The following is a 144,179-nucleotide window of genomic DNA, read 5'->3' as shown; positions in this document are numbered from 1 at the left end:
CTGAAGTCACTGAAGAAGGGTTTTCAGAATTGATACAAGGATCTGAACGATCTGGAAATTCTGAACGGGCTAATAAGCGGAAGAACAGGAAGAGAGCTTGCAAGAAGAAATGATCAAAATTCAGAATGATGAAGAAGCAAAAATGCTTTTCAAAAATATCGGCTTTTGTCGTATGTGGCTACACTGCCATATGAAGTTTCCTGGTCTTTGGAGAACAGAAGAGCCAAAATACTGTCCTTTGCATTTCCATCCTCCTACCTTGTTGAAAGACGCTTCAATGCTATGAACCACATACTCACAAAAAACAGAAACCACTTGGTTATTGTTATGCATGGGGACTTAAGGCTTTTGCTGTCACAACTTGAACCACGTATTTCAACTCTTACTAAAAACCATCAAGTCAAGGATCATATTGAATTTAAAGCAGAATAATATTTCTCATGTTAGCATATGGTAGACATGTTTTAACACTCTGGGGTGCTGAAGGGTATATTGTACCTAAAAGGGGCATTGACAAGTATGAAGGTGCTTTGGGGGGACAGTGGTATGTATCAAAGTGCTTGGGGGGGGGGCATTAGGCTGAAAAAAACGTTGGGAAACACTGCTATAAAGTATGCCCACAAGAAAATGAATCTCAGGGTTGTATATGGTGACATATATGTACTTTGCTAATAAATTTACTTTGAAATTTGAACTTTGAACTATTGGGTTATGTGACTTAACACCCCAGAAGAGGATGATGTGACATCATGCGGATTCTGTCACTGATTTTTATCTGCTGTTTGTTTCCTGTCCCGCATTGTTCTGTACATCAGAGAACTCAAGCTAAATTTCTTTCAACGCGACCTTATCCCATTCAATCAAATCAAGTTCACGCTTGCTGTAACTGTTCAAAGGAATTTACTACAGTGGTGTAACAACTATAGTCAGGACAGCAGTAAATGGGGGAAAAAATCACAACCCTTATTTGTCACAGTTTAAGTAAAAAATGAAGTCATAATATTAAAGCAACTTTAAAGATTTTAATGTTTTAGCTACTTTTCTAGCAAAAATACTCATGTGGTTGATGATGCCACTTACCTGGCCAACTAGCAAGCATTATTAACTTTATTAACTGGGTGCACATTTGCCACAAGGTCAGGGGTCATAAGCTCAGACACCTTTCAACGTGATTTCTATGCAAATATTTGAAGGTAGTACTGAGGGGACAGGAAGGTTATCCTTTAAATAAACTTAAGCACAAATGGACTTGGGAGTCCTTGTGCAAGATTCCCTTAAAGTTAATTTGCAGGTTGAGTCTGCAGTGAGGAAGGCAAATGTGATGTTGGCATTCATTTCAAGAGGACTAGAATATAAAAGCAAAGATGTAATGTTGAGGCTTTATAAAGCACTAGTGAAGCCCCTTTTAGAGTAATGTGAGTAATTTTGGGCCCCTTATCTGAGAAAGAATGTGCTGAAACTGGAGAAGCTTCAAAGGAGGATCACGAAAATGTTCGCAGGATTGAATAGCTTGTCATATGAAGAGTGCTTGATGGCTTTGGGCCTGTATTCACTGGAATTCAAAAGAATGAGAGGTGACTTCATTGCACCTATCGAATAAAGTGGATGTGGAGAGGATGTTTCCTATGGTGGGTGAATCTAGGGCCAGAGGACACTGTCTCAGAATTTAGAATGGAGATGAGGAGAAACTACTTTAGCCAGGCAGCTGTGGAGGCCAAGTCTGTACATATACTTAAAGCAAAGGTTGATTAGGCTCTTGATTGGTTAGGGCATGAAGGGATACAGGGAGAAGGCAGGAAATTGGGGCTGAGGAAAAATCAATCAGCCATGATGAAATGGTGGAGCAGACTCAATGGATCAAATGGCCTGATCCTGCTCCTATGTCTTCTGGTCTTATGGTCTTAAATGAAATGTTATATCCTGTTTAGGCTGGATAAAGCATAAGAAAATAGGATCAAGAGTATTATGAAACCTTGAGTTAAGTGTGATGTTCTAAGGGTTTGTCTGTTGGTGGGTCCTCAGGTGGCTGTAGGGCCCAATCAGGGATCCACAGACTCTGGTACAATGTGGGCAGGAGTAAGAGGGGGCTGTGATTAGTGGCCGGGTCTTCTGGTTGTTCGATCTCTCCTTTTGCGGCTGCCGCTTGTTCTCTGTGGCACAGTGGAGGTCGTTCTCATGTAGCACAGATCCCTCTTGAACAGATTTCCTCCAAGTGTGTCTATTGAGTGCAATGTCTTCCCAGTCTCAGATTCATCACTGTCTGTGAGATGTTCCAATGCACCTCAGTTTTAAATGACCACCCACTAACCCTGCAACTATGCCTCCTCATCTGAGTTTCTCCCACTAGTGTTTACTTCTCCTGCACCACAATCCTTCAAAATCTTATAAGACCATAAGACATAGGAGCAGAATTAGGCCATCTGGCCTATCGAGTCTGCTCTGCCATTCAATCATGGCAGGTCCTTATTTTTAAATCTCCTCCTCAACCCCAGTTCCATGTAACCTTTGATGCCATGTCCAATCAAGAACTTAAAGGTTTCAATAAAAAGTATACAGATCTAGCATCTTTAGTTGTAAAATATTACACTGTGTATTCCTAGGGAGTACTGCTCCTATATTCTGAGCATAAGTATCTTTCAGTCAATGTCTAATTACGGATGATCTGGTTATATTACCCTTGTAGTGCAGAGAACAGGTTCTGTGTTTTCTGCAGTATAATAGTGACTACCCTCTGAATGTGTCATCAGCTGTGGCACAACTTTCTTCTCAAGCTCACTTTTACAACTTTACTGCACACTTTTGGGATTCTTGTTTCTGATTTCCCATAACATTATTCCATGATATTTTCTGTTGTCATCACTCTCTGAATGAAGAAGCTCCCCCTCAGGTTCCCCTTAAAAATTTCACCATTCATCCTTAACCTCTGCCCTCTAGTTGTAGTCCCACCCAGCCTCAGCAATAAAGCCTGCTTGCATTTACTCTCACTATACCCCTCATAATTTTGTATGTCTCTATCAAATCTCCCCTCAACCTCCTACACTCCAGGAATAAAGTCCTAATGGTGTTTTCATTCGGACTTTATTCCTAATGCACTTGCCTTGGTTCACTAACTTGATTACTAGATTGAAGAGGATGGTTTATGATGAAGTATTGAGCAGAATGTATCTTTACACCAAAGCTTTACTTGTAATTCGAAGAGATTTTACTGAAACAAATAAGATGGTTTGACAGGGTGAAAGACAAACTGCTGAAATAATACACAGTGGATCAAACAGCAACTGTGAAGGTCAAAGGCCCCTCAGTGTTTTGGGTTGAAAACCTGCATCAGGACTGGTACAATTGAGTTGGAGGCTGGAGAATGGTGGGTGAAAGGAGGAACAGAAATGAAAGGGCAGTTGGAACTAGGTGGGGGTGGAGAATGGGGGGGGGCAGAGAAAAGAGCAGAGATTGGAAGGTGATCAGTGGGATCAGATGAAGGTTGAATGAGATGCAGATGGAACCAGATGCCAGATGAACAGGAAGGGGAGAAGAAACTCGTGTGGATAGGTGGGGTGGAAGGCAGATGGAACAAGATGAGGGAGGATAATGAAACTATAAATGACAAAGATCAGTTTTATTTGTCATATGTACATCAAAACATACAATAAAATACTGTTTGTTGTTTCTGTGTCAAAGACAAATATAGTCTGAGGATTGTGCTGGGGGCAGCTTCAATTGTTGCCACATTTCTAGTACCAATATAGCATGCCCACAATTTACTAATCTGTTCTAATTGGTATGTCTTTGGAATGTGGGAGGAAACTGGAGCACGTGGTCACAGGGAGAAAACATATAAACTCTTTACAGTCAGCAGCAGGAATTGAACCTGGATTGTTAGTGCTGTCAAGTGTTACACCAATCACTTAGCTCCCAAGTGGTGGTAGTGGGTGGAGTCTGGAGAGAATGGAAAAGGTGAACTGGTAGGAGTGGGAGGGGATCAAAGGGTTTATAGATTGTCGGAAACAGGAAAACTCAATAATCATACCATTAGGTTATAGACTACCCAAGGAGAATTCAAGATGTTGTTCTGCCCATCATCCTGTGCGTCTGTTTGAGTGCACAGGCTGTCAAGAAGGCATATGGAATGTTGACCTTCATTGCTAGAGGGTTTTAATTTAGGAGCAGGGAGGTTATGCTGCAACTGTACAGGGTACTGGTGAGGCTGCACCTGGAGTACTGCGTGCTGTTCTGATCTCCTTACTTGAAGAGGATTTACTGGCTCTGGAGGCGGTGCAGAGGAGGTTCACCAGATTGAATCCAGAGATAAGGGGGTTAGACTACGAGAAGAGATTGAATCACCTGGGACTGTACTTGCTGGAATTCAGAAGAATGATTAGATTAGATTAGATTAGATTATGAGGACACTCAGTCCTCGTTTATTGTCACTTAGAAATGCATGTATTAAAAAAATGATACAATGTTCCTCCAGAGAGATATCACAGAAACACAGGACAAACCAAGACTAAAACTGACAAAACCACATAATTATAACATTTAGTTACAACAGTGCAAAGCAATACCATAGTTTGATAAAGAGCAGACCATGGGCACGGTAAAAAAAAAGTCTCAAGTCTCGATAGCTCCATCATCTCACGCAGACGGTAGAAGGGAGAAACTCTCCCTGCCATGAACCTCCAAGCGCCGCAAACTTGCAGATGCATTGTAAGCACCCAACAGCAGCCGACTCTGAGTCCGTCCGAAAACTTCGAGCCTCCGACACCGAACACTGACTCTGCTGAGCGCTTCGACCCTGCCCCGACCACTGAGCAACAAGCAAAGCCGAGGACTTGGGGCCTTCACCTCCGGAGATTCCGGATCACACAGCAGCAGCAGCAGCGAAGCAGGCATTTCAGAAGTTTCACAGATGTTCCTCCGTGCTCTCACATCTGTCTCCATCAAATCAGGATTGTGCACGGCATCCTACTTGACAGATAACAGATACCATGCACCGGAGTGGCCGCTGCGCGCTGCGTCACGCTGTCATCTTCTCCTCCCGCCTTTGCAAGGAGGAGATCATATAGAAATAAGATAAAATTATGAAAGGGATAAATAAGGTAGAGGCTGGAAAGTTGTTTCCACTGGTAGGTGAGACTAGAAATAGGGGACTAGAAACTGCCTCAAGATTTGGGGCAGTAGATTTAGAACAGAGATGAGGAGGAATTGATTTTCCTGGAGAGTAGTGAATCTATGGAATTCTCTGCCAAATGAAGCAGTGGAGGCTACCTCAGTAAATATATTTAAGACAAGGTTGGATAGATCTTTGCATAGTAGGGGAATTAAGGTTTTTGGGGAAAAGGAAGATAGGTGGAGATGAGTCCGTGGCCAGATCAGCCATGATCTTATTGAATGGCGGAGCAGGCTCAAAAGGCCAGACGGCCTATTCCTGCTCCTATTTATTATGTTCTTATGTACTATTTCATCTCCATTTCCCATTCCCTCATGCCCGTTGTCTGACCTCAGTCTTTTCAATTTCTAGAGTTAGGCCAAACACAAACTAGAAGGGAGAGAGATAGATTGACTTAATTGTGTGCAGAAAGTATCATTATGTGGAATATGCCTCTTTTTTTTCCAAGTCGAGTTGTCAGGTCTAGTTTGTTGTCATTTAACTATATAACCGAGACATGTATATAGAAACGAGACAACCTTTCTCCAAACCAGCGTGTAAAGCACAGTAGTACACAAAAAACACATCACACGTGATAACTTATGAAGGTAAGGATAAAATCTAAAGATGAATCACGCATAAATAGCAAACTAAAGTGTATAAATTAACTATTGTGAGGTACAGAACAGATTGACCACTGACACTTTGAATATGATATGGCAGGGCATTCAGAAGCCTAATAGCCTGAGGGAAGAAACCGTTTCCCATCCTGACCATTCTTGTCTTTTTGCATTGGAGTCTCCTGCCTGATGGTAGAAAGTCAAAGAGGATGCTGGATAGAAGGGTGAATAACATGACTTGGCACTGAGAGAAATCGAAGCGCCTGTGCCTGATGTTATGACTTCTTCAGCAAAGCCAGTTACTTTCTGAGAAAGAATAATACCTTTATCTCGAGGTCAGTTATCATTCACTCCTTAAAGATCGACGTGTTAGGCTGAGTCAGCACTTAGTGATAGGAAAATGATTAGTGGCTGGGAAATGTCCATGTGTAAAGATCCCTGAGTAACAATACCAATATTTGTGATTCAAAATGTTTCTGATAATCTATGCCCGTTATTGTAAACCTTTCATCAGACATTCCTATAAATAATATTTAACACTTTTTAACAATGATGATTGAATAACAATCTTAAACATGCTTTGTTTTCATTTTGTTGTATGTAGTCAAAGTGCTTTAATTAAAAAAAAATTAAGGAAAACTACATGAATTATTTTATTTTTAGTGAAAGATACAGTGTGGAATTGGCCCATCTGGCCCTTCAGCCAGGCTGCCCCAGCAGCCCCCACAACCCAGTTTAACCCTAACCTAATCACGGGACAATTTACAATGACCTACCTGGTATCTCATTAGACTGTAAGAGGAAACCGGAGCACTCGGAGAAAACTTAAGCGTTCCATGGAAGGACGAACAAACACTCCTTACAGAGGATACGAGAATTGAACTCCAAATTCTGAGGCTCTGAGCTGTAATAGAATTGTTCTAACTGCTGCACTACTGAGGTAGATAGGAGCACATCAGATTTATAAGACATGTCTTAAAATCATTGTGTAATTCCTGTTTTGGAGGTGAGTGAGATGGAGAACATTGTTGAGGTGAACAATCATCTCATGCTTTTTGGTAGTGTTGTCCTGCACACTAGTTAAACTCCCTTCTCCAACTGGTGTTGGAAGATCACAGGAATAAGCGATTCTCCCTCACTTTGTACAAGTCAGAGGAAAGAGTGACGTGGGAACATAGACTGGAATCTGTTAGTCTCTCATCCACAGACTGGCAGTTAAGCTGTCATTTGCCCTGTATTTATCATTAGTAATTGGAAACAGCAAGTTTACTTCTGGCAACCAACTCTTCAACTATTACTTGAGACGAGAAAAAAAAACTGCTTAAAATGGGGATAGAAATCCATGCTCAGCCTTGTGCATCATGCAAGCAACACATTATGTGTGCATTGTACATAGCGTCTGAAATCTGTTTCCAATGACATGAAGGATAATGCAAATTTAGCTGATACAACAGAGAATCAGTTTCAACCTGTGCCAAGACGAGACCACCTTCAGGGTGGAGAAACAACACCTTGTATTCCTGACTATTGCCTTTCATAATGACTACTCTGGATCTGGTGATAGAGCATTACAGTTTTGTCAGAATTTCTCCTAAATTTCTGATGAGATGTATTAGATTTATTTCTCATAGTTTAGTGTTTGTTCCCACAAGCAGAAGTACAGGTTCAGCTATTTTCTACGTGTGAATCTCTTTCATGAAGTCTTAAGTTTCTCCCCCCCCCGCCCCCCCAGTAAATCAGCCTTCAACCTTTATTTGAGAAAAGTTCAGATATTTCAAATATCTGTGAACTCCCTGTTTGCTTGTCATTCTTGTAAATCCCTTCAGTGCTCCCTGTATGTAGGCTTGTTACCTGGAGGTTGAACTGTTCACAATTAGTCAGGCAAGTTCAACATCTCGCATTTTCGACCCTACCCCTTTGGAAAGAGTATGAGAGCATCTTTTGTGTTTAGTTAATGGCATTTTTCCATTGCAATAACCCCATCACCCAGGACATGCCCTCTTCTTATTGCTACAATCAGGGAGAAGGTACAGGAGCCTGAAGACACACACTCACTGTTTCAGAAACAGCTTTTTCCTCTCCACCATCAGATTTCTGAATGAACAATGAGCTCATGAACACTACCTCGGCATATTTTCCTCGCAGAGAGTGGTGAGTATGTGGAATGGGCTACCAGCGACAGTGGTGGAGGCAGATACAATGGGTTCTTTTAAGAGACTCCTGGCTAGGTACATGGAGCTGAGAAAAATTGAAGTCTATGGGTAACCCAAGGTAATTTCTAAAGTAAGTACATGTTCAGCATGGCATTGTGGGCCAAAGGGCCTGTATTGTGTTGTGGGTTGTTCTATGTTTCTATGACTGCTAGTTGTACTTGGAGAAGTAGTTTCATTCCTAGTTCATTCTCCACTGCTATACTGCATAGTAACAGGTAGGTGCATTACCTGTACACATGTTCATAGCAAAAGGACAACAATTACATATGACACAACCTGAAGGAGCTGCTATCTTTTATTAAGTCCATTTTACCACATCCTAGTCCTGCAATATTGCTCACCTAACAATTTTCCATTTCACAATATTGCATGTCTTTCAGATCTTTATGCATTATCTTTGTAATACTGTGCAATCAATTTTCTATTTTACAACGTCCAGCTCATGGAATGTGAGTTCTTATATTCTGATTAGAGGTCAGATTCCACAGTAGCACACCCTATATAAAACCCCTGTTGCAGCAGGAACAATTACCTCTGTAGGCTGAGGGGAAAAGAAGGCGGTCACTGAAATGGCAGTGCAGGTGCCAGTCACTGAAATGGCAGTGTAGGTGCCAGCCTTATGCAGTGAAGGACACTACACTCGGCCTTCAGGTTACTTCTGCACCCCATTTAATCAATAAGTTCAATGAGGCCAAAGGTCAGGCAGGTTGGATAATTTGTCACAAACAGAATGCACTGCACTTTGAAATATAAACAGAAAATGCCAAAAACGACCTGGCAGGTGTGGCAGCATCTGTGGAAAGAGAAACTTCTGGTCTAAGACCTTTCATCAGAAGTGAAAGAGAAAGAAAGAAATTAGCCTTGACAGCAGAGAAGGTTCAGGAAGGCATTGAGTGGACCAACACAAATATTTTGACCTTTACCACTCTGAGTCTCTGATTCTCTGCAAGTTCATACCCACAGTTCAAGGGAGCTTTGTGAACCTGAGAAACAACTGGAGGAGAATGCCATACATTCCTTAACCCTGGTCTGGCATTCTCTAAGTTCATAGCTAATCTTCTACCTCAGCTTCCCAATGACATCCTATACCCAAACAACAGGAATTCTGCAGATGCTGGAAATTCAAGCAACACACATCAAAGTTGCTGGTGAATGCAGCAGGCCAAGCAGCATCTATAGGAAGAGGCGCAGTCGACGTTTCAGGCCAAGACCCTTCGTCAGGACTAACTGAAGGAAGAGTGAGTAAGGGATTTGAAAGCTGGAGGGGGAGGGGGAGATGCAAAATGATAGGAGAAGACAGGAGGGGGAGGGATAGAGCCGAGAGCTGGACAGGTGATAGGCAAAAGGGGATACGAGAAGATCATGGGACAGGAGGTCCGGGAAGAAAGACCGGGGGGGGGGGTGACCCAGAGGATGGGCAAGAGGTATATTCAGAGGGACAGAGGGAGAAAAAGGAGAGTGAGAGAAAGAATGTGTGCATAAAAATGAGTAACAGATGGGGTACGAGGGGGAGGTGGGGCCTAGCGGAAGTTAGAGAAGTCGATGTTCATGCCATCAGGTTGGAGGCTACCCAGACGGAATATAAGGTGTTGTTCCTCCAACCTGAGTGTGGCTTCATCTTTACAGTAGAGGAGGCCGTGGATAGACATGTCAGAATGGGAATGGGATGTGGAATTAAAATGTGTGGCCACTGGGAGATCCTGCTTTCTCTGGCGGACAGAGCGTAGATGTTCAGCAAAGCGGTCTCCCAGTCTGCGTCGGGTCTCACCAATATATAAAAGGCCACATCGGGAGCACCGGATGCAGTATATCACCCCAGTCGACTCACAGGTGAAGTGATGCCTCACCTGGAAGGACTGTTTGGGGCCCTGAATGGTGGTAAGGGAGGAAGTGTAAGGGCATGTGTAGCACTTGTTCCGCTTACACACTCAGGTTGGAGGAACAACACCTTATATTCCGTCTGGGTAGCCTCCAACCTGATGGCATGAACATTGACTTCTCTAACTTCCGCTAGGCCCCACCTCCCCCTCGTACCCCATCTGTTACTCATTTTTATGCACACATTCTTTCTCTCACTCTCCTTTTTCTCCCTCTGTCCCTCTGAATATACCTCTTGCCCATCCTCTGGGTCACCCCCCCCCCGTCTTTCTTCCCGGACCTCCTGTCCCATGATCCTCTCGTATCCCCTTTTGCCAATCACCTGTCCAGCTCTCGGCTCTATCCCTCCCCCTCCTGTCTTCTCCTATCATTTTGCATCTCCCCCTCCCCCTCCAGCTTTCAAATCCCTTACTCACTCTTCCTTCAGTTAGTCCTGACGAAGGGTCTTGGCCTGAAACGTCGACTGCACCTCTTCCTACAGATGCTGCCTGGCCTGCTGCGTTCACCAGCAACTTTGATGTGTGTTGCTTGACATCCTATACCCATCTGATTTAGGGAACAATTGATCATTAACAGCATCCACCAGAGCAGAGAATTTTAAAGGTTCACAACGCACTATGTATGAAGGTAAAATGCAAAGACGAGGAAATCTGAAGGTTTCTTCTTATCTGATTTGTAAACATTTGACCCTTCTTTCCAAGGTTATGGCCAAAGACGTATGAGTTGGTGTAAGTTGTGGACACGCAGTGACAGCACTTGCAGGCTGCCCCCAGCACAATCCTCGGACAGTGTTGGTTGTTGACTCAAATGATGCACTTCATTGTATGTTTCAATGTTTCAATGTACATGTGACAAATAAAGTTAATTGTGATCTTTTTATTCTAAACTTTCAGCCCTCTGTAACTGTCCTGTTAAACTGCACCAAAGTCATAAAAACTTTATTATCTTTTGTTATTCTACTTTAGTGGGAATATCTGTTTATTTATTTATTTCTTGAGCTGCAGCGCAGAATAGACCTTCTGGCCCTTTGAGCTATGCTTTGAGCTGATTTAGCCCTAGACTAATCACAGGACAGTTTACAATGACCAATTAACCTACTAACCAGTACATCTCTGGACTGTTGAAGGAAACCTGGAGCTTTTGGCTTAATTTGATTTCAATTTGCTCATGCAACAGGAAGTCCAAAGTGTTCCCTCCCCTCTCCTCTTCCTCTATTCCCCACTCTGGCCTCTTACCTCTTCTCACCTACCTATCACCTCCCCCTGAGTCCCCTCATCCTTCCCTTTTCTCCATAGTTTTCTGCTCTTGTATGAGATTCTTTTCTCTTCAGCCTACCTGGCTTGACCGATCACCTTCTAGTTATCCTCCATCCTCACCCCATCTTTTTATTCTGGCATCTTCCCTCTTCTTTTCCAGTCCCGATGAAAGGTCTCCATCCAAAATATCAACTGTTTATTCATTTCCATAGATGCCGCCTGACCTGCTGAGTTCCTCCAGAATTTTGTGTGTGTTGCCTGAAGTATTCGATCCACCTTCAATGATTCTTCTCAGGAATATGTGATCGGGGGTAGAATTCCACATTGCTTTTCATTTCTGGGGGATCCTGTTAATCACAAAACTGGATCAGGCACTTACAGATGAGATCTATGTCAGCGCACAGTAGCAAGTGCCTACTAAAGGAAGCTTGTCATCGAGTAAGATACGTTTCTGCCCAGGCTGAAGCAAACCGGAGCTTCACACAACAACTGTGATGAAATAGATTCAGTAGAACCAGTTTGCTGTACTAAAAGGGCGGAAATTACTAAGAGAGAAAGAAATTATCTGACTTCAGGATGTCTGAAGCCACGTTACAACCAGCGAAGCATTTGTGAAGTCTGGTTGCAGTTTCAAACAGGTAAACAATGTTGTTAATGTGGGTACAGCAAAAGTCTCCAAGCAGCAATAAGCCAAAGCAACCTGGTAACCGAGCAATCAACCAAGGAAATTTTCAACACAGCCTATCCAGTGGTAGCCAATGAATGAATTACTCAGTGGGATCCTGCCTTTCAAATTGATATTTATTTCTTTATTTAGCAATATAGCATGGAATAGGGCCTTCCAGACCTTCCGCCCCTTTGAGCCGTGTCACCCCAGCAACTCACAACAGCCCTGATTTAACCCTAACCTAACCATCGGACAATCTACAATGACCAATTAACCTAACTGCTACGTATTTGGAATGTGGGAGGAAACCACAGGAACCCATGTGTTCACAGGGATGATGTACAGAGCATTTGCAGATGATGATAGAATTAAACGCTGACTCCAACGGCCCAACTTGTAATACTGTCGCACTAAGCGCTACGCCACCATGATGCCTAACCAATCTCTATGTCATCTGAGCAACACACACAAAATGCTGGAGGAACTCAGCAGGCCAGGCAGCATCTTTGGAAAAGAGCACAGTCAACATTTTGGGCCAAGACCCTTCATCGGGACTGAGAAGGAAGAGGGAAAATCTCAAGACCTGATGAAGAAGAAACTCCTGATGAAGGGCCTCAGCCCAAAATGTCAGCAGTTCAATCTTCCATAGATGCTGCCTGACCTGCTGAGTTCCTCCAGCATTCTGTGTGTGTTGCTTCCATACCCGTATCTGGGAAATGCTGCCATTGGAGGTAGCAGAAATCAACACAAACACCATCTTTAAGAGGCTTGTAGACAGATATGTAAATAGGCAGGGCATAGAAAGATTCGGTGCTCAGAATCAGAATCAGGTTTAATACCACCGACATATGTCATGAAATTTGTTGTTAGCATGCAGTAGTACCATGCCATACATAATAATAAAACTGTGAATACAGTAAGTATATATATGTTTGGCATCCGTCTGTCTCGAAGTACAAATAGGTGATAATGGTCATCATCACAAGCCTGGGCCAAAGGTATGGAGACCCTGATATGCCCAGTCATCAAGATCCCCCTCTCGGCCTCACCAGTGTAGTCCAAAGTAAAGCTTATGAAGCAATATGTTTGGCACCAGCTTGGCTGCAGGAGCTGCTGGAAGGGTGTTCAATGACATCTAGCCACCTTGGAGGCTCCACTCCAGATTTGCTGTCTGGGTGTACTTCTGTAACCTTTGTCTCTCCCGAGATTATCCACAAATATAAATGTTGTGCAAAACAGTACTGAGGTAGTGTTCATGAGTTCAACGTCCATTCAGACATCTGATGGCAGAGGAGAGGAAGCTGTTCCTGAATCATTGCCTTCAGGCTCCTATACCTTCTCGCTGGCGGTAGCAATGAGAAGAGCCATGTCCTGGGGTCTTTAATGATGAATGCTGCCTTTTTGAGGCATCGCTGCTTAAAAATGTCCTGGATACTGTGGAGGCTAGTGCCCATGATGGGCTGACTAACTTTACAACTTCCTGCAGCTTATTTCGATCCTGTGCAGTAGCACCACCCCACTATACCAGACTGTGATGCAGCCAGTTAGAATGCTCTCCACAGTACATCTGTAAAAATCTGCAAGTGTCTTTGGTGACATACCAAATCTCCTAAAACTAATGAAATATAGCTGCTGTTGTGCCTTCTTTGTAGCTGCATCAAAATGTTGGGTCCAGGATAGATCCTCAGAGATACTGACACCCAGGAACTTGAAATTGCTCACTTTTTCCACTTCTGATCCCTCGATGAGGATTGTGTGTGTTCCCTCATCTTACCCTTTCTGCAGTTAGATGGGATTAGTATGCATTAATATGGATTGAAGGTTTGCACTACTTCATGACTATGTGACTGTCCTAAAGTCAAAGGCAGTATCAGCTCGGCCCAGTAAGCGGAGAACTGATTCACATGCCACAGTGTTCAGAAGCAGAAGAAATGGATGAAGTGCAATGTCGACTGCTTGCTTCCCTCCACAGATGCTACCTGTCCTGCTGAGTTCCTCCAGCATTTTGTGTGTATTGATTAGAGTTTTATGTTTCCCTCTTTAGATCATTCTTGGTGCATTTAAGCACCTTGTTTAATGTTGGTGTACTGAACGATAAATACTGTCATTAGCAATCCAATAAAGGAGTAATCATTTCAACTGGATTCCAGCAGTGATAATAAATTTGCTGTAGAATTCAATTATTTCAGTAAAGCAGTGTTGTGGCAAGAAATAATTCATAGACCCACCATTTCTTAAAAAATATTTTTACTCCAATTTGAGCAAAGTTTAGCAAACGCAAAAAATAACACAACTAAGATAATTACCATCAGTGCCCTAACAGGCCAAGAAAAACAATCAAGCAAAGTTTTCCACTTAAGTATTTGTAGAGGTAAGGCTGCTTACTTTAGGGACAGGAGTCGACATGGCTTTCAGACTCATCGGAGCCTGAACTGAGATGGTTTTGGCCACTTTGAGACATTGCTGACAGCAAAACAAAACAAAATCAAAGTTTTTCCAACTGTGGGCAAAATACCTCTGAGCAATCACTTGTAATTGTGTTGTTTAGTCAGAGTCTGAGCAATGTAGATGAGGCCAGTATTTAATCCCTATCCTGCCACTGTCTGTAAGGAGTCTGTACGTTCTCCCTGTGACTGCACAGGTTTCCTCTGGGTGCTCCAGTTTCCTCCCATTATAGCTGCGAGTATTCACAGAAAAGGAGTATTTCTCACCAGATGTTATGGGAATATTGTGGTAATCCTTCTTTACATTTAGTAGCCAGAGCTGAAAATGGAAACGATGGAGATCTAGAGTAGGAACAGAAGTTCGTCAGTGTACCAGGCAGCATCGGCAGAAAGAGAAACAGAGCTGATGTTTTAGGCTGGAATCCTATGGCCCGGGTCTTTGATCTGAAACATTAATTTTGTTTTAGGCTGGAATCCTATGGCCTGGGTCTTTGATCTGAAACATTAATTTTGTTTCTCTTTCCACAAATCCTGCCTGTATTATGAGATGTTCCCAACAATGCCAGCTTCCGAGATTTAAACATTCTCACTGTCCCGAGTTTGGGCAGCTGGCATGGCCTCTTTAAGGGCTTACAGCCTGGACAACAGGTCTGGCTGTCCACTCATGATTTGACTCTCTGAGTGGAATCTAGAACGTTGGCACCCAAATCCATTGATCCCTTTAAGATCCTGAGGAAAGTAAGCCCGGTGTCTTACACCTTGCAGTTCCCCAAGACCCTAAAGATCAACCCCACCTTCCACATCTCCAAATTAAAACCTGACTTCTTAGCCCCGACACCATCGGCCCCACCGCCACCCAAGTTTATCAAAGGGGAACAGGTCTTCACGGTGAAAAGGCTTTTGGACTCACGTACCATTCGAGGTGTTCTGCAATGTCTAATGGACTGGGAGGGATTTGGACTGGAGGAAAGGTGCTGGGTGCCAGAAAGAAACACCTTGGATCTAACTTGCATCCACGATTACCTTTGCCACCTCTCCGAGCAACCAGGGCCGTCAGGAGTTGGCCATAGGGGAGAAGGTCCTGTAATGATACGCTCCCAATCATGCCAGCTTCCTAAATTTAAACGCTCTAACCCTCCGGAGTACAAATAGCCACTGCGGCCTCTTTAAGGGCTTGGGATGTTCCTGTTAATTGGTAATCACGTTTTGAGGGCCAAAACTTGAGTATTTAAGAAACACCTCAAATCATTTGGTGCTCAATCGTAAGCCTACCAGTGATTTCATCTAGTGTTTGTTTTGTGCTCAGTTTCTCGATCCCGTTTGAGACCGTGTCTCAATCCCAGCCTTGGAGACTCCAGCATTTGGGTCCAAGCCACTCTCATCAAGGACTCTCATCGGCCTAACTTGTTGAGTGTTTCCATCAGTTTCTGATTTCAATAGCGAGAACTGTTCCTTTGCTGCTGACTTCTAGTTAGTCAGTGCTGGATTCTCAGGCTGACCGTTTTATCAGGTTGATAAATACTCCATGACCACTTTAACAAGCTCTACTGCACACCACTGTTATAACACGTGACAAACAAGAGGAAATCTGCAGGTGCTGGAAATCCAAGCAACACACACAAAACGTGTGTACCAAGTAGATGCTACCTGGCCTGCTGAGTTCCTCCAGCATTTTGTGTGTGTTATAACGTGTGAACTAGGTTGGCCATTCTCCTCTGATCTCTCTCATTAACACAATGTTTTAACCCACAGAACTGCCACTCACTGAATGTTTTATTTGTTTTTTTTTGCACCATTTCTATTAACTCTAGTGATTGTTGTGCATGAAAATCCCAGGAGGCCAGCAGTTTCTGAGATAATCAAGCCACCCATTTGGCACTAACAATCATTCCATGGTCAAAGATACTTAGATCACATTTCTTCTCCATTCTGATATTTGGTCTGAACAACAACTGAACCTCTTGACCATGTCTGCACGCTTTTATGCATTGAGTTGCTGTCACATGATTGTCTGATTAGATATTTGCATTAATGACTAGGCGCAGAGGTGTCCTTAATAAAGTGGTTACTGAGTCTATTTAATTTATTTATTCAGTGACAAAGTGCAGAGTGGGCCCTTCCGGTCCTTCGAGCAATTCCACTCCAGCAATCCCAACAAACCCAATTAACCCTAACTCAATCACAGGACAATTTGCAATGACTAATTAACCTTCCTGATATGTATTTAGACTGCAGGTGGAAACCGGAGCACCAGGGTACAGAGACTCCTTACAGATTGGTGCTGGAATTGAACTCTGAACTAATTTAAACTAATCAATAACCTTCAAGACCTTGACCTTAATATTTCCCTGTGCAATTGAATCCTCGATTATTACTCCTCAAACATCAGCGAATAACTTCACTTAAGTTCACTTATTCCATCACTGAAATGTTCCCACAACCTATGACTCACTTTCAAGAACTCTTCATTTTATGATCTCAATATTTATTGCTTATTTATTTATTATTAATATTACTTCTTTCCTTCTCTATTTACATAGTTTGTTGTCTTTTGCACACTGGTTGTATGTCCTGTTGGAGCGGTCTTCCATTGATTCTATTACATTTACTAGATTTATTGAGTATGCCCACAGGAAAATGAATCTCAGGGCTGTATATGGTGACATATACAGTATGTCCTTTAAACTTTGAACTCTGGAGCACCTTGAGTTGTAATTGCATCATGCTAACTGTTACGTTACTGGGGTGTTCAATATGCAGTTACTTGGCATAAAGAGAGAATTAACCGCGGAATGCAATATGTTTCATACTAAGTAATTGCTTGACTCCCATGATATTGTGTCATGGAAATCTTAATGGAAAGCTTCATGTTAAACTCACATATACTGAATGTTTAATGTAACTGACCTAACAAGCTCTTATTCGAGGTAAATCAAAATCAGTATTTAATATCTCGCTCTCCATTAACCTCAATTTATTTGATCTACTGCCAGCATTTTGAATACATATTTCCCATAGTTTCCAGCTCCAGGGATGTACATGCCACTGTTGGCAGTTTCTTATTGACGTACCTGCTACTTGTCTTAAACTTGTCTTAAAAGGAAGTTTTCAACATTAGATTCTGTTAGGTGAATGTGTTAATTTGCTTTCTTAACATGAGGTTCACATGTCTGCTCATGAACTTTGCTGATACTGTTAATCAACTGTACAATTACCTACCCCAAGCAGAAATAGTCCACATTTTGCAGAAATCATACATTTTGCTACTGCATTTTTGCCAGCATGGAAAAGTTTTCCACATCTAAGTACTTTAAGAAGGGAAGTATTTGCATTTCTAAAGCACCATACAACTTTGCTCAACCTTGGAGCTAATTAAGGTTGCTTTGGAATTGAGACGCACTCCAGAAATGTGTTGTCAGTTGGGGCACAAATCTGAGGAAGTGCTGCCTTCACTCAAAGTAAGACCATGACACCAAAACAGATAGGAACCAAATTAGGCCATTCAGCCCATTGAGTCTGGTCCATCATCAAATTATGGCTGATCCCTTTTTCCTCTCAATCCCATTCTGCTGCCTTCTCGCCGTAACCTTTCATGACTTGACTAATCAAGAAACTATCAACCTCTGCCTTAAATTCACCCAATGACCTGGCCTCCACAGCCACCTGTGGCATTGAATTCCACAGATTCACCACCCTCTGGCTAAAGAAATTCTTCCTTATTTCCATTCTAAATTGACATCCCTCTATTCTGAAGCAGTGCCCTCTGGTCCTAGACACCCCCACTATTGGAAATATCCTCTCTAAGTCTACTCTGCCTTGGCCTTTCTATATTCCATAGGTTTCAATGATTTCCCCTGCCCCCTCCCCCATTTTTCTAAATTACTGTGAGTACAGGCCCAGAGCCATCAAATGCTCCTTCTATGATAACCCTTTAATTTCTGGACCTCATTCTTGTGAACCTCCTCTGAACCTTCTCCAATATAAGCATATCCTTTCTTAGAAGAGGGTTCAAAACCGAATGTGAGGCCTTACCTGTGCCTTATAAAGCCTCAGCAAAACACCCTTGCTTTTATATTCCAGTCCTCTGGAAATGAATGCTAGCATTGCATTTGCCTTCCTCACCACCGACTCAACCAGCAAGTTAACCTTTAGGGAATCCTGCAGAAGGACTCCCAAGTCACTTTGCACGTCAGATTTTTGAATTTTCTGCCTATTTAGAAAATAGTCTACACTTTTATTACTTCTATCACAGTGCTTGACCATGCAACTCTACTTGAAGGAGAGCAGGTAAGGTTATCTGAAGTATCCTGGCTAAAGCTTATTGCTTCCCCAATATTGCTTGATACAGTTTACTTTGTTAATTTAACTGTTGTTTTTGGAACCCAGCTGTGCCCAAGTCAGCTGCCAAGGTTCCTTGAAAGGCAACTGCAGCTACACTGTGAAAGTTCAAATTAATGATGAAGGTCTGAAAAACACTCATTTCTTCATTTATTAAATACCCAATTGAAGATGAAGCATCAGAGATTATAAAGCTTCTTAATTGTTGAGGAAGACAGACTGGTCCACTACAGGGAAAGAAATCCACTTATTAGAGACACTATGAAAGCCAACAATAACTCAATGCTCTTCCTTCATTCTGAAGTACCTCCACTGGCAGTAATGTCTTGAACTAATGACAGAAGAACAATGGAAAATATCTCCAGTTGAATAACAACTGTATCTCTAGTAGGAACTGCTTCCACTTCTCAATGGTGCAGTTTAACTTTACCCTTTGAACATCGAAACTCTACATAAAACAGTACCGCACAGGAAAAGGCCCTTCAGCTCATAATGTCTGTGGTGACAAAAACTGCACATAGGACTCCAAATGTGGCCTAAACAATGTCCTATACAACAGCCTGATGACACCCCTTTTTCTGGTCAATGATCCAACCATTGAAAGCAATCATGCTATACCCAACGTCCCTACTTTTCCATATTGCTGTATCCAGCCATCTTGAGTAATACAACATTAAGTATACAATAGACAATAGGTGCAGAAGTAGACCATTCGGCCCTTCGAGCCTGCACCGCCATTCTGAGATCATGGCTGATCATCTACTATCAATACCCGGTTCCTGCCTTGTCCCCATAACCCTTGATTCCCCTATCCATAAGATACCTATCTAGCTCCTTCTTGAAAGCATCCAGAGAATTGGCCTCCACTGCCTTCTGAGGCAACGCGTTCCACATCTCCACAAATCTCTGGGAGAAGAAGTTCCTCCTCAACTTTGTCCTAAATGACCTACCCCTTATTCTTAAACCATGCCCTCTGGTACTGGACTCTCCCAGCATCTGGAACATATTTCCTGCCTCTATCTTGTCCAATCCCTTAATAATCTTATATGGCTCAATCAGATCCCCCCTCAATCTCCTTAATTCCAGCGTGTACAAGCCCAGTCTCTCTAACCTCTCTGCGTAAGACAGTCCGGACATCCCAGGAATTAACCTAGTGAACCTACGCTGCACCTCCTCCACAGCCAGGATGTCCTTCCTTAACCCTGGAGACCAAAACTGCACACAATACTCCAGGTGTGGTCTCACCAGGGCCCTGTACAAATGCAAAAGGATTTCCTTGCTCTTGTACTCAATTCCCTTTGTAATAAAGACCAACATTCCATTAGCCTTCTTCACTGCCTGCTGCACTTGCTCATTCACCTTCAGAGACTGATGAACAAGTACTCCTAGATCTCTTTGTATTTCTCCCTTATCTAACTCCGTTATCTAACACTGTTCAGATAATAATCTGCCTTCCTGTTCTTGCTCCCAAAGTGAATAACCTCACACTTATTCACATTAAACGCCATCTGCCAAGTTTCTGCCCACTCACCCAGCCTATCCAAGTCACCTTGAATTCTCCTAACATCCTCATCACATGTCACACTGCCACCCAGCTTAGTATCATCAGCAAACTTGCTGATGTTATTCACAATGCCTTCCTCTAAATCATTAACGTAAATCGTAAACAGCTGTGGTCCCAATATCGAGCCCTGTGGCACCCCACTAGTCACCACCTGCCATTCCGAGAAACACCCATTCACTGCTACCCTTTGCTTTCTATCTGCCAACCAGTTTTCTATCTATGTCAATATGCTCCCCCCAATGCCATGAGCTCTGATTTTACCCACCAATCTCCTATGTGGTACCTTATCAAATGCCTTCTGAAAGTCAAGGTACACTACATCCACTGGATCTCCCGTGTCTAGCTTCCTGGTTACATCCTCGAAAAACTCCAATAGATTAGTCAAGCATGATTTGCCCTTGGTAAATCCATGCTGGCTCGGCCCAGTCCTATCACTGCTATCAAGATATGCCGCTATTTTATCTTTAATAATGGACCCTAACCCTAAGTATACATTTTACCTTTCCACTTGGACCAAATTAACAAAATATTCATTGTTTACATTCATAGGGGGAGTGTAAGGTTAGCAATGAGTTAAAATCTTCAGAATCAAATATCTGGTGAGGTCTAGACTGAGATCAGAATCAGAATCAGATTTATTATCACCAGCATGTGTCGTGAAATTTGGCACCGGAAAACAAATTGGTTATTTACGCAGAGCATGAGCTGGCCTCTGAAATGGAAAATGGAGAAATTGGAGAAATATTACTCTACTGGTTCAGTTCAAACAAACAGTAGACAGGAACAGAAGAATGAATAGTGATAGGAAGAGCATTGAGTTTGGTGTCACATTTGGATTGTATTTCATGACAATGGTATATAATGCAGCCTTCAAATGGCACCTGATCTCACCAAATGTCCAAACTGCCGGGAAATACAAAGAGGTTCAACAAAATTTTATTTTTAAAATTGACTAATGCCATGGAAAGAAGACGTGATACAAAACTGACTGCTGAGTCTAACAATTTCAGGGAAATACATGATAATAATGCAGTTCAATAAGGTAGTCATTGAAAAGATCTTTCTGCTTCTAGGGGATTCTAAAACATGAGGTCAAAAAGAATTCAGGAGAAATTCCCTTCCCCACATACCATTATTGATGAAATGGTATTTTAATTGGAACCTTAATGTGAAAGAAAGGAATAGGAAGATAGCCAAGCACCAACAGAGAATCAGCTATGACCTGCTGGCTCCTTTTTATACTGTCTCTCTCCCTTCTTTCAGTCCAGATGAGAGGTCTTGACCCCTACTGTTGACTACTTCCCTCCATAGATGCTGACAGACCTGCTGAGTTCCTCAAGAGCTTTGCGTGTTGCTCCAGATGATAGCATCTGTCATCTTTTGCATCACCGGTACAGAATTGTTGGAACTGAACAGCCTATTTCAGAAGTATAAATTCTGTGGAACTAAAAGTGAAAGTTGTAGATTAACAAAATATTCAAGATTCAAAGATTCAAAGCACAAAGCAAAAATCATCAAAGCATGTGTAAATTATACACCTAAAGATTTACCTGCTTACAGGCAGCCACAAAACAAGAAACCCAAATAACTCAGTTTTTAAAAAAGAAAGACCAAGAACCACCGTGCAGAGAAACGGAGGGAAAAAAATACAAATCATGCAAACAATCGAAGCAAGCCAACAGCATTCTGAACCAGACTGAGTCCCAGATCCACTCCCGGAGCACGTCCAAGCCCCTCGGTACAAGTTCATCACACGTGGGGCGAAAATGCAGAGCGGCCAGATCAGTTCACAGCTTCAGCACTGTGGAGAAGCGAATGAACATTCACAGGAGAGTAAGCGAAATCAGCCTGACCCTCACCTCAATTCCCGACATTCGGGCTTCCAGACTAAGTACGCCGACACTTAAATTTTCCAAGTATCAGGTAGTGCCTTACTCTGGACTGGACACTGGTGCCACAATATGCTTGGGCTGCCTGGCTCGAAAGCAACCTTGATCTCACCAAAATGGCTCATGCTTGGAGCAATCCAACCTCACACCCAGGTTACATAGATGGGCATCGATCCTCTTCTGCATCAACTCCTCTCCAAGTTGCTCATTCCATCTCTGGCAGTGACATGAACTCCATCTGTGAACCCAGTTCAAACACGTTGTGCCTCGAAATGCCCCAGCATGGCTCAAACCCCGAACCAGCCTCACCTCCGCCTGCCTCCTTACTGTCTGTGGTGATATTTCACCACAATTTGCTTCAGAAAAGATGCTGTAAGTAACGTTTCTAGTTGAATCTCTTGCCTTTCGATCTTTCACACAGAGAGTGGTGGGGATGTGCAATGCTCTGCCGGCAGCAGTGGTGGAAGCGGATACAATAGGGTCTTTTAAGAGCCTCTTAGATACATGGAGTTTAGAAAAATAGAGGGATATGTGCTAGGGAAATTCTAGACAGTGTCTAGAATAGATTACACGGTCGGCACAACATTGTGGGCCGAAGGGCCTGTAGTGTGCTGTAAATTTCTATGTTCTAGTAGTAAGCTGTCCCACGCCTTCGGTAGCTCCATCTTAAACAGGAAGTACTCTGAAAAAAACATCAGTGGTTGATTCTATTGGAGAAGGCGTGCTAACGGATCTTCTCTAATGAAGTGATGGAATCCTTTTTGGCTGTTTCTGCGTGGAACATATTTTGAAGAGGCAAGGTATTGGGGAATCTGTTGGTCATCCGGAATGATAATGATTGAGAAAGTTATTCAACTTAACACAAGTATCATTGTATAAAGCCAGCACAAGAGACTGTCAATTGGGATAGATGAATGATAATGATCACTGAGTAACCAATAAAATAAACCAGACTGGTGAATTAGTAATAACATAGTGCTGGTAGAACAATAATTGAAAGAGAGACATTCTTCTCAGAGTGATCAAAATAAAATTGGAACCGTTCCTGAAAAATTTGACTTCTTGGTATTCAGCAATATCTGCCTGATATCATGTTTATCTTTTTGAATACAATGACAGAGACACAATGTGGTGTAAATACCCCTGGAGCTAGAAGGCTAAATGGCCAATATCTACTTGATCTTATTTGCTGACACTGGAAAGCCACCTGTAATTGTTGCTGACATATGAGTTTTCCCTTGGCTGAGCTGATTTCGTGAATTTCACAGGAGAGACCTCTTGTTGTAGTAGGGGCTTGTGCAACATGGACATACAAGAATGCCATAGTGATACAAAGTAAATTTATTATCAAAGCACATAGAAACATAAACACAGAAAACCTACAGCACAATACAGGCCCTTCAGCCTACAAAGCTGTGCCGAACATGTCCTTACCTTAGAACTACCTAGGCTTACCCAAAGCCCTCTATTTTTCTAAGCTCCATGTACCTATCCAGGAGTCTCTTAAAAGACCCTATCGTTTCCTCCTCCACCACTGCCGCCGGCAGCCCATTCCACATACTCACCACTCTCTGCGCAAAAAACTTACCCCTGAACTCTCCTCTGTACCTACTTCCAAGCACATTAAAACTATGCCCTCTCATGCTAGCCATTTCAGCCCTGGGAAAAAGCCTCTGACTATCCACATGATCAATGCCTCTCATCTTGTACACATCTATCAGGTCACCTCTCATCCTCCGTCGCTTCAAGGAGAAAAGGCCAAGTTCACTCAACCTATTCTCATAAGGCATGCTCCCCAATCCAGGCAACATCCTTGTAAATCTCCTCTGCACCCTTTGTATGGTTTCCACGTCCTTCCTGTAGTGAGGCGACCAGAATTGAGCACAAATGAGGTCTGACCAGGGTCGTATATAGCTACAACATTACCTCTCGGCTCTTAAACTCAATCTCATGGTTGATGAAGGCCAATGCACCGTATGTCTTCTTAACCACAGAGTCAGCCTGTGCAGCAGCTTTGAGTGTCCTATGGACTCGGACCCCAAGATCCCTCTGATCCTCCACACTGCCAAGAGTCTTACCATTAATGTTATATTCTGCCATCATATTTGACCTACCAAAATGAACCATCTCACACTACATATGTACATGTCACCATATACAACCCCGAGATTCATTTTCTTTTGTGCACGCTCAATAAATCCATAATACAATAATAACCAAAGTCGATCAATGAAAGACTGCACTGACTTGAAGGTTCAACCAGTGAGCCAAAGTTAACAAACTGGAAATACAAAAATAAATAAACCAACAAACAAACAGACAGACAGACAGATAGATAGGTAAGTAAGTATGCAAGCAATAAATGACAAGAACATAAGATGAGGAGTCCCCGAAAGTGAGTTTATAGGTTCTGGGAACATTTCTTTGCTGGAGCAAGTGAAACTGAGTGTAGTTATGCCCTTTTGTTCACGAGCCTGAAGGTGCTTCAAATTTATTCGCAGTGAAATATGACTTCCAGCATGCTGCGTGTCTGCCCCTGGACTGAGGGGGAGGAGCAGGGTGAAATCACCTTTATTCAGGGGTCTGTGGGAGGAGCCACGGGGCAGTCAGCAGAGAGGCGTGTCCAGACAATTAACCCATATATATATATATATATATATATATCTCTGGTCTTTTCTCTCTGACCGTGAGTACTTTCCCTTGGTTTTCTGATTTCCTCCCACATCCCAAAATTATACCTGTGGTAGGTGAGCAGTTGCAGAATCGGGGGATTGCAGAGAGATAAACAAGGAATGGGACTGAGATTGTCCTGAGGCCTGATCTACACACGGAGCGAAATAGCCTCCTTTTATATTGTAAGAGCATATGTCAAGAAAAATCCTTCCTGCAGGATCTCTGGCAAATCCAAATGTTGCATATCCTGGACATATTTAAAGGTAAGAATTGTGCAAGACAAGTCAGTATTCATTAAAAAGTATTAATTTTAGAGACGTAATAAAACAAAACTGCAAAGTTATTTTTAATATTTAAACCTTTTGAGCTAATTCAGTATTTTAAAATGCTAATTACCTTCTAGTTACACTTTCCCTTGCGGCTATTCTGTCCATTCTAATGAATGAGTCAACTGTTCCTGCAGAAGTTGTGAACTGGCACTGGACAGTGGTAAATTCCTCTGTGTAGCTGCTGAAATGTTGTAGCTTGATCCAGTGTACGAGAGCAGTTGAGGAATTGCTGGTGAACATTTCTGCACTGACGTGGGACTCTGGAACTTGCTGATATTTAACAAGATGAATGCCAGCCATTCCAGGTCGCACTTTGCAGCCAGTTACTTCCCAACGATGTTGTTACTTTCTGCCACAGTATTTTCACCTCATTGTTTTGTTTTCTGAAAACTCACCGAAGTGTTGATCTCTGCAATCTAAAGCGGAATTGCAAACTGATCTTGATTAGTCTTCGGTTACTGTGTAGCATAACTCTTTTTAACCGGTCCACTCTCTGCAGACTCCTGCAATTGAGGGAAGTACAGTTCCCATACCAGGCAGTGATGCAGCCAGTCAGGATGCTCTCAATTGTGCCCCTGTAGAAAGTCCTTAGGATCTGGGGACCCATACCGAACTCTTCAACAGTCTGAGGTGAAAGAAGAACTGTTGCGCTTTTTTCACCACACAGCCGGTATGTACAGACCAAATAAGATCTGTGAACAGCTTTAAGTCCCTTGGTATACACATCACTGGGGACCTCACGTGGTAAGTACATACTGGCTGTGTGGTGAAAAAAGCATAACAGCATCTCTGTCACCTCAAATGGTTGAAGAAGTTTAGCAAGAGTCTCCAAGTCCCAAGGACTTTCTGCAGGGGCACAGTTAGAGCATCCTGACTGACTGCATCACTGCCTGGTATGGGAACTTTACTTTCTTCAATCGCAGGGCTCTGCAGAGAGTAGTGCAGACAGTCCAGCACATCTGTAAATGTGAACTTTCCACTATTCCGGATATTTACAGTGACAGATACGTAAAACAGGCCCGAAGGGTCATTGGGGACCTGAGTCACCTCAACCACAAACTGTTCCAGCTGCTACCATCCAGGAAACAGTACCACAGTATAAAAGCCAGGACCAACAGGCTCCAGGACAGCTTCTTCCACCAGACCATCAGCCTGATTAATTCATGCAGATACAATTGTATTTCTATGCTATATTGACTGTTCTGTTGTACATACTATTGATTACAAATTACTATAAATTGCACATTGTACATTCAAATGGAGATGTAACATAAAGATTTTTACTCTTCATGTATGTGAAGGATGTAAGAAATAAAGTCAATTCAATTCAATTCAAAAATCATTGTCTCTTCCATTGCAGGTATTGCTCCTGGAGAAGCAGCAATTCATCTGTAGCTCTCATGTAGAATCTTTGCACATAATGCTTCATCAAAAAGTTTATTTTGTTTCATTTTTATTTATTTTTATTTAGAGATACAGTGCAGAACAGGCCCTTCTGGCCCGATGAGCTGCACCACCCAGCAACCCACATATTTAATCCCTAGCCTCATCACAGGACAATTTACAATGACCAGTTAACCTACCAAAAGGTACATCTTTGGACTGTGGGAGGAAACCGGAGCACCTCGAGGAAATCCATGCACTCACGTACCAACTTCTTACCATGGACGCTGGAACTGAGCTCTAAACTCCAATGCCCTGAGCTGTAATAGCATTGCGCGGAGCACTTTGTTACCGTGGCACCTAGATTTAAATTAACGATGTATCTTTATGTCCTCACCATGATGGGCTAGATTTCATTGGCTGCTGTGTTTAAATTCTTAACTCTTATAAGTATCATCGTATAAAAATTGATCTTGCTGGCATAATTCTTCAAAAAACAATGAGGAAACTTTTGACAGTTGTTGGATTGTGTCCACTGAAAGATTAAGTGGACTTGGTTGGAAACAAATGGGGGATTAGGCCTCCCATTAACAATGTTAGACTTTGTATTGGCTACTGTAAATGAGGTCACAAGAAGCTGGCTTAAGTTCCATGCAGCCAAGTTTTCTTTTAAAATGGAGTAACTGGGAGTGCATGAACCACACTTTCCATCATACAATTCATTGTATAAACTGCCTCTTTCAAAAGAAGGAATGACTTACCAAATATCACCCATAACTATCTCGGGATTCTCCAGAGCAGTTTGGAACTAATGAAGTCTTCTTGAGTTACACTGCTTCAGTGCAGAAAACACACCAGCCAATTTGTAGAAGATTTTACGAGCAGCTATGGGTTTGAATGGCCAGATAACATTTTGTGTTAATGTTGTTCAATAAACCTTCATCAAGAGGAGAAATCTCCCACATTCCTTTGCATTGTGCTGTGGAATATTTTATGTTAATCTGACAGGGTCTTGGGTTAACATCTTATCTCAAAGATGGAAACTTTGATAGGTTTGGCCTACAGATTCATAGTATCAGACAGGGCCAGAATTTCAAGAGCTATGACTCATTAAGTGAACTCATTTCCCCTTATGCTACATAAATCAGCTGCAGCCTGTTGATTGGTCCACCTTGTTTATCACCACGGCACTCATCACCTCATGATTCTGAAATGTCTATCCTAATTCTTGGGGTTTGGCACATACTCATTACCAGCCATTTTAGCACAAATTTAAATCCGATTGCAAAGACGAAAAAATTCCTCTTGAGATGGTAAACAGTGATAAGAGGCAAGAATCCAGTACACTCTCACGCATAATGCAAAACAAGCACAGAGACTGAAATACTTGGCCTGCTGAGGGCAGTTTTAAGTGCAGATGGTTAGATCAGGTTTGGTCCTGTATAGACTTTGGCATCTTCTCATAGGAGTACATCAAATTTCTATTTCCATCCATTTTCCTCACTCCAGGCTGGCCTTAGGACAGGAGGAATGAAGAATTCCCTTATTCCTCTTCCTGCCTCCATGTGACACAATACTTTTCACCATAAAGTCATGCCAACAGTCCAGGAGCATAGTCACCTTGGATCAGAAAATCAGAGCACCACAAAAATACCAACTGATTAACAGTAATTTTCAGCTTGTAACCTTTCCATCGCAATGCTCAACACTCAGTGCTTATGGGTTACAACCTTTGATCATAATTTTTGAAAGCTTTCAATAGCATTTTAAAAAGTGTATTTATACATGGCTTGTTGCAGGCTCAAGATTTTCAAAATTACTTCAGATGCACTGCAACAAGTTTTAGAAATGTGGTTATTGTGGTACTAAACATAGTGTAACAGCCAATTAGTGCACACTGAGGCTGCATTAACATCATTTGGATAACTAACCACATCAGTGATGTTAGTGTTTGGCAAACGTTGGCTCTTGCTATATCTCAGAAATCATGAAACATGAAACTTCTCAGCTCAAGATGAAGATTGAAGAGCACACACAAAATGCTGGAGAAACTCAGCAAGACTCTGGAGCGAAATAAAGGGCCGATGTTACGGCTCTGCTGAAGGGTCTCGGCCCAAAACATCAACTGTTTATTCCCCTCCGTAGATGCTGCCTGACCTGCTGAGTTCCTTCGGACTATAATACCATAAGACAGAGGAGCAGAATTCGGCTGTTCGGCCCATCAAGTCTGCTCCGCCCTTCATCACAGCTGATTTACTACCCGTCTCGAACCCATTCTCCTACTTCTCCCTGTAACTTTTGATGCTCTTATTAATCAAGAAAATATCAGTCTCAACTTCAAATATATCCAATTATTTTTATTTGTTTGCTTATTGATTGATTGATTGAGCTACAGTGCAAAATAGGCCCTTCCAATCCTTCGAGCCACACCTATTCCACACTGTATCCCAACAATTCCCCGATTTAACCCTGGCCTAATCACGGAACAATTTACAATGATCCGTTGGCTTACCAACTAGTACGTCTCTGACTGTGGGTGAAAACCAGAGCACCCAGAGGAAACCCAGATGGTCACAGTGAGAACGTACAAACTCCTTACAGACAGTGCCAGAAAATGAACCAGGGTCGTTGGTACTGTCAAGCATGGTGCTAACCTAGCCACTATGCTACAGTGTTGTCCTTTGTATGTTGTTCTAAATTTCCAGCATCTTGTGTTCAGAATATGGAATGGTGTTATGTTTTTTTAAATAGATCAGACTCTAGGAAAGAAATTTAAAAATGTTTAAAAGTTGTAGGTTAGGTGGATACATAATGTGTATGCTTACATGCAGGTCAGATAATAGAAAATTAGCAAGATGTTAGTTGAGGAGATCAAACCAAAGAAATTCTTTCATGAAATATATCTGTGCATCATCAGCCCCACTATCTGCAGAACGATAATCGACACTTTGAGTGGTAGCATGAGCTGTGTTTGGTTCTTGGCAATATACTGAACTGTTGGTGACAAGTTCCATAACCAAACATGCAGCAATCTCTCACAATGACAAAGAAATTAATGACAAGGTTAAACACAGTTTGAAGAAGACTGCAGGCAAACACTTATTTACTCTTCTTTGACATGATACATTGGATTATTTGTGTTGACCTGAGGTGGCAGCCTTGGTTTCATGTGCCATTCAAGAGACAAAATCTCAAACACTGCAACTGAGAGACATTTCAGGAATTGGTACAGATGCAACAATTTTGCAAAAAGACCCAGAATTTCAAGAGCCTGTGGATCATAGAACCATAGAACCATAGAAACTACAGCACAGAAACAGGCCCTTTGGCCCTTCTTGGCTGTGCCGAACCATTTTCTGCCTAGTCCCACTGACCTCCACACGGACCATATCCCTCCATACACCTCCCATCCATGTATCTGTCCAATTTATTCTTAAATGTTAAAAAAGAACCCACATTTACCACCTCGTCTGGCAGCTCATTCCATACTCCCACCACTCTCTGTGTGAAGAAGCGCCCTCTAATGTTCCCTTTAAACTTTTCCCCCCTCACCCTTAACCCATGTCCTCTGGTTTTTCTCTCCCCTTGCCTCAGTGGAAAAAGCCTGCTTGCATTCACTCTATCTATACCCATCATAATTTTATATACCTCTATCAAATCTCCCCTCATTCTTCTACGCTCCAGGGAATAAAGTCCTAACCTATTCAACCTTTCTCTGTAACTGAGTTTCTCAAGTCCCGGCAACATCCTTGTAAACCTTCTCTGCACTCTTTCAACCTTATTTATATCCTTCCTGTAATTTGGTGACCAAAACTGAACACAATACTCCAGATTCGGCCTCACCAATGCCTTATACAACCTCATCATAACATTCCAGCTCTTATACTCAATACTTCGATTAATAAAGGCCAATGTACCAAAAGCTCTCTTTACGACCCTATCTACCTGTGACGCTACTTTTAGGGAATTTTGTATCTGTATTCCCAGATCCCTCTGTCCCACTGCACTCCTCAGTGCCTTACCATTAACCCTGTATGTTCTACGTTGGTTTGTCCTTCCAACGTGCAATACCTCACACTTGTCAGTATTAAACTCCATCTGCCATTTTTCAGCCCATTTTTCCAGCTGGTCCAAGTCCCTCTGCGGGCTCTGAAAACCTTCCTCACTGTCTACTACACCTCCAATCTTTGTATCATCAGCAAACTTGCTGATCCAATTTATCACATTATCATCCAGATCATTGATATAGATGACAAATAACAATGGACCCAGCACTGATCCCTGTGGCACACCACTAGTCACAGGCCTCCACTCAGAGAAGCAATTTTCTATCACCACTCTCTGGCTTCTTCCATCGAGCCAATGTCCAATCCAATTTACCACCCCTCCATGTATACCTAGCAACTGAATTTTCCTAACTAACCTCCCATGCGGGACCTTGTCAAAGGCCTTACTGAAGTCCATGTAGACAATATCCACTGCCTTCCCTTCATCCACTTTCCTGGTAACCTCCTCGAAAAACTCCAACAGATTGGTCAAACATGACCTACCACGCACAAAGCCATGTTGACTCTCCCTAATAAGCCCCTGTCTATCCAAATGCTTGTAGATTCTGTCTCTTAGTACTCCCTCCAATAACTTACCTACTACTGACGTTAAACTCACCAGCCGATAATTTCCCGGATTACTTTTCGATCCTTTTTTAAACAACGGAACAACATGAGCCACTCTCCAATCTTCCGGCACTTCACCCGTAGACAGCGCCATTTAAAATATTTCTGTCAGGGCCCCCGCAATTTCAACACTAGTCTCCTTCAAGGTCCGAGGGAACACCCTGTCAGGTCCCGGGGATTTATCCACTTTAATTTTCCTCAAGACAGCAAGCACCTCCTCCTTTTCAATCTGTACAGTTTCCATGGTCTCACTACTTGATTCCCTCAATTCCATAGATTTCATGCCAGCTTCCTTAGTAAATACAGACGCAAAAAACCTATTTAAGATCTCCCCCATTTCCTTTGGTTCCGCACAAAGCCGACCACTCTGATCTTCAAGAGGACCAATTTTATCCCTTACAATCCTTTTGCTCTTAATATACTTGTAAAAGCTCTTTGGATTATCCTTCACTTTGACTGCCAAGGCAACCTCATGTCTTCTTTTTGCCCTCCTGATTTCTTTCTTAAGTATTTTCTTGCACTTCTTATACTCCTCAAGCACCTGATTTACCCCCTGTTTCCTATACATTTCATACAACTCCCTCTTCTTCTTTATCAGAGTTGCAATATCCCTTGAGAACCAAGGTTCCTTATTCCTATTCAATTTGCCTTTAATCCTGACAGGAACATACAAACTCTGCAGTCTCAAAATTTCCCCTTTGAAGGCTTCCCACCTACCAATCACATCTTTGCCAGAGAACAACCTGTCCCAATCCACGCTTTTTATATCCTTTCTCATTTCTTCAAATTTGGCCTTCTTCCAGTTCAGAACCTCAACCCTAGGATCAGATCTATCCTTGTCCATGATCAAATTGAAACTAATGGCGTTATGATCACTGGAACCAAAGTGCTCCCCTACACAGACTTCCGTCACTTGCCCTAATTCGTTTCCTAACAGGAGATCCAATATTGCATCCCCTCTAGTTGGTCCCTCTATATACTGATTTAGAAAACTTTCCTGAACACATTTTACAAACTCTAAACCATCTAGACCCCTAACAGTATGGGAGTCCCAATCAATGTATGGAAAATTAAAATCCCCTACCACCACAACTTTATGTTTCCTGCAGTTGTCTGCTATCTCTCTGCAGATTTGCTCTTCCAAGTCTCGTTGACTATTGGGTGGTCTGTAATACAATCCCACTAATGTGGCCATACCTTTCCTGTTTCTCAGCTCCACCCATAAGGACTCAGTAGACAAGCCCTCTAATCTGTCCTGCCTGAGCACTGCTGTAATATTTTCCCTAACAAGCAATGCTACTCCCCCACCTGCCTCGATCACATCTGAAATATTGGAACCCTGGAATATTAAGCTGCCAGTCCTGCCCCTCCTGTAGCCAAGTTTCACTAATTGCTACAACATCATAATTCCACGTGTCAATCCACGCCCTCAACTCATCCGCCTTCCCCGCAATACTCCTAGCATTGAAATATATACACCTCAGAAGATTTTTACCACCACTCACAACCTTTCTATCAGCGGATTTGTTTAAACTTTCAACATAATTTATTTTCACCCCAGCCACACTGTCAGCTCTGGCACTCTGGTTCCCATCCCCCTGCAAATCTAGTTTAAAGCCTCCCCAACAGCACTAACAAACCTCCCCGAAAGGATATTGGTCCCCCTGTGGTTCAAGTGTAACCCGTCTCTCTTGTACAGGTCCCACCTGCCCCAGAAGAGGTCCCAATGATCCTGAAATCTGAAACCCTGCCCCCTACACCAGTTCCTCAGCCACTTGTTCCTCCTCCAGAGCATCCTATTCCTACCCTCACTGGCACCTAGCACAGGTAGCAATCCTGAGATTACCACCCTTGAGGTCCTGCTTTTCAACTTCCTACCAAGCTCTCTATACTCACTGTCCAGGACCTCTTCACTCTTCCTTGCTATGTCATTGGTGCCTATGTGCACCACAACATCTGGCTGGTCACCCTCCCACTTCAGAATGTCATGCAATCGATCAGAGACATCCTTGACCCTGGCACCTGGGAGGCAACAAACCATCCTGGATTCTCTGTCACGACCACATAGTGCAGGGGTTTTAGTGATCTTGCTCTCCTTGCATTATTTCAGAACAAGATTTGAATAGTGAAATGAAGACAGAAGATCCTGCCTCAATTTCCCCTTCCCCATCTCTTCTTTATCCTGCCTATCTCCCCTCCAAACTCTCAGTCATAATGCAGGCTTGCGAACTGAAATGTCGAAGTTCCTGTCCTCCTACAAATTCTGCTCAGTCCAATGAATTGCTCCTGATTTCTCAACTTTCCTGTCACCGTGATAACCAGTACATAGTGTTCGAAGCTCAGACCTTGGTGGCTAAGGGTGAAGGGGCGATAGGGAGCAGGGCTTGATTAGAGTAGCAGGGTAGTAGGATCAGTTTGCAAGTCCAGCATTGGAATTGGTTTTCAGTTGTCACACACGTCATACTGAGATACAGTGAGAAGCTTGTCTTGCCTTTTGTTCATTCAGATCAAGTCATTGCACATTGCATAATGGTTGTACAATGTAAAACAATAACAAAAATGCAAAATAACAGCTATAGAGAAAGTACAGCACAGGTAAATAATAATGAACAAGATTGTAACAAGGTAGATTGTGAAGTCAAGCGTCTATCTTATCGTAGCAGGAAACTGTTCAATGGACGTATAACAGTAGAGTAAAAGCTGCCCTTGAGCTTGGTGGTGAATGCTTTCAGGCTCTTGTATCTTCTGTCTGATGGAAGAAGGGGAAATAGGTAATAAAAATCTGAAACAAAAATAGAAAATGCAGATCAACCAGCATTCTGGAGAGAGAAAGGAGTTAAAATTTCAGGTCAATGATCCTCCATCAGAACTGGAAAATCAAGTAGGTTTTAAATTGCTCGGAGGGTGAGGAGTGGAGATGGATTATCTCCGACAGGGTGGAGGCCAAGCTTCCATGAAAGTCTGTTTTAGTTGATGCCTTATCTAATACAGAAGAGAAACAAAAACATGAGCACTTCTGTCGTCTTCCCCCTTCCTTTCCAGTCCTGAAGAAGGGTCTCAGCCTGAAACATTGACTGTGTATTCATTTCCATAGATGCTGCCTGACCTGCTGAGGCGCTCCAGCATTTTGCGTGTGTGTTGCTCTGGATTTCCAGCAACTGCAGAATCTCTTGTGTTTGTAACATAATCACTTCATCAAAAACAACCTTAGTTTCCATCTTATCCTTGTAATGCTTTGACATAGCATCCCCACTAGAATTACCCTGTGATGACACTTCTATTGCTATTATCAATATGGAAGTTTGCAAAAGTGGAAGGTAATCTTTTACTATTATTGGCACAAGATATTACAATATCAGGCTACATTCCCCTGGACATCAAGTCAATTCTTGGAGCCAGACCTTTCATATGCCTATATATTTTCGTACTCGGTAAGCAGAGATGGGCACTTTGCCTTTCTCAATTATTTTTAACTTGCTATCTTGTTGCCTGGAATACACTGCATTGATTTTAATCAATTATGTTTATTCATTGTGTGCAATGCTATAGAAATTGAAGACTTTTTCACTAAAATAATTGGATCTAATGACTGGTTCATGTAACACCCAGCCACTACGTCAAGTCCTTTATATTTTAATCACTTATAGCAAACTGTTCCCAGAATGTCCCAAAGTCATTCTTGGTGCTGAGGGTGGCCTCAGAGGATAAAATTAGCCCCAATGAAAGCAAGTCATTCTTGATACCAAGGGTTGCCTCAGAAGGAATACTTGGCCCCAGTGAAAGCAAGTCGTTCTCAATATCGAGGGCTGAGTCAGAAGGTAAAATTAGCCCCAGTGAAAGCAAGTCTTTTCGAAACCGAGGGCTGTGTCAGAAGACTGTTTTCATGTGTGCACGTTGCAGCACAAGATGTCAATAAAATAAACCATGGCATCATTTCAAAAACAAGCAGGGGAATTACCCCAATGTTTTGACTAATTTCTGTCAGTGGCAGACTGTAGGGCAGGTTTTCTCGTCACGCTCATGTTTCTGTCCATGCCAGCTTTCTGCATGAAAATCGGTGCCACATTGCCCCCACTGCGACACAGATCTCATTTCAAAGCTACTTTCTAATGCATCAAGACACCTTCAGATCATGAAACACAATCAGTTTAACACAAGTTTTTCCTCTTTCCATCTCTTTGACCCTGTGGCAAGGTAGAACTTTACTAGCTCCATTGCTCACTCACACACCCTCATTCATTCCCTTACTCACAAACTCAATACCCTCACACACTCTCCCTATGCAAGTCCGATCACATTTAAATGTATTTTACTGTGTTTATTTGTATATAAAGATGCATTTAAAAGCTCAGAGACAAAAGGCATTTGGATGCTAGAAATATTACTTACATTTACTTTAAAACTAACAGGTTTTATAAGTGAGAGAGTCATTGCATGCAAGGTTTGATTAGAGCTATTTGCTGTTTTGGGTGGGGATTGGCAGTAAAAAGTTGGACCTGTTATTTCCAAGAACATATCAATTTGTTAATTTGCCCCACCAAGAGGTAAGTTGTAATTAAACTGAAGGTGTTTATTAATGGCAGGAGTCAGATTTTGTGGCTTTTCATTGAACCTTGACGCACCAATAAACTCAGTCTGTTTACTTCAGAGCAGTGTTTACTTACAGGTGACAAGACAAAGGTCAACTAAATAATTATTTAGATGAATAGTGTCCCAGTTGATAAATTACCCCATTTTAATGTATTGAGTGGAGATATATAAATGGATATCCCTAGAGAATAGTAAGCTACTGAATATGTTTCTGGTTGACATGACAAATGCTGATTCCCTGCATGTGGACCAATTCCTGACTGGGTGGGAGTGATCATCTGAAAATCACAAAATAATAGTATTGAATATTTAGCTTGAAAGTATGACAATACAGAAAATGTAGAACATTACAGCACAGTACAGGTTCTTCGGCCCAGTATGTTGTGCCACACATTTAACCTACTTGAAGATCAATCTAACCCTTCCCTCCTGCATAGCCCTCCATTTGTCTATCATCCACGTACCTTTCTAAGGGTTTCTTAGATGTCCCTAATGTATCTGCCTCAATCATCACCCCAGGCTGTATTGAACTTAAATGAAGCCAGTTGCACACTGTACATACTGGAGGAGGCAGTCCTTAAAGAAATTAGATTTTAAAATGCTTTTCACTGAGAAATAAAAGCTCTAAAGCTAATTAGATTCTTCCATGGTTTGCTAAAGAGATTATGAATTTAACTAAAAGAATTTTGGAAAGAACGGTAACAGGAGCCTAGATTTCTCTGAATGCTAGGAATGATAAGCTGATGAAGAGAGAGAAGATGGAAAAGGATAGTGCATGAACAAGAATTATTTATCTTTTTTTTGTAATTTATCATAATAGAAACATAGAAAACCTACAGCACAATACAGGCCCTTTGGTCTACAAAGCTGTGCCGAACGTGTCTTTACCTTAGAAATTACCTAAGGTTACCCATAGCCCACAATTTTTCACAGCTCCATGTACCTGTCCAGGAGTCATATCCTCCTCTACCACTGTTGCCAGCAGCCCATTCCACGCACTCACCACTCTCTGCGTAAAAAACTTACCCTGTACTTCCTCTGTACTTACTTCCAAGCACCTTAAAACCGCGCCCTGTCGTGCTAGCCATTTCAGCCCTGGGAAAAAGCCTCTGACTATCCACATGATCAATGCCTCTCATCATCTTATACACCTCTATCAAATCACCTCTCATCCTCCATCACTCCAAGGAAAAAAGGCCAAGTTCACTCAACCTATTCTCAGAAAGCATGCTCCCCAATCCAGGCAACATCCTTGTAAATCTCCTCTGCACCCTTTCTATGGTTTCCACATCCTTCCTGTAGTGAGGCAACCAGAACTGAGTACAGTACTCCAAGGGGGGTCTGACCAAGGTCAAATGTAGCTGCAACATTACCTCTCGGATCCTAAACTCAATCCCACGATTGATGAAGGCCAATGCACTGTATGCTTTCTTAACCACAGAGTCAACCTGCGCAGCAGCTTTGAGTGTCCTATGGACTCAGACCCCAAGATCCCTCCGATCCTCCACACTGCCAAGAGTCTTACCATTAATACTACATTCTGCTATCATATTTGACCTACCAAAATGAACCACCTCACACTTATTTGGGTTGAACTCCATCTGCCATGTCTCAGCCCAGTTTTGCATCCCATCAATGTCCCGCTGTAACCTCTGACAGCCCTCCACACTATCCACAACACCCCCAACCTTTGTGTCATCAGCAAATTTACTAACCCATCCCTCCACTTCCTCATCCAGATCATTTATAAAAATCACGAAGAGTAGGGGTCCCAGAACAGATTCCTGAGGCACACCACTGGTCACCGGCCTCCACGCAGAATATGACCCATCTACAAACACTCTTTGCCTTCTGTGAGCAAGCCAATTCTGGATCCACAAAGCAAGGTCCCCTTGGATCCCATGCCTCCTTATTTTCTCAATAAGCCTTGCATGGGGTACCTTGTCAAATGCCTTGCTGAAAACTATATACACGACATCTACTACTCTACCTTCATCAATGTGCTTAGTCACATCCACAAAAAATTCAGTTAGGGTCGTAAGGCACAACCTGCCCTTCACAAAGCCATGCTGACTATTCCTAATCATATTATGCCTCTCCAAATGTTCATAAATCCTGCCTCTCAGGATCTTCCCCATCAACTTACCAACCACGGAAGTAAGAATCACTGGCCTATAATTTCCTGGGCTATCTCTACTCCCTTTCTTGAATAATGGAACAATATCCTTAAACCTCCAATCATCCGGAACCTCTCCTGTCCCCATTGATGATACAAAGATCATCGCCAGAGGCTCAGCAATCTCCTCCCTCGCCTCCCACAATAGCCTGGGGTACATCTCGTCCAGTCCCGGTGACTTATCCAACTTGATGCTTTCCAAAAGTTTCAGCACATCCTCTTTCTTAATATCTACATGCTCAAGCTTTTCAGTCCACTGTGAGTCATCCCTACAATTGCCAAGATCCTCTTCCGTAGTGAATACCAAGGCAAATCTGCTATCTCCTCCAGTTCCATACACACTTTTCCACTCTCACACTTGATTGGTCCTATTTACAACAGCCTTTGTACACCATGGTTCCTGTACCCTACCATCCTTTCCCTGTCTTATTGGAATGTACCTATACAGAACTCCACACAAATATCCCCTGGACATTTGCCACATTTCTCCTGTACATTTCCCTGAGAACATCAGTTCCCAATTAATGCTTCCAAGTTCCTGCCTGATAGCCTCATATCTCCCCTTACTCCAATTAAAAACTTTCCTAACTTGTCTGTTCCCATCTCTCTCCAATGCTATTGTAATCACTATCTCCAAAATGCTCTCTTACTGAGAGATCTGACACCTGACCAGGTTCATTTCCCAATACCAGATCAAGGACAACCTCTAATTTTTATGTCTTTATTCTGTAATGCTGCTGCAAAACAACAAAGTTCACACCATTCATCCTCCAAGGACGAACCTTAGAGTTGTATTCTGTATACGTACTTGGATAAGTACTGTACTGGCAGCACGGTCGCATAGCGGTTAGCACAGTACCAGTGACCAGATTCACTTCCACTGCTGTGTGTAAGGAGTTTGTACATTCTCCCCGTGACTGCATACATTTCCTCCAGGTGCTCCAGTTTCCTCCCACAGTCCAAAGATATACTAGTTGGTAGATTAATTGGTCATTGTAAATCGTCCCATGATTAGGCTAGGGTTAATCGGAGTTTCTGGGCATGCTGCTTGAAGGGGTGGAGTGGTCTATTCTGCGCTGCATCTCAATAAATTATAACCTTTAACTAAGAACCATAATTGAATCATTGAATCTTGAAATTTAAGCCAGCACTAATAAACCTGATTCTGATTAAAGAAAAATTTAAAGGCTCCCACTCGCAAGCATCAGCAAAGCATCAACCCTTCCCCACTTATTTCAGCAAAAAGCACCTCCACCCACCAAGCAAGCATCAGCAAAGCCTACCCAAAGAGAGACTGTGATCTGCAGCACAACAAAAACTAATTGTTCACCTGACAATTCAATATGCCACAGGCTTTCTCCCGCTCCCTAGAAAGGGACAGAGAGGTGTCACCCTTCCAACAGCCAGAGGGAATCATCTTACTGATTACGATGTTAAAGTCTGCCACATAGCTTTCATTCCAAGTTCTCCAATTCAAGAATTAGCATCAAACTTTCCCACTATCAAGAGAAAGAGAGTGATCCAAGTATGGAGGCCTCCGATAGCCAATCCGCTGTTCGCGATGTTCAGTTTCTCCACAGAGCCTCAGAACCCCAATGGTACACATAAAAAACGGCCGGTCGGTGAGCCCCCAGGAGTGGGAACCATCACCGTAAAGAACTGCAGTCTGAGTGCTTGGTAGATCATGGGCTTCAACAGATCCCCATCCACCTTGAAAAAAGAAACATTAGAAGGAAGAAATTAAGCTGTTTTCACAGGTGAGCTCAAAGGGTCCACCCTCTGGTGCCACCTTAGGTCTGCCCAACAAATTTAAACAGTAGCTTCCATTAAGTTTACTTAAAGGACAGGAAACAGAGTGAGAGTATGAGTCATTTTCAGGTTTGAAAAGCTGTAACTATCTGTGTGCCACAGAGAACAGTCTTGGCCCTTGACTCTTTACGATCTCTATTGAAGATTTAGAGAAGACGGTGTGCAAATGGTGTGTGGGAAACTTGCTTGGAGAAAAAAAGAACCTGCCAACGATGTCACATTATTCTGTGACACTTCTGCTTCCACAGACTCTGCATGAGCTGCTGAGTTCCTTCAGCAAGTTGCCTTTTGCTTCAACTTTCAGAATCTTCAGCCTCTTCCGTCTCTGATAATATGTGGGCAAGGGGTTTAGAATTTTGGCGTTAACAATGTCAGGAATAGGTTACAGCCATCTCGGACTGAAATGAGGAAGAATTCTATTCTAATTGCAGTGCACATCTCTACATCAGAGGATTACAACTGGTCAGTTATTGAGACTGACTGGCACTTGTGAAGTGAAATGGGAATGTGGGTGCAACACGGAAAACTGGACAAATGGAAGAGTAACCCTGATTGCATATCAGGGACTTGCTACTGCTTCAATTTCTCATATTCTTAAGCAAGAGTCCTTTGAGATAAAACTGGTCCCTGCAATTTCTTGCACCAATTACCATTTTTTAGGGACTGAAGCATTTTTCAGAGGAATGCTCCGCATTTGAAGGCCGTCAACGTGGATGTGTGATTAAAGACATGTTGGACCAGTAGACAAAGATCAGCGAGGGCTGGTGGCCCCTATACCATCCCTCACCTCAACAGGTCAGTGATGAGTGGAGTTTCATGTGTGCAGGAGGCATGAAAACCAGTGACCCTGTAGGTCAGTGAGTTGACAAGTCCAGAATTGGGGTCCTGTTATCAGCAGGTCCGGGGGTCAATGCCAACAGGTGAAGACTGAAGTTCTTGAATCTGGAAGTTGAGGCGCAATGGCCAAAGGCCTCAATTTGTGAGTCCACCTGGGAAATTGGAAGCCCAATATCTGCAAGTCTACATGTTCACTTGAGGTTGGAGTCCTGGAGGTGGCCAGTCCCTGGATTGGAGGATTGTCTGTGTATGTGAGTGAGCGGGAGGTAGGGAATGGGCATGTGTTGCTGATGTTGTTCTGTTGATCACTGTGAGCGTGTTACACTGATGCTGAGATGTGTGCTGGCATTTGCGCCTTCCCCAGCACATTCTCGGTTTGTGTTGGTTGTTAATGCAAATGATGCACTTCTCTGCAACACCCACAAAATGGAGGAACTCAGCAGGTCAGGCGGCATCTATGGAAATAAATAGGTAGCCGGCATTCCAAGCTGAGACCATTCTTCAGGACTAAGCAGGAAGGGAGAAGATGCCAGAATAAAAAGATGGGGGGAGATGAAGGAGGAGAGCTAGAAGGTGACAGGTGAAGTCAGGTGGATGGGAAAGGTTGAGGGCTGGAGAGAAAAGAATTCAATAGAAGAGGAACGTGGACTGTGGGAGAGAAGGAAGAAGGTGGGGACCCAGGGGGAAGTGATAGGCAGCTGAGAAGAGTTAAAAGGTCAGAGTGGGGCATAGAGGAAGAGTGGGGGAGAAGTTTTTTTTAACGGGAAGAAGAAATCAAAATCCAAGCTAAGAGGATGGAGGCTACCAGACAGAATATAAAGTGTTGCTCCTTCACCCTGAGGGTAGCCTCATTGCGGCACAAAAGGACACCATGAATGGGAATGGGAATCTGAGTTAAAATGGTTTGCCACTGGGAAGTTCCGCTTGGGGTGTTTGGAGAGGAACCCCAATTTCCGACAAGTCTCCGCAATGTAGAGGCGGCCGCATCGGGAGCGCCGGACACAATCAACGTGATAAATGAACTTGAACCGACCATGAATTTCTTACCTCTGTATTGGGTCTGGGACTTAACAGATCCATTCCCTTCTTCAGCAAATCATTGTGTCATAGGAAGAGCTGAGCAGATCCTTCGGCATTTCTGTTTTCCCAGTGGCTATGAGCAGGCTTGATGGTCTTTACCTCTCTGTCAAGTAAGGAGTATTTGGGCGAAGGTCTGCCATTACAACAAAGATATAGCATTAGTCAATAATATTTTGTGGTATAATATTCCTGTGTGGGCACGTGGCCATGTGATTAAGGCATTCGACTAGCAATCTGAAGGTCGTGAGTTCAAGCCCCAGCCGAGGCAACATGTTGTGTCCTTGAGCAAGGCACTTAATCACACAGTGCTCTGCGACGACACTGGTGCCAAGCTGTATGGGTCCTAATGCCCTTCCCTTGGACAACATCAGTGTCATGGAGAGGGGAGACTTGCAGCATGGGCAACTGCCGGTCTTCCATACAACCTTGCCCAGGCCTGCGCCCTGGAGAGTGAAGACTTTCCAGGCACAGATCCATGGTCTCGCAAGACTAACAGATGCCTTTAACTTTAATATTCCTGGAGAAGCATCCTTTCAGAGGAAGTCCATTCGTCACCTTTAAAATACTTCATCCTCCCATTAACATTTTAGAATTTCACTTTCTTTCTTTTTTTCTCTCCTCCCTAATTTCTTCTGATTACCACTGCAATTTACTTATTGAAGTTCTTGCACAACTTTACAGTTACTATCAGCCTTGACCTTGAGTGCAAATTGGATTTAAGCAACTTATCAATGCCCAACAGGCTGACACGAGTTGCTATAATAAAACTGAACTCTCATCGTGAAAGTTCCAACTTGTTATTGGCTGCGAGGTGTCTACATGGAGCTGTCCCAACACAGTTATTGGCTCAAGTAAGCTCATAACAAAATGACTCCAGGCTCAGTACAGTGAATAACAACATTCATCCTGGGCGAGATCAGAAGGGTGATGGATGCGTGGCATTCGTGAGGGTAGGAAATGGTCACCATTTGATTTTAAGAGATCTTTCGGCCTTTCTTGTTAAAATTATTTGTCTCTGTACATTGAAGCACACAGTGAAATACATTGTTTATGTCATGCACCATTACAGCCAAGGATGTGCTGGGGGTTGCCCACAACTGTCTCCATGCTTCCAGCATCACCATAGTATGCCCACAACTTACTAGCTCATAACCCATGCGTCTTTGGAATGTGGGAGGAAAACAGAGCTCCCAGAGGAAACCCACACAGTCACAAGGAAAACATACAATCTCCTTACAGACAACAGCAGGAACTGAACCCTCTTTACTGGTGCTGTGAAGCATTATGTTAACCACTACACTACCTGCCACCCATATTATATATTAAAGAATAATATTGAAACTTTTCAAAATTAAGAATGTGCTTGTATATTCAACTTTATCATGTAAAGTAGGGACCAGAAGTCCCTAGAAAGGACTGTGAGAATAGCTGAGAAGATCATAGGCATCTGCCTACCATCATCGGGAGCATTTAGCAGGAATTTGCGTACAGAGGGCCCTTGGTATTCTTAAGGATCCCATCCATCCATCCAGCACCCTCTTTGGCTTTCCACCATCAGGCAGGTGACTCCGATGTATAAAAACAAGAACGGTCAGGATGGGAAACAGTGTCCTCCCCCAGGCCATTAGGCTTCTGAACACATTGCCACATCGTATTTGTAGTGTCACTGGTTAATCTGTTCTCTACCTTACAATATTTAATTTATGCACTTTAGTTTGTTTATTTATGCATGATTCATCCGTAGATTTTATTCTCATTTTCATAAATTATTGTGTGTTATGTGTACAATTGTGCACATAAAACCCCGGTTTGGAGAAATGTTGTTTCATTTCTATATACATTATATAGTTATATACATTATATACATGTATATAGTTAAATGACAATAAACGACTTGACTAAAAAATTATTTTGAACAGTATTCATTAAAAACTAAAATTAATTTAATTCCAATATTGGTGATTGGAATTAATATTCTAATATTATGATGCCATTTTGAGTCCTTTTCTTCATCCCCCATTCTTTAAGAAAACTCATAACTTACACTTTCTCAGGACTGTGGATGACTCCATCAATATAGCACTCACTTCTGCTGTACTCTATATCGCTCCAACTTCCTGAATCTGTGGTTTGCACCCACCATCTCTCATCCTTGGGACTGCTTGCTGGGGTGCAGTAGAAGTGGCTTTGATCAGGACATCCTGCATCCCCAGTAAGTAAGCAATGCCTGATACCTGGTGGCAAAAGACACTAGACCCTTCACAACAGAGAGCTCATAAAACTAAATGAAATAGTGATTAAAACCTGCATTTATATAGCGTATTTCATGGCAGAGAGCTTCAAAATGTTTTAGTGCCAGTTATTAGGGAGGGGAGGAGAAGATGGCGGCGTGACGCAGCGCGCGTGGCCGCTCCGAAATGATATCGTATTTGTATGTAGGATGCCGTGCACAATCCTGATTTGATGGAGACAGACGCGAGAAGCACGGAGGAACATCCGGAGAAACTTCTGAAATGCCCGCTTCGCTGCCGCTGCTACTGTGCAATCCAGAATCTCCGGAGGGGAAGGCCCCAAATCCTCGGCTTTGCCTATTGCCTGTTGCCAGGGCCGGGGTCGAAGCGCTCAGCAGAGATGGTGCTCGGTGCTCAGTGTCGGAGGGCTGGTCGGAGGCTCAAAGTTTTCAGATGGACACAAGAGTCCGCTGTGGTCGGATGCTTCCAGGGTGCTGCATCAGCAAGTTTGTGGCGCTGGAAGCTCATGGCAGGGAGAGTTTTTCTTCCTTCTACCATCTGCGTGAGATGATGGGACTTTCGAGAGATTTTGAGACTTTTTTTTACCGTGCCCATGGTCTGTTCTTCTATCCAATTACGGTATTGCTTTGCACTGTTGTAACTATATCTTATAATTATGTGTTTTTTTGTCAGTTTTTTTAGTCTTGGTTTGTCTTGTGTTTCTGTGATATCATTCTGGAGGAACATTGTAATCATTTCTTAATGCATGCATTACTAGATGACAATAAAAGAGGACTGTGTGTCTTCAAAATCTAAAAAAAAAGTACCTTTTGACATATAATAGTAATATGGTTGTCTGTGGCAGTTAGATAGTGCACTACGAACTCTAAGACAACCCAAGAGCTTGTTCTCAGTGATAGTGGTTAAAGAATAAATAGACCGGTTCAGTTTACTGCTCCTCAGTTGAACAAATAGGATCTCTACAACAACCCAAGTGAAGAGACGGCAACTTGGTTAGTGGCAATTCTGACTGTGTTGGAAGCAACATTTTAGATTGTATGCTCAAAGCTCCGGAGAGGGACTTGTTCCCATGATCTCCTCTTTAAAATGCTTACACCTTTAAAAAAAAGTGTCATAGAAAAACCTTATGCTCTGTTGGTTGCTGTTCAGGTAGTAATCCAAGTAGCTTTAATTTTTCAGTCTGCACTGTTTGTTGCACCCAAGGTAAGACATTGTATTCCGCCACAGTGATGCTCTCACTCTGTTGCCGGAGTGCCATCACGGTCTCCCAATGATACAGACTGTGCTTACAATGAACGACAATTGCAGGAGCAAGATATACCAGTTAGCTGAGTGATGTCGCAGCAACAGCCTTGCCCTCAATGTTAGCAAGACCAAAGAGCGGATTGCGGACTTCAGGAAGGGTAAGACAAGGGAACACAAACCAATCCTCATAGAGGGATCAGACGTGGAGAGAGTGAGCAATTACAAGTTCCTCAGTGTCGATAGCTCTGAGGACCTAACCTGGACACAACATGGTGATACAGCTATAAAGAAGGCAAGACAGTGGTTATATTTCATTAGGAGTTTAAGGAGATGTGGTTTGTCAACTAAAACACTCAAAAACTTCTACAAATGTACCATGGAGAGCATTCTGACTGCCTGCATCACCGGCTGGCATGTGAGGGTGGCGGGGGGGGGGGGGAGCTACAGGTTTGAAATAGGTTGCAGAAACTTGTAAAATTAGTCAGCTCTGTCACGGGTACCAGCCTCTGTAGTGTCCAAGACATCTTCAAGGAGCGGTGCCTTAGGAAAGTGGCATCCATCATTAAGGATCCCCACCAACCAGGACATGCCCTCTTCTCACTGATACTATCGAGAAGGAGCTATAGAAGCCTGAAGGTACACACTCAGCGATTCGGGAACAGCTTCTTCTCCTCTGTTATCTGCTTTCTAAATAGACACTGAACCTATGAATATTACCATACTAGTTTTTCATTTCTGTTATTTTGCACTACTTCTTTTCACTTAACGACATTTGCCTGTGATATTAATTCTGATTCTGATTCTGATTAAATTCCCTTGGAGAGCGTAATGTTCATTTGCTGGGATCAGTGTTTTAAAGTCATTGTTTTAAAAAAATTAAAAACTAAAGCTCTTTGTTTTAGTCCAAAGAGATCAGCAAATCTGTTTCCTTATTGTTTGTTCCCAGTTCATCGAGTTAGTTCAGAACTGAACCTCCTGCCCTCTCTCAAATGGTTCACACCTTCGTGACATTTAAGCAATCACCAGCCTTTGTGGTCAAGCATGGCTTTTGAGATGGTCCCAATTGCCCCCTGCGGAGAGCCATTCAGTCATTCCGTTGATCTGATGTAGCTGCTTACTTACAAACAGAAGAGGTTCTGCAGATGCTGGCAATCCAGAACAACACACAAAATGCTGGCAGCATCTAAGGAGGGGGATAAACAGACAGACAATTAATTACTGCAAGATTTTATGTTCTAAACCCTTTATTCAGCACATCCTATTTCCTCGGGCATCTTAAAGTGTTTCACAACCAATTAAATACTTTCCAAGTGTAATCATTATTGTAAAGTTGGAAGTGTGTTTATATTTAGCAAATTCTCACAAACCCCATTAAAGGGTCTTGACCTGAAGTTTTGACTGTTTTTTTTCCTCCATGGATGCTGCCTGACCTGCTGAATTTCTCCAGCATATTTAATGTGTTGGTCCAGACATTTCAGATATTGTTTAAGGAATAAATTGGGGGAGGCTAGAATATTAGCAAGATCTTCCCAGTTTTTCTTTGCAAACATAATAGCACATTCTCCATCTAGTTGTATGGGGTGATATGAGCACTAATCAATGGTACATCAAGGAAGTATCTCTAATACTCCCACGGAACTGGACTGAACCACCATTTTAGATTTTGTCTTCAAGTCTCATAGGATGCTTAGTTGGTCGGTCTTGCTGGAGCAATATCCAACATGGTATCCACTTCCCAAAATGGGCACTTACAAGGGATTGAAAATACGATTCCCTTCTGCAGTGGTTCTAGTTCTGAGACTCCCAGAAACTGACATTTTAAGCATTGACATCTTTGAACAGATGAGTTTAACAAGAAAATACAATAAATTCATGAGCACAAAAATGTCTCCAGATGCTGGAAATCCAAAGCAACGCACACAAAATGCTGGAGGAACTCAGCAGGTCAGGCTCTATGAAAAAGAATAAATTCATTCATGAGATGCCAGTCAAAAACATATACCAATATCAACTGTTGTTCCTGGTAAAAAATTGCTGTGGCATAGTCTTAATTGTGGCTGGGAGGTCTTGGACAATGAGAAATGGGTAAAATGCAAACAATCAACAGTCTTTCAAATCACCCAGAAGGCTGATATAAAATATGAAGGGCATTGCTTATCCACCTCAACTGGAGCAATTGGAATGTTCTAGAAACTTCGAAAATTCTGGAAGGCAAATTTCAACTTTACCTTCTACCGTATGTGTAGACAAGCTCTTTCATAATGGAGTTTATTATTAAAATAATCAAACTCTGATCAATTCGGGTAAGTTGGAACATTATTTCCAGCTAATTTCATCCAGAACATTATCATAAATTAATGTACAAGTACAGAGAATCAGAGCTATCATATTCATAGAATTATCCTACACAGAAACGAGCCCTTCATCACAGCTTCACCATGTGAACCAGGGTGCTGAAACCTTTTGCTTGCATCCGGCCCATATTCCTCCAAGTAATTCTTATCAATGTAACTGTTCAAAAAACTTTTAAATGATGGAATTGTACCTGCCTACACCACTTCTGGCAGCTCATTCCATATACATACTATGTTCTGTGTGGAAAAAACCTGGCCTTCGGATCCCCTTTAGACCTTTCACCTCTCACATTAAGCCTGTGAGTCAGACTCCACTACTCTGGATAAAAAGGTTGAAGAGTACAATAAACTCGCTAAGTATATAGTTGTCTCTGTGAACTTCAGTCGCCCAAAAGCACTGATGACATAGCAAGGAGAGGCATTCAAAGTCATAAACGGTTTTGATATATACTGTCAGTAAATAAGAAGAAAGTGTTTGTATCGGCAAGAGGCTCAGCATATGGAGGAAACAGAGTTACCATCACGAGCAGAGAACTACAAGCGAGATGAAGGTAATTTATTTGAAGAGCAAATTGTTTTGATTGGCCAGTCACTGCTGGAAAGGGAGCAGGAACTGGCTCAATGGTTATTATATAAACACTCAAAGGTTCCTGGGGAACCATAAGATCATAAGACAAAGGAGCAGAAGTCAGCAAATTGGTCCATCCAGTCTGCTCCGCCATTTTATCATGAGCTGATCCATTCTCCCATTCAGTCCCACTGCCCCGCCTTCTCACCATAACCTTTGATGCCCTGGCTACTCAGATACCTATCAATCTCTGCCTTGAATACACCCAATGACTTGGCCTCCACTGCTGCCCGTGGCAACAAATTCCATAGATTCACCACCCTCTGGCTAAAAAAATTTCTTCGCACTTCTGTAACAGGGAAACAGGCAGTGAAACTATTTCCATAGGCCAGATACAAATAATGTAACTAATCAGCCACCTTCTTCAATATGAATGTAAGATTCCCTTCATTCTGCAAGATTGCAATGAACAGTAGTCAGTGCAACCAAGACCAACTTTCATGGAATGTGTTTCAGTTCTTTGAATCGTGTCCCTCAAATGATACAGCATATTTACAAAAAGCACCTTTGTTTTGGTCCTTTTATTCTTTGGCATGATCATCTTAATCACACGAGAACATTCAATCTGAAGATTTATCTTAAGTACGTCAGAAAGAACATTTTTGGCAACCTCTTTGATAAAAGATATATAGCTCATTGCATGTCAAGTTGTAAAGATGACATTTTGTTACAAAAGCATAGCAAACATATTTTAAATGCCAAGCATTTCATGATGGTGTACCTGAATAGAAGACATAAAGCTCCTTATAGCTACAATTGTCCTTTAACTGACCCTACATTCGAAAGGAGCATGGTTTTGAAGAAAGTGGGCTGCAGTTTACCTAAAGGCAATGCCTCAGGTGGTCTATAGGGGCATACAGATAGATTTTTCACACGATCCACACTACACTTTACACACTTCAACGTAATCTGTCAGTATTTTTGCATTTTGGGCCAGGTGACATGACCATCGAGATATCAAACAACCTCCAATTTTTCTCCTTAAAGAAGAGAAGATCAAGGCTAGATTTAACTTTGTTAACTGCCGCAGTATCTCTTTCTCTCTAAGGTACCGGAAAATTGTTTGCATGTGTGGGGGGGGGGGGTTGATTATTTCTCTTTGAGGAGGTTCCATGGTTTTCTTTGTTTTGTGGCTGTCTGTAGAGAAGTTGAATCTCAGAGTTGTATACTGTTTACATACTTTGATAATAAATGTACTTTGAATAAAACTAACAAAAACAACAGTTTACTCCTTAAGAACAACATTCTTCTAGTTGCTCTTTCCATTGATGGATACAGATTCTGGAACTTCCCACACAAGAATCTGTTGCACAACATGGGTATTAATTGACACAAGATAGGTAAATTCCTTAAAGTGGTGTAACTTTAACACAACCATGATTGTTCCCAACCAATAATACATTTGACACATATTATAGTATTGAAAATTATCAAAGGGGATTTGACAGAGTAGATATGGGAGAAAGTGATTTGTAGAGGGTGGAAAATAAGATGACAAAGGTTAAAGATAAAAATGCCACATGGAAGTGAGGACATTTTTTAAGGTGATATTTTTGTTACAAACAAACAAATCTTTTTCCACTTGAATAGCTCATTCTGATAGTATCCTTAACATCAATATCGCGTTTCTTGTACCTTTGTCTTTCACAAACCCACATTGTTCTTTACCTATTTCAGCTTGTATCTTACTTTTAGCTCTTGTCATCAAAATTCTTTTCAGTATCTTATTAACATGACTCATTAAACTTATAGTCCTATGTAATTCACATTCTATTGCTCCAGGTTTCTTAGGAAAAGTCATAAATACTGATTACAAATCAATACGACTAAATACGAAAATCGAGAGAAGCGTTAGACAAGGTTGTGTTTTCTCCCTTGATTTGTTTAATGTGTACAGTGAAACAATATTACAAAAAATAAGAGACATCTTGGGAATCAAAGTTGGCAGTGAAAACATCAATAATTTCAGATATGTGGATGATACTGTGTTAATTGCAAGTACGGAGGAAGAACTACAAAACTTAATTGATATAGTTTGTCGAAGAAAGTGCAAAAATGGCTCTATCTATCAATTGCAAAAAGACAGAATGTATGGTGATATCCAAAAAGAAGGAGAATCCTATCTGCAGGTTGAAAATAAACAGGGAAGACATAAAACAAGTACAGAACTTTTGCTACTTAGGAAGCTGGGTGACATCAGATGGCAGGTGCGACATAGATATCAAAAGAAGAATAGGGATGGCAAAAGGCGCCTTTACAAGAATGAAGAGTACTGTATGCTGACCAACACTGAACTAGGCATGACAACCCGCCTCAGAATACTGAAATGTTACGTTTATCCAGTTATGTTATATGGATCAGAATGTTGGACAATATCTAGTAACATGAGGAAATGAATTGAAGCAGTAGAGATGTGGTTTTTGAGGAGGATGCAAAGAATATCATGGACGAAACAAATATCTAATGAGGATGTCATGAACAGAGCAAGCACAAAAAGAGAAATAATGTATGAGATCATGAAAAGGCAATGTAACTTCATTGGACATGTGATTAGGAAAGAGGAGTTAGAATGCACAGTAATTATGGGAAAGATTGAAGGGTAGAAAGCAAGAGGAAGGCAAAGACAAATGATGATGGAGGCAGCAGCCAGAGAACTGGAAATGAATACCAATGAATTGATCCACTTGAGCTGTAACAGGAGTGTGTGGGCCTTGGCAGTCAAAGCTCAAACTGGGCACGGCACCTGATGATGATGATGATTTTTGTTACAATCGGCAATGTAACTACTCGGGAGCATAGCAAAATAAACCAAAAGAGTGGTATTTAAAAGGAAATTAGATTTCAAACTAAAATATGACTTGTCAGGAAAAAGACAATTGTGGAACCAGTCAGAAAACTCTTTGAAAGCAAAAGAATGATAGGTGAGATGGCCTCCATCTGTACTAAATGATTCCTTTATTGTCTCTTGTTGAGGCAGGTATCAGTCTTCACTTTCTGGGATGTAAATTTCATTTCCATTGACAGAGCCCTCTGGCATTTCTTTTCCATTTAGATTCATTTTCAGTTGGAGGACATATGATTCATCCCACTTCTGGCATCTTGAGTTCCCAGCTTGTCCCTACACTCATTCCAAGCTGTGGCTCTGGAAGTCCACTTTGGCACACTTCCACATTTTTAAATCCGGCCTTCGATTTGAAGTGCAAAGTGGACCTCATCACAAAACAAGAGGTGTGTCTTTAAAAGTCAACAAATTGGTCTGAGATATTCTGTGGGTTAGGATAATTATGTGAACTACTGTGAGTTCATTTGTGTTGGAGGGGAGGTTGAAACAGCAACATGACATCAGTTTGTTGATATTAACAACAATACATAAGGTTGATGCAAGTGAGATACTTCCCACATTGTATGCACAGAACTTGGAAAAGCTTGCAAACTGATATTGATACGTATCTAGAGAGGAACTAGCATTTGCAAGGACTTATCAATTCCAAGGAAATTCAAACATAGAATTTTTCTACCCCTTAAAGCAGTGTGAATTTAAATTCAAGTGTATTGTCATTCAACCATACACATGTACAAAACAACATTCCTCCAGACCAAGGTGCACAACACAGTACGTGTAACTCATACACACAACACAAAGTAATATTCCCAAAAATAAATTAACAAATAATAAAATATATTCCAGAGCTCAGAGTGCATTTACGACACAAATCAAAAAGTTTATTTCTTGAAGCGGGGCTAGTAAGGATTGGGATTCGATGTTAAGGTGACAAATGCAGACAAAGGTATTTATTGTGTAAAGGAGATAATAAGCAGCTAAGTTTTACAGAGGGATTTCTATAACATCTTTCACTTCAATAGATATAGCAATATGATTGATGGCAATATAGTTATTGAAAATTTGACACCAAGCCATACAGGAAACAATAGGACATGTGCAAAAATTTGATCAATGAAATAGATAGAAAGGAATGCCTTAAAGTAAGGTTCAGGGAGGGAATTCCAGACATCATGGTCTAGACTACTGAAGGCACCACACCTCTGGTGGAACGTAAAGTTGGCAACTCAAGATGACATGACACAATAGGAATAACGACAGGTTCACAGCTCCAGTGACATGGGTTTGATTCTGTCATTTGGCGCTACAGGCAGGGCTCGGGTGTTACTGTAGGTGTCTTTCTTGGGCTCTGTGGGTCTCTCCTGCATTCCAATGAAGTGCTGGTTCATAGTGCCAGTCTGATTCCTACTTTAAACTGCCTCTAGTGTGGGAGACTGGTGGCAGAGTCAGTCTGGGGTTGACAAGTGTGTGAGAGATGTGGCAGAAGGACATTGTTCTGCAAGTCAGCATAGACACAGTGTGCCAAATGACAAAAGACTGCATGGGAACAGGTTCTTCCAATAACGTCTGTGCAAACCGTGATGCCAAATGAAATTAATCCCATCTGCCTGAAAATGATCCCTATCACGCCATTCACTACGTGTTCATGTGTCTGTCTAAATGCCTCTATCTTGTCTGCTTCCTTGGCAGCCTGTTCTTGGCACCTAACACTCTCTCTGTAAAGGAAAAAACCTTGCGCGTACATCTCCTTTGAACTTTACCCCCTCACCTTAAAGTTATGCCTTCTAATATTTGACATTTTTTTACGCTGGGAGAAAGACTCTAACTACCTACCTTAACTATGCCTCACAGTCTCCCAAAGTCCAGAGAAAATAATTCAAGTTTGTCCAACCTGTCCTTACAGCTAATACTCTAATATTAACCCAAGCAACGTCATTAACTTCTGATGCATCCTGTGCTATTGTAGACACAGCCGTTGTTGGCTGAATTTCAGGTGGTGACAAAGCATACAGGAGTGAGATAGATCAGCTGATTGAGTGGTATCACAACAACAACCTTGCACTCGACTCCTGTAAGACTGATTGTGGACTTCAGGAAGAGGAAACACACAACAGTCCTCATCAAGCGATCAGCAGTGGAAAGGGTGAGCAGTTTCAAGTTCCTGTGTGTCAACATCTTTGAAGATTTATCTTGGCCCAACATACTGATGTAATTATAAAGAAGCCACAACTGTGGATGTATTTCATTAGGAGTCTGAGGAAATTTGGTATGTCAGTAAAGACTAGCAAATTTCTACAGGTGTATCATGGACAGCATCATGATTAGTTCCTTCACTGTCTGTCATGGAGGGGCCACTGCACAGGAGCGGGAAAAGCTGCAGAAAATTGCTAACTCAGCCAGCTCCATCGGGAGGACTAACCTTCCCAGCATCAAGGACATCTTGAAGAAGTAATCCCTCAAAAAGGCGGCATCCATCATTAAGGACCCCCATCACCTAGGACATGTCTCCTTCCCATTGCTACCATCGAGGAGGAGGTACAGGAGCATGAAGACACACACTAAGCATTTTTGGAACAATTTTTCCCCTCCACCATCAAATTTCTGAATGAACAATGAACGCATATACACTACCTCGCTATTTTTACCCTCTCTAATTTCATTACTTAATTAATTTAATTTATATATATATTCCATACTGTAATTTAAAGTTTGTTGTTATGCATTGTGTTGTATTGCTATTGCAAAGCAAAATATTTGATGACATACTGTATGCCAGTGATAATAAGCCTGACTCCGATACTAAGCACCCAAGTCATTCCTTGTGTTGGGCATGTGGCCAAGTGGTTAAGGCGTTCGTCTAGTGATCTGAAGGTCGCTAGTTCGAGCCTCAGCTGTGGCAGAGTGTTTGTGTCCTTGAGCAAGGCACTTAATCACACATTTCTCTAGTGTCTGTGCGAGGAGTGGCGCCCCACACAGACTTCCAATCTGCGCCTTGTAAGGCATGAAAATGCCCGACGCAGGCCTCTCATGGTCTGAGTCGACGTTCCCTCCCTCCCCATTCCTTGACCAAAGCCACACACAGTATTCCAAATTCAGTCTAACCAAAGTTTAATACAGCTGCCATATGGCTTCCTGCCCAACCAATGAAGGCAAGCATGCCATACACTTTCTTCATTATATCTACTTGTGTTGCCACTTTCAGTGAGCTATGAACTTGTAGCCTAAGATTCCTAAATACATCAATGCACTTAAGGATTATGCCATTTACTGTGTACTTGTCCTTTACATCTGACTTTGTAAATTTCAGTACCTCACACTTACCAAAATTAAATTGTATCTGTCATTTCTTTACACAGATCTGCAAGTGATCTATATCCTTCTGTGTCCTTTGACAACCTTTTTCATAATCCATAAATCCACCAATTTTTGTGTCATTTTCTAAACTTACTAATCCATCCATCTATATTTTTGGCCAAGACATTTATATCAGCCCCTCCAAACTTCAGCAGAGCTGTTAGGGGCGCCTTTTTTAGTAGTGCACTGGAGATTCAGTTGATTAAGTGATAGAAATCAGGAGTTTTCTGATTCAGAGGAATATCTGAAGTCCAAACTTGCAAAAGTTAACATTTTCACCAAATGCAGACATGTGCCCAGGACAAAGCAAAAGTCATGTTAATAAAGTGTCAGATATAAACGAGGTAGAACACTTGCTTCCAAGTCAAAAGATTTTGGATTTTAGTCCAATAGAGTACCGGTATGGTGCTGCAGTATCAGAGGTCCTTTCTTTTGAAAAGTGTGTGAGAGTGAAGCACAAGAGGATAGAGAGAGAACTGGTTTGAATCAGTGCAAGCAAGTCATCCCCTGTTGCTCTGACTAATACACATTTCTCTGCTAACCTCACCAACAGATTGCTATTGGTATTGGTCTGCTATTGCCACATGCACCCTGATACAGTGAAAAGCTCGTCCTGTATACTGTTTATACAGATCAAATCATTACACAGTGCATTGAGCTAGAATAAGGTAAAACAATAACAATGCAAAATAAAGTGCAAATGCCACTGAAAGAATACAGAGCAGGGAAACGATACTGTAATGTGCAAGATCGTAATAAAGTAGATTGTGAGGCCAAGAGTACATAATGTCTGTTCAAGAGTCTGACAACAGTGTGATAAAAGCTGTCCTTGAGCCTGGCTGTCCATTCAGGCTTTTGCATTTTGGCCAATGGGAGAGAGAATGCCACTACTTGCCTTATTACCTTACAATAGTAATTACACGTCCTTTTAGAGGAAGAAACAATTTGAATTTTAGATCGATTATCTTCCATCTGAAGTATAAATTCTGTTTCTCTCTGCTTTTCCCTCTGAACCCCTGCTTTCAAATATTTCAAATATTTGCTGTTTCATTTCATATCTTCAGCATCTGCAGTATTACTTTTTCAAAAATGTATCATTGTGTGTAAAGTACTCAGGTCCCCAGAGTTGCCATGCTTACATACAGCAAATGCAAAGAGTCAGACTCAATAGTATAAAGCCTTCTGGTCTTCAACAACCTTTGACAACATTTGTGACGCCCTTTTGGGATACACATACTTGCAAGGCCCCTGAGTGCTGTGAAAGTCACAGTAATTACTTTGTCAGCTATTACCATTGTTTAATAGCAACAAAAAAAAATCTGCTGGACGAGCTCCACCTCTGATCCTCCGAGGAGGACTGGCTCATGGACCTCTAGTTTCCCTCTCCTGACGTCGACAATCAGGTCCTTGGTCTTGCTGACATTGAGTGAGAAGTTGTTGTTATGACACCACTCAACCAAATTTTCTTGTATGCTGATTCATCACCATCTTTGGTAGGGCCCACAAAGATGGCACAGCCTAATTCTCTTTGCCCCAAAGATGCTACAAACACAAACAGCTAACATATTGATGCAATTACTAAGAAGGTATTCCAGCAGTTATACATATTTCATTGGGAGTTTGAGGAGACTTGGTATGCCTCCAAAGACTCAAGCAAATGTCTACAGACGTACCGAGGAGAGCTCTGAATGGTTACATCACCATCTGGTATGGAGACGCCAAAGCATAAGTTCAGAAAAAGCTGCAGATGCAGCTTGTAAATGCAGCCATCTCCATCAAAGGCACTAGCTTCCCCTCCACTGAGAACATCTTCCAAAGGTGATGCTTTAGGAAGGTGGCATCCATCATTAAGACCATAAGACCATAAGACAAAGGAGCAGAAGTCGGCCATTCGGCCCATCGAGTCTGCTCCGCCATTTTATCATGAGCTGATCCATTCTCCCATTTAGTCCCATTCCCCCGCCTTCTCACCATAACCTTTGATGCCCTGGCTACTCAGATACCTATCAATCTCTGCCTTAAATACACCCAATGACTTGGCCTCCACTGCTGCCCATGGCAACAAATTCCATAGATTCACCACCCTCTGACTAAAAAAATTTCTTCGCACTTCTGTTCTGAATGGGTGCCCTTCAATCCTTAAATCATGCCCTCTCGTACTAGACTCCTCCATCATGGGAAACAACTTTGCCACATCCACTCTGTCCTTATCCTCCAGGCCATGCCCTCTTCTCATTGCTACAATCAGGGAGGAGGTACAGCAGCCTGAAGACACACACTCAATGATTCAGGAACAGCTTCCCTCTACCATCAGATTTCTGAATTGGCAATGAACCTCACTTTTTGCTCTCTTTTATGCACAATTTTTTATATTTCTTATTGTAACTTTTAGTAATTTTTTATGCATTGAAATGTACTGTTGCCACAGAACAACAAAATTCATGTCATGATGTACATCAGTGAAAAATACACCTGATTCTCGTTCAGATTGTGTTCTACCCACTGAGATCCTCCACCAGATTATTTGTTACTCTGGATTCCAGCATCTGTAATCTCTCATGTCTCACTAACATTAATATTTTACATATCTCTGACAATTAGAAACATTATAAAACTGTAAAATTTTCAGACAACCTTTTTAAAACAATAAAAGCTTAATGTACGCCATATTTAAAAAATATCTAAAATCGTTATTTATCTCTACGTTCAAGTTATTATCATGTGTACAACCAAACAAAACAATATTATTGCAGACCACAATGCTCCCACAAAACATATACAGTATCACATAGAGCACAGAAAACAAATATTACCATAAATAAATTAATAAAATATCATTCAAAATAGGTGTAGTTTGCAGCACAGGTAAACAGTAAACATTAGAATAAACAATAAACAGTTCACTTCTGAGTGCTGAGACCTCGGTGGTGGCAGGGTATTCATTAGTCTTGCAGCCTGGGGGAAGAAGTCTAGCAGTCTAGATGCTTCTATATGTCCTTCCTGACAGTAGTGAATCAAAGACATTGTGGGATGGGTGGTAGCAATCCTGAACAATGCTTCAAGCCCTTCATCTACAATGCCTAATCATCTAAAACAGAACATTAACTACCACTTGCAGCTTATCCACAAACTAACAATCCCTACTGAAATCTATTGGGTGTAAGATCCCACACCAGGTTGAACTATGTGGAGATTAGTGTCAGCAAACTCTCAGACAGATTCAAACTCTCGGGTCTTGCATTTAAACTTTTAAACAAATAAACATCACCAGTTGTGATCAGAACCACCGGCATTAACCAGAAAGACCAAGTCCATTCAATTTAGTTATAATAGTAGACAAGACCACAATGAGAAAGGTCAAAAAGGAGATGGGTGAGGGAAAATTGCAAGGACCAATGAAGTAATTTTGGAGGCTGGCCAGAAATAATTTAGCATGTTGTGTCTGAACTTTAGATGCAGATTACAGAGAAGATTACTTGAAGCCTTGAGCCACATGTAAAGTTTAAATTAATGTTGTAGAAGTTTAAATCAATGTTCCCATGAGTTTACCAGTTTGCCAATACAGTGCTAAAATAAGACATGGGAGAAGAATTAGGCCATTTGACCCATCAAGTCTGCTCTGCCATTCAACTATTACTGATTTATTTTCCCTCTCAATCCCTTTCTCCTGCCTTCTCCCCATAATCTTTGAGCCCTTACTAATTAAGTACCTATGAATCACCACTTTAAATATACCCAAAGACATGGCCTCCACAGCCAACCGCTGCAAGGAATTCCACAAATTCACCATGCTCTGGCTAAAGAATTTCCTCCTCAGGACGTCCTATTCTGAGGCTGTGCCCTCTGGTCCTAGGCTCTCCGCTATTGGAAATACCTCTCCATGTTCACTTTATCAAAGCTTTTCTATATTTGGTAGGTTTCAGTGAGAATCCCCTACATTTTTCTAAACTCTATCAAGTACAGGCCCAGAGCCATCAAACACTTTTCACTTCCCATATGTTAAAATCATTCTTGTGAACCTCTTCTGGACCCTATCCAAAGCTGGCACATCCTTTCTTAGAAATGGCCCAAATCATCATACCTCACAGATATGTCACAGCAGCATTCCTAGACAAAATAACAATTAACCAGAGTGATATGGATTGATGACCAAATGTTTCAATTAACCAAGTGGAGCATCCTGGGGAGGAGAGAAAAAGCAGAGAATTTTGAGGAGGAAGGTCATGAGCTCAGCACCTGAAGGTGAACTTCTGAAAATGGGGTAAAAAAGAGATGTGGATGCACACAGAGCCAGGACTGGAGGAAGGCAGATATCTTGAAAGGAAGTTGAATCTTCGGGTCTTACAGAGGGAATCTTGGAAGATCACGAACCTCAAGAAACGCAAGAGATTCTACAGATGCTGGAGGAACTCAGCAAGTCAGGCTACATCTACAGAGAAGAGTAACAGTTGACGTTTCAGGCTGAGACATGCACAAAATGTTGAATGTATTGTAAAAGGTTAATCTTCATGCTTGGTGAATGTCTCACCGCCATTGTTGTCCTTGAACGTAACAGAACTAGCTGCAGGAGCTGTGGTTACTACTATGGGAATACAACATGAGAATGCAATCTACTATGGAAACGCATCCATGGAAACATGAAAGTTTGGTGAATGCAAGGGTGGGACTCGTGAAGGGTGGTGACAATTGATGATTGGTTCTGGTTCGGTGGTTTGAGCTGATGCTGATATATTGGTCCACTTACTGCCGTACTTCATATCAGTGGACACGATGTAAAATAGAGCATTTGAGGAGCTTGGGGGTCATTCTTCAAGGACTTACTGACAGGCTTGTCATGAACAGCACCACAAATCAGGCAGAATGGGAGGTGTGCTGCAGTGAGAGGGGCCTGTCCTTACCAGGGTCAATATTTCAATTCTTGCTACTCTGTCCTAATAAACATAGTTTTGCAGTTCTAAGTAAATAATCTGAATCTTTGTCTTTCTGCATATATCAAGCCACTCCTGAAACCTTATTGGTGTAACATACAGTAACACAGGATGAACTCAGCAAGTTAGGCTGTCAGCATCTATGGAGAAGGGTAAACAGTCCAAAACTTCAGCTGTTTACTTCTCTCCGAAGATGCTGCCTGACTTGCTGAGTTCATCCGGCATTTTATGCCTGTTGTTTCTGAAGCTGAAGAATCTTCCTAAGGATTAATCAACTGCAGTCTGTGGTGGAACAGCTTTGAGCAGTTCACAGGACTTGATGCAATTTTTTTTTAATTTAGAAAATAACTGATTGTCCATGGTAAAGTGGGGCGGTGGGAGTGGATTAAAACACATAATGTTTAGTATGATACCAATCATTTAGGATTCTCCAGGTTAATAAGGTTCTGTCACCTGGTTGTGAAGGTGTTTTGTACCTGTGACATTTTTGAGTGTGGGGTTCTTCCGTGAGAAGCTGGTGTAACGCAAAGTAAAATTGTGGAAAGGAATCCAAAACATGCCAGGTCAGGCTGTCTCCTCCACTGAAAGGTTATCAACTAAGCTCAGCAAACTTGGGGCAGGCATCAATGCATGGCTGACAGAACTCCATCACATCCTTACACGCAGGAGAAGCCAGCTGTTCCAAAGAAACCAAAGACATTTCCCCTATAAATGAACATACAACGCTCGACTTGTTCTCATGTGGGCTGCACATTGCGTGATATTTAATTCCAATGTTCCTAATCTCCAGCATACCTTGTTATTTCAGTTCAAAATACCCACGTCTCATGATGGACCACTATTTATTTACCTTCCTTTCTCGATAGACACAAGCTGTCTACTTGATTTTGAATTGGATCATATTGCAGTTGCTGCAAACTCCTTATGAAAGAGTTTGACCAACTTAACTTTGGAAGTAGAGGGACAGATGGACTGAATGGGCAAATATGTTCCACTGTGCAATGAAGTGTTTTACACAGATCAGGTGGTCAATCACTATAGTCGACACTAGTCCTTGTGCTTGGCAATAGATTAATTTGAATCTATTTTCTATACTTCTGAGTAGAGTCTCTAGATTAGAAGTTCTCAGTACTCTATGAAAGCAACATCTGTTTTGAAAAACTACTGTGCGTAATCAATGAAATACGTGGCAGAGAGGGACATCCTTCAGCCCATTGATGTTCATGTGTTCTTCATTTTTCTTTCTATTTCTTAAATTTGGTAGGTATCTCATTTCTGGTGAAATTCAATGATTGCTCAATGTAAAGTCCTTTCTTTCACAGGCATTAAATGAACATACTTGTCATTATTATTATTCCCTTCATTCCCCATCCACGCTCCATAGCGTCAAATATCACTACAGCACAGAAACAGGGCCTTCAGCCTTCTAGTCCATGCCAAACTATTATCCTACTTTGTCCCATCAACCTGCACCTAGACCATAGCCCTCCATACCATTCCCATCCATGTACTTATCCAAATGCCTCTTAAATGTTAAAATGGAACTGTCATCTCACCAGAGCCTCATATCGTTGGAGCCAAGAGTCTCTGCACTACTCAAGTCTTTTTTGCAATGAATACTTTTTGCTTTCCTAACTGCTTGCAGTATGTACACATGAACCCTCTGTGATTCAAATCCAAGAATACCAAGTCAACCAATTCTTTAGCTATTCTAGTGCAGGTATCCCTTCTACAATACGATGGTTATCTTCCCTAGGTAGAAAGTAATTTTATAACAAAATAGCTGCCTTCAAAGCACAGATTTAAACAGCTTTATTAGTGGTGCAATTCCAATCCAGCCCATGCAATAAACATAGTGTCCATAATGCATCAGTTATATTACAACAAATCTGTATTTCTGTCTTATTTATTTCATTTTATTTAGAGATACAGCACAGTAACAGACTCTCGCAGCCCGAGCCCCCACTCCCCAATAATACCCATGTGGCCAATTAACCTACCGACCATGCGTCTTTGGACTGTGGGAGGAAACCAGAGCACCCGGAGGAAGTCTACATGATTATGGGGAGAACATTCAAGCTCCTTACAGACAGCAGTGGGAATTAAACACAGATCACTGGCACTGCAATAGTGTTGTACTACCCGCTACACTACCATGCCATCCAATGTTATGGAAATACGAGTTAGAGCACAACTACCTGTGTGTACTTCTCCTTTCTCACTCACTGTTACCATCATTCTCTTTCTTTCATTCCCTTTCCCTCACTAGCTTTCCCTCACTCTTTGTTTTTATCATCTCTCTTTACACTATCGTTTCTATCACTTTCTCCTTTCCAATGTGAGTCATCTTCCTCACATCCTTTATGTCTTACCATTCGTTCCCACTCCTTCACCCTCTCTATAATTATAAAACCATTTATATGTTGCAATCTATGAATATTCCACTACACACTTGGAAAGTAAATTGTTTCAGTCCTATTTTCTCACATTCAGTCTATGATTAACTAATTTTCAGTGAAGCTCATTCCTTTGATTTCCAGCCAGCAGTGGAATATTCTACAAAGGCCCAGATTTAAATGCCAGGAATATAACTCACATGTGTTAACAAGCTGAAGTTTTTAAGAACCTGTATGCTTCCACACATAGTTCAGTTTTGGTATCTTAATTCGTGCATGAATTCGGAAAGCACACTGAACCCATGATGCACGTGAGAGAAAGGCCACGGACCAATCATGCCAGTCAGGTGAACTTGCTAACAACAAAAAATTCTTCCATTAATCAATATTTTATAGACTGAGTGCATTCTTTCATCAAACTCTGAATGTTTTTCTGTGGGTTTGAAATTCTTTTCTGGCATATAGTTTAATGGCATGAAATCATTTTTCAAATACCATAGAAGCCTGCGTGTTTCAGTAAGAACACTTAACCTGATGGATCGTCACATATTCGAGCAAATGTGTACACGTTCACAGGGACTGAATATGTTTGCTTGTTCATTGAACACAGCATCCATCTTCCATTCATGTATATCATGTCTAGATCTGCTGTGGGATGCCCTAATGATGTTGACATCCACTCTAGCTCCAAGGAACGAGAAGCTTAGGAACTCAGTTGCTAGACCTACGATCGTATTTTTGTTGAAGATAAGACCACAAGACATAGGAACAGAATTAGACCCATTCAGCTCATTGAGTCTGCTCTGTTACTTGATCATGGTTGATCTATTTTTCTTCTCAGCCCCATATTGCTGCCTTCTCAATGTAACCTTTGACAACCTTACTAATCAAGAACCAATCAGCCTCCACTTTAAAGATACACAACGATGCTGTACCGAAGACAGAGGTAAATATGAAGCAAAAAATGCAGCTGGGTTAAAAGCAGGGATACACATCCATGAAACACCCCTTCTTTTAAAGTTCATTTACCAGCACCTTCACCATTATTAAATAAAGGAGATAACATAAGATGATAAGATTTAAGAGAAGATTGGACCATCCATCCCATCGAGTCTGTTCCACCATTCAATTATTGGTGATTTAGTTTCCTGTCAACTCTATTCTCCTGCCTTCTCTCAATAATCTTTGAGCCCTTACCAATCAAGTACCTATCAACTGCCACTATAAATATACCCATTGACTTGGCCACCACAGCTGTCTGTGGCAAAGAATTCCACAGATTCACTACCCTCTAAATAAAGAAATTCCTCCTCTTCTCTGTTCTGAAAGGACATCCCTCAATTCGGAGGCCATGCCCTTTGGTCCGAGACTCCCCAACTACAGGAAACATCCTCTCCACATCCACACTGTCTAGGCCTTTCAGTATTCCATAGGTTTCAATGAGATCCCCCTCTCCCCGCATTCTCCTAAACTCCAGCTTGTACATCAAATACTCCTCACATATTAACCCTTTCATACCCAGAATCCTTCTTGTAAACCTCTTCTAGACTTTTCAATACCTGCACATCTTTTCTTAGATAAGGGGCCCAAAAACGCTCACAATACCTCATGTACGATCTGAGCAATGCCTTATAAAGTATCAGTATTACATCCTTGCCTTTATATTCTAGTCCTCTTGAAATGAATGCTAACATTGCATTTGCCTTCCTTATGACCAACTCACCCTGCAAATTAACCCTTAGGGACTCCTGAACTAGGAACCTCCAGTTCCTTTTACATTTCCAGTTTCTGAATCCATTCTCCATTTATATAACAGTCTACATGTGACGCCTCAGGATTGTCTCCACTGTTTTTAATGGGGCATGGCTATGAAAGATTTCTTTTCAAGGAGATGCAGGTGTCTCAGTACATAAACTACATGAAGGCAGTAATCAGATACAATAAACAAATAAGGAAGCAAATGACATATTGGCCTTAATGGTGAGAGGGTTGGAATTTAAATGTAAAATAGACTTGCTCCACCTGTAGATGAGACCACAGGTGGACTATTGTATCTGATTTTGGTCGCTACTTAGTCTCAAACTACCTTGCCAAGACCCCTGGCTACATGCACTGCACATTCCCTGTAACTACAATACTATACTCTACATTCTGTGCACAAACAAGAGAAAATCTGCCGATGCTGGAAATCAGAGTAACACACTGAAGCACCTTCAATTACTCCAAAAGACTGAGGTTTGGTAAAATACTGAAAGGCTTTTATTCGCTGTACCGTGGCCGGGTGGATAAAACTCTCCGTGCTGCCTGTGTCAAACAGGCAGCTTGTCCTGTGCCCCTCCACCAGGATGTCCATCATTGACCTTGCGAGCTGTGGTAAACCATGTATATATGTTGTAACTCGGTTACCTGTCTGGACACACCCCTCTGCTGACTGCCCCTGTGGCTCCTCCCACAGAGTCCTGTATAAATGTGTTCGCCTTGCCCCTCCCCCTCAGTCCGGGGGCAGACACTCACTGTGGAGGTCGTATTGTACAGCGAATAAAAGCCTTTCAGTATTTTACCAAACCTCAGTCTTTTGGAGTAATTGAAGGTGCTTCAATTTTATTCGCTGTACCATGGCCGGGTGGATAAAACTCTCCGGGCTGCCTGTGTCAAACAAGCAGCTTGTCCTGTGCCCCTCCACCAGGATGTCCATCATTGACCTTGCGAGCTGGTGGGGAGCGCTTTGGTCGAGGGTCACAGAAGCCAGGGTGGGGTCGCTGTCTTGGTCCGGCGTGGTGGAGTGCCCCGTGAGCACCCGTTGGTCGTAGGCGGTGGGAGGTGGCGCCGACCAAGATGGCGGCCCCCATGTCTCACACGTGGTGGCAGTGTGCAGGGAAGATGGCAACCCCCACGTCTCGCACGCGGCGCTGCTCAATCCCGCTCGCGGTTTTGACTTACAGACCTTGGCGAAGTGGCCCTTCTTTCCACAGCTGGAACAGGTAGCTTGTCGGGCCGGGCAGCGTTTCCGGGGGTGCTTCTCCAGTCCGCAGAAGTAGCACTTCATGGACTCACGACTGGCGGCAGCCGAGGTTGATTCGCCGGCAGGTTGCGGGGTCTGCGGCACCCACGAAGCCATCGGGGGATCGTGTGCCTGGAGAGCCTCGGAGTTATGCAGAGCGGCCTCCAACGTATCAGCAAGCTCCATCGCCGAATTTAGGGTAAGATCGGCTTTTTCCAGCAGCCGCCGGCGCACGTACACTGACCTGGTCCCCGTGACGAAGGCGTCTCTCACTAGGAGTTCTGCATGCTGCGCCGTCAGCTCCTGGCAATTGCAGGCTCGCACGCGTGTCCGTAGGGCCTGGACGAACTCAGCACTCGATTCCCTGGGGCGTTGTTGCAGTGTCGCTAAACGGTGCTGAGCATAGACGCTGTTTATCGGCCGCAGGTATTGTCTTTTGAGTGCGTTCATTGCGCCGTCGTAGTTCGGCTGGTCTCTGATCAGCGAATAAACCCGTAGACTGACCCTGGAGAGTAGAACTCTGCGCTTCGCTACGGGGTCGGTCGCTTTAATCTCCTCTAGATACGCTTTGAAGCAGGCCAGCCAGAGTTCGAAAGCGTTTCCAGCTTCAGGTGTTTGCGGATTGAGGTCTAATTTTTCTGGTCTCAGGGCCTGTTCCATGTTTTAAAATATACAGCGAATAAAATTGAAGCACCTTCAATTACTCCAAAAGACTGAGGTTTGGTAAAATACTGAAAGGCTTTTATTCGCTGTACAATACGACCTCCACAGTGAGTGTCTGCCCCCGGACTGAGGGAGAGGGGCAAGGCGAACACCTTTATACAGGACTCTGTGGGAGGAGCCACAGGGGCAGTCAGCAGAGGGGTGTGTCCAGACAGGTAACCGAGTTACAACATATATACATGGTTTACCACACACACACACTGCTAGAGCCTGGCAGCATCTATGGGAAAAATGTACAGTCGATGTTTCAGGCTGAAACTTTCCAGCAGGACTACATTCTGTTATCGTTTTCCCTTTGTAACTATCTTGTGTTCTGATGTCTGGGACAATCTATCTGGGTGACAAGCAAGCATCACCTTCCACTGTTTCTCAATACGTGGGGCTATAATAAGCCAGTTACCGAGGTGGATTGGTGTGCCCAGCTCTCGATTTCCCAGACAATGTATGAGGGAAGGCAGAAAGAGCCCACTCAGTCACCATCTTCATCGAGACTCGCGAGGCCTACCCAGCCCGCATGATGCCAGAACTCACAGGGCTGCTACCTCCTGTATTGTCTCTAAACCGCAGTCTGCCAGCATTAAGCAGCACTGCATGGATGGCTGGGGGCGGGGGGTGGTCCTGCTATAGTTTTCTGACAGAGGTCTGGGTGGTCGGGGATAGGCTGCAGGATTCAATTTGTTGAAAAGGGTGAGAGGCAGTGGCTGTTGCTGGTGCATCACCCTCAGGCACAGGAAGCAGCCAGCAGCATGGATGGTGGGGGGGGCTCACCTTCACAGGAGGATGGTAAGGAGGCAGGTCATTGTGAGGGGGAAAGGAAGGGACTAATCGAGTACTGAGTATTGGTGGGGTGAGTTATACTGGAAAAGGTGAAGGAAGTGGGTGCCACAGTAACATAGTGATTAGCACAATGCTTTACCGCACCAGCATTCATTGATCAGGAGTCAATTCCCACTGCTGTCTGTAAGGGTTTGTATGTTCTTCTTGCGACTGTGTGATTTTCCTCCAGGTGCTCCAGTTTCCTCCCACATTCCAAAGACGGGTAGAGTTAGGCTTGGAGGCAAAGTGACACTTGTGGGCAGCCCCCAGCACAATCCTCGGATTGAGCAGATAGTTGATGTAAAACAGCAGATTTCACTGTATGTTTTGATGTACATGTGACAAATGAAGCTAATCTTTTTCTTTTAAATAAATAGCTTCAAAAGGCTGACAGAGGCATGACAGGTCAAGTGGTTTCTTCCTTCTGCACTGTAAACCAATGGTTATTCACAGTGAATCCCTTGCTAGTCCAACTCCTTGAAAATATTTCATGGTTTGAATGAATGTCTCTTAACTGATGTTATTTCATCCTGTCTTGTGCATTCTGCAATACTGTATCAATGTTTAAAATAACACACACAAAATGCTGGAGAAACTCAGCAGGTCAGGCAGCATCTGTGGAAAGACCTGAAGAAGGATTCCGACCTAAAACGTTGACTGTACTTTTTTCTATAGATGTTGTCTGCCCTGCTGAGTTCCTCCAGCATTTTGCATGTGTTACTCTGGGTTTCCAGCATCCACAGAATCTTTATGTCAATGTACAAAGTCACTGTTTTAGTTCTTAAGTCAATGTTAACACATTCTAGGTTTCCCTCCTGCAGTCACAGATCTCTTGGAAATTGTTCTAAACCTGATTTAAATAAGCAGTAGCCAATTTTCATGTAAATTGGTCACTTTACAAGAACAAAGAAGAGTGAATGCCTGGAAGTGATTATTTTACAGTAATCTAACAGAGGTCAGACAAATTATACACGGAAAAATGGATTTCTGGCAGAGACTACCTGTGCTCATCTGACTGGAGATGGCTTTTCTGCAGCAGAATTAATAGTTGGCAAGAATTAATAGAGGTAACCTGTTTGAACTCTGACATAAACAAATTATCATCAGAGATCTTATCTCATATTTTTAGAGCTGTGGGTTAATGTGCTTTAGTAAAAGTTAGGAGTGTTAAACGCATTTCAGGGCAACATGCCTGTGTCTGCATATTGCCAAGAACAGAGACACAAGCAACGGCAGAAACAATCGGTTGGAGAAACTCATCAGGTCAAGCAGTATCTGTGGGGCACGTAGGGGAGGGGGGAGGGAAGACTTGTTCAGGTTTTGGATCAAAGCTCTGCATCAGGACAGGAAATGTCCACGATCCTTAAAAAGAGTTTAGTAAATCAAGCCTCCCTTCATCACTCACCAATTGTACTCCAGTTCAACAGTCTGGGTATAATAATAATAATAATGATAAATTACTGATCCTATGGGAAATTCTTTCATTATAGCAGTAACATTTAAAAACACACTTAGCAGTGTGCAGATTTAACTAATAATAAATTACAGAATAATAATACATCCAATAATAATGTACCAATGTACAATAATAATGTATGAAATAATAAAGCAGAGACTGTTGAACTATGATGAGTGTTCTCCTGTCACACAGAGATGAACTGTTGTACATGCTTATTGCAATTGGTAGGAAAGATTTTCTGTCACAGTTCTTGTGACGGGGAGCTGAATGAGCCTGCTCAAAAAGGAGCTCTGCTGCGTATTCATAGGTCATGGAGAGGATATGCCAGATTGTCCATAATGGATAACAATTTGTTTAGCACCTCCTCTCCACCACTACCACTCAGCAAGCATATCTGTACTGGCTAATTGCCCTGAGGGGTAAAACTACAGAATTCTCTAAACAAGGTATCATTGTTGCAAATTGCTAAGATTTCATGGTCATGAGACAGTCCTTCACATCCTTTGGAGGTCCAGTCAGCCTGCCAGTGATCTCCATCTCCACTGCAAGTCCAACCCCAATCTCACATCGGTCTTGATTTCCTCTTCCACTCCAAGAGAATGTGTATCCTGCGCTCCTTGCACAAAGTTCACCCTCCCTTGCAAGCCAGAGCTCACTCAGGGCTGCAATATAGATCAGGATGACTCTCTCTCTATTAGAGCAGTTCCCCTCTGAGGTCTATCAGCATCAACTCTGTCCAACATTGCACACACTGAGGGTGAGAGAAATAGTCCTTAATATCGTCTTTGATGTATTTCAACCATTGTGATAGGGTGCCCGCCAACCGCGGTAAACTGGCCAGAGAAAGAATGGAGCGGCAATCTTTAGGGCACTTTCCTCATACCACGCGGGTGAGCAGTGCGTTCCTAAAAGGGGCTACAGTTGTTCCGGCAGCTGGCAAAAGCTCCTGCTACTCCGTGTCAGTGGATAAGTACCCATGTGTATGGCCTGAGCTCCCAGTGTGCAAGTCTCCGGCTACAGCTGCCAGTGTACCTTCACCTGCTGCTTTGCTGCTAGCCTGGCACCACAGGACTTACATTAGTTTGGGAAGGGTGGATTACAAGAGTGGCTTACGCAAAGACGCAGTTTAAAGTGAGGAAGAGTTGCACACAGCATAGTCCTCACTCACTTGGCTGAGACCATCAGTACCCTGCGGTAAGATGACTGGAGATGGAGTCAGATGACCACGATGTCCTCAGTGCCCCGTCATGCTCTAAACGCTCCACTTGCTGGGTCCACTTTCCTGCCTGATGAGCCAACGTAGTGATTACCTTCGCACAGTTTGCTGGGTTCAGTCTTCGCTAGCTTGGGTAGGCAAGCCCAAACTCAGCAATAGCATGAGTTAACTTCGGTTAACTTCACCTGGTTTAGCCCACTCGTTGAAGTGGTTTACCAGGGTATGGCTGCTGTCCCTAGCAAACAGCATGCTGGAGCCACAACTGGTGGGAACAGATTATGAGTTTGTCATGGATTAGATGGGCTGAAGGGCCTGTTTTGGTGTTGTAGTGTTCTCTGACTCTATGACTCTATCCTACATAACAGCAAAGAATGCAAACACAGGGAAATGTGCTGATGCTGGTAATTCAAGCAACACGCACAAAACATGCTGGTGAACGCAGCAGGCCAGGCAGCATCTACAGAAAGAGGTACAGTCAACATTTCGGGCCGAGACCCTTTGTCAGAACGAAAGGTCTCGACCCGAAATGTCGACTGTACCTCTTCCTAGAAATGCTGCCTGGCCTGCTGCGTTCACCAGCAAATTTTTGTGTGTGTAACAGCAAAGAATGGCTACTTGTACTTCTCCAATGCCCCATAACAAGTTGATTCAGTACAGAATAATATCAATGCAAAGGAAATGAATTACTGGATATTCAATTCTGGCAAACAGATATTTACTCCATTATTGCATATATTCTGCACCTAACCTCAGATGATTTTAAATCAATGTTTTAACATTTTCTGCATGATTTGTCCGTCTAATCCTTTTTGAAGATCGCCCAGGCGTCATCACTTGCTAAACTTAGAACATTAAAGGATAAATAGACTGAAAGTAGTGACTCGTAGAAGCATGCTGTTTGTAATGGTTTGGGAACGATGGGTGTGTAGAGGGCAGGTCAGCAAAGTTGGTGGTGTAACAGTTAGCATAAGGCTTTACAGTACCAGTGATCAGGGTTCAATTTCCGCTGCTGTCTGTAAGAGGTATGTACATTCTGCTTGTGACTACATGGGTTTCCTCCCACATTCCAGAGACATACAGGTTAATATTAGTGACCTTGTGGCCATCCTATGTTAGCTCCAGAAGCATGGCAAGACTTGGGGCAAACGACACATTTCACTGTATGTTTCAATGTACATGTGATAAATAAAGCTAATTTCTTAGGGGAGGCATGGTAGTGTAGCAGTCAACATAATGCTAGTAGAGCACCAGTGACTCGGGTTCAATTCCCACCGTTGTCTGTAAGGAGTTTATATGTTCTTTCATGACCGCATGGGTTTCCTTTGTGATCTTCGATTTCCTCCCAAAGACGTACGGTTTGCTTGGCTAATTGGTCACATGGTTGCAGCTGGGCAGCCCGGGTTCGTTGGATTGACTGTGCTCTACCTTTATATAAATAATGGTGAGTCTGATGTTCCCAAGCCAATAGGGCAATCCAACAGCTGAGTTTTAGAATGTAATTACAGATTCATTGACTCTGTTTTTTTTTGACACATGATAGTGACAATGTGAAAAGGAGAATGGTTTTGCATTGTTCTAGATGGCTTTAAGGCAAAACTCAGTGAGCGACAACAAGAAGTACATTGTCATATGAGGAATGCATTTGGGCTGCAGATGGCAGGACTATGAGCTAGAACAAGGAGCAGTGTGTCATGTCTCCTGAACCCCTTCATTTACACATTTTCACTAAGTACACAATGCATTCCCCTGAGAATTAATTTGTTAGGTTTCTCTTTCACATCACATGCCCACACACAGTAATTGATACAGCAGTTGCAATGGTATTACGTTGCGATGAGTGAAAAACATATTCAGTAATTATCCTGGATAGTGAATGTGTTTGTTTTTTTTCTGTTCAATAGTTCTCATCCTTATTTTCAAATCCATGGTCTTGTCTTATCTTACCTGTATAATTCTCCCATTCTGACAGCCGTGTATTTTTCCAATTCAAACCACCATTTTTAATGTATCCCGTGCACATTCAGCTCTTGCAGGCCCCACGTCAGCCAATTCGCTGCTGAAATTTCTCCGTCCATCTACCTCTCCCTCTTCCTTTAAGGTGCACCGGAAAACCAGATGTTGGCCTTTAGATTTACATTGTATGTTACGATCCTGTGCAATATATATTTTCCAACTCCAAGTAACCTTGTTCTCCATACTACCTTTGTTTGAAAGACCATAAGACCATAAGATATAAGAGCAGAATTAGGCCATTTGGCCCATCAGGACAACTCTGCCATTTCATCATGGCTGATCCAATTTTCCTCTCAGTCTCTTGCCTTCTCTCTGTATCTCTTCATGCCTTGACCAGTCAAGAATCTATCAACCTCTGCCTTAAAGATTTGACTTCCACAGCAAAGAATTCCACAAATTCACCACTCACTGGGTAAAGAAATTCGTCCTCATCTCTATTCTAAAACAATGCCCCTCTATTCTAGGGCTGTATCCTCTAGTCTTGGAATCTCCCACCATAGGAAACATCCTCTGCGCATCCACTCTATCAAGGCCTTTCACCATTTGATAGGTTTTAATGAGGTCAGCCCTCATTCTTCTGAATTCTCAAAACTGCTTACAGTGTTCCAGTTGAGACTTCACCAGTGCTTTATAAAGAATCAACATTACATCTTTGTTTTTAAATTCTAGTCCTCTTGAAATGAATGCTAACATTGCATTTGCCTTCCTCACCACAGAGACTTAATCTACAAACTCGCCTTTAGGGAATCCTACACAAGGACTGCCTAAAGTTTTTTGCATTCTCTCTCCATTTAGAAAATAGTCAACCCTTTCATTTCTTTATCAAAGTGCATAACCATACACTTCCCGACATTGTATTCCATCTGACATTTCTTTGCCCATTCTCCTAATCGGTCTAAGTCTGACTGTAGCCTCCCTACTTCCTCAAAACTACCTGCCCTTTCACCTATCTTCATATCGTCTGCAAACTTTGCAACAAAGCCATCAACTCTATAATCCAAATCGTTGAACATGTTACATAAAAAGAATTGGTCCCAATACAGACCCCTGTGGAATACCGATAGTCATTGGCAGCCAACCAGAAAAAGCTCCTTTCATTCCCATTCGTTGCCTCCTGCCAATCAGCCACTGCTTTATCCATGCTAGAACTTTTCCTGTAATACCATAGGCTCATAGCTTGTTAACCGGCCTTATGTGTGACACCTTGTCAAAGGCCACCTGAAAATCCAAGTACACAACATTAACCAATTCTCCTTTATCTGGCCTGCTTGATATTTTTTCAAAGAATTCCAAGATTTGTCAGGCAAGATTTTCCCTTGAGGAAACAATGCTGACTTTGGCCTATTTTATCATGTACTTCCAAGTACCCCGAGATCGCATCCTTAATAATCGATTCCAACATCTTCCCAACCACTGAGGTCAGACTAACTGGCCTATGGTTTCTTTTCAAAAGATTCAAAGATTCAAAAAACTTTATTGTCATTCTAACCGTACATCAGCTCTGCAGGGCAGAATGAGACGGCGTTTCTCAGGGGCAGTGCAATCATTACATAACAAACGCAACACTAAATAATAAACATAACAATAAATGGTAAAACACAACAGCCACATGTCAGTTAAAATCAGTTATAATTGTCCAGTGCAAGTTAAAAGTGTCCAAAGCAGAGTCAGGTAGAGCAGCTATTTAGCAGTATGACTGCCTGTGGGAGGAAGCTGTTTAGTAGCCTTGTGGTTTTAGTTTTGATGCTCCTGTAACGTTTGCCTAATGGCAGAAGAACAAACAGTTCATGGAGAGGGTGTGAGGGTGTTTCTTCTGCCTTCCTCCCGTCTTGAAGAGTGGAGTGACATTTACAATTTTCCATTCTTCCAGAACCATTCCAAAATCTAATGGTTCTTGAAGGATCATTACTAATGCCTCCACGATCTAATCAACCATCTCTTTCAGAACTCAGGGGTGTACACCATCTGTCTTCAGACCTTCAGTTTCCTAAGAACCTTCTCTCTAGTAATGGTAACTTCACAAACTTCATAATGCCTGACACCTGGAGTTTCCGCCACACTGCTAGTGTCTTCCACTGTGAAGATTGATGCAAAATACTTATTCAGTGCATCCACCATTTCATTGTCCCCCATTACTACCTCTCCAGCATCGTTTCTATTGGTCAGATATCCACTCTTGCCTCTCTTTTACACTTCATATATCTGAAGAAACTTTTGGTGTCCTCTTCAATATTATTGGCTAGCTTACTTTCATATTCCATCTTTTCCTTTTTAATGACTTATTAGTTGCCTTCTGTTGGTACTTAAAAGCTTCCCAATCCTCTAACTTCCCAGTATTTTTTCCTCTATTATATGCCCTTTCTTTGGTTTTTATGTTAGCTTTGACTTTTCTTGTTAGCCACGGTTGTGTCATCTGGCCTTTAAAATACTTCTTCCTCTTTGGGATGTATATATCCTGTGCCTTCCAAATTGCTTCCAGAAATTCCAGCCATTGCTACTCTGTCATCATCCCTGCTAGAGTTATTTTCCAATCAATTGTGGCCAACTCCTCTCTCATGCCTCTGTAATTCCCTTTACTCCACTGTAAAACTAATATATCTGATTTTAGCTTCTCCATATTATGATCACTTTCCCCAAGGGTTCTTAAACCTTAAGCTCTCTAATCAATTCTGGCTCACTTGTGGCTACGGGGGTCAGGGAGTATGGAGGGAAGGCTGGGGCGGGGTTCTGAGTTGGATGATCAGCCATGATCATAATAAATGGCGGTGCAGGCTCGAAGGGCCGAATGGCCTACTCCTGCACCTATTTTCTATGTTTCTATGTTTCTAACACCCAATCCAGAATAGCAGATCCTCTGACGGGCTCAATCACAAGCTGCTCTAAAGACCATCTCATAGGCACTCTAGAAATTCCCCCTCCTGGAATGCAACAGCAATCTGATTTTCCCAATCTGCCTGCACATTGAAACACCCGCCATAGCTATTGTAAGATTGTCCTTTCGGTATGCATTTTCTATCTCCAGTTGTACCACATCCTTACTACTGTTTGGGGTCTGTATACAACTCTCATCGGGATCTTTTTTACCCTTGCAGTTTCTTAGCTCTATCAACGATAATTCAACACCTTCTGACCTTATGTCACCTCTTTCTAATGAATTTTATCAACAGAACAAAACCACCCCCTCTGCCTCCCTGCCTGTCTTTTCAATACAATGTGGATTCTTGGACGTTGAACTCCCAGCTATAATCTTTTTCTCAGCTATGATTCAGTGATACCTACAACATCATACCTGCCAATCTGCAACACTGCTACAAGTTCATCTACCTTATTCCGTACACTGCACACATTCACATAAAACACTTCCAGTCCTGCATTCAGTCTTTTCGGTTTTGTCCACCTTTTACATTGCAGCTTATCCTGTTGACTGAAATTTTGCCCTATCAAAAGCCTTTCCACACTAAACATTGCCTCCGATTGCCAACCGGCTGCCTCATCTTCAGCACTATCATCCGTCTTTCCTAAGACACTCCTTGCAATGAAATATACGCAGCTCAGATCACTAGTCACTCCATGCAAAACCTTTTGATTCCTAACTTTGTCCGAGATCTTACCCATACCTGACTCCACAACCTCTCCATTTACTATACTGTACTAGCACTCTAGTTCCCATCGTCCTGTAGTTCTAATTTAAACCCTATTGTGCAGCATTAACAACCTTCCCGCTAGGATATCAGTTTATGAAGAAGCTATGACTGAATTAAAATTATCAATTAATTTGGAAGAGAATTCTAGATATCTACCTTGTCAAATGCAGCAGAAGAAAGCAGCAATTGGATTTGGTTTAAAAGGAAAGACACGACAACAACTGGGCTGCAAGATGAAGACACGAAGGTATGGAACTGAGGGGGGTGTATCTGGGACGCCAGGTAGCACCGTTGAGCCCTCTGGAGACGTCGTGGGCTTATCAACGAAACATCAAGGAAGGAGAGTGCCTACCTGATGACCCCGATGGTGTACCTACCCTCTCTCCTTTTCACCACTCTAAACCCACTGCCAACATTGAGAGTGCCGACTTACCATAGGGATTGAAACATCAAGTCCTAGTAGCTCTACAACACTCTGAATAGATGTGCTTCCTAAATAAACTATTCAAAGGCCTGGCTCTTGATCTTAAACCATGGACCCAATCCTAAAATTCAGAAATAATGTCACTTAATTTACCTGACCTCGTCTCACTTGATACCTTGAAAACACCAGTCAGATCAGCCATTAATCTTTCAAATGTGAATTTTCTTTCACAGGAAACTCAGCATTTGTTCATGTAATCTCTACTCCGAATTTGTAGTAAGCTTTTCATCGCCAATCCTAATTTCTTTTTCTGTAACACTATACTATGACAAATGTTGTTTTGAGCAACCAGTTCAAAGTAAATTTATTATCAAAGTGCTTTAAGATTTATTTTCTTGCAGGCATTTACAGGTAAAAAAGAAATCAAAGACTGAGGAGCAATGAATGTGCAAAAGGAGACAAACTGTGTAAATAAAAAAACAAATCTGAGAACACGACTTGTAAAGCGTCTCTGAAAATGAGTCAGTAGGTTGTAAAATCAGTTCAGAGTAGTGGCAATTGAAAGTATCCATGCCAATCATGTGCCTTATTGTTCCTGAACCTGGTGGTGTGGGACTTAAGGCTTCTGTACCTCCTGTGCAATGGTAGTGCCAAAAGGAGAGCATGACCTGCGTTGTGGGCATCCTGAATGGTGGGTGCTGGCGTCTTTTGGCCGTTTTTCATGTAAGTGTGCTCAGTGTTGAGACTTTTATCTGTGATGGAATCACAAACACTAGAAAATCTGCAGATGCTGGAAATCAAAGCAAAACACACAAAATACTGAAGGAACTCAGCACACCAGGCAGTAACTATGCAAAAGAGTAAACATTCAATGTTTCAGGTTCTGCTGAAGGGTCTCGGCCCAAAATGTCGACTATTTACTCTTTTCCATAGATGCTGCCTGACCTGCTCAGTTCCTCCAGCATTTTGTGTGTTGCTTTTACCTGTGATGGACTGGGCTGCATCCATCACTTTCCATTCCCTGGCATTCGTGTTTCCGCACCAGGCTGTGATAAAACCAGTCAGGATACTTTCCATTGTGCATCTATAGATATTCATGTTAACAGCTTTCTATAAATTTACACTGTTTTAGTTGATACATCGTCAACATGATTAATCAGTCATTTTCTAGTATTTGTGCTTGTGTGTTTCATCTCTCTCTTTTGTTCATTTTAGGGTGCTGCACTAATAGAGGAAATTAAAACCTTTGCAGGTGAAGATCATTTATCAGAGTGGGTCCACTCTTTCTGGGCACAGAAGAAACTGCGTTTGCTTTTCTGAGTACAAAAATGAGGAAAGCCTGAACAAACTGGGATTGAGTTCCTGCAGGTTATGACTTAAATTAAAGTTTTCCAAATGTTATGGGAGAAGTGGTAGGATGGATCAACTTCCACTGCTTGAGGAGTCTAGAATTTGCAGTGGTCTCCAATTTTAAACAAAGCTTTCAGCAGTGAAGTTAGAAAGCACATCTGTACACAAGTGGAAGAAATTTGGGATTTGTTCAGTCAATTGATAATTTTAAATCAGACATAAAATTCCAAAATCAAAGTGCAAACATTTTCTCTTTACATAGTTCATCAAATGGAGTGACTTGTTCAGAATTGGTAGGTGTCATGTCATGAGATTGGACTGGATCTGATTCAATTGATCATAGGACATAGGAGCAGAATTCGGCCACTTGGCCCATTGAGTCTGCTCTGCCATTCCATCATGCTTTCCTGCTTCCCCCCATAACCTTTCAGACCCTGATTAACCTCCGCCTTATATATAACCAATGACTTGGCCTGCACAGCCACCTGTGGCAATGAATTCCACACATTCATCACCTTCTGGCTAAAGAAATTTTTCTTTATCTCTGTTATAAATGGACATCCTTCTACTCTGAGGCTGTGCCTTCTGGTCCTAGACTCCTCCATTTAGGAAACATCCTCTCCACAACCACTCTATCCGGGTCTTTCAATATTCAATAGGTTCAATGAGATCCCCCTTCACTCTTCTAAACTTCAGTGAGTACAGGCTCAGAGCCATCAAACGCTCCTCATATGTTAACATTTTCCTTCCTGGAATTATTCTCATGAACCTCCTCTAGACTGTCTCTGATGCCAGCCCAGAACTGCTCACAATATTCCGTGTGGTCTGACCAATGCCTTATAAAGCCTGAATATTACATCCTTGCTCTTAAATTCTAGTCCTCTCAAAATGAATGTAAATGGTGCATTTGCCTTCCTCACCATTGACTCAACCTGCAACTTAACCTTTAGTGAATTCTGGAGTGAGGACTCCCCAGTTTCATTGCACCTCTGATTTTTGAATTTTCTCCCCATTTAGAAAATAGTTCACGCCTTTATTCCTTCTGCCAAACTGTATGACCATACACTTCCCTACCCTGTGTTCCACCTGCCACTACTTTGCCCATTTTCCCAATCTGGCTAAGTCCTGCAGATTCCCTGCTTCCTCAACTCTACCTGCCCCTCCACCTACCATCATATCCTCCACACACTTGGCCACAAACCTATCAGTTCTGTTACTCAAATCATTGACATATAATGAGAAGAGAAGCAGTCATATCACCAATGCCTGCAGTAAACCACTAGTCACTGGCAATCAACCAGAAAAGGCCCCTATTATTCCCACTCTTTGCATCCTGCCAGTCAGTCAATCTTCTATCCATGCTAGTACTTTTCCGTAATACCATGGGCTATTATCTTGCTAAGCAATATCTTTCCAACCACTGATGTCAGGCTAACTAGCCTACAATTTCCTTTCTTCTGTGCAACTTCAGTCCTATACTAAAGTGAATCTAATCATTCAACTGGTGTATCAACTCACTCAAGGAAGTCCGCCACATCTTCTCTGTGATAATAAATATTAGCTTTAGCAGGAATGGCAATAACAAATGTATAAGTTATTGACCCCAACAGGTCTTGTCTGCAAAGATCCATTGCTTGAATGTTCTCCTTAATGATATCCCTACATTTTCCTAGAATTTACCTTCATCCTTTCTTGTTCTAACTCCTACACATCTGTTGGACAGCCAACACTTCCTCCAATGCTCCACTTCCTGCTTCAAAGTTTCAAGACTACCTTTCACCAACCCACTACACTTGCAGTTACATGTGCATATATGAACTACCTGAGCAATCAGGGTGCTAATTACACTCTATAAATTCAGGTCTTCATCACAAACTAAAAGAGAGTTAGATGGGTGCTTGAAAAATAGAAAGCTAAATATGTGAGGAATGTAGTGATGATGACTCATAGAGGAAACCTGGTTCTCTACTGCAATGTTCCATTCCATCAGATCCAAGGAACATTATTGAAATTCCATCTAAAACTAGCCATCCTCCTTCCTAATGGTTTCCTTGTAACTAATTTTTACTAACTTTGTAACTAACTGTAGAGGTTTTGCTGGCTGCTTGCTCTCTCTTGGCATTATGGGGCTGCAAAGAGAAGAGTTATCAGGACCATCACCGACACAAGAAAATCGGCAGGTGCTGGAGATCCAAAGCAGCACACACAAAATGCTGGAGGAACTCTGCAGGCCAGGCAGCGTCACAGTCGACTTTCGGAGTGAACACTTCAGATTGACGACCTCCCAACAACCCCTTGCCTTTTACTGTAAAGGTCTGGCTGCAGGAAATATAGGGAGAGCAGAGGAGAGAAGCAGGTAGATGTCAAAAGCAAAATTAGCAAGAGCAAACTACTAGTGATTACCTTTGAACACATTGGAAAGAAGGTAAAGTTCTCTGTGCTGGGCAAAGGTTACCTCCACCTTAACTTAGAACTCATTGTAAAGTCACAAGTGGTGAGTCAGATGCAAACACTAGCAGAAGACAAGGCAGTGGAATGTAAATAATATTAACAAGGAAAGGCCAGATAACATAATTCACCTCATATTATGTCTTGCCTGGCTTTCTGAAATAGAGCTCCTTGTGTTCTGTAATTAATTTGCTAGATCCAATCCACCATGATGCAATAGTACAAAGCAATCATAGCAGCTGAATTTTGCAATGTTTATGAACAGTGAGCATTAGGGTAACTGTTGGGTGCCTTTTTCAGTGCCAGAATGAGGGATTGAGCACTTTCTCGGGATGGTCTCCTTCACGCTGTTTCAATAACTATGAAAAATAAAAATACTGAGATGCAAGATATTCATTAACAAAATTGAAATGCTTCAGAAACTCAGTAGGCCAAGCAGCATCCACAGTTAATACTTCAAACTAATCATCTTTCATCAAAACTTTTATTTTGCTTGGACTTTGTATTCAGGACTTCAGAGATGGATATCTAATTTCTTAGATAAAATAAATGGAAACCCCTCCTGAGCAATACACACACACAATGAGCAGAGTGGCTATTGTTGGAGTGACCATTGCGTGAGTGGACAGTGTTAGAGTCATCAGGCTTTAGCTCAACGGGCTCAGGCTAGAACTTAAATTTGAGAAGTTAGAGGCATAATGAGGAAGGATGGTAGTTCAGGCAGTGGAATGCTCTCCTGTGAGATGTGGGATTGCAGAATACCTAACGATCTCCCTGATACCTACAGGAAGTTCACCCAACTTCAGCTCCTGCTCTGACAAGGTCAAGGAATTGCAGCTGGAGCGGGATGAACTCAACACCATCTGGGTGGCTGGAAACTTCATAGATGAGTCTTTTACTGAGGTGGTCACACCCAGACTACAGGCTTCAGACAGTAGATGGGTGACCATCTGAAGAAGTAAAGGGAGTAAGCAGTTAGTGCAGGGTTCCCCTGTGGCCGCTCCATTCCCCTCACCAATAAGTATGCCTCTTTGGATACTGCTGATGGTGATGACCTATCAGGACACAGCAGCAGTAGCCAGGCCAGTGGCAATGTCGCAGGCTCTGAGACCCAGCAGGGAAGGGTAAAGTCAGGCAGAGTGGTGGTGATAGGAGACTCGATAGTTATGGGAACAGACAGGAGATTCTGTGGCTGTGAAAGAGAAGTCAGGATGGTGTGTTTCCTCCAAGGTGTAGGGTCCAGGATGTCTCAGAGCCGCTGCAGAAGATTCTCAAGAGGGAGGCTGAGCAGCTAGATGTCGTGGTGCACATTGGCACCAATGACATCGGTAGAAAGGAGGAAGAGGTCCTGTGCTGGGAATATAGGGAGTTAGGGAAAGGGTTGAAGAACAGGGCCTCCAAGGTAATAATCTCTGGATTACTTCCAGTGCCACATGCTGGTCAGGGCAAGAATAAAGTAATTGTACAGATGAATGAGTGGCTAAGGAAGTGGTGCAGGGGCAGGGTACCACTGAGTCGTGGCTGAAAGATGATTATAGCTGAGAGCTTAACATCCAAGGATACTTATTGTATTGAAAGGACATTCGGGTAGGCAGAGGGGGTGGTATGACTGTATTAGTAAAAAATTAAATTAAATCCTTAGAAACAGGTGTCATAGGATTGGAAGACATAGAATACTTGTAGGTAGAGTTAAGAAACGGTGAGGGCAAAAAGACCCTGTTGGAAATAATATACAGGACCCTGAACAGAAGCTAGAATATAGGATATCATTTCAATGGGAAATAGAAAAGGCATGTAATTAGGGCAATGTTACGATAGTCATGGGTGATTTCAATATGCAGGTAGATTGGGAAAATCAGATTGGTGCTGTATCCCAAGAGAGAGAATTTGTAGAATCCCTACAAGGTAGTTGTTTAATGCAGCTTGTGGTTGAGCTCACCAGCAGAAAGGCAATTCTCGATTGGATACTATGCAATGAACTGGATTTGATTAGGGTAAGAGAACCCTTGGAGGCAGTGACCAGAATATGACAGAATTCACCTTTCAGTTTGCTAGGGAGAAAATGAAGTCAGATGCATCAGTATTATAGTGGAGTAAAGGGAATTAAAGAGGTATGGGGGGAGGAGCTGATTGGAAAGGGACATGAGATGGGATGACAGCAGTTTCTGGGGGCAATTCAGAAGGTGCAGGGAAATTACATCCCAAAGAAGAGTTATTCTAAAGGGAGGACGAGGCAACCATGGCTGACAAGGGAAATCAAAGACACCATAAAAGCAAAAGAAAGGCCACGTAATAGAGCAAAAATTATTGAGAAGTTAAAGGATCAGGAAGCTCCTGAAGATCAACAAAAAGCAATTAAATAAAACATGGGAGAAAATATGAAATATGAAGGTAAGCTAGCCAAAAATATTAAAGGGAATACCAACGTTTTTTTCAGAAATATAAAGTGTAAAAGAGAGACGAGAGTAGATATTGGGCCACTGGGCATGAAGAAATGGTGGACAAACTTCATAAGTATTCTTCATATGTCTTCACTGTGCAAGACTGAAAGAGGTAGCTGAAAGAATGGTTCTGAAAAAGGTAGCTGAAGAGATTGTGGAGGGATTCTTTTAAGAATTTCTAGATTCTAGGATGGTTCTGGAGGACTGGAAAATTGCAAATGTCACTCTATTCTTTAAGAAGGGAGGAAGGCAGAAGAAAGGAAATTATAGGCCAGTTAACCTGACTTCAGTAGTTGGTAAAATGTTGGTGTCCATTATTAAAGGTGAGTTTTCGGGGTGCTTAGAGGCACATCATAGAATAGGTCAAAGGTTTCCTTAAAGAGGAAACTTTGCTTGACAAATCTATTGAAATTCTTTGAGGAAATACCAGTTAGGATAGACAAAGGAGAGTCAGTGAATGTGTTTACTTGGATTTTCAGAAGACCTTTGATAAGGCGCTGCATGTGAGTCTGCTTAATAAGAAGAGCCCATGGTATTAAAGAAAATATGCTAGAATGGATAGAAGATTGGCTAACTAGCAGAGGGCAAAGTGTCAAAATAAAAACAGCCTATTCTGGATGGCTGCTAGTAACAAGTGGAATTCCACAGGGGTTGGCAATGGCACGACTTCTTTTTATATTATATGTCAACGGTTTGGATGATAGAATTGATAGCCAAGTTTGCAGATGATACAAAGATAGCTGGAGCAGCAGGTAGTGCTGAGGAAACATGGAGTCTGCAGAAGGACTTGGACAGATTGGAAGAATAGGCAAAGAAGTGCCAGGTGGAATATAGTGTAGGGAAGTGTATGATCATGCACTTTAATAGAAGGAATAAAGAAACAGGGAAAAAAAATTCAAAACTCAGAGGTACAAGGGGGCTTTGGAGTCCTTGTGCAAGATTCTCTAAAGTATGGTCACCAACCTTTTTAAGCCCAAAATGGCCACCAACCTTTTTAAGCCCAAGATCCCCTACTTCGACCTCAGTGAAAGGCAAGATCTACCTACTAAATCACTTAGAGAAAAAACAGTTCAGATTATACTTCCAATTTGAGGCCTTTTATTTGGGCGAACTGTATTTGAATTGCACAAAATACTTTTGTCAAACTTTCAAATTAATTCAAACAAGAAAACACTGTAACTAGCATATCAAACAGGCCATAGCTGTCTTTCTTTAAGAATATTACAATACTTCACACCTTTATTTCTAAGTTTCATTATTTAATTTTATTTCAACACGAAAAATAAATGAATAAAAATTGACTGTTGCACTCAATCTGATGACTGTGGCCGAATACTTTCTGCTAGTTCCCTGAAATTTGGCTCATAACTACAGACAGCCAGTCTGAGACAGTCTGTGAGGTGTAGGATTGCCAACTGTCCCGTATTTCCCCCGCTAAGGTAGAGCGTTCCTATGAAACCTTTTGTGCTGAAATGCTTTACGCCAAAGAAGCAATTACCATTAATTTATATGGAAAAACATTTTGAGCATTCCCAGACCCAAAAAAATAACCTACCAAATCATACCAAATAACACATAAAACCTAAAATAACACTAACATATAGTAAAAGCAGGAATGAGATGATAAATACACAGCCTATATAAAGTAGAAATAATGAAGATTAAGCCAAAACTGATTCGTGGGATGAAAAAAAATCGGCACGTACGCGCATGCGCACACAGGTGCCCGTGCAAGGCTTCATGGTCATGGTAATCTTTCTCGGGGTAAACACAAATGTCCCGCGATATTGCTGCTACTTTTGTCCCTTATTTGGGAGTGAGAAAGTTGGCAACCCTAGTGAGGTGTCTGTCAGTAAGTCAGCTCCTGTACTTACATCTAATAATTTTCATCTGTGAAACTGCAATTTCACATAGATAAATTGACCCGCAGTAGGCACTGACTTTTAGTGGTATAAAACCAAACCGCACACCGCACATTGCTCGGCCCTATCAGTAGTAATTGCCACCAGTTTATGAATGGGGATGTCATTTTCACAGACATGTTTTTTAAACTCATTGTAAATATCCTCACCCCTCGTTCTTTCCTTTAACTGCAAAAGAGTGAGAAAGTCCTCCTTTGTTGTAAAATCCTGGAAAGCCATTCTGACAAATACAACATGCTGAGCTGTTTGCATTACATCCAGGGATTCATCAAACTGTAGTGAAAAATATTCACGTCATTTGACAATGACTCTACCCTCCTTGTCACTGTTGCAGGGCCAAGCGGTATATTATGTATTGCGGCTGTGATGCCATTTTTGTTTTTAAAGTCATTAAAACAGTCTCTGCTGTAATGACCATTGCTTCCTTGAATAAATCGCCATCTGTAAAAGGCTTCTTGTGTTTAGCCAAAAGATGACTTACATGAAATGATGCTTCATTAGCAGACTTATTTTGAGCAGCATGTTTTGTGGAAAACAATTGCTGGGCCTTCAACCTCGATTTCAGCTCAACTTTCCAGGCACGAATTGCGCTCTCTGGGGGGTAGGTGTCTTTAAATTTCTGGTGGTTGGTGTTGTGGTGCCGCTCCAGATTCCCTCTTTTAGTCAGTGCTTGTGTTTGGTGGCACAACATACATACACACTTGTCTTTCACCAAGGTAAATAGAAATTCCTCTTCCCATTCTGGATGGAATTTGTACATTTTTGCCTTCTTTCGTGGAGCCTCCGCCACGCTATCAGGATATCACGAGCGATTGCCGATTGCGTCACCTCTGATCTCAGCCGACATTTACATTCCAGGCAGCACCCAATTAATTAGCTTGTTTATTTCGGCTTTTTTTCTTAAAGATTTGCTGGGTGATTCCGACTACCACTGTACCCCTGCATGCTTCGCGGCCCGGAGGTTGGGGACACAGCCGTATATTGATGTTTGCAACAGTCTGTACTCTTATCTAATCTGATTGGCCACTTTGATGCAGCACAGGCTACGCTGAAAACGCGGTGCATGGCGAGGGAGCTACACACATGCGCTGGGCAGAAAGAACGGAACTAAAACCCCTCAACCCGGAAACAATCTCTCTTTACAAACAGCTTTTCAGCGAAAATATTGCTATATTACTGTTATCCTAATTAGTATTACTTTTATAATGCTCACATTACAACAGTATTTGTGTATTTATTTTTGACTTTTCTTCGGGATCTACTGGGAAAGTCTCAAAGATCGACCGGTCGATCGCAATCGACGGGTTGGCGACCCCTACTCTAAAGATTAATTTGCAGGTTGAGTTAGTGGTAAGGATGGCAAATGCAATGCTACCATTCATTTCAAACAGACTGGAATATAAGAACAAGATGCTGAGGCTTTGTAAGCCACTGGTGAGCCTCACTTGGAGTGTTGTGAACAGTTTTGGGCCCCTTATCACTTGGAGAGGGTCCAGAGAAGGTTTATGGGAATGATTCCAGGAACATAAGGGTCAATGTATGCAAAGTGTTTGATGGGTCTGGGCTTGTACTCACTAGAGTGTAGAAGAATGAGGGAGTATCTCATCGAAACCTATCAAATACTGAAAAGGTCTAGATTAGGTGACGTGGAGTTATTTCCTATAGTGGGGGAGTCCAGAGGGCACAGCCTCAGACTAGAGGGATGTCCATTTTGAACAGATCTAAGGAGGAATTTCTGTAGCTACAAGGTGGTGAATCTGTGGAATTCATTGTCATGGACAGCTGTGGAGGCCAAGTCGTTGGGTATATTTAAAGCAGAGGTTGATAGATTTTTTGTTTGTCAGGGCAGAAGGCAGGAGAATGGGGTTGAAAAGGATAATAAATCAGCCATGATGGAATGGTGCAGTAGACTTGATGGGCCAAATGGCCTTTTTCTGCTCCTATGTCTTATAATCTTATCAGGAAGCATCCATAGTGAGGAATAAACAGTTGACATTTCTGGCCTTTCATCGGCGCTGCAAAGGAAGGGGAAGAAGGAGAAACATGCCTGCCTTGTTATACATTTCCCAGAAAGACTATTATCAATCTAATTCTGTGTAATTACTGAATGGAAACTTGAAAACTATATAGAATGATTATTATATACATCAATCACAAATGCTGAGATCAAGGAAAACATCAACACAGTCTGAAAACCAGGGACAGTAATGACTTTGTAGAAAGTGAGCTTGCTATTCATCCAATGAATGCACGCCAGGAGGGATCATGACAGGAAGCTATTGCAAAGACCAGCTACTAAACTGACTCAGATAATTACTTCAAGTAAGCCTCATGAAATTGAACAAATCAAGAAATTCCTGATGAGTGTCAACCGTTTATTCCCCTCCATAGATGTTGCCTGACTTGCTGAGTTCCTCCAGCATTTTGTGCGTGTTGCTGAAGATTTCCATTATCTGCAGAATCTCCTGTGTTCATGAAATTGTCCAAAGTGATTTTTTTATTTCCTTCATTGTCTAAAAATTTCACTATTTGTTCCTCATCCTAACTAACAAAATAACCCTTAAAATAAGAGTGTGTCAAAGTTCACTATATTTCCTTCTGTTTTTCTGTACCAAGATCTAAACATGATGGCATGATTATAAAGATATCATGCATTACTGAAGAACTGAACAGAGTGTGGTTCACTTACACAATAGGTCTAATTTGGAATTTGGAATGGAATGATTTGATGTAAATCTTTCTTTATTCATCTCCTGATCTTTAGATCTTAGGTATTTCATACATGAGAAGATTATGTGCCAACAGGGGTCTTCTAGAGGTTGTTTTGTTAGGATAACGTATGATAACAGCATCAGTCAGTCCTTGAACACCAGCTTCTTTTAGGAGAGTCAGCAAACATCTGGTAAAAGACCTGATGCAGTTTAGGTTATGTAACAGCAACCATGGCACTGTATAAAAGTATGTAGTTTTATATTTTACTTGTGATCCAGATAAGATTACACCAATTTTGCTATCTACTGTCAAACCACTGAAATTCAAACAATTACCTCATCCACAAGTAAAATAAATCCCAGTTCATCTGTTGTTGAAACTTAGATCCACATCTAAGCTCACTTTAGACTTGTTTATTCCCATACTCCATAACCCATACCTCACCCCTTTCTCTCATTGGAATCCTCTGTGACCAAGTTCCACTTGTTCCAGCTCCTAGTCATCCTGCGCTTTCACATTCACTGATCTGCTTTGCGTCCTGGCCAAAATTGGGATTGTGAAACATTATACTTCAGTGGATTAAATCCAACACTCCCACCAACTCCTCATCTCTATAGCTCTATCACACATACAGTAAAACTCCCAAATTCTCGCATGTCCTTAAATTCTGACACCCAGCACTTGCCTGAAATTTAAGACTCCACCATTTCAAAGTTCAAAGTAAATTTATTATCTATGTACATATATGTCACCATATATAATGCTGAGATTTCATTGTCTTGCAGATATTCACGGTAGAACACAGAAATATAACAGAATCAGTGAAAAATTACACACAAAGATCGTCAAACAACCAATATGCAATTGTATATTGAACAGTGAATTGTAGCTTTGCTTATAGTTTTTTTTTAATCTCAACTCTCAAAATTCCACTCTAATCCTTCCCATTCTCCCTCAAAAGTTTAACTCTTTGAACAAACATTCGGTCAATAGTCATACCAATTCTTAGTTCTGTGTACCATTTACTTTGATGGTTCTCTTGTGAGGCCGTTTTGCTCTGATAAAGATTTGGTATAAATTACTGATGTTAGACTGCAAGTAGCAATCCAAAAATAAAGCGAGCAAAACAAACAACGGTCCATTAACTTACCAACAATGATGTCCGATGTGTTACAGAACAATTCAATGCAAGGGTCATTCTCCAGAGTACACTGATCTTGGGGTATCCGAAGGGAAACTAAAACAAAGGATTCTACAACTCATCTTCTCAGCATTATTTATTTACTTATTTTTTTCACATTTGCACATTGGTTGTTTGTTAATATTTCTTTGTGTATAGTTTTTCATTGATTCTATTCTATTCCTTGGTTTTACTGTGAATGCCTGCAGGGAACGAATCTCAAGGTTGCATATGGTGATATATATTTACTTTGATAATGAATTTACATTGTACTTTGAACATTGAAAACTCTAGAAATGATTTCGATATCTTCACTGAAAGTAGATCTTCCCTGTTTAGTAATAGGAACATTATAGGTTACCTAGGTTTGAGATAGTGGCATTCATTTTAGTGAAGTTGCTCTCACAATGTTGATGGGGAAGATTCTCCTGGATTTAGACCCAGCAAAGATAAAGGACCAGTGATATACAGTATTTCCATGACTGGGTAGTGTACTGGTTAGTGGTGAAACTTTTAAACAGCAGTGTTTCCAAGTGCCTAATGCTTTTGTCCTTTTAACAGTAAACATAATGAGTCTGGGAGGAGTTGTTGGAATAGACTGGGTAAGTAACTGCAGCGGATCTTTTAAGGAGATAAATACCACAGTCACTGTGCAATGCTAGTGGAGGAATTGAAAGAAGAATTGTAGAGTCCTTTGTTTTAGTTTCCCGAGATCAGTATGGACAAGGGACGCACAGGAACAATTACAGGACTGCTTTGATTTGGTGGACTGGACCATTTTCAGGGATTCATCTTTGAATCTGGATGAGTATGCTGCAGTTTTTACCGACTTCATTAAAACCTGTGTGGATGAATTTGTGCCTACAAACACTTACTGTGCATTCCCAAAGCAAAAGCTGTGATGAACCAGGAGGTATATCATTGCTGAAGGCTATATCTGTGGCATTCAAGTCTGGGGACCAAGGTTTGTACCAGAAAACCAGGTATGACTTGCGGAGGGCTATTTCAAGGGCGAGGAGACAATTAATTGCAAAGTAAAATATCACAGATGCTGGAAATCAGAAACAAAAACAGAAAATCTGAAAATACTCCACAGACCAGGTAGCACATGTGGAGAAAGAAACATTCATTAACTTGTGGAGAAACATTACTGACTTGAAATATTAGCCAAAAAATTTGGCACAAAAAAGGGATGAGAAGAGTATAGTAGTAGCTTTGGATGCAGAAAAAGCATTTGATAGATTAGAATGGGATTTTTTATTTAAAGTATTAGAAAAATATGGGTTAGGAACATCTTTTATAAATTGGATTAAAACTTTAAATTCTAACCCTAAAGCTAAAGTAGTGACAAACTCTCAAATTTCAACACCATTCCAGTTAAAAAGGTCAACTAGACAAGGTTGTCCACTATCACCTGCTTTATTTGTATTGGCGATAGAGCCATTAGCTGAACTAATTAGAATTGATCCAGATATTATGGGTTTTAGAGTTAACCAAGAGGAATATAAAATTAATCTTTTTGCCGATGATGTTTTGATCTATTTAACAAACCCACAACATTCGTTACATAAATTATCTTCTAGATTGGATGAATATGGGAAGGTATCAGGTTACAAAATAAACTGGGATAAAAGTGAAATTTTACCTTTTACTAAAGGAGACAATAGTCAATGTCGATTAGTAACCCAATTTAGATGGCCGGTAAATGGTATAAAGTATTTAGGTATAAGACTTGATAATGATGTAAAGAATTTATATAAATTTAATTATTTACCACTATTGAAAAAAATTCAAGAAGATCTTGACAAATGGATGATACTACCAATAACATTAGTAGGTAGAGTCAATGTTGTAAAAATGAATATATTTCCTAGATTACAGTATTTGTTTCAAACATTACCAATACAATTGCCACAGAAGTTTTTTCAAGAGTTAAATAAATGTGTGAGAAAATTTCTTTGGAAAGGTAAAATGTCAAGAATCTCATTGGAAAAACTGACATGTAAATTTGGGTTAGGAGGGTTACAACTTCCAAACTTTAAAAACTACTATAAAGCAAATCAACTTAGATTTATTGCATCTTTTTTCGATGATCAAAAACCAGCATGGATTAAAATAGAACTAGACAAGATAGGAGAAAATAAACCTGAAGATTTTATATATAAATGGGAATCTAAATGGATACGGGAAAAGAAAGAATCTCCTATATTAACACATTTGATTGATCTATGGAATAAGATAAATGTTGATAAGGAAACACAGAAATCTCTATTAGCAAGGAGACCTTTGTTCCAAAACAGACTTATTCCTTTTACAATGGACAATCAACTTTTATATAATTGGTACCAAAAAGGGATTAAATTTATAGGAGATTGTTTTGAGCAAGGTATATTGATGTCATTTGAACAATTAAAGGATAAATATAAAATATCTAATAATACTTTCTTTTGTTACTTTCAATTAAGGGCTTACTTAAAAGGTAAGCTGGGTCAAACAATGTTTTTGCCAAAGCCTAATGAAATTGAAATTTTAATTCAAAAAGGGAAAATTAAAAAATGTATTTCTTGTATGTATAATTTGATTCAAGAACAGACAATTAAACAAGGAACCCATAAGTCAAAGCAAAAATGGGAAACAGATCTGAATATTAATATTGATGAAACAAATTGGTCAAGACTTTGTCTTGACAGTATGACAAATACAATAAATGTTCGACTTAGATTAGTACAATATAATTTTTTACACCAATTATATATTACACCACAAAAAATAAATAGATTAAATTCAAATCTATCTGATAAATGTTTTCGGTGTAATCAAGAAATTGGTACTTTTCTACATTCTACTTGGTCTTGTTTTAAAATTCAACCCTTTTGGATAAATTTAAGAGTCTTATTAGAACAAATTACTGGAATTCAACTTCCACATAACCCTGTATTATTTCTATTAGGTGATATTGAAGGGATAAAACCGAAACTTAAATTGAATAAGTATCAGAAAGAATTTATAAAAATTGCATTGGCAGTAGCTAAGAAGACTATAGCAGTTACTTGGAAATCTGATTCGTATTTAAGTATGGATCATTGGAATAATGAAATGGCTAATTCTATTCCACTTGAAAAAAATACTTATAATTTAAGAGATAAATATGTAACATTTTTGAATATTTGGCGCCCTTATTTACAAAAGATAGGATGGCATATTTAAGTGCTCCGATAAAGATTTTGGTTACTTGGGGAAAGTAACGAATAATTATACCAAATTTATTTTGAATCCCATGGAGCATGTGGAAACCTTCCAATACCCAGGCGGCTCTTTTTTTTTCTCTTTCTTTCTTTTTAGGTAGGACTATATATGGGGGGGGGGGGTGGGTATATTTTACCTTTTCATGTATTCTTTTTGAAAATTTAATAAAAATTATATTAAAAAAAAAAGAAATATTAGCCACTGTTCCTCTCTCTTCAGCTGCTGCTTGAGATGTTCAGAACTTTCAGCCTTTTTCTGTTCTTAATTTGGAAGTTTTTGATTGTGGTTTAAGACCTTCAGGAATGCATTATGAATGCATAATTCTGGTTTCCCTAACTCCTAAACCCCTTCCCACCACCCCCCATCCCTCTACCGCCTAGTCCTCCAGGGATTTTGCAGATTGTTCTGGTTGTAGGCCATCTCTTACAGCTGCAGCTCAAGGTGCTATGAAGTTTGATGTGGATAAAAATTAACCTAAAATAATTGCTGAATGTAGACAAAGTGTTCCTTTCCTGACAAGTGCGTCACAACACTAGTAAAAAATACAATTGAAGCATAGACCTATTTTTAACTCGTGTAACTTCAAGGTCTGGTGCAATTCTAAAATCTTCTGTGAGAAATGAAGCATGGTATTTTCAAAAATAAAAAGCATTTCTTCCTTACATTTGATACCTAGAGAGAACAACAAAGGTTTTCCTGGTTGTCTCCAAGACATATTGGATAATTTTGTTCTGCTTTTCCTAATTAATGTCTTGATGATGCATCTCAGAAGAATGACTGCCAAAACATAAACTTTCTATAAACAAATGGTGTCAGCTAGATTAGAAAGGTTTAGAAGTTTATGGGCCAAACACTAGTAAATGGGGCTAGGTTGAATGGGGCGCTTCGCAAGACAAGCTTTTCACTGTATCTTGATACATGTGACAATAATACCAACCTTGGTTAGCACAGATCATTTGGGCCAAAGGGCCTGTTTCTGTGATGTATAACCCTACAAATTCTATTAACTCATCTTTAATTTGTGTTTGAGATGAACTGTATAGATGCAGTAAGTGGGATAAGTGCAAGGGTAAGATAGGAAATTAAAAATATGTTAACTGGTTTGATAGGTAGAAAGAGCTTGTAAGGATCACTATTGGTCTGGTGAACTGAACTTGCTGTGTATTTCTATATGTTGTTTTGTTGCAATGATACAACGGAAACCCTCTCACTCTCGTGGAGTTACCCTTAGCCTCAGAATTTCTGGCCTTTAGCCATGTTGCTTGGGCAGTGGCCTTGTGGGAGCAATTTTTATCCAAATGGTAATCGGTGCCATTCTTACACAACTCACAATGACATATTCCTGTATTGCAGAAAGAACAGTGCAAAGGATACATCATTTAGGGGAAATCGGTCTCACTTCAACTTCTATTGCCACTCATTATTACTCAGCTTCTGTTGGACTTTATTGGTAGCATGTACACTTTATTCTGCATTGTTATTGTATTGGCTCAATGCACTGTGTAATGATCTGATCTGTATGAATAGCATTCAAGGCAATCTTTTCACTCCATCTTACATGCATGTGACAATAATTCTTTCCCAAAGATGCTGCCTAGCCTGCTGAGTTCCTCCAGCATTTTGTGTGTGTTGCTTTGGACTTCTAGCATCTGTAGACTTTCTCATGCCAATAATAAACAAATATCAATACCAAATTAAAAGTCTGTTATATTTAATTGGATGAATTTAAATTCCCCTGCACTATTTTGCACATTTTTATTTTATTACATTTTTGAAATCCCTTTAAAATTTCTAACCATGTATAATTTCAGCTGAACATATCTAAATAAGAAAGTGCTGTATTTTATATATGACGGCGTAAATATGTTTCATCTTTATGGTAACCTTAAAATCATAAAGTTCTGCAAACAGAATTGCAGTGTAGAGTCTGATATAAAGTTTAAAACATGGTCCTTCCCAAAGGGCATGTCACTTCATAAATCAGATTATAATTTGTAGTTAACTGCGTTATTATTGTTAGAGTTTTTATTGTTAGGAAGAAGAAGCAAAGTTTAAGGAGGTTGAAGTTAAGAGCTAGAAAGGAGAATAAAGACAAAGCAATGAAACATAAACACTTCATGCTCAATTAGCGAAATGTGACCATCAGAACAATGAAGAAATATCTAATGAACAAGCAATGCAGACTGCACAGCTCACCATAAGGGAAAGAAACATAGTGTCTGAGTGAACACTCTACCCGCCTGGCAAACTGCCTTTTCTAAAAACTCCCTTCTGGAAAGATCTATAGAGCTAATAAGACAAAAACTACACGCCATCTTAAAAGTTTCTTCCCCCAGGCAGTTAATCTGATCAGCCATTCGAGTCAGCCCCCTCTATATATTACCTCAGTCACTTCACTGCAATGTAAACATTTCAACCACTTTTATAAAGCTGTTTACATTGTAAATATATGCTGGTGTTTATGTATTTATGCACATTTTATTCCATATCTGTAAGTTTATTTTTAGGTAATTCTTTATTCTTATAATTGTTGAATATTTTTTGTTACATGTCGCACCAACACATCACAACAAATTCCTAATACATGTAAATGTGTATGTAGAATAAAGTTTATTCATTTACTTAGAGATACATTCTAGATTTAAGAATGTTTAACGTCATTTCCTATAGACAAGTGTAAAGGAGAATAACTGTGACTCCAGATCCAATGCAACACAATAAAAACACGATACGATAAAGAACACAATAAATATAACTACATAAAATAACTTATATGCAGAAACTGATTGTATGTCCATAAAGGGACGCTAGGTACAGGCTTGTCTGTACATAAGGTGACTCTGACAGGAAATGACAAAGCAGTGGTGGTTGGAGGTGTGGAGTTGTGGGTTAATGGGTGGCGGTGTCGATCAGCCTTATTACTTGGTGAAAATTTTGAGTCTGGTGGTGCTGGTGTGGATGCTACATAACCTCCTCCCTGATGGGAGCGGGACAAACAATCCATGAGCAAGGTGGGTGGGATCCTTCATGAAGTTACTGGCCCTTTTACCGGCACCTTTCTGTATATATGTTCTTGATGGTGGGTAGGCTGATGATGATGATGCGTTGAGAAGTTTTGACGACCCGTTGTGGAGCCTTCCTGTCCGCTCCAGTACACCGAGCAGTGATGCACCTCATTAGAATACTACCTATTGCGCACCTATAGTAGGATGTGATTATTGATGTCCATAGTCCAGTTCTCTTCAACCTTGATATCATTCTATCTGTATCATAGGGACCAATTTTCCATTTCTCCAAAATCACTGGCTGTCTGCCCAGGACTAACACTCAAAAGGGTAGAGGTTAATGTTCATGTCATCAGGTTGGAGGGTACCCAGACGGGATATGAGGTGTTTCTCCAACCTGAGTTTGGCCTCATCATAATTGTAGAGGAGAGCTATGGACTGACATGTCAGGTGGGAAGATGAATTGAAATGGGTGGCCACTGGGAGACCCTGCTTTTGCAGCAAGAGAATTGAGAGAATGTATCAGCAAATATGATAATTTTACAAAAGAAAACTTGCCAATCCCAGTGACCTTTGAACTGAAAAATAATCCTCAGATTGTATGTAGGATCAGGTTACCTAGTGTTGCTCTTTGAATCCCCATTGCCTGCAACAACAGGTGTAAAGAGATTTCTACAAGATCTCTGACCCAGATTATGGTTTTCAGTACGGAGCAGCATAGCAGTTCTTCAGTGAGACTTGCACCATACATTAAGACATTGCAATGAGATTTACTAGCCATATGAGCTGGTTCCACAAACTACACCCTTCCGCCCTGGTTCAAAATTCTGAATTCCCATTCTATGACAAAATGAGGTTCAGAGTAATGTCAAGCCAAGGCTGAATCTTCACTGAATTATCTCTTACTTTATCAGTGAATAGGTCAATATATTACTGTGCACCCCCTTGAAAACTGGTGGTGGAGCAGCATTTTAAACCAGGGAATATGTTCCTATAATCCCACGCTGATAGAACATGCTGGATTTAGATTCAGCAGATAAAGGAAAGTAGATATAACTCCAAGTCAGGATAGTTTGTGGTTTAGAAGGGAACCCACAGGTAACTGTGTTCATGTGAGGCTGTTGCTATTATCATCCTTGGTGGCAAAGGTCAGATATTTTGGGGTCCTGTTGGAACAGCCAGGACAAGTGATGGCAGTGCATTGTAGACAGCACATGTTCATGTTCAAGACATTTTAGACAGCACTCGTACTGTAGACATAGACAAACTGTCCAGCCTATCCTGATTAGAAAATCCTCCCATTCCCAGCGATTACCTCAGCAGAACTTCTCTGGATTGCTTGCAACACGACTATATCCACTGTTAGGTAAGGAGGCCAGAGCTGTATACAGTATTCCAGGTGTTGCTATTCACAAATCTCCAAAATGCAGTTTGCTTTCTTAACTATTTATTGTACTTGCCTGCCACCTGATTGTGTTTCATGCATTAAATACATCCATCCCTCTGAACTTCATGCTTGTGCATTCTCTCTCCATTTTGATCATAACCTGCCTTTTGATTCGTCTTACAGACCTCACACTATCCCAATTAAAATCCACTTGCTCAGGTTTAATCCAATCACATGATCTATCTATTCCCGACCGCAGAATCACAATGTCCTCGTCACAACCTGCCCTTCCACCTATTTTGTTTCACTGACATACTTGAAAACCTTACATATAAAGTTGTGTTAATAATAAAGTTAGTAAAATTAATTATAAACTTTATTCATTAATCACTCCCTCATTCAAGATTAGATTCCTGGGTTACTCAGCGAATTATAACCCTCCGTTCTGAAAGGGACTCAGTTATTAAAACTCTTTGTGTTCTATTTGACAATTTGTTTTCAATCCGTGCCAACGTAGTCATCTTGGGTACCTTGGCTTCTTAAATTATGCACCAGCCTCTTATGTATCATATTATCAAATGCCTTTTCAAACTCTAAATATACTACATCTATAGATTCCCTTTTATCAATCCTCATTGTCCCATCCATGAAGATTTCAAGTAAATTTGTCAAATATAAATTATTTTTCATAAAACTATATTTGAGGTTTGATTCTTTTCAGCTTTCCTAAATGATTAGTTTATTCTAGTTGTGTTATTGACTGTAGCATCTTTCCCACATTACAGCCACGTTGTTTTCTACCTTCTTGCCTTGTCAATTTTTGAATAAAGGAGTCACATTTTTTGTTTTCCAGTCTTCTTGTGGAATTTAGAAGTTCTGAAATATTTCAACCAATGCGACCACTATTTCTGCAGTTGCTTCCTTTAAAACTCCATGCGTGCCAGCCACCAGGTGCCAGCAATATATCTACCTTTAGCACTGTGAGTTTCTCCCATACTTATTCCTTGTTGTTGAGTTCTTTAGAACTTCCTCCACGTTGTTTGAAGTTAGCCTGTTGGGTACATATGCAATATTTTACCACAGAGAAGACTGATGCAAAACATTGATTTTAAGTATCTTCTATTTCTAGGTTTCCTCTTATTTATTCATCAGCCTTCTCTGGAGATCCCACACTTTTGTAGATCTATAGAAATCCTTACTATTCAGCTTGCTATCACACAAAATACATTTCTCTCAAAATACATTTTCTCTCTTCTGCTTTATCTTTTCTAGCTGTTGTAGGAGTATCAGCTTTCCAGTCCTCTGGCCTACCACCAGCAGCCTTGTATCCTATACCTTTCAATTCAACATTATTCTTGCCTTCCTTTGTTAGCCACAGATCAAAGTAAATTTATTATCAAAATACATAATATGTCACCATATACAACCCTGAGATTCATTTTCTTATGGGCATACTCACTAAATCCATAAGAGAATAGTAACTATAATAGAATCACTGAGAGACTGAACCACGTTGGGTGTTCAACCAGTATGTAAAAGACACACACTGTGCAAATGCAAAAAGAAAGAAATAATCATAATAAATATATAGCAATAAATATCAAGAACATGAGATGATGAGTCCTTGAAAGTGAGTCCATAGGTTGTAGGAACATTTCAATGATTAAATGAATCTGAGCCCAGGAATACAATCTATTAAGTCTTATGGATGAGCTGCTTGAATATCTACCACTGTTCATTTACTGATCCGTCTCTGAGCTTATTTTCTCAATCCACCCCAGGCAACTCCACCTTCATACTGTTACGTACCCCGTAACTGGGTTGCCAAACCAGCAGAAATGGATCACTCAGTTGGAGTCTGGAGTACTAGAACTAAGAAAGTTTTATTACAGAAACAAGCAACACAGTAATCGAAAGGATAATAAATGCAACAGTTCAGTGATGATAAACACACATGTGCACAGAATTAAGATAACAGCATCAATCAAGCTCTATCGTTGTCTAGGGGTAAATGACCAATTTCAAAATGACTCAAAGTTCAGTCCAGTTTAGTAGTTCAGTTCGCAGTAATCGTTGCCATGGCGGTGGACAACGTGGGGGAAGAGAGAGATAGAATAGGAACAACTCATCATTCAGAACGGCTTCACTCACAGACCAGCGAGATGGTTCACAAACAGCTTTTGGGCGGGTCCTTGGTGATGTCACCTGAGGTCACCGACTGTGACCCCTCCTCCAGATGCAGTCGATCCTCTGCAGTGAACCCGGCATCCAGGCAAGGGCGGACACACACCGGGTTCCCGCTGATCGTACCTTTCCACCCACTCGTGAGAAGCGTACCGCTTCCAGGGTCTCGTTACCTCGGGTGGCGTGTGTGTTCGTCTTAGCGAACCTGTCCCTTTTTATCCCCCTGCTGGGGTATCGCCTGTCCATCACTTCAAACAGTTCAGGGTTCAAAGGGGGGGAGCCGCTCCAGACAGCTCTCCCTCCCACATCCCTTCATTACACATCTCCAGACGCTGCTCCATTGTTCCTTATCTCTCCTTCCCCTGAGGGCAGGTGGCAGACCAACTGCTGATGCCACTGATGCTAGCCCAGGCCAGCAAACATCTTAATTTTATGTGTATTCTCGTAACAATACCAACACAAACAGTGTTACTTCAATTAAAGTTTGTGGTTTTAGTCTTGTGGTATCCCTCCTCAGACTACACCCGAGATTTTATCATATCAGGGTTAAGGCCTCCTAGGAGATTTTTAGCCACAAGATCCCTCATTAATCCTTACTTATTACTCATGACCAAATCTAATCAAATCTTTTGTTGGGTGGGTTCCATTACATACTTCTTTAAGAAGCAGTCCCTGACGCACTCAAACACCCTAGCTTGTTTGGTTCGTACAATCAATACGTAGATTAAAATCTCCCATAACTATTGCAGTTTCATTCAAACACACCTCAATATTTTCCCATTAATGCTGTGCCCTATTGAGATGACACATTTTGGGAGCCTATGGATAACTCCTATGACACGACACATCATGAAGATGATAATAGATTACTTCCACCTATGTCATCCTTCCACTACTGTTCATAACTTCAGCCCTAAACATTTTTACATTAAATAACCTCTGCTATACTATCTTACAAAATACTATATACTATATCATATACAATACGCAGTATACACTAAATTCTTGAGGAACTCTGCAGGTCAAGTAGCATCTACGGGAAGGAATAGATGGTCAACATTTCAGGCTGAGACCATTTTTCAGGACTAATAAGGAAGGGAGAAGATGCCAGAATAAAAAGTTTAGGGGAGGGGAAGGAAGCTAACTGGAAGGTGAAAGGTGAAGCCAGGTGGGTGGGTTCTACCTATTTATTACTTCTCCCTGGTCTTCTTCTCCTTCCCTTTCTCCCATGGTCCCCTCTCCTCTTCTATCAGATTCATTCTTCTCCTGCCATTGAAATTTCCCACCCACCTGGCTTCACCTATCACCTTCCAGATAGCCTCATTATCCTCCCACCCCCACTTTTTTATTCTGTCATTTTCCCCCTTCTTTCTCAGTTCTGAAGAAGGGACTTGGCCTAAAATGTCAACTATCTATTCATTTCCATAGATGTTGCCTGACTTGCTGAGATCCTCCAGTGATTTGTGTGAGTTGCTTTGGATTTCCAGCATCTGCAAAAGTTCTCATGTTTATATACTATATCTTATACTATATCACAACTCACTACCACTCTGATATCTTCCTTGATTAGCATCACACTCCTGAAGCCTCCTGAAAGACACTGGTGAGCCACTTGCTACAAGAAAGCTATGAATTTTCAGTTGTGTCCCTCACAAAAATGTCCTGAAAATAAGTATTTAATACCAGAATCCACAGAGACAACTCTATTGTCAACCTTACTTGACTGAATGAATGGCTTTTTCTCCTTGCGTGGCCTCATCTCCCTGGTTGCACAGTTGCTTAGAGCTTTGTAGCAATGTCAGCAACAGCAGTGTAGAGATGTTGCTTCCTACTGCTTAAAAATACCAATTCATTTTACTTCAAAGTCAAAGTAAATTATCGAAGTACATATATATCATCAAATTCTACCTTGAGATTCAGTTTTTTGCAGGCATTTACAGGAAAATAAAGGAATAGAATATAATGTATGAGAAACCATACATAAATAAAGACTGCCAAACAGCCAATGTGCAAAAGAAGATAAATTGTACAAATTAAAAAAATATATATATGTATATACACTCTCAGAATTTCTTTATTAGGTACACCTGTATACCTGCTCATAAATGCAAATATCTAATCAGCCAGTCGTGTGGCAGAATCTCAACACATAAAAGCATGCAGACATTGTCAAGACCAAATGTCAGAATAGAGAAGAAACGTGATTTAGGTTGCTTTGACTGTGCAATAATTGTTGGTGCCAGATGGGGTGGTTTGAGTATTTCAGAAATTACTGATCTCATACACAACAGTCTCTAGAGTATATATACAAACTGAGAACATGAGTTGTAGATTCTGTGAAAGTGGGTCTGTAGCTTACAGAATCAGTTCAGAGTTGAAGTGTGTGAAGTTATCCACATTCGTTCAGGAGCCTGATGATGGAGGGGTGATAACTGTTCCTGAATATGGTGGCGTTGGACCAAAGGCTCCTGTACCTCCTGCAAATGGTAATAGTGAGAAGAGAGCATGGCCAGTGGAGGTCCTTGATGATGGATGCTGCTTTCTTGTGGTAGCACTCCTTGTAAACGTGCTCAGTGAGCAGGAGGGTTTTGCTGGGCTGTATCCATCACATTTGGTAGACTTTTCTGTTTCTGGGCACTAGTGTTCCCATACCAGGCCATGATGCAATTAGTTAGGTTGCTCTCCACTGTGCATTTATAGATGTTTATCACAGTTTTAGGTGAGTTTTACTTATTTTTAACTCAAAGTTTGTTAAGTCAGACTGATGTTAATCAACTCAGGTAGAAAGGAAATAAGAGCTGTCTGGGTGACTGATTTTCTGACAGTTTTCCCTGATGTTCTTATTCTAAAGTATCTCTTGTTTTATGTTTTAATCTCGTTCTGCTTGATCAAAATGCATGGCTGAGTGTTGGGTCATCAGGAGTTATTGTGAAATGCTCCTTTAGTTTCATGTTCAAGGCTTTTGGAAAGATCACCTTAGCTCAGTTGCTTCCATTGACCCTGATAACAGTATGGTTAGGTCACATTCTAAAAACGTTTTCAGTTGGATTCTGAGGAAGAAATGGCAACTCTTAACAGGTGAGAGAAAGTCTTTAAGAATGAAGTGAACTAAAGTGTGGGATGCTGAAAGGTCGCTGGGTTCATTAAACCCACTGATTTCTCCGAGTGTGTTCAATCTGCATGTCATTGACTCTGCTTTACCTATTTAAGCTCTAGAAGGAACATAATATAGGCATCCGTTAGTCTCATGAGACCACGGATTTGCGCCTTGCAGGCCTGGGCAAGGTTGTATGGAAGACCAGCAGTTGCCCATGCTGCAAGTCTCCCCTCTCCACTGCAGTCCAAGGGAAGGGCATTAGGACCCATAAAGCTTGGCACCGGTGTCGTCGCAGAGCAATGTGTGGTTAATTGCCTTGCTCAAGGACACACACGCTGCCTCAGCCAAGGCTCGAACTAGCGACCTTCAGATCACTAGATGAACACCTTAACCACTTGGCCATGCGCCAACACTAGAAAGCACAACAGTGCAAATAAAATTCCTTGTTCAACTCTATTGTTCCAGGGAATCCACAGACACACAAAACCAAACAATTCACCACAACATGAAGCAATTTGCTTTAAAACATGCCCTACACTGTCTCACATTGTTGTAAGTGACATCATCAGCATATGAGATGCCTAGTTTTCTGGATCTCTCCCTCTCTCTCTTTCTTTCTCTCCATTTCTCATCTGCCTTTCACTTCATTTCCTTTAGAAGTGGGTCAGTAATTAAGAGAGATATAAAAGATTAAATAGCCCACTGAAAAGTGATTATATGAATATACTGGAAGTGTGTAAGCAGCCTGAGCCAAAACCAAAAGAAGTGTACTTTCACACATGTACCAAAGCATTCTAGCATTCCTTCTGGACACTGAAAGGGATTTTCTAAACCAGTGGACTTAACGTTCTTACTTGTATGTGCAAAGGTTTTTTCTCTTCAACTGATGTACAAAAAATAAAATACTATAGATGCTTGAAATCTGAAATAAAACAAAATATTCTGGAAATCTTCAACAGGTCAGACAGCATTAGTAAAAAAAAAATGAGAATATACATAATAGAGTTCAGATTGGTGACCTCCCATGAACAATGGGAAATGTTAGAAATGAATTAAGTTGCAGAAGGGGTTGGAGGAGAATGAAAGGGCAGGCCTGTGGTGGTGAACTGGAGCCCAGGAGGGTGTTGAATGACACAGGGCTTGCTGATGGCATTTCATAGAGCATGATAGATATTGTTCCGTATCAGATCAATTTCAAGAACGTTGCAGGTGTGCATTTGGCCATTTGATCATGTGGTAAATTGAATGGCCCTCCTACATGTGAAGGACTCTCTCTTTTCATTCAGACTTTCAAGTGCACATCTCAGCATGTCCAGTCAATAGCTCCCACACTGTAAGTGGTCCAGCGGCTCAGTAAAAACGTTTAATCATGCTATTCCATTGTCATTCTTGCTCCACATTTACCAGGGAAGGAGATAAATGAAATCCTAATTAGCCAGCAGAGAAAGATAAAAAGCAGTGTGATGGAGATGTGAGATTGGAATGGCTGATAGTCTCAATTTATTGAGTTCAATGTGGAGTCCTAGAGCTTGGAATTCCCTCTGACTGTACTCTGCCTCTGATGTTAATTACTGTTTGACGTCTAATTTAAGTGCAATATCTGTCATGTCACCTAATTTTCTAGAGGAATGATTTCTCACAACTGGGTGTTCACTTTCCTGTAATACTGCTCTGGTATTATTGTCTTATGTTATTTCAATCACTCTTAAAACATTCAATATATTTCCCTTGAGCTATTCTGTATACCTCTAAGCATGCCTAGAATCTTAGGTGTGGCAAAAATCAAATCAGCAATGTTTTCTTTCTACTCAATTGTGTAATTAATCACAATGTAAAGGTTTACAAGAGTCCTGGCGACCTGCCATTCAGATTCCAAACACAACAATAATTTGGACCTCCAGCTGTTATGGCCAGGTGGGTGAGTGGACAATGTGCTTGTCATGTCAACTGCATGCCAAGTTCAAAGTGCAATGTAAATTTATTATCAAAGTACATATAATGACACCATATACTACCCTGAGATTAATTTTTGCAGTCCTTCACAGTAGAACAAAGAAATACAACAAAATCAATGAAAAATGATACACAAACAAGGACTGATAAGTAATCAATGTGTAAAAAAAGATGATTACAATAAATAAATAAACAAATAAACAGACAAACAAACAAACGAACAAACTGAGTTGTAGGGTCCTTGAAAGTAAGTTGATAGGTTGTGGAATCAGTTCAGTGTTGAGGTGAGTGAAGTTATCCACATTGGTTCAGGAGACTGATGCTTGAAGAGTAATAACCCTAGCAAACCAATCTTGGCCCTTTAGGTGTTGGTGAACACTGTCACTTGTAAGTTTTGCTTCAAATCTATCAGCAATTATTGAAGCCCTGTTTCCACAACCATTTTAATTTTTTATTTAGTTGAACTGTAGTTAATATTTAAACTGAAGTTGTCCTCAGTTGCAGCTGTTGGAGGTAAAATTGTCCCTAAAATCTTGTTGAGCAATCTTTTCACGTGCAAAGAATGCAACTTGATCATGTTGATGCTTGTATTTCCATGGTATGTGTCACCCTGCGTGACTACACAGTTTGTAATAGCCTCAAAAAGATTTCAAGTTGTTGCCAGTGAGTCTATAGAAAATTTGTGACTTGTTTGGAACTATGATTGTCTCCATAGCAACTTGACTTTGCAATTGGATGTGCTGCGATATTGATCAGCTTTTTCATAAAGTGGCCCAGAATTTGCAAGAAATCGATAGTAAACTTATTAATTTAGCAAGCTGTTCCACTGTGTGTGCACCCAAACACATACACGAGTTACAAATCACCACAAGTTGCCAAATAGTACCTATACCTCTGGAATTAATTTCTCAGACCATTTGCTTACTATCAACCTGCCCCTGAATGTCAACAAATAACTGCAGTCCCCATGCTCGGAATAATTAAACCACTCCAGAAAGTTAAGGTTAGTATTTAATAATTTAATGGACCCTTTAAAGGTGAGACTTCAGAACCTGCAGTGCAAGACAACTTCTCTTGCCTAGAAAGTGATCTAGTGAACTATAGACTATCATTCCCATTGTTTCCAATTTGTCACTACAATATTTTCCAAATCGCTTGCTTATTTTTCCTTCTTTACTCTTAATCCATTTTAAAATATTTTCCCTTCCTTCCAAGTTTGAATCCAAATCCTCTGTAATTTCTGTGACTTTAATGCAATCCCTTGTTTATCAATATCCTTTATGTATCATTTCCGCAGTATTTTCCATCACCACACTCTTGATATCATCTATCAAGATAAGCTGGCTTACTCCTATCTCCCACTTCCTCAGCCACTTTCTGCAAATGGTTCAACCAAAAATAGTATCTCTCTTCCTCACACCACTCCATTGCACCTCTCCTCGACCCCGGACCCTACTTCCAGCTCTGAACCAGTCTTTCCCTCCAGGATAGCCTTCCTTCCCAGCTTTAACTAAAATTGGAAAGGAAGGTCTGGTAACGTACCAGTTAGCACAATGCTTTACAGTGCCAGCAACTGGGGTTCAATATCCACTGCTGTCTGTAAGGAGTTTGTACGCTCTCATGTGGGTTTCCCCGGGTGCTCTGGTTTCTTCCCACATACCAAAGATGTACAGGTTAGTAGGTTAATTCGTCACATGTAATCAGGCAGCATGGGATCATTGGGCTGGAAACTCCTGTTGTTGCTGAATAAGTAAAATTAAACTAAATAAATTGTTAACAATCAGTATCATATTTCTGGATTTTTACAAGATGGGCCGTTACATACACATATTGGATCTATTTTCCAAATTGTATTAGAGACAGTATTGAATATATAAAAGAGGTTAGAAGGCCAGAGTGATCCCTCCTGTTTCACATGAGCTCATTGAAGCTGCAAGTCCAGCCCGGAATTTACTGTAATTTCAAAGTCAAATCCATTCAATATTGTGCTAAACCTTCAGAAACAGGACTCTGATGAAGGTCCTGGAGTTTAAAGAGTTGCACAGAGCAGAAAACTGTCCCTTCAGCTCACCACATTCATGCCAACCTTTTTCTCACTCACAAATCTCATTTGCCTGAATTCAGACCATATCCTTTTATGCCTTGCCTGTTTTGCTGTTGATTCAAAATACGGTGGATTCCAGTTAACAGGACCAGGGCATTTTAGCCCAGCGTATGCAGTATATTACATACAAAGGAGCAGAATTAGGCCATTTGGCTCATTGAGTCTGCTCCACCATTTCATCATGGTTGATCCATTTTCCCTCTCAGCCTCAATTTCCTGCCTTCTCCCCATATCCCTTCATACACTGACTAATCAAGAATCTATCAACCTCTTCCTTAAATATACCCAATGACCTGGCCTCCACTCTCTGACTATAGAAATTCCTCCTCATCTCCGTTCTAAATGGACATCCCTGTGTTCTGAGGCTGTGTCCTCTGGAAGCATCCTCTCCACATCCACTCTATCAAGACCTTTCACCATTCAATAGCTTTCAATGAGGTCATCCCTCATTCTTCTGAATTCCAGTGAGTACAGGCCCAGAGCCATCAAATATTCCTCATATGATAAGCCTTCAATCCCGGAATAATTTTCGGGAACCTCCTTTGAACCCTCTCCAATGTCAGCTAATCCTTTGTTAGATAAGGGACCCAAAACTGCTCATTATCTCCAAGTGAGGCCTCACCAGTGTATTATGAAGCCTCAACATTACATCCTTTCTCTTATAATGTAGACTCTTGAAAGGAATGATAACATTGCATTTGCTTTGCTCACCACTGACTCAACCTGCAAATTAACCTTTAGGGACTCCCAAGTCACATTGCAATTCAGATTTTTGAATTTTCTCTCCATTTAGTCTACCCTCTTATTTCTTCTACCAAAGTGCATGACCATACACTTCCTGAAACTGTATTCCATCTGCCACTTCTTTGCCCATTTTCCTAATCAGGCTGAATCCTTTGCTAGCCTCCCTGCTTCCTCAAAACTACCTGCCCCTCCCACCACCTATCTTCATATCGTCCGCAAAGACGTCAATCCTGTCGTCCAAATAATTGACATATAATACAAAAAGAAGCGGTCCCAACACCATTCGTGGAATACCACTAGTCACCAGCAGCCCACCAGAAAAGGCTCCCTTTATTCCCACTCTTTGCCTCTTGCCAACTAGCCAATGCTCTATCCATGCTAGTATCTTTCCTGTAACACTATAGGCTTTTAACTTGTTAAGGAGCCTCATGTATAGTCACCATGTCAAATGCCTTCTGGAAATCCAAAATACACAACATCCACTGATTCTCCTTTGTCTATACTGCTTGTTACTTCTTCAAAGAATTCCAACAGATTTGTCAGGCAAGATTGTCCCTTGAGGAAGCCATGATGACTACAGCCTCTATTAGCAAGTGCTTCCAAGTATCCCTAAACCACATCCTTAACAATCGATTCCAACACCTTCCCAACCACTGAAATCAGACTAACTGGCCTATAATTTCCTTTCTTCTGCCTTGCTCCCTTCTTGAAGAGTGTAGTGACATTTGCAATTTTCCAATCTTCCGGAACCATGCCAGAATACATTGATTCTTGAAAGATCATTACTAATGGCTCCACAATTTCTTCAGCCTCCTCCGGCAGAACCCTGGGGTGTGTACTATTGGGCCCAGGTGACGTATCTACCTTCAGAACTTTCAGTTTCCCAAGCACCTTCTCCCTAGTAATGACAACGTCACACACTTCTGCCCCCTGACACTCTTGAACATCCTACATACTGCTCCTGTATTGCACAGTGAAGGATGATGCAAAATACATATTCAGTTCATCCAGCATTTCCTTGTCCCCCATTACTACCTCTCAAGCATCATTTTCCAGCAGTCCGACATCTACTTTCACCTCTCCTTTACACCTTATATATCTGAAGAAACTTTTTGTATCCTCTTTAATATTATTGGTCTTCATATTCCACCTTTTCCTTCTTTATGACTTTTTAGTTGCCGACTGTTGGTTTTTAAAAGTTTCTGAATCCTCTAACTTCCCATGAATTTTTGTTCTATTATATGCCCCTCCCTTTGACTTTTATGTTGGCTTTGACTTCTCTTGTCAGCTGCAGTCATGTCATCATGCCTTTAGAATACTTCTTCTTTGGGATGTATCTATCCCGTGCCTTCTGAATTTCCCCCAGAAACTCCAGCCATTGCTGCTCTGCCACCATTCCTGCTCATGTTCCCTTCTAATCAGTTCTGGCCAGCTCCTCTCCCACGCCTCTGTAATTCCCTTTACTCCACTGTAATACTGATATATCTGACTTTAGCTTCTCCTTCTCAAATTGCAGGGAGAATTCTCACTGCGTACGACACCTTCAATCTTAAGACCATAAGACATAAAAGCAGAATTAGGCTATTTGTCCAATTGGGTCTGCTCTGCCATTCAATCATGGCTGATCCTTTTTTTCCCTCCTCAGCCCACTCCCCGGCCTTCTTCCTGTAACCTTTGATGCCGCATCCAATCAAGAACCTATCAATCTCTGCCTTAAATATACCAAACGACCTGGCCTCCACAGCCACCTGTGGTAATAAATTCCACAAATTCACCACCCTCTAGCTAAAGAAATTCCTCCGCACCTCTGTATCGAATGGACGCCCCACTATTATGAGGCTGTGCCCTTTTGTCCTTGACTTCCTGACAATGGGAAACACCCTTTCCACATCTACTCTGTCTAGGCCTTTCAACATTCAAAATGTTTCAATGGGCTCCCCCCTCATCCTTTTAAATTCCAGCAAGTATAGAACAGAGTCATCAAATGTTCCTCCTATGATAACCTTTTCATGCCTGGAACCATCCTTTTGAACCTCCTCTAAACCCTATCCAATGCCAGCACATCTTTTCATAGATGAGGAGCCCAAAACTGTTCACAATGTTCCAGGTGAGTCCTCACCAGTGCCTTATAAAACTTCAGCATCACATTCCTGTTCTTGTATTCCAGACCTCTTGAAATGAATGCTAACATTGCATTTGCTTCCCTCACCACCAACTCTATCTGCAAGTTAACCTTTAGAGTGTTCTGCATAAGGACTCCCATGTCCCTTTGCATCTCAGAATTTTGGATTTTCTCCCATTTAGAAAACAGCCTGCACATTTATTTCTACTACCAAAGTGCACGATCATGCATTTTCCAACTCTGTATTTCATTTGTCATGTTCTTGCCCATTCTCCTAATCTGTCTAATTCCTTTTGTAGCCTCTCTGTTTCCTCAACACTACTTGCCCCTCCACCAATCTTTGTATCATCTGCAAACTTGGCAACAAAGCTATCTATTCCATCATCTAAATCATTGATATACAGCACAAAAAGAAGTGGCCCCAACAGCAATACCTGTGGAAAACCACTAGTCACTGGCAGTCAACCAGAAAAGGATATTTTTATTCCCACTCGCTGCCTCCTACCAATCAGCCAATGCTCTAACTATTCCAGTAACTTTCCTGCAATATCATGAGCTCTTAACTTGGTAAGCAGCCTCATTGTGGCATCTCGTTAAAGGCCTTCTGAGAGTCCGAATATACAACATCAACTACATCCCCTTTATCTATCCAGCTTGTAATTTCCTCAAAGAATTCCAATAGGTTCATCAGGCAAGATCTTCCCTTAAGGAAGCCATGTTGGCTTTGTCCTATTTTGTCCTGTATCACCAAGTACTCAATCAACTCATCCTTAACAATTGACATCTTCCCAACCACTGAGGTCAGACTAACTGGTCTAAATTTTTCTTTCTGCTGTCTTCCTCCTTTCTTAAAGAGTGGAGTGACATTTGCACTTTTCCAGTCCTCTGGCACCATGCCAGAGTCCATTGATTTTTGAAAGATCATTTCTAATGCCTCCACAATCTTTACCATTACCTCTTTCAGAACTCTAGGGTGCAGTTTATTTACTCTAGGTGACTTATGTACCCCTAGGTCTTTCAGCTTTTTGAGCACCTTCTCCCTTATAATAGTAACTGCACTCACTTCTCTTCCCCCACACACTTCGACATCTGGCACACTGCTAGTGTGTTCCACAGTGAAAACCGATGCAAAAATATTCATTTAGTTCATCTGCCATCTCCTTGTCCCATGTTATTCTTTCTCCAGCCTCATTTTCTAGTAGTTCTATATCCACTCTAATCTCTCTTTTATTTTTACATACATGAAAAAGCTTTTACTATCCACTTTGATATTGTTTGCTAGCTTGCTTTTATATTTCATCTTTTCCCTCCTAATGATTCTTTTAGTTGCTCTCCATGGTTTTTAAAAGCTTCCCAACCCTCTATCTTCCCACTAATTTTTGTATATCCTCACTTTTGCTTTTACATTAGCTTTGGCAGCCAAGGTTGTACAGGTCGACCTTCACTAATCCGACTACCTGTAATCTGGTTCCTTCGATAATCCGGCACTGATTATGCTTAATGTGATCCTTCTGTAATTCGGCATTTTCACTAATCCGGCACTCCTCAGGTCCCAATGGTGCTGGATTAGTGAAGGTCGACCCGTACTATTTTGCCATGTGACTATTCTTTTCATTTTTGGAATATATCTATTTGGCACCTTCCTCATTTTTTCCGGAAACTCATGTCATTGCTGCTCTGTTGTCATCTCTGCCAGCATCTCCTGCCAATTTGGCCACCTCTTCTCTCTTACCACTGTAATTTCCTTTACTCCACTGAAATATTGTTATGTCAGACTTTATTTTTGCTCTATCCAATTTCTAGTTGAACTTCATCATATTGTGACTACTGCCTCCTCAGGGTTCTTTTACCTTAAGCTCCCTAATCGCCTCCGGTTCATACCATAACACCCAATCTCGTATAGCTGATCTATTAGTAGGCTCAATGACAACCTGCTCGAAAAAGCCATCTCATAGGTGAGATCCATTATCATCCTGATTTTTCAATCAGCCTGCATGTTAAAATCTTCCACGACTATTATAACATTGCCCGTTTGACATGTCTTTTCAATTTCCCACTGTAATCTGTGTTCCATATCCCAACTACTGTTGGGAGGCCTGTAAATAACTGCCATCAGGGTCCTTTTAACCTTGCAGTTTCTTAACTAAACACGCCAGGAGTCAACACCTTCCGATCCTATGTCACACCTTTCTAATGATTTGATGCCATTCTTTACCAACAGAGCCACACCACCCCTTTGCCTACCTTCCTATTCCTCCGATACAATGTATAACCTTAGACATTCAGCTTCCAACTACAACCATCCTTTAGCCATGATTCAGCGATGGCCAGAACATCAGACCTGACAATCTGTGATGGTGCAACAAGGGGTGCCTAGGCACGACTCGAGTAGCAGCAGTACTCTCAATGGATACGATTAAATATTCCCATTTCAGTCTGATACAGCTAAAAAGCACAACTGCTTCCAAGGTCAGTACAGTCAACAAAGATGTCTTAATGCATTAAAATGAAATATCGCTGCTTAAAACCGATTGTGGTCGGAAGTGCCCTCGGAGGAAGCGCAGGCGTAGATCAGGGTTACAAGTGTGTTTAAGGAAACGGGATTTTAAACTCCCTATACCAACCATCTTGCTGGTGAACGTGCAGTCTCTGGTGAATAAAATCGATGATCTCAGAGCCAGGGAGCTGAATCAGAGGGATATTAGGACCATGTGTGGCCTTTGTTTCACGGAATCCTGGTTAACCCTTTCCATATCAGATGCAGCGATTCAAAACGACAGGTTTACCATACACCGTCAGGATAGATCTATCGAGTCTCTCAAAAGCAGAGGTGGAGAAGTATGCCTCATGGTCAACTCTTCTTGGTGTACAAATATATCAGTGTTGTCCCAATTCTCCTCATCAGGCCTGGACTATCTAGCAGTAAAGTGCCGTGCTTTTTACCTACCACGGGAGATCTCAGGGATCATTTTGGTAGTAGTTTACATTCCACCTCAGGCCAATGTCAAGCAGGCTTTAGATGATCTGAGTAATGGGATCAACATGCACGAAACAGCACACCTTAACGCCTTCACCATCGTTTTGGGAGATTTTAACCAGGTCAGTCTGAAAAAATCTCTGAACAACTACTATCAACGGATGACTTGCAATACCAGAAGAAGCAACACACTGGACCACTGTTACACCACCATCAAGAACGCCTACCGTGCTATTCCACACCCTCTCTTCGGGAAGTCTGATCACCTACCTGTACTTCTACTCCCTGAGTATCGGCAGAGACTGAAGACTGCAGCACCAGTAGTGAGGACCAAGAAGGTTTGGACAAGGGAAGCACAGGAGCGCCTACAGGAATGCTTTGAATTGGTGGACTGGACTGTATTCAGGGATTCATCTTTGAATCTGGATGAGTATGCTGCAGTTGTTACAGACTTCATTAAAACTTGTGTGGATGAGTTTTTGCCTACAAAGACTTACTGTACATTCCCAAACTGAAAGCCGTGATGAACCAGGAGGTACGTCATCTGCTGAAGGCTAGATGGCTAGTTCAAGGGTAGAGACAATTTCGAATGAGGTTGGAGGTGACATTGGATGCATAGCAATTCTGGCAGAGTCTGCAAGATATTACTTCCTACAAAGCGAAACCCAAAAGCATGAATGGCAGTGATGTTTCACTACCAGATGAACTCAATGACTTCTATACTTTATACTTATACTTTATTGTCGCCAAACAATTGATACTAGAACGTACAATCATCACAGCGATATTTGATTCAGCGCTTCACACTCCCTGGAGTACAAGTCGATAGTAAATATTAAAAATTTAAATTATAAATCATAAATAGAAAATAGAAAAATGGGAAGTAAGGTAGTGCAAAAAAACTGAGAGGCAGGTCCGGATATTTGGAGGGTTTGGCCCAGACCCGGGTCAGGATCCGTTCAGCAGTCTTATCACAGTTGGAAAGAAGCTGTTCCCAAATCTGGCCGTACGAGTCTTCAAGCTCCTGAGCCTTCTTCCGGAGGGGAGAGGGATGAAAAGTCTGTTGGCTGGGTGGGTCGTGTCCTTGATTATCCTGGCAGCACTGCTCCGACAGCGTGCGGTGTAAAGTGAGTCTAAGGACAGAAGATTGGTTTGTGTGATGTGCTGTGCCGTGTTCACGATCTTCTGCAGCTTCTTCCGGTCTTGGACAGGACAACTTCCATACCAGGTTGTGATGCACCCTAGAAGAATGCTTTCTATGGTGCATCTATAAAAATTAGTGAGGGTTTTAGGGGACAGGCCAAATTTCTTTAGTTTTCTCAGGAAGTAAAGGCGCTGGCGGACCTTCTTGGCAGTGGACTCTGCTTGGTTGGACCAAATCAGGTCATTTGTGATATTGACCCCAAGGAACTTAAAGCGTTTAACCTGTTCCACTTGCGCACCACCGATGTAAATGGGGCGGTGCGGTCCACTACTCCTTCTGAAGTCAGCAACAAATTCCTTTGTCTTGCTGACATTGAGGGATAGGTTATTGTCTTCGCACCATACCACCAGGTTCTTAATTTCCTCACTGTACTCAAACTCATCATTACCCGAGATACGGCCTACAATTGTGGTGTCATCAGCAAACTTATATATTGAGTTCGATGGAAACTTGGCTACACAATCATGGGTGTACAATGAGTACAGCAGGGGGCTGAGTACACAGCCTTGTGGGGCACCGGTGCTCAGAGTGATTGTAGAGGAGAGCTTGTCCCCTATTTTCACAGCCTGGGTCCTGTCTGTGAGGAAGCTGAAGATCCAGCTGCAGATCTGAGTGCTAAGGCCCAGGTTCCAGAGCTTAGGAATCAATTTATTTGGGATGATGGTATTAAAGGCAAAGCTGTAGTCAATGAAAAGGAGCCTTACATATGCGTCTTTATTCTCCAGGTATTCTAAGGAGGAATGTAGGGCCAGAGAGATGGCATCTGTCATTGACCTGTTGCTCCGGTAGGAAGGACACAGCTGTGAAGATCCCTGCTGCACCTGATGACCCTGTGATCTCAGTCTCAGAGGCCGATGTTAGACTGTCTTTAAGGAGAGTGAACCTCGCAAGACAGAAGGTCCCAATGGAGTAGCTGGTAAGGCTCTGAAAACCTGTGCCAACCAACTAGCAGGAGCATTCAAGGACATTTTCAACCTCTCACTGCTACGGGCAGAAATTCCCACTTGCTTGAAAAAGGCAACAATTATACCAGTGCCTAAGAAGAACAATGTGGGCTGCCTTAATAACTATCGTCCGGTAGCACTCACATCGACAGTGATGAAATGCTTTGTGAGGTTGGTTAGGACTAGACTGAACCCCTGCCTCAGCAAGGACCTGGACTCACTGCAATTTGCCTATCGCCACAATAGGTCAACAGCAGACGCAATCTAGACAACACAAACACCTACGTCAGAATGCTGTTCATCGACTATACCTCAGCATTTAATACCATCATTCCCACACTCCTGTTTGAGAAGTTGCAGAACCTGGGCCTCTGTACCTCCCTCTGCAATTGGATCCTCAACTTCCTAACTGGAAGACCACAGTCTGTGGGGATTGGTGATAACATAACCTCCTTGCTGACGATCAACACTGGCGCACCTCAGGGGTGTGTGCTTATCCCATTGCTCTACTCTCTATATACTCATGACTGTGTGGCTAGGCATAGCTCAAACACCATCTATAAATTTGCTGATGATACAACCATTACTGGTAGAATCTCAGGTGGTGACAAGAGGGCATACAGAAGTGAGATATGCCAGCTAGTGGAGTGGTGCCGCAGCAACAACCTGGCACTCAACGTCAGTAAGACAAAGGAGTTGAATGTGGACTTCAGGAAGGGTAAGACAAAGGAACACATACCAATCCTCATAGAGGGATCAGAAGTGGAGAGAGTGAGCATCTTCAAGTTTCTGGGTGTCAAGATCTCTGAGGATCTAACCTGGTCCCAACATATTGATGTAGTTATAAAGAAGGCAAGGCAGCAGCTATACTTTATTAGGAGTTTGAAGAGATTTGGCATGTCAACAAATACACTCAAAAACTTCTATATTTGTACCATGGAGTGTACTCTGACAGGCTGCATCACTGTCTGGTATGGAGGGGCTACTGCACAAGACTGAAAGAAGCTGCAGAAGGTTATAAATCCAATCAGCTCCATCTTGGGCACTAGCCTACAAAGCACCCAGGATATCTTCAAGGAGCAGTATCTCAGAAAGGCAGCGTCCATTATTAAGGACCTCCAGCACCCAGAGCATGCCCTTTTATCACTGTTACCATCAGCAGGAGGTACAGAAGCCTGAAGGCACACACTCAGCGATTCAGGAACAGCTTCTTCCCCTCTGTCATCCGATTCCTAAATGGACATTGAACCCTTGGACACTACCTCACTTTTTTTAATATACAGTATTTCTGTTTTAGTATGTTTTTTTAATCTATTCAATATAAGTAATTTATTTATTTATTTATTATGTTTTGTTTTATTTATTTTTTTTCTCTCTGCTAGATTATGTATTGCATTGAACTGCTGCTGCTAAGTTAACAAATTTCATGTCACCTGCCGGTGATAATAAACCTGATTCTGATTCATCCACCTTATTCCTTGAACTCTGTGCATTGAGATATAACACTTTGAATACTGTATTTGCTCCTCTTTTTGATTCTGCATGCCTAATGCACTGATACTCACCCTGCTGGCTGCACTTTGGTCCGATCTTTTGCCCACTCTTCCTGACAATCTATCTGCACGCTATCTCTGCTTTTTTTGCCATCTGCATTGGGTAAGCACATGGTATTGGGGGTATGGCATTGATGTGGATAGAGAATTGGTTGGCAGACAGGAAGCAAAGAGTGGGAATAAACAGGACCTTTTCAGAATGGCAGGTAGTGACTAGTGGGGTACCGCAAGGCTCAGTGCTGGGATCCCAGTTGTTTACAATATATATTAATGACTTAGATGAGGGAATTAAATGCAGCATCTCCAAGTTTGCGGATGACACGAAGCTGGGCGGCAGTGTTAGATGTGAGGAGGATGCTAAGAGGATGCAGAATGACTTGGATAGGTTAGATGAGTGGGCAAATTCATGGCAGATGCAATTTAATGTGGATAAATGTGAGGTTATCCACTTTGGTGGCAAAAACAGGAAAACAGATTATTATCTGAATAGTGGCCAATTAGGAAAAGGGGAGGTGCAATGAAACATTGTACACCAGTCATTGAAAGTGGGCATGCAGGTACAGCAGGCGGTGAAAAAGGCGAATGGTATGCTGGCATTCATAGCAAGAGGATTCAAGTACAGGAGCAGGGAGGTACTACTGCAGTTGTACAAGGCCTTGGTGAGACCACACCTGGAGTATTGTGTGCAGTTTGGTCCCCTAATCTGAGGAAAGACATCCTTGCCATAGAAGGAGTACAAAGAAGGTTCACCAGATTGATTCCTGGGATGGCAGGACTTTCATATGATGAAAGATTGGATCGACTAGGCTTATACTCATTGGAATTTAGAAGATTAAGGGGGGATCTGATTGAAACGTATAAAATCCTAAAGGGATTGGACAGGCTAGATGCAGGAAGATTGTTCCCGATGTTGGGGAAGTCCAGAACGAGGGGTCACAATTTGAGGATAAAGGGGAAGCCTTTTAGGACCAAGATGAGGAAAAACTTCTTCACACAGAGAGTGGTGAATCTGTGGAATTCTCTGCCACAGGAAACAGTTGAGGCCAGTTGATTGGCTGTATTTAAGAGGGAGTTAGATATGGCCCTTGTGGCTGAAGGGATCAGGGGGTATGGAGGGAAGGCTGGTGCAGGGTTCTGAGTTGGATGATCAGCTATGATCATACTGAATGGCGGTGCAAGCTCGAAGGGCCGAATGGCCTACTCCTGCACCTATTTTCTATGTTTTCTATGTTTTCTGTCTATTCCTGAGCCCTTTCACTCCCCACCCTGCCAAATTAGTTTAAACCCTCCGCAACAACTCTAACAAACCTGCCTGCGAGAATATTGGACCCCTCGGCTTCAGGTGCAACCCGTCCCTTTTGTACAGGTCATACTTCCCCCAAAAGAGATAACAATAATCCAAGTACCTGATGTCCTGCCCCCTGCATCAGCTTCTCTGCTGTGCATTGTTCTGCCAGATCATCCTGTTTCTACCCTCACTGGCATGTGGCAGAGGTGGCAATCAAGAAATTACTACCCTGGAGGTCCTGCTTCTCAGCTTTCTGCCAACCTCTCTAAATTCTCCCTTCAAGTACCAAGACATCTGGCTCCTCTCCCTCCCCCTCCAAAATGCTGTGGATGCAATCCAAGATATCCTTGATCCTGGCATCTGAGAGGTAACAGACTATCTGGGTATCCCATTCATGTCCACAGAATCTCCTGTCTGTTCCTCTGAATATTGAGTCCCCTATCACTACCACTCCCTCTTCTCTCTTTTCCCCTTTTCCAGCACAGACCCATCCTCAGTGCCAGTAACCTGGTCTCTGTGGTATTCCCCTGGGAGGTCACCCCCCCCACAACAGTTTCCAAAATGGTATACTTACTTTTTTTGTCATCTGCAAATTTGTTGATCCAGTTACCTACATTATTATTCAAAACATTGATACAGATGACAAACAACAACAGATCCAGTGCTGATCTCTGTGGCACTCCACTGGTCACAGACCGCCAGATATAGAAGCAATTATCTATTACCACTCGCTGGCTTCTCCCATAAATAATGTCTGATCTAATTATTACTTCATCTTAAATGCCAAGCAACTGAATCTTCTCAACCAACTTCCTATGTGGGACCTTGTCAAATGCTTTGCTGAAGTCCATGTAGACAACATCCACTGCCTTGCCTTCATCAACTTTCCTGGAAACTTTCTCAAAAAACTCTCTAAGATTGGTTACTATGCACAAAGCCATGCTGACTATCCCTAATCAGTTCATTTCTATCCAAATACTCATAAGTACAATTACACCTTTGCCAGATAACAATCTGCACAATCTACACTTGCCAGATCACTTCAGATACCATCAAAATTGGCCTTTCTCCATTTTAGAAGCTCAACCCAAGGACCAGACCAATCCTTTTTCATATTTACTTTGAAATGAATGGCATTAGATTATGAACACTCAGTCCTCATTTACTGTCATTTAGAAATGCATGCATGCATTACGAAATGATACAATGTTCCTCCGGAGTGATGTCACAGAAAAACAGGATAAACCAAAGACTAACACTGACAGAACCACATAATTATAGCATATAGTTACAGCAGTGCAAAACAATACCATAATTTGATAAAGAACAGACCATGGGCACCGTAAAAAAAAGTCTCAAAGTCCGAGTCGATCGACTCCTGAGTCCCCGATAGCAGGCGGCAAAAGGGAGAAACTCCCTGCCATAAACCTCCAGGCACCGACAACTGCCGATGCATTGGAAGCACCGACCACAGCCGACACTGAGTCCGTCCATCCGAAAACTTCGAGCTTCCAACCAACCCTTCCAATACAGCCTCCCGAGTGCCATCCTCTGCTGAGCACCTTCGACCTCGCTCAGCCGCCGAAACATGCAAAGCCGAGGATTCAGGGTCTTCTCCTCCGGAGATTCCGGACCACACAGTAACAGCAGCAGCGAAGCGGGCATTTCAGAAGTTTCTCCAGATGTTCCTCCGTACTCTTACAAACTTCTATAACCTGTCCTGTCTCATTCCATAATAGCAGATCAAGTATCATACATTCTCTCGTTGAGACTTCTATGTGACTTCTACTGATTAAGGCAACTTTCCTAAACACATTTGACATACCATATCCTATCTAGTCCTTTTACAGTATGGGAGTCCAGGTCAATATGTGGAAAGTTAAAATAACCTATTATAACAACTTTGTTTCTAGCAGCAGTCTGCAATCTCTCTACAGATTTGGTCCTCTAAATCCCTTAGACTGTTGGGTGGCCTATAATATAGCCCTGTCTCATTAATATGATCATACTTTACTTATTCCTCCGTTCCTTCCATAAAGCATCACTAGATGAGTTCACCAATCTGTCCTGACTGAGCTCTGCCGTCACAGTTTCCCTGACTAGTAATGCCACCTTTCCCCCTTCTATCCCTCCCACCTTGTTCACTCTCCTTACAAATGCCATTGGTGCCTATATGGACCACAACTTCTGGCTGTTCACCCTCCCACTTAAGAATACTGAGGATTCGGTCCAAGATGAGCTGGGCCCTGGCACTTGGGAGGCAACATACTATCCGGGAATATTGTTCTCATCCACAGAACCTCCTTTCTGTTCCCCGAACTAACAAATCCTCTAACACACAGCTTGACTCTTCTCCCCACTTCACTTCTGAGTCACAGAGACCTAACCACTCTGACTTTCCTCTGCTAGATCATCCTCCCAACGGTATCCAAAGTGGTATATCTGTTGCTGAGGGAGATGGCCAAGGGGTAGTATGCACTGGCTGCTTAATTCCATTCCCCTTTCTGATTGTCACCCGGTCTCCTGCACCCTGTACCTTGGATGTTACTACGTCTCTATATGTCCTGTCTATTATTCCCCTCAAACTCCCGAATGATCCGGTGTTCATCCAGTTCCAGCTCTAACTCCTTAACTTGGATTGTTAGAAACTGCAGCTGGATGCACTTCCCATAGTTGTAGTCATCAGGGACACTGGAGGTCTCCCTGCCTTCCCACATCCTGCAAGAGGAGCATTCAACTATCCTGCCTAGCAACTCTACTGTTCTGACTGTGCAAATATAAAGAAGAAAAACAATAAGTAAACTGGGGAAGAAAAACTTCCTACAGATTTTGCACCTTTGTTGACTGAAGGCTCTTTCGCGTTGAAGACTCGAAGTGCTAAAGCCTCAAAATCCCCATTTAACACTGTCCACTCAGCAATGGCTGCTCCAACTACAGCCTCTCCACTTGCCCCTACCTTACTTTAATTTGTTCTTGCCAAACAATCCCAATTGCTGAATGGCTGTTGGTTAAAACACTAAATGCTGCAAACCAATGCCTTCTGTACTCAACCGACAAACCTGAGTGAGCTACGTCTCGATCACAGCTCAAAACTCCTAACTGCCGCAAATTGGTGCCTTATGTACTCTGTCTCCTGCTTTCTTCCCGTAACTCTTCACGCTCTGACTAATCAAGAATCTATCAACCTCTGCCTTAAATATACCCAATGACTTGGCCTCCGCTAATTCCACTAATTCACCGCTATATGGCTAAAGAAATTCCTCCTCATCTCCATTCTAAATGGACATTCCTCTATTTTGAGGCTGTGCCCTCTGGTCCTAGACTCCCCTACCAAAGGAAACATCCTCTCCATATCTGTCCTAACAAGATCTGTCAACATTCAATAAGTTTCAATAAGATCACCCCTCATTCTCCTGAATTCCATTCTGTACAGGCCTAGAGCCATCAATCAGTCCTCGTATGGCAACCCTTTCATTCCTGGAATCATTCTCTTGAACCTCCTCTGAACCCTCTCCAATGTCAGCACATCCTTTCTTAGACAAGGGGCCCAAAACTGCTCTCAATACTCCAAGTGAGGGCTCACCAGTGCTTATAAAGCCTCAACATTATATCCTTGTCCTTGTTTCTATATTCTTGTCTTCTTGAATTGAATGCTAACATTGCACTTGCCTTCTTCACAACAGACTCAACCTACAAATTAACCAGATAAGGCTCCCTTTATTCCCACTCTTTGCCTCCTGCCAATCAGCCACTGCTTTATCCATGCTAGAATCTTTCCTGTACTACCATGGGCTCATAGCTTGTTAAGCAACCTCATGTGCAGCAACTTGTCAAAGCCCTTCTGAAAATCCAGATAAAATACATCTACCAATTCTCCTTGCCTATCTTGCCTGTTATTTCCTCAAAGTATTCCAACAGATTTGTTAGGCAAGACTTTCCTTTTAGGAAACCATGCTCTCATCAGCCTATTTTATCACATGTCTCAAGTACCCCAAGACAACATCCTTAACAATCAACTCCAACATCCTCCCAGCCACTGAGTTTGCACTAACTGGCCTATAAATTGTTTTCTTCTACCTCTCCCTTTCTTGAAGACCGGAGTGACATTTGCAATTTTCCAATCCTGCAGAACCATGCCAGAATCAATTAATTCATGAAAGATCATTACTAATGCCTCCACAATCTCCTCAGCCACCTCTTTCAGAACCCTGGAGTGTGGACCATTTGGTCTATATGTACGGAGATATTGTGAAAAGCTTTTGTTTTGTAAACTAAAAGTACTGATCGTGCCACATATAATGATATATATAAAAAGATTGTAAAAATAAAGCAGAATGCAGAAGATAGTGTTGCAGTTATTAGTAAGGTGCAGTGCAATTATACACATAAAGTGCAAAGGCGTCAACAAAGTAGATTGAGAGATCAAGAGTTCATCTTTTAGTGCATGGAAAGTCCACTTAAGAGGCTGATAACAGAGATCAGCAATAAAAAGGCCCTTTGGCTGATAGACAAGTATTACACAACACGAGCAAATTTCTACAGATAAGACCATAAGGCCATAAGACGTAGGAGCAGAAACTGACAACTTGACCCATCGAGTCTGCTCTACCAATAAATCATGGCTGATTTATTATCCCTCTCAACCCCATTCTCTTGCCTTCTCCCTGTAACCTTTGACACCCTGACTAATCAAGAATGTATCTGCCTCTGCCTTGAATCTACCCACGGATTTGGCCCGCACAGCTGCATGTGGCAATGAATTTCACAGATACACCACTCTCTGGCTGAAGCAATTTTTCCTCATTTCTGTTCTAAACAAATTCTGAGGCTGTGTCCTGTGGTCCTAGACTCGCCCATAATAGGAAACATCCTCTCCTCTCTAGGCCTTGTGATATTGAATAGGTTTCAATGAGATTCCCCCTTCATTCTTCAAAACTCCAGTGAGTATAGACCCAGTACCATCAAACGCTCCTCAAATGTTAACCCTTACATTCTTGCAAACATCCTCTGGACCCTCTCTAATGCCAGCAGATCTTTTCCTAGATAAGGGTTCCAAAACTGCTCACATTACTCCAAGTGTGATCTGACCAATGCCTTATAGAGTTTCAGCATTCTATCCTTGGCTTTGTATTCTTGTCATGGTCCCTTCTAGCAATCCCCCACCTTGCTATTTACCTCAGGAATTGGGCCGCAATCCCCTTGTTTAATTTCCAATCACTCCCAGGTTCCACTAACTACACATACCTGCTTTCCATCAGAAAATGCAGGATAAAGACCCTGTGATCACAACAAGGAGCTGCCAGTTTGTTGACTGACTCTGGTGTGAGTAACCTTGTTTCATGGTTCTTAGGACTGTCAGTTCTAAGTCTAGCATTGCTCCTGGATTTTCTCCAAACCCAAGACTTAGCGTAAAGACTCTCCTGGAAACCGATTCCATGCTCGCTACGGCAATAATGCCTCCTAACTCTGCTCCCGTGCCTGTGTTCTGCACTTGGGTTTGTCCACCGCCACACTTATGTAACAATTCTAGTCCTTTCAAAATGAATGCTAACATTGCACTTTCCTTCCTTACCACTGACGCAACCTGCAAGTTAACCTTTATGGATTCCCAAGAACCTTTGCTCCTCTGATTTTGAATTTTCTGCCCATTTAGAAAATAGTCAATCCTTTAATCCTTCTACCAAAGTGCATTATTATACACTTCCCTATAATATACTCCATCTACCACTTCTTTGTCCATTCTCCCAATTTATCTGTCCTTCTGCAGACACTATGCTTCCTCAACACTACCTACCCCTCCTCCTATCTTTCTATCATCCACAAACTTGACCACAAAGTATTCCAATAGGTTTGTCAGGCAAGACTTTCCTTTTCGGAAACAATGCTAACATCAACCTATTTTATCGAGTGCAGACAAGATGGTACCAGCATACCCTGGTGACTCTCTGTGGGCTGCAGAAAGTTGTACCAGCTTTCCTCTTAAATAGTGTTCTTTTGAATGAGTGGTCACTGGAAAATCAGATTGACAATATCAGAGCAAGGCTGCTGTATCAGAGGCAGATGAGGCAGACCTCAATTGTTTGTTGTATTTAAACATAGTTAACAGCGAATACTCCAGACGGAGTCATCCGACCAGAAGGTTTTACGATTTTCAAAATGGATCGAACCTCAAGCTCCAGTAAGGAAAAAAGTGGCGACATGTGCTTTATAGTTAATTCTCATTGATGTACGGTAAGACCATAAGACATAGAGCAGAATTAGGCCATTCAGTCCATCTGATCTGCTCTGCCATTCCATCACGGCTGATCCTGTACACCTGCCCTCTCGCCATATCCTTTGATGCCCTGACCAATCAAGAAGCTATCAACTTCCGCCTTAAATATACCCATGGACTTGATCTCCACCGCAGTCTGTGGAAGAGCTGTCTAGCTAAAAAATTCCTCCTTACCTCCGTTCTAAAAGGTCACCCCTCAATTTTGAGGTTGTGCCCTCTCATTCTAGATACCCCCTCCATACAAGACATTCTCTCCACATCCTATTTAGTCCTTTCAACATTCGGTAGGTTTCACTGCGATCCCTGCATTCTTTTAAATTCTGATGAGTACAGGTCCAAAGCTGCCAAATGCCCCTCATATGTTAACCCTTTCATTCCTGAAATTATCCTCGTGAACCTCCTCTTGACTCTCTCCAATGACAACATATCTTTTCTGAGATATGGGGCCCAACACTGTTGACAATACTCCAAGTGTGGCCTGACTAATGTCTTGTAAAGCCTCAGCATTATCTCCTTGCTTTTATATTCTACTCCCCTTGAAATAAATGCCAACATTGCATTTGTCTTCTTCACCACAGACTCAACCTGTAAATTAACCTTCTGGGAGTCTTGCATGAGGACTCCTAAGTCCCTCTGAACTTCTAATGTTTGAACCTTTTCCTCATTTAGATAATAGTCCGCACTATTGTTCCTTTTACCAAAATACATTATTGTACATTTCCCAACACTGTATTCCATCAACCACTTTTTTGTCTATTCTTTCAATCTGTCTAAATTAGAGTTATGTCAACCTCATGGTCCCATGACTTAGAACAACTGATGATTTGTCAACTAAATATAGTTTACCAAAAACCCATTTTTTCGATACTTACAAATTAGAGATTTTCTGCGATCTCAATTATATACATTTCCTAATAGTCCTGATAAGAACGTATTAGATGAAATTCTTAATATGAAATCATTTTATAATGGTTCAATATCCAATATTTATGATATGTTGTTGGGAATGAGAAATGATTCAATCAAAAATCTTTGGGAACAGGATTTACAGACTTCAATTTCTGAAGAAACTTGGAATGAAATTTTTAAAATGGTAATACTTCATATGTGCTCATCATTCCCTCCTACAATTTAAAGTGGTTCTCTCCCTACTGTGATAGGTGTAATAATGGAGAAGCTTTATTTATTCATACGTTTTGGACATGCCCAAGTCTTGGAAAATATTGGAAGGAAGTATTCCAAACTTTTTCCTGTACTCTTTAAAGAAAATTTTAAGCCTAATCCTCTGACTCCCCTGTTTGGTATTGTTGGAAGGAAAGATATCATCTTGAAGATATCTGATTTGCACATTCTGCCTTTTATCACTCTTATGGCCAGAAGGGCGCTCTTGTTTAAATGGAAGGATGCTGTTCCGCCTAATCATGCTCAGTGGTTACAGGATGTTATGGCATGCCTAAATTTAGAAAAGATTCGTCGTTCAATTTCTGAATCTAACCAAGATTTTCAAAATTTGTGGGGGCTGTTTTTAAATTAATTTCATAATCTTTGACGTTAAAGTACAGAAGTTGGTTAATAGCATATTTTATTATCCGATAAGGTTTTTTTCTTTTTTTTTCCCAAGGAGATTTGACTTTGGTAGTGGGTATAGATCTTTTTTATATAAAATTGTTTATATTCTAATATACAAATTAATCTAATCTATATGAATATAGAGTAAGGAGTTTGTTAATGTGATTCAATATACTGTATCTGGTATTATTATATTTTTTCAGTTTTATAATGTATATTCTCTTGGATTCTGTATTCTTCTATAAAAATATTGAAAAAGAAAATAGAACAACTGATGATTAAATGTAGAACATTCTATTTGCCTTGGGAGTTCTCATCTGTGATCCTGATGGCAGCTTATATACCACCAGCAGCTGATTATAAGCAAGCACTCGAGACATTGCACGATGTCATCTGCAGACAAGAAACAGCCTGTCCCAATGCATTTCAAATTATGGTCAGAGACTTTAACCAGGCGTGCTTGAAGAAAACCCTGCCCAATTATCAGCAGCACAGAAGCTGTTGCACCAGAGGTCCCAACACACTAGACCACTGCTGGACTACGATAAGGAATACCTATTGTTCCTTCCCGAGACTGTATTTTAGCAATTCAGATCATTTGACTGTGCTCCTGCTACCTGCATACAGACAGAGCTGTAAGGGCAAGGCTCCAGAGAGCAAGACAACTAAGAAGTGGTCATGGGAGGCAGAGGAATGGTTACTGGATTGCCTTGAGTCAGTGTTTAAGAACTCATCTGAAGACCTGAGTGACTACACCAGGGTTGTTACAGACTTGTTGGAACAGATGGGGATGATTGTGTCCACTCAAAATCGTTCAGCACTTCTCCCCAATCAGAAGCCCTGGATAAACAATGAAATCTAGAACCTGCTGAGAGCCAGATCAAAGGCATTCAAGTCAGGGGTTCAAGAATGCTATGAGAGGTGCAGGTATGATCTCCGAAAAGCCATCTCATGGGCAAAGTGGTGATTCCAGACTAGACTGAAATCATCGAGGAAGGCTTGACAGCTGTGGCAGGGTTTGAATGAGATAACCTCCTGCAAAGTTAAAACTTGTGACATATGGAACAGCAGAGTTTTGCTTCCAGGTGAGCTCAATGCCTTCTATGCTCACGTTGTCCACCAGAAGAGGGAGGAACCATTGCACAGCCCATGTCTCCTGCTGATCCTTCAGCCTCAGTACCTGAAGACGATGTTGGGACTGCCTTCAAGAGAGTGAATCCAAGGAAAGCATCTGGTCCAGATGGGGAACCTGGCCGAGTACTGAAAACCTGTGCTAACCAATGGGCTGGTGTGTTCAGAGATATCTTCAATCTCTCTGCAGTAGTGTGTGTGGTACCCACCTGCTTCAAGCAGGCTTCAATCACATCATTGTGTGGTGATCTACCTCAATGACCATCACCCAGTGGCACTTACATCCACAGTGATGAAGTGTTTTGAGAAGCTGGTGTGAAGCATATCAGCTCCTGTGTGAGTGGTGACCTCGATCCACTCCAATTTGCCTACCTAATCAACAGGTCTACAGCAGATGCCATCTCATTGGCTCTTCACATAACCCTGGTATATCTGGACAGCAAAGATGCATACATCAGGATGCTCTTTATCGATTACAGCTCAGCATTTAACACCATCATCCCCACAAAACAAACCAGTAAACTCCAAGACTTGGGCCTCAATGCCCCCTTGTGTAATTGGATCCTGGAATTCCTCACTTACAAACCCCAGTCAGTCAGATTGGCAACAACATCTCCTCCACAATCTCCATGAGCACAGGAGCACCACGGTGATGTGTACTTGGACTCCTGCTCTGCTTGCTTTACACCTATGACTGTGTGGATAAGTACAGCTCCAACATCATATACAAGTTTGTTGATGACACCACTGTTGTGGGCTGTATCAAAGGTGGTGAGGAATCAGCATACAGGAGGGAGATTGAAAACTTGACTGAGTGGTGTAATAACAACAACCTCTCACTAAATGTCAATAAGACTAAGGAACTGATTGTACACTTCAGGAGAGGGAAATCAGAGGCCCACGAGCCAGTAATCATTGAAGAATCAGAGGTGGAGAGGTCAGTAAATTTAAATTCCTGGCTGTCACCATCTCAGAGGACCTGTCCTGGACCCATCAGATAAATATAATTGCAAAGAAAGCATAACTGCGCCTCTACTTCCTCAGGAGTCTGTGGAGGTTCAGCAGGTCATCAAAAATTTTGTTAAAGTTCTATAGATGTGTAGTAGAAAGTGTGCTGAGTGTCTGCACTATGGCCTGGTATGGGAATACCAATGCCCTTGTGTGGAGAGTCCCACAAAAGGTAGTGGATTCAGCCCAGTATATCATGGGAAAAGCCCTCCCAACCATTGAGCACATCCACGTGAAATGCTGCCGTAGAAAAGTAGCATCCATCATCAAGGATCCTCCCCACCCAGGCCATGCTTTTTTCTTGCTGCTGCCATCAGGTAGAAGGTACAGGAGCCTCAGGGCTCACACCAACAGTTCAAGGACAGTTTCTATTCTTCAACCATCAGGCTTTTGAACAAAAGGGGATCGCAACACTCATTCTATTTCTGATGTTCCCACAAGTGATGGCCTCACTTTAAGGACTCTTTATCTTGTTATTTCATGCCTTTTTATTTCATGTTATCTTATACTTATTATTTATAGCTACTTATTTATATTTTCATTTGCACAGTTTGTTGTCTATTGATCCTATATACAGTTAATATTCTACAGATTTGCTAAGTATGTCTGCAGGAAAAAGAATCTCAGGGTTGTATATGGTGACATGTATGTACTCTGATAATAAATTTTACTTTGAACTTTGAATTTTTGATCAATTCCTTCATACTTTTTGTATACTCTTGATATTATTGGCTAATGTACTTTCATATTTCATCTTTTCTATATTTATTGCTTTATTAGTTGCCTTCTGTTAGTTTTTAGCTTCCCAGTCCTCTTACTTCCACTAATTTTTGCTATATTGTATGCCCCCTCTCTTGCTTTTATGCTGTCTTTGACTTCTCTTGTCAGCCACGATTGCTTCATCCTACCTTTAGAAGAATTCATCTTTGGGATGTATCTTTCCTGTGCCCTCTGAATTGTCCCCAGAAGCTCCAGTCTTTGCTTTCTGCTGTGATCCCTTCTACTGGCCCCTTCCAATAACTTTGGCCGGCTGCTCTATCATGCCTCTGCAATTCCCTTTACTCCACTGTAATACTGATACATCTGATTTTAGCTTCTCCCACTCAAACTGCAGGGTGAATTCTCTCATATTACCTTAAACTTAAGCTCTCTAATCCTTTACCTTAAGTTCCCTAATCAAATTTTTGCTCTTCTCCTAGTGGGCTCAACCACAAGCTGCTCTAAGAAGCCATCTTGTATGCATTCTACAAGTTCCCTCTTTTGGGATTAGCACCAACCTGCTTTTCCCAAACTTCCTGCATATTGAAATCCCCCATGACTATTGCAATATTGTACTTCTACATGCCTTTTCTATCTTCTGTTGTAATTTATATCCCACATCACGTCTACTTTTTGGTGGCCTGTATATAACTCCCATCAGGGTCTTTTTACCCTTGCAGTTTTCTTAACTCTACCCTTAAGGATTCTACATCTTCTAATTGTATGACACCTCTTTCTAAGGATTTAATTTCATTTTGTACCAACAGAGCCATTCCACCCCCTCTGCCTATCTGCCTGTCCTTTTGATACAATGTGTATCCTTGGATATTAATCTCCCAGCTATGATCTCCTTTTAGCCACAACTCAGAGATGCCCACAATATCACACCTGGCAATCTCTAACTGTGCTGCAAGATTATCTACCTTATCTCATATCCTGTGTGCATTCAAATATAACACCTTCAGTCCTGCATTCATCACCCTTTTTGATTTTGGACCCTCATCCCGCTGACTGCAATTTTGACCTATCATCTGCCTGTCCTTCCTCACAATCACACTACACACTGCATCTACTTGTATACCAATGGCCCCAACCTCAGCCCTATTACTCCGTTTCCCATCCCTCTGCCAAATTAGTTTAAACCCTTCCCAATAGCTCTAGCAAACCTACATGCAAGGATATTGGTCCCCCTCAGGTTCAGGTGTAACTGTACAGGTCCCGCCTTCCCCAGGTGTACCATGGAGAGGCTGTTAAGTGGTTGCATTACCGCCTGGTACGGAGGGGCCACGGCACAGGGTCAGAAAAAGCTGCAGAAAGTTGTAAACTCAGCCAGCTCCTTGATAGGCACTAACCTCCCCGGCATCCAGGACCTCTTCAAAAGGCGATGAGTCAAAAAGGTGGCACCCATTGTTATGTTAACACCCCAACAACAAAGGCACCTTTTACTTTTGTTTAAACAAATTTACTTTCAACATCTCAGTTCAATACATGAAGGCTGCCACCTTTTCATCCCACAATTCCCCTTTTACCTCCAGTGTGTACACGCGTAACAGGAAACGTGTCCGTGTCTACTATGTACTTACAAAGTCCAAATACTTTATACTTTATAGTCCAAATAAACAGAACTCAACAATCTCCCATCCTTGTTTAAGTATATATTATAAATAAATAAATAAAATTAAAGACAATTCAAATGTCCATTAGGATATAAGAATTATTTCTAGCTCTTGATTTTAATACAATTCTTAAGGAACCAAATGCCTTCACTAAGTGCCTTGAACAGTACAAGAGCTGGTGCTCCCTTCTTTATCAGTTGGTCAGATAGTTGTTCCTTTGTAGTTGACCATGGGACATGATGAATTTTCCATGCCTGGATAAGTTCTTTGATGCTGTTTATCTCCAGATGAAGCCTTTTCTTTGTAATTGACTTGGTGGATTTGATGGCACCAGCCAAGGAATAGTTGTCTGTGATACAAGTTATTTGTAGACTGTTCTTCTTTGGGTCACCATGGAAAAGCTCAGAATAGAGTGTGGCCAGATAAACAGCATCGTCAATACCTTCAGACATTGCGAGGGTTTCTCCTGACGGTGTATGGATCCTTTTTGATTGCCACTAGAGAGGTGAAGATCTTCCCTCTTCTCCCATCGGTACAGCTATTGAAACTTCAAGCCTACTTTTTCAGACTGCATTCTGCGCACTGTCTTGTTGGCCTCGTGTAAAGTTTGTACTGCGGCATTTTCTGTGCTGGATGCCAAGTTTCAGGCATCACACATGTCAGGTCTGCTCTGCCTTGCCACCCATAGAATCTGACCTATCTTTGATATAACGTGCTGAGCCTCAGCTTTACTGAGAGGTGCATCCCGTTGTGTGGCACATGAGGACTCCATGCAGATTGTCTGAAGATCCCTGATGTAGCTTTCTTGGTGCAGTTGTACTGTTCTGTCAACAGCAAGGATGTCCATCCCTACATAGCAGAATCTGTCACGTTCCTCGCACCCAGCCTGTTCAGCTGACTTTAGCTGAGGGATAACTGTTGTGGCAAAGTTTTGTGAGCCTCCCCATAGGAAGTCATCTACATGACAGGCAAGTACTCCAATCACATGATATCCTGAGTCTTGCCAGTAAGAAACAACTTGATCCACTTGTGACATCTTTCCAGCTATTTTCAACATTATTTCCTTGACCTCTTTATACCAGTAGATGATGCATCTGCTGGACCATACACACATTTTTGAGTTTCCATAGTGTCTCTTCGCTTCTGGCTTCAGGTGGGGGTTTAATGTAAATGTCACGTGACAGCTCGATTCCCTGTAAGAATGCAGATTTTATGTCCATGCATTGGGGTTGCCAATGCTTTTGACATATCTCTGAGAGAAGTAGTCAGAGAGACTCTGATGCACATGTTGTTGAGTCTCCTTAGAGCTCTTTTCTGTTCAGTTCCTCTAAACTTCTAACCACCAGGCATGCTTTTGGTATAATTCCTGTCTGGGTTTCTTTCAGGGTGCACACCCATCTTGTAGACACTGTCTTTTGGCCAATCTCTCTAGCTTCCTCAACACTCCATTATTTCACCATCTTCTGATTTCATCCTGTTTTGCAGATTCAAACATCACCTCTTTAGTTACTAGGATATCTTCATCTTAATATTTCTCAGATGGTCCAGCCTGCTCTATATTTGATTCAATATGAAGTCTGTCTACTCATGACATATCGACTGACCCTGCAGTGTCAGTGACCGTGACTGGTCTAGGTAATTCAAGTTGTATCAGATTTTGTTTCTCCCAGTGGCTTCGCCTGTCCATCCTAAGACTTCAGCTTTGTATGACATACAAACTTCACAGTGTGTCCTGTTTTAAGGCTGAAACTTCCATGTTGTCTTTACACTTGTGATAATTTCTGTGCAGGCAAGTCTGTTGACTTCCCAACTGCACTTTCTTCTGCACTGTCTGTGGCAGCGTTGAGCAACTCTGTTGGGTCCTTAGCTGCACTCTCCACAACCCTGTCTATGCTATGTGACAGTGTACCAGGTGAGTGCTTTTCATTTTTTGTGTCGTTCTCCATGGAGTTCTGATGTTCTTCAGTTTGTGCTTTATGTAGTCTGGAATGAAGCACTCTCACATATCTGCCTCCATGTCTTATGAATACCACAACTCCGTCCTGACCAACTTTCCTCGGGGTCTTTTTGTATTTATAATACTACCAGCACTGAAACGTGTGAACTCATCAATGATGTGGAGATGCCATACTCCTTTCTACAGTTCATGTAGGCCTACGGTTACTGTTTCATTGTATTCAGATGCTAGTGGCAGACCAACCACAGGCTTTTCCAAACTTTTGACATGTCTGACAGCTTTCAATTATCTCCTTTAGAATGGGAAAAAAATCTGCATCTTTGCTTGCTGAACTCTTGAGCAGTTTCTGAAATGTATCAATTGAAGCATGTCCAAACTGCTTGTGAAGTTTGAGCAACACCTTGCATTTCCCTCCTATGGTCATGGTTTGTGTGACAGTTAGTACTTTATTTTCACACTTATTCATGGTAATGTCTTTATCTAGAATATTCACACAATAATGTCCAGAGCTGGTGAGCTTAAAAGACACTGGCTGTTAAACATAGTTTCTTAGTCATTCTCCAGATCCAGTATTGCTCCTGCTTTCTTTCGTGAAGTTTTACTCAAGTGCAATGGAATGTTCACTGGTACCATCTTCATTTCAATGTAACAATTTGTCTGCCCTATTTTTGCAGGAATTTTCACTCTTTTAGTGGAATGTACAATCTTTCCATCTGTAAATTTGAATGCTTTGTTACTAGGTATCTGTGTTCACCAGTCTCTGCCTTTCATTCTAGTTTAGTTCAATTACATAACTTTCAAGCTAATTTTCTCCACAAACTGTGTGTGTACGTTCTCTATCAATAACAGCAGATCCTGGAGATTCCACGATCAAAATCTCTGCCTCAGATGTCTCTGTGTTAAGTGATTCCTTCGCAAACAATGTGATACGGCACTCTCCTACATCTTCAGATTTGTTATTTTCTTTAGTTAGCCTAACTTGTTCAGTTCTGTAAGGACAGTTTCTTGCCCAGTGGTAAATACTTTGACATACCACACATTTCGATCTCCTACTGTTCTTGTTTATTGGACTTGTGCCAGGTAATGCTACCATTGTCTGGTCACTGTGTTATCTATGCTTGCTATACTCTTGTTTCTGCTCAGTTAAGTATGCTGCTTCCTGACTCAAACTAATTCCGACTCTTGTCTTATTTTCTCCAAAAATCTTCTTCAGTGCTGATTTCATAGATGCAAATATAAGTTCTGTACATGCAGTTAACACTAGCTGTCTGTCCTTTACATCTAGACATGCAGTACCCAAAAATTTAAAAGCTAATAGGAGTGTCAGGAAGTTCTATTTTGTATCTATGAATGCGACTGTACTTTTGTTCAAAATCAATAATCTAATCAGCCATATTTTTAGAATTCAGCCCAAGTCCAAAAGGAGTTCAATTTCTGTGTGTCACCAACAAGGAGGCACGACATGAGGCTTGCCGTCGGAAAGTCTAAGTACTGGGAGGGAGAGGCTGACATATTCAGCTCTCCTTTTTGCAAGACTGCTAGGCCCCGGTGGAAGCTGAAAGTGAGAATGACAGACATTATCCACTACACTACCATACTAGATGCATCACAACAACCATTTTGACTCCAGGCTGAACTACAGAGCACGGGAGGAGATCTGGCTCCTGCATATATATAGCACGCAGTCCCACTAGCATGTAGACATGCCCTGGTGCTTGTGAACCAGATCCCCAGCTATGGGTAAATAGCCCCACTGCTTTGTGGGCAGCCTCGGGAGAGACAAAGGCTACGGAAGTAAACCCAGACAGCAAATCCGGAGTGGAGCCCCTAAGTCGGCTAGATGTCATTGAACATCCTTCCAGCAGCTCCTGCAGGCAAGCTGGTGCCAAACGTATTGCTTCATAAGCTTTACTTTGGATTACACTGGTGAGGCCGAGAGGGGGATCGTGACGACTGGGTATCTCAGGATCTCCATACCTTCCACCCAGGCTTGTGATGATGATCGTCATCACCCATTGTCCATTGAGGCAGACGGATGCCAACCAACCATTTTTAGAATTGTCTCTGTAAATTTTGTCAAAATTTGAATATGCCTTATACATACAATCTTTTCCTCCCTTCAAAGAAACAGAGTCAAGTATATTTATTAGCGTATTCATACAGTCATCTTTGTTCAAGTCTTCCACTGAAAGTCTTTCACGGTCTCTCTCGCTGTTCCCGAAAGCAACAACACAACAGCCAAGGCCTGCCTTGTCTTCCCCGGTTCCGTAACAAAAGTCTATATTCCAATTTCATTTTTTCAGCTTTCATAAGGCTTGCTCTCGTCAAATGCTGACGGGATCCTATAATTGGAAACTATCCTCTGCTACCACTGTTAATGCCCAAACAACAAAGACACATTTTTCTTTTGTTTAAACAATTTTACTTTCAACAATTCCATTCAATAGACGAAGACCACCACCTTTTCATCCCACAATTTCCCGTTTTCCTCTGACGAGCATGCGCATAACAAGGAATATGTGCGCGTCTACTAAATACTTACATAGTCCAAATGAACAGAACTCAACAATTAAGGATCCTGTCACCCATGACTGGCCCTTTTCCCATTTATACCATCAAGGAGGAAGTACAGGAGCCTAAAAACACACACCCAAGATTGAGGAACTGATTTTTTTCCCCTCCAGCATTAGAGTACTGAAAGGGCAATTAACCCATGAACTCTAGCTCCATATTTTCCCTCTCCTTTTGTACTACCTACTTAATTTACTTTTTAAATATGTAATTACTGTAATTTATCATTTTTATTTTGGATTGCAACTAATACTGCTGCAATACAACAAATTTCACAACACTATAGAATGTGTCTGATTGTCACAGAGATTTATTCATTAGCTCCATTCCCTGAGATTTCTCTGTATCTTCTGATTAGATACCACATAATTCTGACCTCAGGAGCAACTTTTATAGATAATTTATCTTATTATGTGACAATACTTTCCTTTTCTGTCCTGCTGGTAGTTTTCCACACCGGTTTTGTCTATGTTTAGAGCTCTGCTTTAACCATAGAATTCAGTCAAGTCATCTGTGAAACCTGTAGACAGTTTTTATTGTGAACTTTCAGTGACATCACTCAATTAGGTTCAGACAAATTATAAGGTGAGGCCTGAAATTACAACCACTGGTTTAGAATGATTGACCTAATGAAATTCATGATCAAAAATAAACTTCTCTTCTAGAGTTTCAATGTGGAAGTATAGCTATCATTTTAGGGCACCTTCTGTTCCAGAATATAATTATTAATTTGGATTATAGTAAGTATTAAATAGCAGCTGACCTAAGGAGACTATTCAACACCATCGTGAATATCTAAGGTGTCATCTATTCTTTACCATGAGATCAATGATGTCTTGTTTGCTCTCCAATTCTGCTGTGTTCGGAGCCCATAGAAGACCAGCAGGCTTTGCTGTATGTGGGGCTGGAGATGGTTGATAGCTGATTTGCAAAGTGTTAATGGGTCAACTCTGAGAGACATTGACTATTTCAACAGAATGGTCATTTTAACAAAACTGACCATACAATTAGAATTGTAAATTTCTAGTTCACACTGTGTGTTTTCTAAAGACCATACTAAAGTGTATTGAGTATTAGAACTTCAACATATTGAAAGTCCAGAGGCAGGAGATCCATGGAAACTTGGCTGCACGGCTTCAGAATTAGCTAGCCCACAGAAGATGGAGTGATAGTTCATGGATTGTATTCTGCCTGGAGGTCAGTGACCAGTGTGTTCCATAGGAATCAGTTCTGGGTCCCCTGCTCTTTGTGATATTTATAAAGGTTTTGGATGAGGAAGTGGAGAGGTTAGTTTGTAAATTTGCAGATTGCATGAAAGTTGGTGGTATTGTTGATGGTGTGGAAGGTTGTTATAGGTTACAAATGGATGAGAGGAGAAGGGGCAGATGGTGTTCAATGCAGAAAAATGTGGAGATAGACTCTGAAAATCTGAATTTGAAGGGCTTTTCTCTTTGGTGTGACAGAGGATGATGTGCTTCTTGATTGAGGTGCATAAGATTATGAGGGGCACAGAAAGAGTGGATAGCCTGCAGCCTTTCCCCAGGGCAACAGTGGCCAATAACAGCAGATATTGTTTAAGGTGAGTGCAGGACAGTTTAGAGGAGATGTCAAAGGTAGGTTTTATATTCACTTATGGGGCATGGGAGTTGTTGGCAAGGATAGAAATTAGTTATCATGAATAAAGTTTATTTTGATTTAAAAAAATAAAAGTTATTGCCCATCCCTACTCTCCCAAGAGGGGGTGGCGGTGATCTGCTCCCCTGAATCAGGCCAGTCTTTCTGGTGAATAAATTCTTACTGTACTGTTGGGTTCTGATCTCCAGGATTTCGGATAGAAGGATCAGAAATACACTCCCGGGTTAGGAATGAGTGCACCCTGGGTAGAACGTTTCCATGCCTCTGTCCTTCTGGTGGTGGAAGCCACACATTTGGGAGATACTGTTGGAATGTCAAGTGTGATTAACCACAAAGCATTATGTAAATATTGCACATGTGGCTACAATGCACCAATGTGGTACACTCCTGATTCATGCCTTATACTTGATTGATACTTTGTGGTGTCAGGAATGTGTCACTCAGTAAGAATTCCCAACCTTTGACCTACAGAAGAAATAGAAAGAGGAGTAGGCCATTCAGTAAGATCACATCCAATAGTATATAGAACATTACAGGTTCAGAACAGGCCCTTCAATCCACACTGTTTTGCTTACAAAACTAAGCCAATGAAGAGCCATGAGATTACTACTCTTTTTGGAGGAAAATCTGCTCCAGAAAGAGCAGTAATCTTTTACTGTTAGCCTTTTGTATGCTGCTCATGTTGCCTTTAACCTCTTATTAACCATGGTTGAACCATATTTTCTTTTGGGATTTGAGCCTTAAAGTGGTTTTGATTTGTTGAAAATTGCATATGATTCTTTAAATGTTAACCGTTGTTCAGCTTCTACTGTAGCTCCCAATCTAGTTTGCCAATCTGCCACTGCCCACTCACACTATCATTTCTTCTGTTTAGGTCTGCTCTTATAACCACTCGATTTAGCTGCTTGGTCCAGTTCAGTTTTTAGACTTAGATTTTTTTAGATTATGAGAACACTCAGTCCTCGTTTATTGTCATTTAGAAATGCATGCATGCATTAAGAAATGATACAATGTTCCTCCAGAGTGACATCACAGAAAAACAGGACAAACCAAAGACTAACACTGACAGAACCACATAATTATAACATATAGTTACAGCAGTGCAAAGCAATACCATAATTTGATAAAGAACAGACCATGGGCATGGTAAAAAAAAGTCTCAAAGTCCCAAGTCGATCGACTCCCGAGTCCCCGATAGCAGGCGGCAAAGGGAGAAACTCCCTGCCATAAACCTCCAGGTGCCGACAACTGCCGATGCATTGGAAGCACCCGACAACAGCCGACACTGAGTCCGTCCGTCCGTCCGAAAACTTCGAGCCTCCGACCAGCCCCTCTGATACAGCCTCCCGAGCGCCATCCTCTGCCGAGCACCTTCGACCTTGCCCTGGCCGCCGAAACAAGCAAAGCCGAGAATTCGGGGCCTTCAGCTCTGGAGATTCCAGACCACACAGTAACAGCGGCAGCGAAGCGGGCATTTCAGAAGTTTTCCAGATGTTCCTCTGTACTCTCACATCTGTCTCCATCAAATCAGAATTGTGCACGGTCCCCTACTTGACAAATAACAGACATCACCACCGAAGTGGCCACGCGCGCTTCTCTGGTCCCAAGAACTTTGATGGTAAAGAAACTCAGTGACGCTGATCCCACTAAGTATCAATGAGTCAGAATCTGGTTTATTATCACTGGCATATGTTGTGAAGTACAATGTTTTGCATCAGCAGTACATTGCAGAAAGAGAACAAAGTTGAGAGCTAATATTCGTGGGTTCATGGACCATTCAGAAATCTGATGGCAGTAGGGAAGAAGTTGTTCCTGAAACACTGAGCGTGTGTCTTCAGGCTCCTGCACCTCCTGTCTGATAGAAGTAACAAGAAGAGGGCAAGTCCTGGATGCTGGGGTCCTTAATGATGATGTTGCCTTTCAGAGGCATCGCCTTTTGAAGATTTCCTCGATAGTGGGAGACTAGTGCCCATGATGGAGCTAGCTGAATTTACAACCCTCTGCAGATTTTTCCAAACCTGTCCATTGGCCCCTCCACATCAAATGACGATGCAATCAGTTAGAATGTTCTCCACGATACATCTGTTGAAATTTGATAGATTTATGGTGGAAGGTGAAGGGTAGATATTTATACCATCTCCTGTTGGATGTAACTATTCTCAGATACTTGTGAAACATGGTGTTACTTGCTCCTTATCGACATGACTGTGAGTTTTCCTTGCAAAACTTAAATGACCGGTGGCGTGTTTCCAAGGCTCTCTGGTGCCATACTTGGACAAACACAACACCTTCCTCAACTCTCCACATCTCACATTTATTGTCAGAGAAAACTCACCATACTCTTCACTTCCGAACTGGATGAACAGGGATGCAGATTGTCTTCCCTGCTACCTGGAATCTGTCCATCAGCCTAATAGAACAGCACAACTAAGAACTCCATTTAAACATTTACAGAAAGTAATTAACACCATAGCTGTCACAATGTAAGATAGGACAAGTACAAACAAATTATGTGACATGAGATTAGATGTTAAGAACTTGTACCAACAGTAATAAAATACAACACTCTGCTGTGGCCTTTATACTTTAATGATCTTTCAGAATTTAACTCGCAGCTTCCATATAATCACTGTTACTCAGTTCTAATAGTCCGTGAGCCAGGACCCCAAATTTGGGCCACCAGTACCATCTGGGGGGAATAATTCTTATAGTGATTTTTGGCAAGGTATCCACCCCTTGTGCTAGAAAATATGTGATAGCATTGCAGCGGTGGTACCTTCCTGTGTGTTGTGTTCGAAACTGAAAGATCTCTACGGGGGGAAGAGACTGGTCATGAGTTGCAAGGTATCACAGGCACACAGATGGTGAGTAATATTCACCACCAATCTGAAAACTTCTGGCTGATCCATGATTTCTTTAAGTTGGAAGTTATAATGCATGTGACAAGTGTCTGACACAAATCAAACCCTTTATGATTGTCCATTACATACCCAGAATTCATGGCCACACGCTTAAACCTATGCATCCCAGTATTATTTAACATGCACCTAAAAACATGGCATCACACTATTCATAACTGCACAGCTATCCCACGACATCCCAGCTTTCATAACCACACAGCTAAACTCATGGCTTCCCAGTATTCATGACCACACAGCTGAACTGATAACATCCCAGATTTCATGACCAGGCACTTAAACCCATAACATCCCAGTAATCATAGCTATGCACCAAAACTCATGAATCGCAGTATACATGGTTGCATACTTAAATCCGTGACATCCCAGTATTCATGACCACACACCTAAATCCATGGCATCCCAGCATGCATGACCAGACACCTAAACACTTCAAGGTTCCCTGCAAATCAGCAGGTAAACTTTGCCATTTCTTTAGCGTCACAGGGTCCAGATCTTGGAACCGGTGAATAGCATTGTAAAATCTACTCTTACAGGTGCTGCCAGGCTTCTTGGAAGCAGATCATCACCATCTTCTCACAGATGGGCCCAAATTGCCATCAATTATTCCAAGAAACAATAATTAAAGGACAGTGAATGGAGTTTTACTGTACACCCAAGCATGGCTTTCCACTTGTTACACAGCAAAATGAAATTCAAGCAACATTACTTTTCTGCTGATTATATGAACTTTTGTTTACATGGCATAATCACTGTTGATTGAATTTCTGCAAACAACAATCTCTCATTGTTTTACACTCTCTCTCTGTGTACTTTGCTTTATGCAGGGAGTTGCTACTATGTGTAAACTATTTTATATGACAGCTTGATTGCTTTTGTAATAAAGATGTATTAACAGCAAGAAAAATCAACACTGGCCGCTCAAACTTTGTTTCCCTGATTACCATAATATACAGCATATTATTTGCAAGGGTCCTACATAATGTGTCCACCATGAGGTGGTCAATGTGTTACACCTTGTAGACTGAAGATAAAGATTTGTGGTGTGGTTCAGATGGTAATGCACTCATCTTTGAGTCAGAAGATTGTAGATACAAATCTTGACCTGGAAATTTAACTGCAGAAATCTGGATTGATTATCTAGTCAGCATTGACTGAGTTTTGCAGAATAGTTGGATTATCCTGTAAAATATATCAAGAAGTTCTAATAAATCACAGAATACTATTTTTTAAAAAGAGTAAATGAATTGCCCCAAAGTCCTATCCATTACTTTTTCCTGAATTTACAGAAAACAGCGCACAGTCAGTATACCATGGTTGCTTATGGGACCTTGCTGTAGGCAAATTGTTTTCCTTCATTGCCTATGACTCCAGTTCAATAATAATTCATGAAGTGTAAAATGTGATCAGGTAGCATCAGGTCAGAAAACTTGTCTGATATTAAAGCTTGATTTTCTTTTGCAGATCATTTCCAATTGCCCCAATTCTTGGATAATGATTCACAAATTCCATAAGCTCTGGAAATCAATACAAAGAGTCACATTTACAAACAATTAATTTTTATTGCAATTCATTCTAAATCAGGGGTTCCCACCCTGCCATCCACAGACTCCTCGATTAATAGTAGGAATCCATGGCATAAAAAAGGCTAGGAACCCATGTTCTGCTCTAAAACTAAAACTGTTTTGCACTTACTGTATATAACAAATTTCTTACTCTTTTGACAATGCCTCAAACTTTTGAAATCTATACACTTCTGTTGGAAATATGACCACAACATGGTGAGGATAGGAATATCTGCTGTTTAATTATATGCCAAAGAAAAATTGGCAGCCTTTGTGATTAATGAATGAGCAATATTTGTAGTTTTCTATAAAGATGTATTTAATTCATAGAACTACTTTATTAATTATCTCTTTTTATTGCTACAAACAAATTTATCAAGCAGTATGAAACCCACACCCAATAACATATTTCAACTTCTGTGCAAATTAATTGAACAAGGGAATACTGGTGGAGGGCAAGAGTTCATGCCAGAAACGCAATTCTCTTCTCGGAATTCAGTCATTGACAATGGCAAGATAATTGGTGAAAAAATGAATGATAAAAAATTATGTTTAATAATATTTAGCATATTATGATTTAAATATTGTAAAAACAAGAGATTCCGCAAATTATGGCAATCCAGAGCAACACACAGAAAATGATGGAAGAATTCAGCAACAGGAGAAAATCTGCAGATGCTGGAAATCAAAGCAACACGCACAAAATGCTGGGGGATTTCAGCAGGTCAGACAGCACCTATGGAGGGGAGTAAAGAGTTGAGGTTTCAGGCCAACACCCTTCATCAGGACTAGACAGGAAGGGGAAAGAAGCCAGAGCCACTACAAATAGAGTAAATAAATATTGTAAGCAGTAAGCAAAAAAAAAGTCAAACCCATTGATAGGGCAGGTTATCAGTAATAGCACAAAGGATGTCAGCTTCTGGTATCTCTCCCCAGTCCCTCTGTTTCATGAGTGAGAAATCCAGGTTACTTACAGTGAACACAATGAGCTTGTCAATATGTAGAGCCCAATTGCTCCTTAACCTTCTAAATTGGCCTGTATTTATAAACTGCATTAGCTCACCATTACAGTCGCCCCTCAGGCTAATGGAATGTTTGACATTCAGTCTTATTATTCAAACCATTGCCAGGCCACATCTGGAGAACTGTGCAAAATTCTGAGCACCATGTCTCAGACAAATTGAAGGGCCTTGCTCAGAATGTCTCCAGGGAGTGAATGGTTAAATTATGTCACATAATCTCGGTTTATGTTTACCAGAATTTAGGGGATTTATGGATGGCTTCACCTTGGCAGGTGGTGGAACCTGAGACAAGGTGTGGAACTCTCACACAAGTCACAGGAGTGCTGGCTCAGTTAATCATTTTTGAACTGAGATTGATAAGTTTTTATTTTGTTGGCCAATGACGTGGCAATTAAAATCAATATTGCAATAAAAGACAGAACTGGAGGAGCACAAGAACATTAGAGGTGGGCTAGAGAAGGTTTCATACGATGTGAGGAGGATGGGAGGATGGGAGAAATAGAATTATTTGAAAGCAAAGTTGGGAATTTTAAAAGTAAGTTTGTTGTTGGTCTGGAAGTCATTGTGGATTGATCAACTTACACAAAATTCTCAGACAACATGATTATCTGACAAAGGAAAGCATTTTAATAGTGTTGTAAAGATATAAATGGATATTGTTATTCTTGTATTGACAACAAGGAGTTTAAGGCTTACCTTGTAAATTAACTTCGTGGGGTGGTATGTTGGAATTACAGTAAGCCAGATCTGCATAGTTTTGATCTTTGCTCGTGGACTTTGTTTTGTGTATGCAATAAATTCAACGGAAAGGTTACGGGTGCTCAAAGGCATTTTTTTCTTCTTTCTCACTTATAGCAGAAAAGTTAGGCTAGAGAACAGATCCCCAGATCAAACAACTCTCCTCCCAACAGTCTCCACCTCACATTTTAGGCTTCGTCATCTCTGTAACGTTCCCCACTGCTACAACCCATTGAAACACATAAAATGCTGCCTGACCTGCTGAGTTCCTCCAGCATTTTGAATGGGTTACTCTGGATTTCCAACATCTGCAGAATCGCTTGTGTTTATGACCCATTGAGATCTGGCAGCTGTTCATATTGTGGTGTCCCTTTAAACCAGGGGATCCCAACCCGGGTGTCCCCAGACCCTTTGGATAATGGTAAGGGTCCATGGCATAAAATAGGTTGGCAACCCGTGCTTTAAACCCTGAAACAGGGCAATATGCTGAGTAACAAGACAATCTACATTGCCTCTGTAACTGTGTCAAAGCTCCTCTGTCTGAGCTTATCAGTGTCTGAAAGCCTTATCTTTGCGCTGTTACCTCCAGACATGAATAACCTACCACTCCTCTGGGCATTCTCTCGGCTTTCACCAAGTATAAATTTAAAATCAGTTCAGCCCCATTTACCCATCTCTCTCTCTGTACTTTTCATCAAGGACATCTTCATTAAGTATTACTAATTACAAATTAAATAATGCAAAACAAAGGAATAATGATCATGGTCTGATGGAGGAGGAGAAGAAGCTGTTTCAGAATTGTTGAGTGTGGGTTTTTAGGCTTTTATACCTCCAACCATTGGTAGCAATGAGAAGAGGACCATCGCCAAGGACCAGCACTATCTGGGACAGGTCCTCTTCTCATTGCTACCAAGGGTTAGAGGTATAAAAGCCTAAAAACCCACACTCAGCAATTCTGACCACACACATCAAAGTTGCTGGTGGACGCAGCAGGCCAGGCAGCATCTGTAGGAAGAGGTAGAGTTGACATTTCGGTCCAAGACTCTTCGCCATGACAAAGGGTCTCGGCTCGAAATGTCGAATGTAATTCTTCCTAGAGATGCTGCCTGGCCTGCTGCGTCCACCTGCAACTTTGATGTGTGTGGCTTGAATTTCCAGCATCTGCAGAATTCCTCGTGTTTACTCAACAATTCTGAAACAGCTTCTCCCCTCCGCCATCAGACTTCTGAATGGTCCATTAACCCATGATCATTATTCCTTTGTTTTGCATTATTTAATTTGTAATTAATAATTATAAACTAAATAATTAATAATTACAACCTTTGTTCCTTAAGGTTGTTATAGCTGGGAGTGGCAATGGGAACATTACTCTGAGTGAAGAAGTTCTCACTTATGTTCCCTTTAAACATTTCACTTTTTACCTTTAACCCATGACTTCTAGTTCGTTTCTTACCCAACCTTATTGGAAAAAGCCTGCTTGCATTTACCCTAGCTATACGCCTCATAATTTTGTATACCTTTATCAAATGTCCTCTCAATCTTCCGTGCTCTAAGGAATAAAGTTCTAACGTATTCAACCTTTTCCTAAAACTCAGGTCCTCATCTCCTGGCAACATCCTTGTAAATTTTCTCTACATTCTTTTGGTCTTATTGACATGGTTCCTGTAGGTAGGTGACTAGAACTGCACACAGTATTCCAGGTTCTGCCTCACCAATGTCCGAGACAATTTTAACATGACAGGAGTTAGTGCGTCCTTAAAAGTGAATCTGCATGGGTCTAGAGTGGAATTCCATTCTTATTGAAGCAAGACAGACTACATAAAACATTTCTGAGTAAGACAGCACAACAGTGACACCTAATGTTTCATTCACTGATTTAATTATATTTGCGATCAATAAAAATTCTATAGCGATTTCCCTTGCCTTATGGTATAACTTGGATTTGTTATCATTGTCACATGTATTCAGGTACAGTGAAAAACATATCTTGTATACCAATTATACAGATCAATTCTTTACCATAGTGCATTAAGGTGGCGCAATATGGAACAAGAACAGAATGCACAAGAAGATACTACAGTCACTGAGAAAATGTAGTGCAGGTACACAACAAGTTAGGTTGCAAAGTCACATTGATGTTGATTATTCTATCATAGCAAGTGTTGTGTATTTAATATTTCATTAACATTTGCTTAAAGCTGTAAATATATTGTTTGATTAAGCATTTAAATAATTCATTATAGATTATACTGTATGTGACTGGCACACAGCATCATGCCACCATGTCATACATGGGCGCCTCACTTAAAGTAAAAACAAAACTACTTACTTGCACCTCCTGGCTCCCTTGTTTTCCTTTCAACTTGTTTTTATGTTTTGGAATAATAAAACATACAGTAACTGAGGCGTTGAGGATGAGATTGGAAAGCTCAAACCTAACAAGGGTAAGATAGTGATAAATGAAGATGCCACACCCAAGTTTTGCAAAGCCTATCTGGTTTATTATACCATTCATGATAAAGTAGCTGGGTCTTAAACCTACAATCTTCCTACTCAAAGGAAAGAATGTCATCTGCTGAGCTGTTGCTGCAGAAGTGGTATGACTGATTGCTTTTAACAATTATTTTGATGAACAATAAGCTTTTATTTTGACCACACCTAGGTGTAAATAAGATTGAAAGAATGCTGAGAAGACTTACAAGGATGTTGCCGGGACTTGAGGACCTGAGTTATAGGGAAAGGTTGCGTAGGTTAGGATATTATTCCCGAGAATGGAGAAGATTGAGAGGAGATTTGATAGAGGTATATAAAATTATGTTGGGTATAGAGAGGGTAAATGCTAGCAAGCTTTTTCCACTGAGATTGGGTGAGACTAGGACTAGAGATCATGGGTTAAGGGTGAAGTGTAAAATGTTAAAGGAAAACATGAGGGGACTTTCTTCACACAGGGTGATGAGAGTGTGGAATGAGCTGCCAGTGCAAGTGGTGGATCTGGGGTCAACATCAACTTCTAAGAGAAATTTGGATAGGTACATGGATGGGATGGGTATGGAAGACTATGGTCCAGGTGCAGCTCAACGAGACTAAGCAGATTACAGGTTCGGTATGAACTAGATGGGCTGAAGGGCCTGTTTCTCTGCTGTAGTGCTCTATGATTCTATGATCCTGAATTGCATTTGCCTTCCTCACTATCAGCTCAATTTGCAAGTTAACCTTTACAGAATCCAGCACAAGGACTCCAAAGTCCCTTTGCACTACCAGTCTCTGAATTCACTCCCCTTATAGAAAATAATATTTGACTTTATTCCATCTATATGGCCAGACTGTAATTGTTTTCTTAGGACCATAGAAATATGGACCGCTACAGCACAGAAATAAACCCTTCAGCCCATCTATTTTGTGCCTGCTAGGTCTTCTGCGTAATCTTATCTACCTGGGCCAGGAGCTTAGCACTTCATACTGCTGTCATTCATGTACATATCCAAGCTTCTCTTAAATATTACATTTGAACTCACATCTCCAACTTCTGCCGGCAACTTGTTCCACACTTGCACCACTTCTAAGTTCCCCCTTCGGTTCCTATTAAATATTTCATATTTCATCCTACACCTACAGTATGATCCCTTATTCTAGTCTCACCCAAAAACATTTACCCTGTCTACACCCCTCATAATTTTGTGTAATGCACTGAAAGGTTTCACTGCTAATGTAATGACCTCTGTGTAATACTTGATTGGGCTGAAGGCAGTCTTCCCCTAGATTAAGCTGCTAGCCAAACCTGCGGGTTACAATTGTAAGCCTCTTTCAGATCTCTCCTGATTCTCCAGTGAATAAAGCCCGAACCTATTCAATCTTTCCCTATAATTTAGCTCCTCTAGTTCCGGCAACATCTTGTAAAATAAAATTGAAAGAGTGCAGCGAAAAATTCATTTGCACTCTTTCAATCTTCTTAATGACTTCTCTGTAACCAGATCTACACAAAATATTCCAAATTTAGCTTCACTATGTTGTGCACAATTTCAACATAACATTCCAACACCTTTACTCAATGCCTTGAGTGGTCTGCTGTGCGTTACCAGTGTTTACCTACAGAGAGAACAGCTTTCCAGTTTCTGGACTTTCTAAGTACAAACATCCAAAGAGATTAATGCGTGAGCATATAAAATGGCACAGAAGATATCTGCTCCACCTAGCTGCCCAACTTTCAGTGGTAAAAATACTGTGACCAAGCAAGCCTTCTATACATATTTCATGATATTCCACAATGTTTGAACGTTCCCAAGCTCATCAAAGGAAGACATTTCTGATGTCCACATGCACAACTCCAATTGAAGAGAGAAACTTTGAAGTGACAAAGTGGTTAAAAGGGAGAACAGTTTTCTGCTTTAGTTGAAACATTCTAAAAGTTCAGATGTTCAATCTGGTCAGAGGTAGAATCTGAAAGTGCTAAACTCATGTGTGGTAGTTCACAATAATACACCGGGTGCCAAGGTCAGGAACATCTCAGATTGAGTCCAAAGCATTCTTAAATGCAGGCAGACATCATGGTCCATGTCGGTATCAATGATGTGGGTGGGGAGGGTGACAAGGTCCTGCAGAGTGAGCTTAGAAAGTTAGATGCTAAGTTAAAGGAGAGGACCCCCAGCTTTGTGGTCTCAGGATTCCTACCTGAGACACATGCTAGTGAGGCCAAAAATA

General features: G+C 41.5%; 1 long non-coding RNA gene across 1 annotated transcript; it reads right to left on the bottom strand.

Annotated features, from left to right (window-relative positions):
• Positions 1 to 41,548: 41,548 nt before the first annotated feature.
• On the bottom strand, positions 41,549 to 141,842 carry LOC134338082 (uncharacterized). Its single transcript, XR_010016134.1, has 3 exons — positions 141,811 to 141,842; positions 46,182 to 46,242; positions 41,549 to 41,695 (listed from the first exon to the last, which is right to left on the bottom strand). It is a non-coding gene; the product is annotated as an uncharacterized LOC134338082 (long non-coding RNA).
• Positions 141,843 to 144,179: the final 2,337 nt, after the last annotated feature.

The sequence above is a fragment of the Mobula hypostoma genome, chromosome 26, assembly GCF_963921235.1.
Source record: "Mobula hypostoma chromosome 26, sMobHyp1.1, whole genome shotgun sequence".
Classification (NCBI taxonomy): domain Eukaryota; kingdom Metazoa; phylum Chordata; class Chondrichthyes; order Myliobatiformes; family Myliobatidae; genus Mobula; species Mobula hypostoma.
Note: the sequence above shows the minus strand (reverse complement) of the source record. Positions and strands in the feature narration are given on the sequence as shown.